This window comes from Gymnodraco acuticeps, unplaced genomic scaffold, assembly GCF_902827175.1.
Source record: "Gymnodraco acuticeps unplaced genomic scaffold, fGymAcu1.1, whole genome shotgun sequence".
Classification (NCBI taxonomy): domain Eukaryota; kingdom Metazoa; phylum Chordata; class Actinopteri; order Perciformes; family Bathydraconidae; genus Gymnodraco; species Gymnodraco acuticeps.
This window is the reverse complement of record NW_022990484.1, coordinates 536159-680337: the sequence shown is the minus strand read 5'-3', so window position 1 is coordinate 680337 and position 144179 is coordinate 536159. Positions and strand designations below refer to the sequence as shown.

The 144179-nt window shown below is 41.2% G+C and overlaps 5 protein-coding genes across 10 annotated transcripts; all 5 read right to left on the bottom strand.

Annotated features, from left to right (window-relative positions):
- Nucleotides 1-25628: 25628 nt before the first annotated feature.
- On the bottom strand, nt 25629-70709 carry LOC117552759 (protein Dok-7-like). The gene is given in 14 exon segments (XM_034226372.1): nt 25629-26820; nt 32883-33056; nt 37184-37253; nt 49127-49200; nt 50820-50868; nt 56671-56937; nt 56939-57100; nt 57102-57445; nt 57801-57899; nt 61673-61792; nt 66325-66525; nt 68819-69049; nt 70336-70381; nt 70477-70709. Coding segments are annotated over 14 exon segments (2028 nt in total). The 5' UTR covers nt 70531-70709; the 3' UTR covers nt 25629-26683.
- LOC117552760 lies at nt 38317-41974 on the bottom strand. Its single transcript, XM_034226373.1, has 6 exons — nt 41740-41974; nt 41205-41372; nt 40959-41094; nt 40327-40460; nt 38559-38751; nt 38317-38453 (listed from the first exon to the last, which is right to left on the bottom strand). Exons 1-6 carry the CDS (start codon nt 41914-41916, stop codon nt 38347-38349), a joined length of 915 nt encoding a protein of 304 aa, XP_034082264.1. The 5' UTR covers nt 41917-41974; the 3' UTR covers nt 38317-38346.
- A 2158-nt stretch (nt 70710-72867) lies between the features above and the next one.
- Nucleotides 72868-86711, bottom strand: LOC117552732 (hepatocyte growth factor activator). Of its 2 annotated transcripts, XM_034226326.1 has the most exons (15): nt 86407-86711; nt 86259-86322; nt 85819-85912; nt 82794-82867; nt 82563-82706; nt 81028-81159; nt 79541-79651; nt 79054-79228; nt 78309-78406; nt 77159-77200; nt 76440-76686; nt 75496-75635; nt 75099-75239; nt 74162-74304; nt 72868-73177 (listed from the first exon to the last, which is right to left on the bottom strand). In XM_034226326.1, exons 1-15 carry the CDS (start codon nt 86476-86478, stop codon nt 73004-73006), a joined length of 1851 nt encoding a protein of 616 aa, XP_034082217.1. In that variant the 5' UTR covers nt 86479-86711; the 3' UTR covers nt 72868-73003. The 2 variants fall into 2 exon arrangements, with proteins under 2 accessions (XP_034082217.1, XP_034082218.1); XM_034226327.1 differs by lacking the exon at nt 77159-77200.
- A 1465-nt stretch (nt 86712-88176) lies between these two features.
- Nucleotides 88177-135359, bottom strand: rgs12a (regulator of G protein signaling 12a). 5 transcript variants are annotated; one of them, XM_034226262.1, is made up of 18 exons: nt 134657-134860; nt 131785-133649; nt 129402-129494; nt 112034-112055; nt 109317-109486; nt 108322-108414; nt 107664-107807; nt 105608-105790; nt 105353-105497; nt 102414-102511; nt 99578-99763; nt 99226-99299; nt 98509-98635; nt 97978-98074; nt 97325-97386; nt 96771-96882; nt 96036-96566; nt 88177-89613 (listed from the first exon to the last, which is right to left on the bottom strand). In XM_034226262.1, the coding sequence occupies exons 2-18, from the start codon at nt 133573-133575 to the stop codon at nt 89327-89329; spliced, it is 4215 nt and encodes a 1404-aa protein (XP_034082153.1). In that variant the 5' UTR covers nt 133576-133649; nt 134657-134860; the 3' UTR covers nt 88177-89326. The 5 variants fall into 5 exon arrangements, with proteins under 5 accessions (XP_034082153.1, XP_034082157.1, XP_034082156.1 ...); XM_034226263.1 differs by lacking the exon at nt 134657-134860 and adding an exon at nt 135222-135359 and having other exon boundaries at nt 89327-89613; XM_034226264.1 differs by having other exon boundaries at nt 89327-89613; nt 97325-97383.
- Nucleotides 135360-136547: 1188 nt separating this feature from the next.
- Nucleotides 136548-141239, bottom strand: msantd1 (Myb/SANT-like DNA-binding domain containing 1). Its single transcript, XM_034226345.1, is given in 4 exon segments — nt 136548-137461; nt 140312-140605; nt 140689-140855; nt 140857-141239. Coding segments are annotated over 4 exon segments (801 nt in total). The 5' UTR covers nt 140944-141239; the 3' UTR covers nt 136548-137208.
- Between the last annotated feature and the right edge of the window lie 2940 nt (nt 141240-144179).

The window sequence follows — 144179 nt, the reverse complement described above, 5'->3', positions numbered from 1 at the left end:
ACACATCATTGATTTCTGTTGTTAGTTTTTCTTCTTCGTGTTGTTCATACCATTTGACAGTAAATAGATTTTCATGCTGCCACTAATGATTTGTGGTTCACTACAACATCATAAAATCCTTGCAAAGAATCTTGAATTCTTGTATTAACCATGTGCTTAAAAAATCTGTGTTTGTGGGCATACTCCATGTAAGACATACTGCAGTGTTTACAAATAATAATATTAAATTAAAGTGGACCTATCATGCTATATTGGAAACATATAGTGTAGGGACATACCTATACAAAACATGTCTGTGAAGTTTTTTGCTTAAAATACCAAACAGTTCACCCATTGCAGCCATCCCTCATACTGCTCATACCCTTCTTTTGCAGCCCTGTTAGAGAAACGCGGATTTTGGGTCCTTAGCTTGAAAAAAAAAGAGGAGGCGGAGCTAATGCCTGATCAGAATTCTACCGGAGATAAAGTTAAATTCTGCTGTGATAAAACGCCATCCTGTTCTAAACCACATCAAAGATTATTTCTGAAACAGTATGGAGCTCAAATGCTTTTTCTCTTGCAGGTTTATCACAAGGTGAGTTCCTTTTTTTATTTCCTGCTTTTTAAAAACACATGGTACATAGTACAGGTTAGCTCTGAGTGTTAGCGAGGCTTGCTAATGTAAACAAAGACGAGATTACGTCGAAAACACGTTGTTGTTTCTGATAGCAACTTTCTGTGGGTCCGCTGCCAATTTCACGTCAGATCGGCAGCAAATCTGTATCCGCTCGTTGTACACCTGTTTTTAAAAGATTTGGGTACGGAGGAAAAGAGAGAGGGTTTTCTTTTCTGACGCTGCGTGAGTTCCCCGACGCACCGGGGACACATATTCATGTAAGACATCACAAAGTGCATTTTGCATGATAGGTCCCCTTTTAAGTATGTCATTTAACCATCATGACAAGTGTCAAGTGATGAGGGAGGAACAGATACATATTTGACGGTGACATTGTGCCTCAGTTAATATTCATGTAAACTCTTAAATTAGTTTTCTTAGAGAATAATTAAGTCTGTGTTTTTTTTTACTTTGGTTAATTTGTTTACACAAACGTTTAATCAGGTCCTGGACATGCAAATTGAATACTCGCCTCATTATGTGTGTGCTTTGTGATGATAAATCCCCACCTTGTTTAGAGACCTGGATGTAAATGAAATGTCAATAGCGTTGTTGTTTGGATGCATATTACCCACAGCTGTTTATGCTCTCCATTTCCTCCCATTGTGTTTGAAATAGATTAGTTCAAGCTGGTTTAGCTTTGATACATTTGTTAGTTTTTTATTTCTGCTTTCTGTGGTTATTCAAGAGATTAAACTGGCCTTGATTATCTCTGTATTATGCATGCCTTTCTAATTCAATCAAAGAGATTTAAATTGTTCTTTTGGTACGAGTGTGCGTCATGGTGTATGAGTAACACAGTATCAGCGCTTCAGGGACCCTTTGGGCTGCAGTGTTCCTTCCTCTGTCTTCTCCAATAATTTGCTCCATATTACATCCAAATTAGAAACAACACCGACTCCTCGCTGACCTTCAGATCGTGATATTCTTTTTCATAATTTCCCTTTTTAAAGCAAGTATCTTCTCTGCTCAAGTGTCCTTGAGCGAGACCCTGCTGCAGAGGGAGTCGTGCTTAGAGGGTTTAAAAAAGAAAAAAGAAAGATGAATACAATTTTACAATTCCCTATTTCATAATTGTATATGAAGCATTGTTTTACCTTTATTAACTGTCTGATATTATATACATGCACAGAAGCATGTCAAAGTAGCTAAGGAAAGGAGTATTGGCTTTCATATCTACATTTTAAAATGTTCTTAGAAATAAGACTTCATGAATAATTGATTAGGCACAGATTATCATAATTTTTTTATCTTAGAAGGACACTTATGCTGCTTTGCTCTCATAATCTTGTGAAATCTTCATGTCACTCATCTAGGCTTCACCATGGGAGCAGAGCAGATGATAAAAAGTGCCCTTTAAAAGCCACTAAGAATGACAACGTGGATTCACTTTGGCATACAAAATCTCTGCCAAAGAATAAAATACTGACGGTCCTATACTTTTGTCACTGAGAAAGTTTAACTTTTTCTTTAATGATTGTAGCTTTTTTTGTAGTTAGCGCCTAGTTTTAAGACATTAAAGAGGTCATATTATGCTTTTGGGCAGATTCCCTTTACTGTAGTGTGTGATATAGGTTTTCATTCATGTAAATGCTCTGCAAAGGCTAAAATCTCCGAGCATAGTAATACCTCTTAAAACTACTTTTTGTAACCTTCCTGTAGGCATATGTATTTGTGGTTGTTCAAGAATATTAGATTCTAAGTCATCATGGGCCTTTCACTGTTAACTTGAACTGGACAAGCAGAGTTTAACATCACCCACAGCTTCAGCATCAGATTGTTCATTATTGAACTCCCTCGGGCATGAAATAGGATCTAAAATGGGCTCATATAATCATCCTCCGATTATCTAGAAGTGAAGCAATGCAGAAAGATGGGATGGAGATGGTGACAGTACATATCAGCGTGTGGTCATATGGCTTTCACGTGCCTCATTGAATACCATCAGTGACCAGAAGTCTCGGCTTTTTGTGTAATTTAGCAGCAAGAAAACTGTGCAACAAAATCACCAGTTGATATATAAATGGTTGTTTTGTTTTACCAACAGAGGAGGTAGATTAATATCACTCTTGTTCTTGTCAGGGAATAATTGTCCATACATGTTTACCTTTTGCCCTCTGACACAGATGCTCCAACCTTGAGTAGCCGTTATCTCCCTTAAGGAGGGGCTGCCTTAGCAAGTTGTTGTTGTTACCAGTTTATAACTCTCGGTCAGAGATAGTCATTGTTTTGGGACACCTGGAACACATCCTTTCATAAGCGACTACAAATGTGATTCAGTGTCCTCAGTTGTTTAGTCTAACTAATGAAGAATGTTGATTACCCTTAGCGAAACTAGTTAAAATCAATCAACCAAAGCCTGCTCAAATGTGATTGGTCAAAAATGTTGTTACTACAACCGGACACAGGCTGCTTCGGATACCAAAATCTTGTCCCATTGCCTGCAAATTCTACATTCATAAAAACGGATATCTCCTGGCGAAGTGACGCAAGGCAGGTCAGGCCAGTAAAGGTGATGGGATTCATAACAACGTTCGCTTACATGTGAAGCAGCAGTAACCCAAAGGGACCGAGGTTAGCGAAAGGTCAGTGAGTGTGGGCAAACTTTAACAGCTTTAGTGTTGGATTCAGATGTTGTTGCTATTCAGTGCATGTTGGTTTGTCTCGTTGAACAATGCCCACAGAGTAAAGGCAACAGAGTGGCAGCGGTTATTCATCTGTTGCTGAAGAACTTCCCAGTAGATCTGGCATCTGTCTACCCGCAATCAAACATTGTTTAATTGACAACGTTCAAGACAAGACTGTGGCACTGCAGATTTAATGTGAAGAAGAAGACAAGCTGTCCCTCAGCATCACAGCAGATAACGGAGCAGATTAATATTAATGCACTCGTCGGTGTTAATGGGCTGACTGTGCTGGCTTTAAATACTGCCACACACTTCAGAGGATGAGTTTTGTCAGCTGTTTTAAAGTCGCTCTGTGTCGGCAGAAACTGACTTCGGCGATTTCAGAAAGATAGTTAATGACTTCCAGGTTCATGGTAGTTTTTCATGTCTCATAAAAGAGAAGATTGTCTTGGATAAATGCAGTGTTGCATTGCATCAACTTCCAACTACTCTACTTACAAAAAACATTGTATTTCATGTCCATAAAATACATTTCTTCTTAGAAAATACATTGGGATCTGAATCATTTTAGCCAAACAACTTGAAAGAAATCCCAATTATTGAAATGTTACTCACAATAGACACAACCCAGCTTGAATACAAACACTGGAAATAAGAAGGTCTTTAAAGCTTGGGTCGTTCAACCAATGTACACCAAATGTATTTCTGAAAATAGCGAAAATACTTCTATGAATTCAACGTAATATTAGCAAATATAACGTTTGTTGTTTTAATTACACAGGAATCTTGTGCAATCACGTGAGCCAGCCAACATGCTAAAAATGACGTCCATTACGGCAAACTAGTTAGCTTCAACAACATATGCATCATAAATAGATATGTTTAAACATAGCACTTGTGGTCGCCCTTCACACTATTGTAGGCCTAGTTAAATATACATTCAATTTAGCTATATGCAGTGGGTGTGCCTGCTCCATCTTTCAGCTAAGAGGTCCTGAAAAACGTCAAAGACCTCCATCAAAAGTACTTGCACTCTAACTCTTCTTCAAAAGCCTTGAGTAACTCATTGTAGGGTAAGCGTTACATTTTCCTGAGAAGAAACAAGAAGATGTCCATAGAATAATTGAAGTTTTTCAGCGTTGTACCCCGATGTTATTCCTTCACGCGCAGGAACAGAGCAAACAAAGGCTGACTGCTTTCTAACTGTACTGCATCAGTTCATTGAGCTGTGAGTGGCTCAGAAATGCCACATCAGTGAATCATCTGAGCGTCTGTGCAAATAAAGTCTGACAATGCGTGAAAATGAAATAATGAATCACTGCTATCCCTCTGATGTCTCCACAACGTTCCCTGTTCACTCGCACTAAGCCGCTTGCTTGAACCTCTTCAGCGAGCAGGAGAAAGCGCATGTGAGGGCGGACGTGTTCCCCATTGCCATTCCTGAAAGGCGTCAGAGTCGCTCCACAAATTGAATTCCACTTGCAACAATAGCTCATGCTGATAACAATAAAACACTCAGGAGGTGGGGGGGTTAATAGATCTTTGTCTTAGTTGCCTGGCGCTGGTTCCTTCGCAGCAGCCACGAGTTGAATTACAGTTTAATTGCTGTTGCGTCACTGAATATTTAACGGTGCATATTGGGTTTAAATGTGTTTAATTGATTTCAGGAAACAAATAAATGTAGGGTTAGTGCTGTAATGAAAAATACAAATACAATGTATTCTTAGTCACACGAACAACAAAGGACGAGAACAATCAGCACATTCTGATTCACATCCTGTCGGATTAAAGCAAATGGGTTTTAAATGAGGAGATGCAGAGCTTTATCATGTCTAAGTATTCTTTGTCCTATTTTCTGTCAGTATTTATTAAGTAAAAACAATTAGCGGCACTTAAGTACTTATTAGTTACTATTCTAAAAAGGTCTTGATGGTTTTATTGTGTCTTCCAACCCCTATAGAATAGGTAGGAAACACTATAGGAGCCAACTAGGCTAGGGTTAAGGGTTTCAGAAGAAAATCCATCTTGAATACCCATCCCACTGTTTCAAAGGAAAGTAGCTAGCAGCACTAGCTCCAAAATGTGATCATCTCACAATGTTGCTTGGGGCCCCAAGTTGGCCAGGGACGGCCCTGTGTGTTCATGTCCAGTGAACATAGAGTTAAATGTCATGCATGTGAACATCATGCCCTTAAGCCTGCACTGTACTATTGCTTATTTAAAAAAACAAAGTACTTCTAAGGGCAATGATCTGCTTAACATTTTACAGTTTTTTCGAAAGCAGCATTTGCATCCAGTGCCAACTCAATTATGTACCCTGAATTTAGGATATAAATACTAATAAAAAGTAAAAAAAAATGTTTTTAATGGATATTAAGGGTTTCACAGTTACATGTGAGAAATGGCTCATTTATTTTCTAACTCAATCTTGTGGTGAACACTCCTTCATAATAAATGTATTCCACATGCCCCAGGCCTGATAGGAGACACACTCAGTTGATTATAAGCTGATTAGGCCTGTTATGAATCATAGGGCACATTGTGCACAGAACCATTCTCTCTCTTAATTAAAACCAAACGCCTCAGTGATGAGCCCGAAAAGTTTCATGATTTAAAAACTCACTTTGCATTATTTTCTGTTCCACGCAACATTTCGGAAACCGTGTTTGTTTGCTTCGCTCAAAGGCCACTGCAATTTTGTTTTGAAGCCCCTTTTCATGTGGGCAGAATTGGCATGAATTCTCAATGCGTGCCCTTTGTGAGACCACCAAGATGCTTTAGAGCCTTAGAGCATCTTCTAGGCAACCCTAAGGGCAGAGTCCTTAATTGAAAGAGACAAGGAGAACAAGGGATATGTAGGGAAGGCCTGAGAGGTTAGAGTACTTCCTCTCCTTAAACAAATGAAGTGCCCGATAAATGTCAAGCCATGGAAGGCCAGGCTCTGAATGGAGATCGCTCTTGACTCCTTGAAATGTCAGCTAATATTCCTGCAAAGTAAATTCCAAGTTACTACTGTACATAACTTCCGGCAAAGTGTTTCAAAATCTGGATCTTTCCCTAAAAACACAACTCCTCTTAAGCACTCTTATAACAGAAGGGTAGTTGACCTAGGGTCTTTTTAAAGAGCTTCCGAACCAAGGTTTGTGTTTTTGTCATATTGTAGTAATTTGATCGATTTTCTACCTCCTACGTGTTGCTTCTATATCTTGACACTGGCTGCCAGAACTACCTCTTATAGGTCCCAACGTCCAAAATCATCCAACAAATACTTATACTAGAAACAAACCGAACCTTTGTTCAATTTGATTCTGACCAAGACTACCTCCTTTCATTGGATCAAGAAAACAAACGTTCAGATACTCGCTAATTTGGTTCCAAGATGTGGGAAGGTTAGGCTGTGATTACAAACCAGCATGAAAATAAAACAAGTCAATAATTTACCAACACGTCTCGCATCAACACTTTGAGCTGTTTCTGCTCATGTGAAGAAGATAAACGAGTTCCCTAGTGCGTTTCAAATTTGAGGCTGAAAACTGTCGTACTTTGAAGTTGTAATCGTTGTGGTTGATCAGGCAACGCACGTGAGCACTGAGGGTGAAGGCATTCTAATGGGGGGGTTGTGTGTGTGTAAGTGTGTGACAAATGTTTATTCACCAGTTAATATATACATTTAAATTATTACAGCCCATCATTTTCTGTGAATGCCTTGGGCTTGTCAGGCAGTCAGGATCTGAGGCTGGATTGAATTTAATAAAATTCATAAGGATTATAACTTTAACAAATAGAGACAGTGGTTTATTGTATAAAGGTAACTGATATTTTGGATACTTGGCCTGAAACAAGCAAGAAGGATGGTTGCATTTCTTGAAATAGGAGTTACCTGCTCATATAAGTTATTGTGATAGTTCTTGGGGGGAAAAAAAAGTCTGGAATTTGATCCTGCAATTTATTTTACACAAAGACAAATCCAACAAAAACAACCAGCCCTCCTCTATCAACCTCAGTAATCCTCCCAATACCTCAAACTATGTTTCAGCCTCTGAGAGCTATAGATTTAGGTTCATGTGCTTTTTCCATTCTGGTACAAACAACAGATAAGTGCTTATCCATGTCTGAGCAAAGCCTGAGGATCAACAGTCAAACACTTTTGTTGCTCTCTTGCTGCCCTTTTGTGGCTTTGGATGGGATGCATTCTAAAGATCAAAAACATCAGAGGTTTTTTGAGGATGTGCTTCTATATTTCCAACATATTTCTCTTCTTCTATAAGCTATACTATTGCTATAAACCTAACAAAACTGCAAGCTTGGAGTTAGAACAAGTAAAACATTGTGTAGTGTGTCTTTTTTTTAACCCATTCATTATTTTAATCCCAATGACTATTTCCTCTTGATCTCAAAAATTGTCCAAACTACCAGAAAGCCATCAAATAACAAATTCTTCCTGGTTTCTGACAATTCTGCAATCGGACAACTAACACGCTTACATGTAGGCATCAATAATCCCAGAGCATTACCAAACTCTTCAAAGCCAAAGCATAGTTGGTATTTTTCCTGATGTTCCCGTCCTTCTGCTTTTATGTTTTGCCTCGAGGACTCTTGAGAGATGGCTTGGGTTAAAAGAGGGTCTAAGGTCAGTCTTTGAAGAGTTGCTGCATCTGTGCCTGTCTCCCTCACACCCCTCCAAGCTGCCACGCTGACCTCCAAGGCTCCCTGTGCCATGTCACGATTATCCCTGCCTCATTTATAATCTACACACCTGGGAATCTGCAAGCACTGAAGAACCAATCATGCCTTCACAGCGTGAATTCAATCATTGTATCCATATAATTAGTGTCTGGTGTCTTTACCTGCTTCCAAATGTTGAAAACAAGTTGTTTTTTCATTATGGTCCTTCGCCATACGAGATTAAGATTGATAGTTTGAATATTTGTTGGTACTCTTTTGTCATATGGATTGTTTTTGAGGCCACTACCAAACAACTCGTACTCTGTTGTTTATGTATGATGGTACATAAGAGTGAGTTAATGGTGTAGTATATTACATGATTAATTCAATTTTATGTTCTGATGACCTGTTGAAATTGACAGATCTTGAATGGTTTGCGAGGTGACTTCATATCGTAGGCATACACTCATTTAATGTTGTTTTCAAAATGTGTTGACATTATGTTGATGCTGGGTAAAACGTATAGAGGAGATAGATAGATGGAGAAAAAGGATGCCGTCTTGATGCCAACCTTAATTCCCCTGAAGATCAGATGTTGTAACTTGTGATTACGGCTCATTGATGAGACTTTCTGATGTTCTCTGCATTGTAAATCTGCTGCCTCTCATTCAGTTAGACTGAATAAGTGGGCTTGAGTTGTGGCTCAAAAGACTGCAATGAGTAGGAAATAACTATGAAATAATCGGTGTTTTTCTGAACTGGAAGAGCAGAGTTCAGATAATGTTACCTGCAAGTGCAGAAAACTTTATTCTTGAGAAGGTATTAAATGATAACAAGTTTGAGAGTGTATTGCTCAAAGATATAGAGAACATTGACTCGAAGCACCTATTCTGCTCACAATGAAATAAAGCCTCAGGAGTTTAAAAAAACAACCTTAAATCAGTGAATTGCATTTTATTTTTTTATCTGGCAGCAAGTAAAAAATCTTATTTCTTTTTTTGGCAGTACTTTAGTTGCTTTTGGTTTAAAAGCAATATATCAGTATGCACTCTTGAACAGAACCCTGCTTTCAATAGGTATTGAGGTAAAACAAATATTGAATAAGGTGGCAAAAAGTGTACAATTTCAAACAAATGTATTCAAAGACTTTGGTCTTGTTACGAAATAATTTAGATCACCAATACATACGAGCCCTGATCTCAACATGTTGCTACCCTGTTGCAAGTGGCTCCTGGTGCTGTTGAATATCTCAGTATTACGATTACTGAGAGGCCGGTGCAATCCCTCGCAGAGTACAGAAGTACATTCTGCTCTCCTGATGGCTTCCTGGTCCAGAGTGGGGACAGCCGTATCGATTCTGTCCCATTGTTAATCCATTATCAGGCCTCCAGGAAGCCTGTGGTTATCTGATTTCCCTTCCTATAAGCAGGTCGCAAAACAGCCACAAAACTTTGCAATTATAATAAGATGGTTCCTCAATCAGTGTTTTCCCAGTAGTTTTACCTCATGATACTCCCACAGCAATATAATCAACGCGTTCCGCCATAAATACATTTATACACACATAGGAGAGCGGGTGTTGTTGAACACAAAGCAGAGCGGTGAGTACTCGTGTTGTCCTGAAGCCGGCTGTCTTAATAACACTAAGTCTAGTAATTGCTTTATAATGACACTGCCTTCTCTTTGTATTTCTTTGACGAGGCACTTTTCACATATAGCTCGGGGTATTTCCCTGGAGAGTGTATCCAAACCAAGAAATCAAAGTGACCGAGCCTTCATGAATGGAGATTCTGTTCTTCTTAGAAAGCACTATATACTTCATAAAGAAAATATTCAGTTAAATTCAGTTTAAGGATAAGTTCAAGATTTTGGGGAAATTGGCTCATTGGCTTTATTTCAAAGAGGATTTTTTTTCTCTGCTTAGTTACAGATAGAACACAAATCTTTGTCACAAACGTGGTATTAGTCGTATACGTTTTTGGCGAAAATTGTGGCAACTTGTATCAAGCAACCATTGTGTTTAAGGTTGCATTTTTGAAATTGGTTTAGCCTCATATTTTGCTCGTAAGGTTCTCCAAATTGAATCAGAATCGGTTTTATTACCGAGTAGGGTTACACATACGAAAGACACAGAAAGAAGAAATATCACCATTCTGATACTGATATTTGACACTTCAAAATTACATGGTAACGTAATTATTTTTGTTACACTTTCAGAGTAATACACTTTGTTAATGATGAACTATAACAAGTTGGAATAAAGACAATATTGTGTCCATAGGCTATAACAGTTTTATTTCTCTCATGGATCACCAGCTCTGTGAGTCTGCAGTGAAATCTAGTCAATGTGGAATATTGTTTCTTTTTCTTTTACACCATGTCAAAATGCCTACTGTATGTCAACACCTATTACTTTTATTATCACACCATGTCTATATCCCTTTGTAAAAGCCTGCATCTAAATATATTGGTTCCATTTCTTCATGAGCGTGCCTTGCAAACTGTTGCAGATGCCATCTCGCTGCGTAGGTCCATCGTTCAAAATCTGTTTGTTGAGGTGGCATGCTGTGATTACTCCCACTCATCCTCGCTCGTGTGAAGTGAAAGGAGAAGAGATGGGAGATTTAAGTCTTTAAAACATTGCAGTTCAAACCAATTGACATTTGAATGAAAGCAGCACTGAGCTCCTGGTAGTCTTAAAACAATAGAAACATAATTGTGCTACAGTAATGATGGGTTTACAGTACTGTCAGTTCTTACTCTTTCTTTGTGTACTGTATGTTAACCGGTACTTTATTCCGTTTTTCAGGTTAAAGTCAATTTAGTTTGTATTTATTTTTAGCTCACAGCTTCAAAAGGAACCAGTTATTCTATTCCATTAACGTGTCCATTATAAGCAGCTCTGATAGGTAGTGACGCACTTTCTAAAAGCATCCCTGTTTGAATGAATTACAGAAATAGGTCCTTCACTGAAGCGATAGCCAGACTGACAAAGAGGCTTGAAGTTGAGTTCTCAAGAATTACTGCTATTTCTAATACTGCATGAACACCGTTGTAAAAAAGTATTGGTGAAGAAAAAGCCATTCATCTCTGAAGTGCGATACGTAATTATATACTGTTCAATGTCGCTCTGAGAGAGAACAACTCGAGGCCTGCAGGGTGCGTTCACACGCTCCTGGGATGGTTTAACTACCCTCGTTGGGAATTAATGCAATTTTTGTGCTTTCATGAGCGTTGAGTCTTAATGTGGAAACATGGACACTCCAAAGATTATGCGTTGTGTTTTATGCTCAGAGCAACTCACAACACATTTATAGCTGTTTTGCAGTTGCTTTCCGAGTTAAGGGTTTTTTCACATGAAACAGGAACTCATATTTCCATATATATTAAATGTAAATATCTTGGTTGGACATGAGCAACGTTATTCATGTTTACGTTACTCGCCAGTATTCATTCAACGTAACATTTTAGAGTCATTGCATTTGTAAACTGAGTCAATTTAGTTTAAACTTGCAATATGTCAAATATTTAAGGTATACACAGTAAGAAGCAGTGATCCCTGTGTGATTGATAGGCGTTAGCCAGTTAGCATTTGTTAGCAGTACTGTAATTTATAATTGATTTATTGCTAGATATATTCTTATCCGGGGAATAACTAGCTTAGCTTAGCATTACGATGCACAGAAAGCAGCTGACCTCACCCTTTTAAAAGTTGAAAAATCCACCTAACAACCTTTTACTTACGAAACTTTCTTAATACAGCGTTGTGTCATGTTTGTATAATTTTACCTTTGTCAACTGCCAGTCTACGGATTCTCTACATTTTTAGGCTTTATGCTAAGCTAAGCTAACCATCTTGTGGCCGTACGTAGCTATTTACCATACCATATTTATCATGCAGACATGAGAGTGGTATATCTTTCTCAACTAACTTGTGTCAACAAAGAAAAATATGTTTATTTGCCAAAATGTAACACTATTCTTTTAAAGACAGACATGTACATTTGAATGTATGTTTGAAGATTAACCCTAAACATTAAAACAATCATAGTGACAAGTAAATTGTTAGAATAAGTACAGCAATGCACAGGGAAAGATAAAAAAGACACTGTGAATGATCCGTAGTTCACAGGAGAGCAGCTACCACATGAGATGAGTAAACCTGTCTTGCATATTAATCAGACAAAAGTGCAAACACACTGAAGCGTTCCAACCGAATTAGTATCCTCGTAATATTGTCAGATTTTAACAGTATAACAAGCAGTGCTTGAATTGGAATGAAAAAGGTGCCAGTACTCTAAAATCAGCAACTTTTTCAAGTCAATATACAGTCTTATATATACAGCCCACAAACAAGAATTTGGCTACTATAATGCTGGTGGGTTTGTCTCTTTACTACTGTATATTTTAGAAAGGTTCACTGTACTTAACATTTTTTATGATAGGCAGCGGATATGGCTAAAGCTCAGTAAGGTCAATATTAACTGAAAATATAGCAATCAAAGTCTAGATCTTCTGCTGAAGACACATGAAGCAGAGACCTTTCAGGTGAGAGCCCCTCTGGTGGTGTTCAACATTAATGACAAGGAAACAAAGCTCTGGTCAGAAGCATTTTTTATAAAAAGCTTTAACAAAATTAAGTATTTCTGTACATTTTGAATGCAATCTAACTTTCCAACTCAGAAAACGAAAAACGAAAAAGTGCCAAAAGTCTTCTCACATGGCTGAGCTGCTTTGCAATATACTTCACCACTGAAGAATACAAATATGTATAAAGTAAACTATGATGCAATCTAACTTTCCAACTCAGAAAAATGATAAAGAGCATGAACAACATGTAAAAACAAATGCAAAATTTGCACAATCTAAAATGAGAAACTGTAACTGCAAGTAACAAAGTCTGAGCCATGGTAAAGAGTTACATTGAACACCAAGCTGATCAGATAACTCCCTGGTTGGTCTGAAGTCCTTCTATCTCCAGGATCTGTACAAATCGGCACATTATGCCAAAAGTCTTCTCACTGGGTGAGCTGCTTTGCAATATACTTCACATTGTTAGAAAAGGCTCCAGAAGGCCTTGGGGACATCAGTATCAGGGGCTGGAGCTGGACAGGCTCTTTCATCAGCACTTCTCCTTCCCTTTGCCAGCCAGGACCTCACATACTGTTCCGGATTGAACTGTCCTAGTGATGGTCCATTACATTTAATGAAAACCAGGCTGGACAGTCGGCTGACAGAGAGAGCATTCCTTTTTGCAGTAAGGATATCGTTCATGCAGCTGAATGCCCGCTCACACTCACTAGTGGAGACAGCGATGGTTCGGACTGCTTTCAGTAGAGGCTCCATGGCAGCAGGTGTACGGGATGCCCTGGTTTCCTTGTATTCGCGAAAGCCCTGAACAGTCTCTCTTCTGTCCACTTTCAGCACTTCGCACAAACGTAGCACCTCTATGTCCCCATACTGTACGTCTAACTCCTCTTCAGGCCAACTTCCAGGATGGATAACTTTCATGTCCTGGATTAGCTGATTGTCCCGGGCCTCCCGGCCATGTAATGGGATTTATCTTGTGCTGACATGAGAGGAGGTTGTGGAAGTCATTCTGTGTCTCAGATTCTCTACCATACTGCGGAAAAACTGACCTGCATGAATCTGTACAAGCCTGCCATTCTCACGCAGGGCAACACCCTTGAAGGACTTCTCAGCTAGAGCTGTATGAACTGTAGTCATGTGTGGGCCAGGCATGGTGACCATGGATTCAAAAACTCGTATTTCTCGAGTTAAGAGCCTATCTGCTGTAGGCAGTGTCATCTCTCTTTTTTGGAGTTGCCGAGAGAGGTCGCTGAGCTCTGTGAGCGCATCGTACATCAGTCCCAGATTGCTGACAAACGTTGCAGATGTGAGCACATCATCCAGGCCCTTGTACTTTGCTCTGTCTCTGGAATCCCTGCTCGTGTCGTTTGCAGCATTTGTGAAGTGATCATGAAGCACTCGGTAGTTTTCCCAGACTGCTCTGACGCTCCTTTCACTTGAAGCTACCCAGCGGATGGACAAAACACGCCCTATCACCAGGAGACGCTGTCCGACTGCTTGCGCACACTGCGCTAACTGCCTCTGATTTTTGGGGGAGGCATGGAACAAGGAATAGAGTTTGTCAAAAAAGATCTGGAAATGATTGAGCCCTGAGACCTCCTTGACCACATCCCCAACTGCCAGCTCTAGACGATGCCACACAAACAGGCTTGGGAATTTACTACACAACTGGGTAGCAATGCCTGTTCTCTTCCCTAGCATGACTGAAGCCCCATCACATGCAAAAGAAACGAAACACTGACCTAAAAAGTCCTCGTTAAAATCTCTTCCAAGACACTCCATTAACGCCTTTGTGATGTCATCAGCCGTTGTTCCATCCAACTCGATCAGCTCCCAAAAAAACGTTTCGGGCTCAGCATCAGCTAATGCTGAGCGTAGACACACAACAAGCACCGTTTTACCACTAATAGTGGTAGATTCATCGACCAAAACACAGAGTTTTCTTTGGTTTTCTGTAATGTCTTTTGCCATTTTTTTCTTCAGCTCATGAGCTATGTGGTCGATGATTTCGCCACAGGTTTTATTGGAGTGCAAAACCCTGCCCACGTTCAGCCCATTCAGTTTCTGTACATTCAAATCAATTGGCATGTCTGTGAATGGCCGGCTATCTTTGCCAATTTTATATGCCGTTCGAAAAACTCTGATAGTGGTGTCTAATTCAGATTTATGCATAGACTGCACTTGATGTTGAATAGTTTCACGTGAAGCAGATGTAAGGATGTCAGCAGCTTTTACATGGGCTTGTGATTCTTTATGTTCTTTGATTTTTTTTCTCAGGCTAGCTTGTTGTTTGCCCTTGTCAACACCGAAATGAGACACTGCACACTCACCCCATTCAGTTGACAGTTTCAGTCCTTGTCCAGTGTGTATTCCCAAAGATTTGACATCTCTGCATATCCGACATCCTAGCTTCTTATCTTTAAGAAGGAGCCATGCATTGGTCTTGCAAAAATATTGCACCTGGTCCGTTGTCCAGCAGTCAGGTGCATCGCTTTGCCCGGTGTTGGTGGTGGCAGTTGCGCCAGCAGCAGCTAACGTTAGAGGCTCTGGAGGAGGCGGCGGAGCTAGTGCTAATGCTAATGCACTAGAACTTGGAGCAGGAGGATCAACCAAAGAAAGCTCCCCATCAGACACAATTTCCAACACAGGCACAGCATTCTCTGTATTTGAAGTTTCTTCCGGCGACAACCGCTGTCTTTTTGCACTTTTATTAATCCACGCTAACATTTTAGAAATGCTAATTTGTGACGTGACTTGCTTTCCTTCTCTCGGGGGCGTGCCTGCTCTGTTCTATCACTCTACATAGCCACCCACTGGGGGGGAGTTGCACTGCATAAACACAACACACGTGCATCTAGGTATGTAAATTGTAAAGCATTAAAACATGGTTTTACTAACAGTTTTCAGTATGTTGTTACTTCGGCATTATTATTATTATTATTTTGAAACGTGTATTACTATTAAATCACGGTCAAATAGGTTAATTTTGACATAGTCGTTTCCACCACAGTATTTACATGGAGAAGATAAGCCCCGCCCCCTCTCCAGCACGTTATGTTTGAATGACAGGAGTAAACAGCTGACAGCCGCTGTGAAACTCCAGCGGTTAGAGCGATGAGAATGTCCGTTCGGCACCTCATGACGCATCTACTGAGTACCGGGCGGCTGTATATATATATATATGGATGTATAATAAGAACGGCGGGAGAGTGTTGAGTACTGGCACGGTGCATGAGTACCGGAGTACCGCCAGCATGCCGGTACTGAGCAAGAAGTGCCGGTACTCCATGGGTCAGAACCAGAAGTGCCGGTACTGCGTACCGGTGAGTACCGGCCCAATTCCAGCACTGATAACAAGCCAATGACAGAGTATTCAGAGATAATCACAGTTGCTGAGAAATGGTTATCTTTTTCACAACTCACACCTCTGAAACCTTGTGACTCATCTCCAAAATGTCAAGTCTGTGTGTGTGTGTGAAGAGTGTTTCAATGAATTCTGCTTTGAGTAGCTAATCCAAGGCCATGTTGTCTGCTCTGCACAGATGTGCCAGGATCCACTTGCAATGAAGTGAAGGCAACAGAGAAAGAAGTGCCTGACAAAGATATCAGCTTTTCTCCAATTTGTAACCCAATAAAACTCTTACTTTATTTGGGCATTAATGAAATAACTATATTTGACACCTGATATCAAGTAATAATCAGCTGTCCCACAGCAGAACAGGATGAATATAATACCAAAACTATGTAGACATCCTTAAATTAAAGCAGACAAAAACTCCACTGGACTGACAGATAAAAGTGTGTTTTCCTGTGCTGGTCACATACTGTGAGTGTGTGTCAGATTTAATGTAATTCAGACCTCAGACCTCTGCCTGGCCCTGCGTGTTGATGCAGTTTCACACCCTGTCTGACCTCAGCACATTTATATATGATGACACAGACTGGACTTCCTCATTTCAGGTTGTCAGGGTCTTGCTTCAGGGGGTACTAAGTGCTACATGCCCCACTTTGTAGCATAAATATGTGCATTACCTCGTGTTCGGATCGCCATGTGTCACTCATTTGGAATTATATAATATATTTAACGTGCTATTTTTTGTGTCGAAGTTGAGCAGAAAAGTACATATTGTTTCAATTTGTTTTAGTATAATGTTTATTTGTTCTTGCAGTTTAAGAAATGATTTGGTTACAGGCCAATAGGGCCACAAAGGCCTTCTCTGCTGGCCTAAACACTATCAAAATCACTGACTAAACTTAATATACTTTTTTTTATAACATGTATTTCATTTTTTTTCAATAGTCTATTCTCTGCATTTCATAGCTTTTCTCTGTGTTGCACTTGGTTGGGCTTTGTCTAGTAATGTTTGTTTGTTTGAGCTTTTATCCAATCATTTAAATCAGAATGTCTTGTTTTGGTGATTTTTTACCAGATTCTTCCATTCCAAGTTATTATCTTTTAAGCAATAACTTAATACTCTCTTACTTAAAGGTGGGGTAGGTAATTTTGGAGAAACCAGCTCGAGTGCGCTAGAATTTGAAAATACACAACCGGAAAAAATCTGCCACTTCCTTACAGAGCCCCTCCTCCAACACACACGAACGCACACATGACCAATGAGGGCACAAGATAAGTTTGTGCACAGATGGAAGGCTGACAGGCAGGTAGGCCATCCAGTTATGAGGGGTAGGGGTAGGGTTAGGGTTAGGGTAATGTTGTGAATCGAGTGGCCCATGGTGGTGGTGGGGTTATGGTATGGGCAGGCGTATGTTATGGACGACGAACACAGGCCATTCGATTCACAACATTACCCATTATCTCGGCAAAGGAGAAGTGCTCACAATCACAGATTTTTTCAGATTTGTGAACAATATTTGAGAGAAATGGTTATTTTGTGTATATAGAAAATGTTTTAGATCTTTGAGTTCATCTCATGAAAAATGGGAGCAAAAACAAAAGTGTTGCGTTTATATTTTGTTCAGTGTACATCCAAATCTGACTTTTCACAAATTCAGATCTCTCTTCAATCGGAATTTAATATCTTACAGGACTGGCTATCACACAATAAACTACTGCTCAACAAAACAAAATCTTATACCATGGTCTTTGGTACCAGGCAGAAGCTCAAATCTAAACCTAATGTAGTAATAAAATGTAAGGATGGCACTTCTCTGCATAAAGTTGATAGCTTTAAATATCTTGGTGTATGGCTAGACTCTGAACTTTCATTTAAACTACATATAAAGCATGTAATACAAAAAGTCAATTACGGAATCGGTATCTTACACCGCTCTCGCAATTGTTTTACGCTCAGTGTCCGAAAAAGAATTGCTTCTCAACTTATTCTTCCGATTATGGACTATTGTGATGTTGTCTACCAAAATGCACATAAATCAGATCTTGCTCCACTCAACATAGCCTACAATACACTATGCAGATTTGTTCTTGGTTGTCCTTTTCGTACACATCACTACACAATGTATAACCAACTTAAATGGCCTTCATTAAATATAAGAAGACACATGCATTGGCTTCAGCTGATATTTAAATGCATTTATCTTAACTATCCCCCTTATTTAAAGCAGTATTTTGTACCCTACTCGCCAAATCATCAAGTTAGACATTCTGTCCAGATTTATTTCTCTGTCCCCTCTGCAAAAAAAATCGATTGGCAGAAGAGCGTTCATTTTCAAAGCCCCAACTGACTGGAATACTTTACCTGCTGCTATTAGATCTCTTGCATCATTGGGTATATTTAAACATGCATTGTTATCTCACTTTCAACTGGTCTGCACTTGTTATTGATTAAACTGATTTGCTCGACTGTCTCTCAAATTGTAATGATTGTATGTATTACTTGAATTTTAATTAAAGGCCCTGTCACACTGTCCCGAAATTGACACCCGATGGACACACGAATATGGAATTGTGAATTTCGCACGATGATGGCCCCGAACCACACACGAAGGCAACATTTACATTACATTTAAGACATACAACTGCAATGAAAGTACCAAAAACAATTATGTTACAGTACTATGATACTGTACTGATATCTTCAGACTTTGTTCTTTACTTTATCCGTCGTTATATGTAGAAAATATTACGTTTTCTCCGTAATGTTGTTTCCATAACAACAACAACTTCCTGTCAACTCTCCTTCAAAATAATATATTATATCCTTTTTAGTTTCACAGAACACAAATTGGGTTATTTACATAATATATTTACATGATTTTGTTGTGCAATAAAACAACCCGATGGACACACGATAAAGGAAATGTTCAAATTCGGCTGTGATCGTAGCAACATCGGGCCATTCGTGAGGGCATCTTAAGCCATCGTATGACCGCCGGTGGAGTTTCTCAGGCTCCGGCAGCAACTTTGTGAGCGGTGGCAAAATCTTTGGCATGCCAAAAAATTGCCGAAGGACCTTGCGAAGGTTCATTTTCGTGTTGAATTTGTGTGTCAATTGTGCCCTTCGTAAGGCCATCGTGAGGGCATCTTGTTATCATCGGTGCCATCGGGCATTCACCCCGATCAGAGTGAGGGTGAATGCACCGATGATAACACGAAGATGACACGATTTGACAAGATGTCCTCACGAGTGCCTTACGAAGTTGCCGCTCACTAAGTTGCTGCCGGAGCCTGAGAAACTCCACCGGCGGTCATACGATGGCTTAGATGCCCTCACGAATGGCCCGATGTTGCTACGATCACAGCCGAATTTGAACATTTCCTTTATCGTGTGTCCATCGGGTGTCAATTTCGGGACAGTGTGACAGGGCCTTTACAGACTGTACGTGGTTTGTCTTGTGTGTCATGTTTTGCTTTTTGTCTTTTTGTTTATGTATGTCTGTAAATTGTTGCTATTGTCGGGACCCCCTTGAAAACGAGATGGTGCATCTCAAGGGGTTTATCCCAATACATAAAATGTCTATATATATATTCATTGCTATCGGGATGTTAAGAGCATTCCATGGAATATAACAACAAGTGTATCTCGAGCCGGTTTCTCAAACTTACCTACCTCACCTTTAATACTCTTCTCATCTTACACTTAGCACATTTCAACAAGTTGACATGCATTTCTCCGCATAAAATGAATGTCTAATTTAATGTGGGGAAACTACTGAAATAAACAATATGTCCAATCAACACATACTGTGAAGCAAAGCTTAAAAACAACAGCAGGATGTCACTCAAACCCACCGTCACTTTTCTGATTTGTCACCAGGCTCCAACTCAAATCCCTTTTCCGAAAGTCATAACTTATTCTCCTAAAATCAGCGAGTCATTTTAAGGATAATTTGTGTCGTGCTGTGTTGAGTCACGCTGCATCACACAGCGCCCACTGTGATAACTGTTGTGCATTTTGAAGCAATTCTTCTTCTTCTGTCCCCCTGCCAACACAGAGCATGTGATGAAGACCAAAACAGGGTGAGGGTCAAATGGGGTCAAGTGGGACATGGTAACGGTAAAGAATAGAGAGGTAAAGCTAGTACGATCATCATGTTTAGCAATCAGCGCCCCCTTCCCTCTAAACAAAGGACAAATCAATAGATGCTACAGACAAACTAAAGCGTACGTGCCGAGTAATGATGTCACTAATTGGATTATTGTTGTTGAACTCTCTCTCAGCCACTTCACACTTTCTATTGTTTCCCTCCTCAGGAGATGAGCATCCAATTATCAAGCTGAGGTGTTTGGCTGGACACTCATTGTTGAAAACAAAGCACATTTGGTGCATTACATAACTCACACCAAACATTTCTTATAATTCTTGCTGCAGTATGACGAATTTAAATAAAGCTCAAATATGTCACTTGCTTGAGCTCAATTAATATTTGACTCTCTGATCATCCGTCCTAAAGCTATGAGTGCATGACTACAGATTAGTGGTGCAGTCTGCAGCAGATTAACACATGACGGAGAATGAGAGGGTGAATTTGTTCTGTGATCACATCCAATGACCTTTATGTTGTCCAGTCAAAGTGCTCCACCAACTGAAAGACTAGGACAACCCTTTGAGATGCACTGTCTGTCTGTGAACTTGTTAGGCCCAAAATGAAATACAGAGTTGAATCCCAGAACGAGATGTTTGTTAGAGGGTCTTGATACATTTGTAATCAGTGAATGTAAGTTAAATGCCTGTGTCCTTGTTCGAAATATTTGTCCTTGTTGATGTTGCAAATGGAGCTGCATTGATCCGAGAAAAATGTCCGCCCTGAGCTGAAAAAGTACTAGTGTATTGTGTAATTTTATCAGAGTATCGTGGTATCGTAGTATCAGAATATCGTAGTGTCAGACTATCGTAGTATCAGAATATCGTGGTATCATAGTGTCAGATTACCGTAGTATCAGAGTATCATGGTATCATAGTGTCAGATTATCGTAGTATCAGAGTATCGTGGTATCGTAGCATCAGAATATCGTAGTGTCAGACTATCGTAGTATCAGAGTATCGTGGTATCGTAGCATCAGAATATCAGAGTATCGTGGTATCGTAATATCATTCCATAGTTTTTTCAGAGTATGCTAGTATCATAGTATCAGAATATCGTAATAAAGTAGTACCTATTATAGTAGTATTAAAGTATAGTAAAGGCTTCTAGGACTAATACACAACATTTAGCTCCCAGAAAGTCTTCACAAATATTGTTACTGTTTCCTTTTCCACTTTGTTACAAAGTGTTAATCATTTCTGGGTCTATGGAGACAAGTTTGTGGTCTTTAGCTTTCATAGAATCTGAAATGAACTTAACCTTTATCGAGATTTTCAGACACACTCATGATGTTGATCCAATTAGTGAGAAAAAGAGAGAAACATGTTTGCGAAGGCATCTCTGAACATTCAGCGAGAGAAAAACACTCATCAGGGTGTCAATGAACATATTGAGAGAGCTAATGTAGCGTTGCTGATGTATGGTGTGTGTGTGTGTGTGTGTGTGTGTGTGTGTGTTTCCAGTCTCCGACATATTAAGCATCGTGCAGAGACAATGATTGTGTGTTAGTATCCTCAGTCGTCCTTAAACCAAAGACTATAATGTAATTGGCAGATTGGAACAAACTATTATCAGCATATTAGCACGCTTGTGAGTGAAAGGACAACAAAAATAAAGAAGTCATCAAGCGGTGGAACAGCTGCAGCCCAATAAAAGCTGTATGTGGAGAAAAAACAACACGATTAGAGCCTCTCCTCTTGACTGCAGGAGGCTCTCTGCGCTTTAGTGTGAGACATTAGGGTCGTAATTGAGTTGCGGCGGACAAGGCCAACGACCAGAGCAGAAAGGTCAGCGGCTCGAGATTATTGGGTTGCCGTTTGGAAATGCTACTAAACCCTGCAGGCTTTGATCATTTGCAACAAATCTCTTCCGACAGATAAAGCGATCAGATGCTATTTGTGGAAGCATAACATTTACTTAGAAGCCGTGAGGTTGTAGGTTCAGCATCAGTGCGCCGGATACACATCGTGAAGCCAGACTCAACACTTGTGACGTCACGTACTGACCCAGTCTCCTTCGATGTAAAGATTAATAACAGTAACACACACAGTCTTAACATTTATTATATTAATGTACCTTCTTTAGGCGACCAAATACCCTACAATAACTAACTCTGCCAGAGATCACCTGCAAAACATTTTTGCCGTGATCTAATTTACGGCCGTGCACTACAAAGAACGAGGATTGATTTTTGAACATGAGCAACAGAACAGCATGAATAACAATATCATGCTGTGCAGACAACAAGGACAATTAGCAGATTGATATTCAGCGGGAAAATGAATTGCTTCTTTGATTAAATGTTGGAGGAATTCAATTAACCTCCTCGGGCAAAACAGACATGAGGCAGAGGGGGGGGGGGTTGTCAGGCAACAGCTGTTGTTGTTATTTACATGTCACAATCGATATTCCCTTCAATTTACTTCAAGTCGTTTGACAATGTTTCTTTTGTGTGACACCCTGCATGTTGCATTTGGATCATTTCATGTTTTTAAATCAAATAATAGGAAACCAGTATGGTTAGTGGGATATTTAAAAAGCAGTCAGTCGAAGCTGCCACTTGAGTAGCGACTGTAGATAAAAGCCACATTCAAATAAATGAATGAAACAGCCAAGTCATTAGGTCTGCTTCATGATATTATTCATCAAAAATCTCATTGTTATCTGATCGTTAAACATTGACTTTCTTGCAGTTTTGTTTAAAGTAAATGTCTCACCTTTAGTGTCACTATTATAGTTAATTAAATGAGTTGTTTATGCTTTTATTTTGAAGGCAGCTTTGGGCACTGGGTGATTAGGTAGTAATTGGAAACAGGTGGAGGTGGGATTGGCGCACCAGAAATGATATTTGTTTTTCTTAGTAAGGAGGGCCTCAGGACAAGAGAACAGGTAGAGGATGTTTATCATTGTACTTTACTATTTGTAATAAACTGCACAAAACAATATTCTTGCCACGGAAAATGGGTTATAACCTGCATAAGATTCAAGATCTGGTGCCACAGAGTCAGTTTGATTTTAGTTTTTGCCGCTATATCCATTGGGTAAACAATGTATAAAAGCGTTCAACCTTTCAATATCGTCACAATATCGATGTTGATCAAGTATTTGGTTAAAAAGTATCGCCATATTTGCTAAATTCCTTATAGCCCATGCCCTAGTTTAAGAGGTGGGTGTTGCTGATGTATACAGTTCAGAGTGGACAGTATAGCATGAGGCATTGTGGGTACAGTTCCATAAAGCTGACTAATGTACGGCTCTCTGCACTGAGCTGCAGTTTGGTCTGAACACACAGTGAAGCTTATCAGCGCCTCTCTGATTGGTTTGGAAGTTCTGAGAGTTACTTTGGATTCAGTTTTTCCTTTAAAAACAGAAAATCATCTGCTCACATGACCTAAAGAAATCCTGTTCTCTCTGCTGCGGTTTGAGCAGATTGTTATTGTGTCTGTAGACTCAAATAATGACCCCCCTCCTCATCCTGTAAAGACTCCATTTTGCCGTAATGACGTGAAATAAGAGACGGGGGTTACTGCAGGAGGGGAGTAAATTGTGAAATGATGGTCAATGGAGAGCTGAGGCTGAACAAACAATAATGTATTTAATGTTCCAGGAGAATTATGAATGCACTCTGTGGCAGGAGTTGGCTGTCTGGCTTTAAAGTGCTGTTGCTGAAAATAATCCTTTCTCCTGCTTCCTGCATAATTTATTAAATGTAGACTTCATTTCTTCTGACTCTATGAAAAGGATCGAAAGGCGGAGGGCGGGAAACGACCTTGAATTAATTATTTAACGGCTCGCGTTGCTTGAATTTGTTTTCTGACAAGTAAGTCAAAGATTGACAAAGCAAATCAGACAGTTTGATTTGCAAGCAGCCATTACTTATTCAAGAGGGGTAATTTTTCTAAGGGGAAAAGTACATTTCAGATATTTGAACAAATGCCGAGTGCAGAACGGAATGACCCGGCACGGATCCTTACTCTGTGACACAATACACATGAATCTGAATACAGAGGCTTTTTACAGTTGTATAAGGACAGTCAGACGTGTTTATATGCTACTAAGCTTAGATTGTAGCAAGTTTTTTAGGGGCAAAAGGCTGCTCTCAAGTTAGTAATAATGATGATTTCGATTTTTATAGCGCCTTTCAAGAACCCGAAGGACGCTTTACAATGGGAGATAGAATAAGTAGGGACAATAAGGCTTGTCAGATTGAGTTTAAAGTCAAGTTTTTTGAAGACAAATTGGTGATAATGTCCCAAAATTGATAAAATTCGACCTTATGTCAAGCTCATGTCAAACATACGTTTTGAATATTGTCAAATCAAGTCTCTTAAGTCTTATTCGGTGCCATTTGTAGCGTCCACATTACGATTTCACAAGAAATGCTTCTCTATAGACATCTACTGAGAAAAGTATTTCTGCGTGTATAGATAAAAAACTCATATAAATATATCATTAGTTTTGCGTTGGCATTCCCTGGATGTTCAGAAAGATGCCTGTGCTGCAGCTTAATGGACTTTAACGCCCTCTCGTTGCTCTGCCATCTTGTTCTGTTTCTAAGGCGTCCCAGCTTGCTGCGTTCAGCAAACAGGTTGCTCCTCATCCAAATAAAAAATGAATAATCACCAGCCTGGTTGTGGGGGCATGCTCCATGATAGCTACATTTTAGACTCTAAACTAAAGCATGTTTAGCATTTTACATCTCGAGTCAGTCAAGACTAATCCAAGCAAGACATGCAGGTCATGTAAAAAAGGCAAGCTTTAGGACTTGTCACATGTATTTGTAAAATGAATGCGCCTTTTTATCCTGGGTTTGAGTCTACAGTTGATAAAAACACAGGTCCTGATCTAGGCCTGTGGTACATTCACTGTCGGTCGGCACAGTGGGAGATATTGGTCCTCCTACAAGAACTAAACTGCATCACAATCAGGGTCTGCACTTACACACAAGCTGTCTGTGGATCTGCATAGTTCAATTAAATACTGCCAACAGTTCGTCGATGGCATTAACATAATTTATTTGTATCAATATTTGACCAAAGACACGGCCAATTACGCTTCACTCCTCTGCTGTCTGCGGTTAAGGAATAGGCCTACATAAGTTTCCTGGACACGCTCCACTGACCTGTCTTCGGTTCCAGGTCAGAGGAGTGGAGGTCCGAGTGTGAGGGACTGTGAGACGACGAGTCAACGCGCATCATGTCTCTGAGAGCTGGCAGACGACACATCATGAGTGAGACAATTAGTATGAATAGGTCCTGTGAGGGGGCTTTTCATTTGGACCCTTTACAGCCTGATCTGAAACACACTGTGAAAGTAATGTGCTGTGTTTCTCTTCCAGAGCTATAAGATGGGGCTTCTGGATCCTTCCTGCAGACACAGAGTCTCCACTGGCCTGCATGGTCCTGATCCACTGTCCATACAGAGACGTATACTGTACGTTATTATTATTTTTTTATTATACTAAATAATACATCTATTTCTAATAGAAATGTGAAATGAATGCATAGATTACAGTGACCGGTATAATAGCTGTGGTGCTGTGGAGGTGAATGAAAAAGCTTCATCGTGTGGAATGAAAAGACACACACCAGTTTATAGGCTGCCTTTTATCATATTGTTTCCAACTGTACATGGGGGGGAAAACTGAATGCTCACATCAAAGCAGTTTGATATAAATAATATACAAGAAAAATAGTATTCTAAGAAAGATATAGCACCTCAAGAGGAAGGCACTGTCCTTGAACTCTTTTCTGTACATTATGTCTTTACATGTATATCTTATGACAATCCACATCACCAAAATAGAAAGATGTATTTACAGATATCAAAACAGCGTGTCATCAGAGAAGACTAACATAAATCTACAAAACACTTTCTATATAGCTTTTTTTTCTTTCAGCAAAATGCCTATGTGCACACACAAAAGTAGGAATAATAATAATATGATGTAAAACCACATAAGTGAGTAAAAAAAAGTTATTTCAAAATACATCAAATGAGTTATAACTTTGACAGATAATGGCAGTGAGAGACAGAATGTGTTCTGGGATGCATCTGTAGTAAAGGGATTCCACCGGCCTCTCGTTTCCAGAGTAAGTCCTACTCCATATGAAGTGTGAAGCACGGAGAAACCGCAGCATTGAGATTCTGTTCTTATGATAAAAACACTAATCGGTTGTTTGCACCCAGGCAGCAGTAAAAAGTCACCGTGCACAATGTGTTATGCAGATGCACGAATATGTGATCTGGGTTAACTTACACCACCCTGCCGCCTTCTAACAAATGCAGACAAAACCAGCGTGTTATTAGGGATGTCCTGAGTGCGCTAGGAATTATGGGGGCTGGTGACTCAGCTTATAAGGCACATCTCCCCCCCCGAGGCTCCGGGAGCATCATAATGCCGTCCAATGAGATGCTGAGGCCACAAAGAGGACATATTGAAAAGTTGCTCCTTGTGTTGTGACGGCTGATTGTAGGGAAATGGACCGTGTACATTATGTGAGGAGTGGATGAAACACAGAGTACATTTCCACAGTAAACCTCTGAGGATCTCGGCTGCACACAGAGATTCTTCCTGCAGTCTTTACAGTGTGATGTGGGATGCTGGTCTCCTGCTGGGACCCTCAGCTGAGTGATGGAGACCTCAGTGAGGGGTCCCCTTCCTCCGGAGCTCCAGAGTGAGCAGACCCTCCTCCCGGCCCAGAGCGTGCTGCACCCCCACCCTGTGAGCCGTCTCTGTGGCCGTGATGTCGATCTGAGCGTACTTGCTGGAGCTCTTTCCTTTCAACACACAACACAGAGATTCTTTTGACTTCAAGTGAGAGACAGGAAGTGTAACATTTAAATGTTCAGCACTGAGGACATTCAACACTTTGCCTTTTGACTTGCTACAAGGCAAGACAGTACTTTTCAGCACACGGCAACCCAAAGTGCTTTACAAAATAAAATAAGACATTTATGAATAAATACAGTGGAAGCACATTATAAAAAGGCATTTCAAAAGCAAAGATAATAAAATAAACACAACTGGTATAAAATACATGGATAAAAGCCATACTGCAGTTTGAATATGAACAACTCATCCAAATGCAGCGTCAAAAAGATACGTTTTTAATCTGGATTTCAAAGTATTAACAGTTGCAGCGGACCTGCAGGATTCAGGGAGTTTGTTCCAGATGGTCGGGGCATACAAACTAAACGCTGCTTCTCCTTGTTTAGTTCTGACTCTTGTAGCAGAGAGCAGACCCGTCCCAGAAGACCTGAGACTCCTGGATGGTTCATACTTTTGCAGGAGATCGTCAATATCATTTGGTCCTAAACCATTCAGTGCTTTATAAACCAGCAGCAGTATTTTGAAATCTATTCTTTGACACACAGGAAGCCAGTGTAAAGACTTCAGAACAGGAGTGATGTGATCCACTTTCTTAGTGTTAGTGAGGACTCGAGCAGCAGCGTTCTGAATTAGCTGCAGCTTCCTAATAGATTTTTTAGTGAGACCTGTGAAGACACCATTACAGTAGTCGAGTCTACTGAAGATAAAAGCATGGACAAGTTTTTCCAAATCCTACTGTGACATTAGTCTAAAACAGGGGTGGGGAACCTTTTTCCTCTCAAGGGCCATTTCAATTTTTACAATATCCTCAGAGGGCCGTACAAATTATTGACCTCTGCTTAAAAAAAACTAAAATCACAGTCCATTCATTTCATTCTGTGCAAAGAAAAAGCAACCTCTTAATCCAGATATCTCACCATGACTCGCGTATGCATGCACGTGCACGGTGTGGCATGACCACCCAAACAGAAAGATATGGACACAAGATGTGTGCAAATGTATTTAGTTTCCTATCCATGTGAACATGATTTAAGTGGGGGGGGGGGGAACTAACCTCCTCTAGGGGGGTCCGGGGGGCATGCTCCCCCAGGAAGATTTTTTTTTAAATGTTGAAGTTAAAAGCATCAATCTGGTGCACTTTGAGAGCAACATGAAGAGATCTATGGAAACATCTCTCAACACCCAGATGAAACAGACCTGTAAGCAGATTAATTTTTCTTTATGGATATTTTACAAATCACTCCCCTTTCAAACTGTATTCTTGTTTATTAATAACAACTTTTTTTTACTGTCATATAGTATTTACCAGTTTACTTTATTCTCTTATTTTTCTATAACTATAATGATCATATAAAGATGTGCCTTTACCTCACTGGTTGTAGAAAAAGCTTCTTATATTCGTTAGCATAGCTAGCTAACCAGATGCTAATAACAACAAAGTTATTGACTGTATGATCTGTATGACAGATGAACAGATCGCCACTGGGCTTTCAACTAAAGACACAGCCACGCAGAAACTGCGTCATGTGTACGGCTCCTTATCGGTACTGCAATATCTGAAGTGGCGTTCTGGTGCTCTCCGTCAGAACTGCACCCCTGTCAATCGAGACATAATCGTGATGACACGTTAGGCTCGTGTTGTGTTCAAGGACCCTGACCGTGGCCAGGAAAAACAGGCACTCGCTTGTTTAATTTTTTTGCGGTCTAGATTTCTTACATTTTTTTCTTTTTTGCGTGTGTTTATAAATTACCTCGAGGGCCGTACCAAATTGTCTCGCGGGCCGTATACGGCCCGGAGGCCGGAGGTTCCCCACCCCTGGTCTAAAAGATATGTTCTTCAGGGCCCAGGCTATCAAAACTTTTAATCTCAATCAGGTCCGATCAGATTTTGAAATCCCATTTTTTGTGATCCAGGATCAGACAAGTTGGCCACATTTTGTCCCTGTAGTTCAAAGCAGTTCAGGATAGGATCACCCTGCTGATCCAGATTACGATTTTTCAAGATGACTAGATCCTGAATATCAGTGCTTTAATCCTACCGATCTCCATCTAGTGGACATGAAAAATAATACAAGGAAGACAAGAGACCACATTGCAGAGACATCTATTGTCTGCAATTACTTTTGAAAGGTGATGACAGATGGTGGACAGTTTTTTTGTTGAAGATATTTTTTCTTTAATCTAAATTACATTTGTGATTGAAAATCTTTGTTGTGATACTTTTATGAGCATAAACATTTATGTCATCAACATTTGGTTCAAAACAAAATTGGCCAACACAAACGTGAGCAAAAAATGAAGAATGATTTGCCATGAAGGCTAAAAATTGTGTATTATTTCAGTTAAACTTTGCCATCTTATTTATATTGAAACATATTTTTAAATAAATGGTACAGTACATTTTGCTCTGGTAATCCACTGGAAATCCACCCCTCTGGTGGGATCAGGATAATCCAGTTTTTTGGGATCAAACTGATCCCAATCCTGTGTTGTCGGTTTGAACTACCCATTTTGAAGATTTGATCCAGATTAAAGCTTGGATTGGATTTCCTGATCTGATCGGATATCAAAGTGATCCTAATCCTGTTTTTTGGTTTTGAACTCCCCAAAATCCAAATCTGATCTGATCAGATAGGGATTAAAAGTTTTGAACTCCTGGGCCCTGGTGATAGTATGCAGACTTAATAACTGTTTTAATGTGACTGTTGAAATTCAGGTCTGAGTCCATCACTACACCCACTGTAGATTTCTGGCTTTATTCGTTGTTTTCAAGTGTGCCGAGTCCGACTGAAGCTCTGCGATGACTTTTAATCGTTCCTCCTTTGCTCCAAAAACAATAATCTCAGTTTGTTCAATTGGAGAAAGTTCCTACTTCCTGCACAACAAAGCGAGCTGGAATAATGATAGTGGATTGACACAGAATTAGCATTTTAGTCGGAGCTTTTCATTTGGACCCTTTACAGCCTGATCTGTGAAAATAATGTCCTCTGTGTTTCTCTTCCAAAGCGTTCTCTGCCAAGCTAGGGCTCCAAGATCCTTTGGACGATTCAACAGACAAACATTTACGTTTTCTCTGCCCTGTGACTCTGCAGTCAGACTCACATACTGTGAGAGGATCTGGCTCATCATGGTGGAGCAACATGAGGAAACTACAATTATATCTAAACCTCTCCACCAGCGCCACTCTAAGCCTAACGGCCCGTCTACACTACAGGCGTCGAAAAAGCTTGAAGCTGGGCGTGTCTGAAGCTTGGCGATTTTTTGCGAGCAACGCGACCAACAACCAATCACATGAATCTCCCGCCCCCGACATACAAAGCAATAGCAATGTTAAAACGAAGTAAACTGGATATAAAATCCCCAAACAGGCGAAAACCTACCAGTTTCACCCACTGTCTCTGCCACCTCCCTCCATGCCTCGCTCCTCCGGTTTGTATCCCGGTAGATGAACAGAGACTGATCATACAGCACCGGGTGATTCACTACCGCTATAATGAATTTTCCCTCCATTTTTTTGAATATGAGGAAATGACCTGCGTAGTCTCTCCCAGCATACACGCGGTTTGATTGGCTAGCACTTGTACTGGCAGATTTGCATAAACGGGATTTCATTGGCTGACGCCAGCTTCGAGCAAGCATCGAGCCTCAAAAGTTGAACATTGTTCAACTTTTGACGCCGATAGACGCTCGCGATGCTTGCAACGCCTTGCCATGCTCCCCACAATGCAGTTCGGCGAAGTTTGAAAATATCCTACGTCACCCCATTCAAATGAATGGGCGAAGCGTTGAAAGCATTTTTTGACGCCTGTAGTGTAGACGGGCCGTAACAGAGTTGTGTTTGATTCCACAGGTGATCCATGTCCAGAATCCAACAAAGGGACCAGGAAAAGTCAGCGGGGTGAAGCTCGTCATGATGTCAGTGCTAAGGTGAAGGGACTCAGTCTAATATGGCCACTAAGGGGTATGAAACTTCATTAATTAAAAGGAACAACAAAGAGTTAAATATGAAAGCCTTTAAACACATTTTACGATTCTTTTTTCTTACCCAAAGAGGAATGAATGCATTTAAAGAGACATACATACTGAATGATCTTTAAATTGTTAATTTAGTTTTGGGAAATACTCTAAGAGCTCAATGTGAAATTGAGTCCAATCATGTTACAAATGAAGCTACAGCTATATAAAGTATGCTAAGCTTATCACAAAGACAGGACACAGCTACATGTATCACTCACTAAATGTGACCCGTTTGTTTAATAAGTAATACAATCTAAATGTACACATTTAGGCAACTTTTCTGTTATTTTGGAACTTAGAAAATGAGCCCGTCTCTCAGAGATGAAAGTGGCTGTAGCTTCAGATTTAGCATACAGAAACAAGTGATATCTTTGCATGCAATCCTCATGTAAGGAAACAGATAAGAATATTGCCATCATTTTTATTGACAATATTGTTGATAATCAATAACTCGTTTCTTCCAGTAGTTCTATATTTGGGTAAATGGGTTTTACCTTCCTACAAGTAAATGCTTGCTGTATTTCTAAATCTTCAATAACAATAAACAGAATATATTTTGGTTTTGGACAGTTGTTCGAGCAAAAAGAGGCTTTTGAAATCTTTACCTCGTACTCTTGGAATGAAAATCTGTGTTACTATTTACTGACATTCTTTAGCTAAAAAATAAATCATTAGTCAGTGCAATCGTAACCCTCACCATTTAAAAAGGATAAAGCACATTCTTGTGAGGTGAGAGAAAAATAAATCCAATTCCGAGAACTGATGACAGATAGAACAAATGTTCAGAGAGACGTGTTTTACAGTCTCATAAAGTGGAGGAAATCAAAACCAGCTCCTAACAACGCATTCATATTCCCTGGAGGAGGGTCCCATTCGAGCTGTGATCTGAATGCCCTGTGACCCCCCCCCCCGTGATATATTAATGTGGCCGCATGCTGGGATATAAACTATACTGCCGACATCAGACATTAACTCCTCTCAGAGCTCCTTGTCCTTCTGAGGCAGCGACCTGTATGTCAATTAGCGCTCTGCGGCGTCTCCATGGCGAGGACTCAGCTGTCTTTCAGCTCCACTCCTTTAACGCTGAACGAGTGAAATGGAATTACCCAACAATCGTGTTATCTCGAGCGACTTTCTGACATGGATAGCGTCGCAGATCAGGAACATGAGACGGACGGAGACAGGGGCCACGGCTGGGGCCCCTTTACTTTAGTTTGAATCGACTCAGGATGTGGACTTTCTTCAAGTTCAAACCTTTGCATTCAAAGGTCTTCCTGCATCTAATCCATTTAAGGTTCTCATTAAATATTCTCATGAATCTTTTACGATGTTCTAATGGCAATCTGGATTTGCATTAACAGGCCTTCATGATTTCATAGTTTATGATGATTGACATTTACAGCGTGTCCATCGGCTCTGCTGTTTTACAGTGCAGTGTAGCAGGATTTAATAAACGTGTCTTATAGAAGGAGTATAAGCTAAGTAAAGTATGGAAGAGCTATCAGTTAAAAGAAGATAGATATGCATATAACAGAAATGCAACATCTTTGAAATTACTGAAAAACTACAACTACCCTAAGGGGAGGAAATACTGCTGCCTACAATTCCCAAATGTTTTTGTGCTGAAACAATACTTAGTATCTTACTTTGAGAAATCCTAACATGTCCGATTAGTCGGATTTGAAGGTTGTTCCAACACAAGCAGACCTAAATAAGTAATAGTGTGACAAAAACAATAGATATTTGTTTTAGGAATCTGACCAGACATTCTTTGCTTTGATTACTTTACTTACTGTGCTGGAAACATATTTAGTTTGGTGCAAAAAGTAGACCTTTCTGAGATCTACTTGAGTTTCAGTATTGAATATTTGAAGTGAAATGTGTATCTGAAGCTTCTCGTTGATTTTCTCCACAGGAGGACTTTGCCCTGCTGACTGTTGATCACATCTGGATAAGGTAGGATCATTATTACTCTACAGAGAAGTGTCCTTACTGTGAGGGGGGTGGTGTGCGACGGTCCCTCGGGTGCCCGGCTCGAGCAGCTCCAGCTCCATGTAGTTGAGCTGCTTCTTGGATGTAGGACTAACAGGAATATTCACATATGTCACACCTTCACTGCGAGGCCTTTCAGGAAGCGCCGCCTCGGCGGGGAACACTAACACGGCACCTGGGGAAGTGAGAGTAACACCGTTTTAATCAAGATCAGGACATGTTTCTGCCTATTCTAACATTTGGTCCTTTCCGAGAGGTGTGAACAGTAGTGCTGTAGCGACGCGTCGACTTCAAAATATCGTCGACGACATATTTCCGCGTCGACGCGTCGCCACCATAGACTGTATATATGGTCGCCACACACACGTGGGTCACCCAAAGCAACAAGCAGTTCGCAATCGCACTTCTAACACAATGGAGACTGAAACGGCTACCACCTCCTCCTCACAGGATTGCGCACGAAGCCCTCAAACGAAAACATCTCGCCCTAGGTCTTCAAAAGCATGGGAATATTTTAAAGTTAGTCCAAAACGCAAAGATATTTATATATTTATATCTCACTGAGACTGCAGCTGGACCGGAAGCAGCAGCTAGCTGTGGTGGCAACCATTAGCAGCTAGCATTTGCTCTCCGATTTTTACATTAAAATGGAATTATGGATTATAAATTCAATAATTTTTTTATACATGGACGTTAAAAACCTATGGATTAACCGATTCAGCCGCGTTTTTTCTCATTTTAATGCCATTGAACACGTATTTTGATCAGATTGACAGCTACGGCGGTGAGACGATCTCCCTAGAAGCTCTGTGAAGGTACGTGTTGTGATGACTGTATTTGCTTCCCCTGTCGCGAGTCCGGATCACTCAGTGATGATACTATGTACCTACATAATCTGTGGAGTCTCAGCTTTAATCGGATATCTTGTATGTGCAGCTACGATAAGTAATAAGGGTACTTTTATCTTGAGTTCTGTGCCAATGTCCGTTAGCATTTTTCGCTCAGGGGTCATTTAGATAGCATTTTAGTTTGCTTCTTATGAGACTTGTGTTTTGTTTTGGTAAACATGGTTTGTATCGTCAGTTAGCTGAGATTATTTCCGTTAATCTGGTATAACACATTAATAGGTTCTTAAATATTAAGATCCCCTGAGACACAGTATCGTGAAACATTTTTTTTTTACATTACGTTTTTTATGAATTGAACAATAGAAAAATAATCGTTCGATTAGTCGACTAATCGATCAAATAATCGCCCGATTAATCGTTTTCAAAATAATCGTTTCCCCCCAGCACTAGTGAACAGTTATTTATACAAAACCCCAGAGGACCAGAACCAACTAGATTTGTGAATAGTATACCGTATCTCCATGCCAAATAACTTCATTTTCATCCCGAATAAGCCTTTAATACACATAAAAGAGGCATTCAGGTGCATCGGGATGACTTTATCTTTATTAAAATGAACAGTTATTTCGCCGCATATTACATGTGGATTGGTTTCCATTTTATTCAGCTTGTTCATTGTAATAAAAACTGTCCCTCTGCTACAGAACTCCACCAGGATTACCTTGACAATACATCCTCGGATAGATTTGTCTTTTCATGGGATTTTATGTCAGAAAGATAGCACCAATCCGACATTTATTTGAAAGGTTTTTTTTGTAATTATGACCTCAATTAAAAGATAACGGTGGAGAAAAGGAGAGCTGGTATTATTTTAACACTTTGTCTGTTCTCCATCAGAAGCTAGAAGATGTCTCCCCCTCAGGTGAGTAACTCTTGAGGCAGTCCTTATCAAAGCCTGCTGTTAATTAAAGTCATTCAGACAGATATCTGCACTGAAGTCTCTATATTACAGCAGCAGATCTGGGATCAGCAGCTCCACTGGCACACTGTGTATTCCTCTGGATTGCCTTCTCCCCCCAGAGGCTCATTTTACATGATCTGAGGCCCCAGGGTTAGATGATGGGATGCATTATGGACATTTTGTGTTATGAGGCAGTTAAACCCAAAGTTATTGCCCTTATAATTCCACCCTCAGCTCCATATTTAATTCCTTGCAAATGTAATGTTTTTGTGTTGGCAAATCAGATTTCTAAGTAAAACCCAACACAGCAGAAGCAGTTTGGGGATTAAACTGAAATAATTTCATATTCTAATTTCTTAAAATGTATAAACACCAACAGAATATTTTTGAAGAAAAAATGATTGAAAAATGTCTTTGAAGGAAAATAAATGTTGCCTCAAACAATTTAACTGAACGCTCTGGTCTGTGTGTTGGACAGGAAGAACTAGAGTGTCCTTCAGTGCTCTTGAAAGGTAAGATTTACTAAACCTAGAAGCCACCAAGGACAAAAGAGAAGAGTGAAATCTGTTTTGCTCAAGGTATTTCTAAGAACCGCATTGAAATATGTGCATATATTTCAACCTGCAGGGCGCATTGGCCAACTCTGCCCGTGTCATCAATGCCAGCAAAGCGTTAAAAAAATGGTTTTTAGTGAATTTGCATAATCTGAATATTGCGTTCTCTCCAAAGAATAGAAAGTAATGAAAGAAAGAAATACTGAAATGTATCCAAATAGATTTGAGTGAAGTGACTTGAAAATAGAAGTGAAGGGGGGGGGGGGGGGACCGGTTTAAGCTGGTTTGCACAAACTGTCAAAATGACAATAATTAACCAGTAAAAGTGCCACAAGAACAACCTGAACAGACGTCTCAGAATTCAAACAAACTGTTGATATAGCGTCATCAATCATTGCTGCTATCTGCCATCTTTCATAAAAGTGTTACCAAACTTCTCTGACATCAACAGTGACTCATTTCAGTTGCCATGGAGCTGACCTCCTTACATAACCTGAACTTGGTTTCCTCCTGCACATCCCCGTCCATTACCTGCTCGCTGAGGTGTGTGTGTGTGTGTGTGTGTGTGTGTGTGTACATACATGGTGACAGCAGCTGGGACTCCTCGGCAGGTGTGCATTAGACTGAGGGCATGTTGCAGGCTGAGGGATGCCTAAGTGGCCGAGCGTCCCCTAACAGCGGTCCTCTCCTGACACAATGGGGTCTTACATAACTCCAGTGGAAGGCTTACATAAAATGCAGATTGATTAATAAGTGTTCCAGCTGCATTGAGCCCTCCACTACACAATGACCTGAGGCTTTTATTCTGAATTATATTAATGTCAACACAAATGACTGAAGTGACTAACACCGCTGCTACATTCTGTCCCTGCAGATACTCTCTCTACTACATCAGAAGGATCCGTCCCCTGACCCAGAAGGCAACACAGGCCCTGGTCCAGGCTCTTATCATCTCACGCCGTGACTACTGCAGCCGACTGGTCTTCAACCTCCCTGAGTTCTCCCACACTAACTGGTACTGGCCTCCCGCGCTGTCAGTGGCTCAGGCCCTTCCTACATTCAGGACATGGTTAACCGTACACTCCAGCACTTCGCTCTGCATCGGCCAATCGGCTTGCTACTCCTTCACTGTAAGCGGGGCCCAGGTACCCCTCAACAAAAACTCAAACCTCTATTCCTAAGAGCAATATGAATGATTTGTAATCTACTAAAAGAAGCATTTGATGTTTTTGTAAATGCATTTCTTGGTTGTTGCTGATGAATCACAACTTTGACCCTGATCTGTTGGCTCCAGACATTATGCAGCACTGTATGCTATGTTCTCTATGAAGACTGTAGGAGCCACATGTGAAATATTTTCTGTGTTTGTTACGGTACATGTTTTTGAGTCACTATAGGTGGTGGGCGTGTCATTGGATTTGTGTGGTTATATCCGGTTGCTTTTACCTGCGCACTTTGTGATAGATGGAGGGGGAGTGATCTGGAGAAGGACAGTTGTTGTTGACCGCACGCATCAAATAATATATGGATATGGGCTATTGAATGTTTGCTTTGGAAATAAAAGGTCAAACGCATACTGGTGGAAAGAGTGAGTTTTTGTGCGTCGTCCACAATGTTTTTCTCTTGTTTAGTCCCTCGCGGCACTTTGTTTGGAATATTACTGCTGCAATAAAGACAGCTTCCTGTCAGTGTCACAGTCCATTAACCTGAATAAAGTCAAGTAGACATTATGCGTATTGTGACAATAAGTGTTCCTGTTTGTGTGCCATTTCAGACACTTAATGCTTCATTTGATTTGATTTATTCATAATGCACCTGACACCAACAGGTTTGCTGACTCAGGAGCATGACTCATACATCTATTGGCTTTATAGAAGTGGCTCCTGGTTACTGTAAGAGGCCGGGGTAATGCACAGCTGAAAACTGACAATGGTCTCACCTTCAGTCTCCTGCAGCAGCCTCTGCTGACTGTAGCTGCCCATCAGCTCGTACTTGCTTTTCTCTTCTGCCTGCAAGACACAGAGCACTGTTGATCAGAATATGCACAATGTGTCATATGTATACAGAGGAAGGGTACACATTAGGAGTATTAATATACAGACGCAGAAATTCACTGAGAGCTCCGGGCTACGGTACGTCTAACACTGTCCGCAACGGCTCATCAGCATGGATGGATAACCAAGCAACCTCTGTGAGAACAGCTATTATGGGATGACCGCCCAGGTAAAAAAATAGTATGCTTAAATTATACTTTTAGAAGAATGTACTAAGTACACTTTTAGATAAATGTGCTATTTTGGTCACATTCAAGTATACTAAAGTGTACTCAAGTAGTACTGGAGTACTACTTAATCATTAGTTGAGTATACTTGAAGTGTAAATAGTGTGCTAAATTGGCACAACTTTTTGTAAACTTTAAGTGTACTAAAGTACACCAGTTAAAATCATGATGTATGTGCATTCGAAACACACTTTAAGCACAATTGTATTATATCACCAGTGTGTTGGAAATATACTTAAAAGGGCATTCAGCTCAATTCATAGTAATTCATAAGTGTGTTTTCAACATACTATTATCATACTTATTCAAGCACACATGTTATATTTCCAATTAACTTCAAATGCACTTTCTGACTGTATTTAATACTTTTAAATTGTGCTATTATGTTAATAAAAATGTATTTATAGTAAGGTTCTATCACAATTTAAGCACCATAAATCCATGTATTTTAAGTATAATGTTATTATACTATATGTAGAAGTGTATGGTATCACTGCTTATACTACAGAATAGAAGTGTATTTTACAATAATGTTACCACTGCAAGTACTGGGTTATGTGTTACAGAAGCATACTTACAATACATCACTATTATACTTCATACACTTTAAGCTACTTCCGGATACCACTTAAGTACACACCAAGTGTGCTATTCTGTTTCATGAGAAATTGCACTTCAATTATGAGAAAAACATAATTTTAATGACATAAAAACAACAACAAACCAAAAAACGTGTTTATACTAAATTGAACAATTAACAAAACATGATGGCTAAACTGACTAACTAACTTGCAAAGTCTATATAAACTAAATGGTGACCATCAGTGAGGAGTAACGTTGCTTGTATATCTCTCGTTGTTGCATTTCCTCCGCAGCAGGGCCCGGATCGCACTCACCTCGGTGCCCGGAATTTTCTCTCTCACGGTGTCTTACAAAACAGGAAGGAAGCATGGGATTTAATACTTGATAACATAGACAATATATTAGATTGAAATCCATTCATAATGATAACATTAATACAGAATATCTGTACCTATAATGGCATTGACTTTCTCCGGGTCAAGGGTCTCTGCGGTTTTCCCCTTCCCAGTAAGGGTAGACTTCGCCAGGGTCTCTTTCCCAAAGATTAGCGTTGCTAGTTCCTGGGCAAAGAGAGACATCCTTCTGTTGCCTAATCTGTGGAAGAGGCGTGTGGAGACCTGGACGGAGGAGTTGCCTAGGAACATCCGTAAAAACAAAGAGGTGGATTAAAACAAGATCAATTACAAATATTGTACCTGTACCATCAAATGAACTTGAATGCTTTGCTATATTTTAAACATACTGGAGATATAATATAATAGTCATGCAAGTGTATTTCTAATGGCAACAAAACATATTTGTAATGGTAAATGGACTGTACTTGTAGAGCGCTTTATCTGGTCAGCAGACTACTCAAAGCGCTTTTACACCATATATCACATTCACACTAGGGCTGTCAAGTTAAAAAAAATGTATCGCCACTAATTATTTTAACGCGATTAACGCATGTGTATTTTTTTTCCTCGGCCGCCCCGTAGTTTCAGAGCACATCGAGTTTAAAATACCATCTACCAGCTGATGCTGACAGCCCCGCTCCTGCCGCCCGCTTGCAGCAGACCACACTTCCACGCTCACCGGCAGGCACCGACCATAGACTGTATATATAAAGGCACCGACTGGCCATCTGGAGGACCGGGAGGGTGTGTGTATGTGTGGCCCGAGCGAGCGAGAGAGAGACCTTACGTGCATTGTTGTTGTTAGCATCTGGTGCTAGCTAGCTGCGCTAACGGATATGGAGCTGTTTAAATGAAAACAGAGGAGCAACATTTCGCCACAACTGCGCCGAGCACTTGACTTTATGCAGGAAGCCAGACAGTGGGACATTGTACGAGAAGTCAGCACACTCAGCACGGATAGTGCGCAACATGATTGCAGCGTCCAGGCAGCTCCCGTTCGAGCATATGCCTTGAGTTGCACATAGCTCCAACGATCCATCACACACACACACACACACACACACACACACACACACACACACACACACACACACACACACACACACACACACACACACACACACACACACACACACACACACACACACACACACACACACACACACACACACACACACACACACACACACACACACACACACACACACCATTTGTATTGTATTATTGTATGAGAGAGGTTCAGAGGTTGTTGTGTTTAATATTCATGAGAATATTTGTCATTGTTCAAATGATAATGAACATTAGCATAAAGCATATTTGTCCACTCATATGTTGATAAGAGTATTAAAAACTTGAAAAATATTCCTAAGGTACATTTAGAACAGATAAAAAATTTGCGATTAATTTGCGATTAATCGCGATTAAATATTTGAATCGACTGACAGCCCTAATTCACACACATTCATACACTGATGGCGGAAGATAAACCATCAGTGGTAACACATTCACTCACATCCACACACCAATGCACAGCATTCTGAGCAATTTGGGGTTAGATGTCTTGCTCAGGGACACAACAGCGCATGGCTGCCGGTGGCGATCGAACCACCGACCTTCCGATTGGTAGCTGACCTGCTCTACTACAGCCTTCCCCCGTAATCAAGTCAAGGTGTACTCAAACAGTACTCGAGTACACTTCTGTATATTATGTGGGGCAGCTCTCGTCTTGGCTTCAAGGGTGTGAAAATACAATTCCATTGATCCGCAGTGATTAATTTTGTATAGAACAATAGCAATAGAGTATCATTACTATGTAGGTCATACCAAGTCATTACTGCCAGTATTGCGGCCAGTTTGCTGGGAGTCACCGTGGCCACTACTGGAACAAGATCCTGATGAGGACGACCCTGAAATGTTGTCCAGTGCTGTCTTCATGGTAGCCACCAATCTTGGCATCTCTAAAAAGTGGGTATAAAAAAGTATCCAGGTGTAAATAACAAATTCAGACATAAAATAGTGTCAACCGCAAAATACTAAATACTATGATTGACCATGGTGCATTCCAACAGTCCTGATTTTCTGAAATTACGCTCTTTCTTTTGCATTTGTTTACTGTTGTATAAATGCAATAGATAGTTTATTTTCAAATTTGTAACATGTGGGAAGTCGGGTCGGGTCTCAAAATAAATGTGGGAATTCATGAATTTTACTTCACATTCAAATTATTGCAGGTGGAGCTTTAATCGGATATATTGTATGTGCAGTTTCGATAAGTAATAAGGGTATCTTTATTTTGAATTCTGTGCTAAAGTGCGTTAGCATATCAAATATTAGTCTCCTTGATTACGGTACTAATAATCGGTATCGGCCTTGAAATAGCCATATCGGTCGATCCCTAATTCAGGTGGCTGCAGAGCTAACCCAGGCATCACTAGTATGCACATGCACCAACCCACCTTTCAGTGCCTCCAACGTTTCCAGATCCAATTCCACCCAGACCTTCTGTGGTTGCTGCTGGCACGCTGGCTCCTTCTGTGGAAGGATGCAAGTGTCTTCCTCCTCCTCACTGGTCACAAAATAACATTTGCGAATCTAAAATGAGAAAAAGAATTTTAGTGCAAATTTCACACCACAAACTGTAAAACTTATATGGGAAACACTGCACATCAATTTGAAAAAAACAGTTAAATATTTAGACCTACAAATGGTTGCTTTTTGATCGGCTCAAACAGGTCAATCGAGGTGACATCAGAATCTGAAGAGTGTTGAGGTGATTCAGATGTCACCTCTTCTGAGGGCTTGGAGGTTCTCTCAGCCTGTAGGGATCTCTTGAGCTGTTCGCCCATGGCAGTTACCATCTGTGAACCAGACTGACAACATACATCATGTTTGAGTGTGCCTTGGAAAATTACCACCCAAACACCAGGCTTAACGCTTGTAACTTAAAACAACATTTCACCCACATTACATTTCCTCATATTAAGACTACACTTTTCCATTAATCCACAGACGTTGCATGTATTTAAAAAGAGCATTTGGTAATTGTAGGATGAAAATGTAGTGGCCTCAAAATACAAAAAAACATGCGTTATAACAAAAAGCTATAGCTGTCAATATCATTCAAGGTGAAACGGAAAATTATTTGTCCGTGAATATTAAAACAATAAACAAAATCAGTCAATGTCATTCCATTCAATCACAAACTATCAATCATCAAAACACACCAATCAAACTTACTGCCTTTCCTTGGTTTGTTTTTTGTACAGCCTCCTTCACATTTTTGACTATACATGTCTTTCTTCTGCTGCCTCTTTTCTGGGACTCGGCTACCGAAAATATGTCCTCCCCTTGGATGTAAGCATCCCGCTTTTGAACCACTTCTTGGTAGACTTCTGTGAACAAGATCCAGTTCATTCTGACATTACAAAATGTAAGCACTTTTTCGTGCACTATTGTTCACACTGATACACATACCATATACAGGGTAAAATGTAAATTATAGTACCCATCCAAAAAACAACCATTATTTAAATGTACCCTGTATCAAGATTGATGCAAAACAAGTTCAATTTGACCTTTTTAGAGAGGTTTAGAAGGAAAAAAAAACCACTTCTGGGGTCATTTGGGTGGATTTGACCTATCTCTGTCCCCCCTTGTTCGATTTTGATGATTGACATCTCTTTTTAACCTTTAGAGCCAATAGAATCGAGGGGACGTTCCTAAAATCCATCTAAACATGACCCATTGGTGAATGAGTGCTGCACCCCTGAACCGGAAGCTGCGATACGCTCTGGCTGCTATCATTAGCAGCTAATATGAAATATCCGGTTTTTACATAAAAATAGAATGAAGTATTATCAGTAATACTTTCTAAGTAACACCGACACATAGGACTAACCTTCAGCCGCGTTTTTATCGTTTTATAATAATAAAATAATAAGTAATAAGGCTATTTTTTACGGTGAGTTCTGGGCTAAGTTTGTTAGCATTTTTTCGCTCAGGGCTAATTTAGATGCTTCTTGTGAGACTTGTGCTTTGATTCGGAAAAAATGGTTCATATCTTCAGTTAGCTGAGTTTATAACCGTTAACTGAGTATGACACATTAATAGGTTTTTAAATATTAAGAAGCCTTGAGAGTGAAAAAACACCGCGCAGGACCCAGATTATGGTTACCCCCGCGTTATTAGCTTCAGTGCAAGGTGAGCACATTCAGTGCCTGCAGGAGCTCACAAGTCCTTATTTACATATGTGAAAATAACAATTAAGATATTATCTAAGAGATAAATATCCCACACCCCTAATTTGAACATATGTTAACGTTATAATTTACCAGCACCTTATACACATTTTTACTGAATAGAGCTTCATAATTGGACTCAAGCTAACGTTAGCTAGCAAGCTAGTTAGCTAGACAATAAAGCAACTCTTTCTACTAGCATTAAGTTATCAGTTAAATTTCTAGAGAGACTATAGCCAAAGTTAGCTAACGTTATAAGGATTTTTTCAGAATCATTTAATTTGTATTTTGAACTTACCTCCTACGAACAGCAATTTGGCTGCAACTGGCTTCGACCCCTTTTGTGGTCGATGTTTGGCAGGCCAAATCACCTCTATCCAGTCGAGGTCGAGGTCTTCCATGCAGGTAACTGTAACTTTTGCAGCCCTGTTTACATCCTTTATGATAGATGTATGTTCTACTCTAACCGACCCGTCTGGGAAATAGAACAGTCCAAATGTTGGTAGGTCCAGCAGAGACATGTTGAATTGTTGTAGACTGGCTGCTCAATTTCTAACAATAACCGTCCGTCCACCGATGCACACTTGGCTCCACCACAGTTGGCGCGCAAACTGCTACATTGTGATTGGGCGTCGTGAGTGACCTGCATCACGTGATGCAGGTCCAGTATTATTCGGTTTCAGCCGTTACTTTATAGCCCTTGGTCTGGTTTAACGCTAGCTAGTTGTTGGAGCTAATGACTAACAATGATATATTTTAAATAAACTCATGGCATCACCTGGGCAGATGGTTGCACTTCAAAGGTGCATGCCCTAATATGTAGTTCAGATTCTGTTGCCCGGCCACTTATCCGAAATACGAAGCAGTTTAATGGAATTTATGGTTGTGACTTCTGTTATCAAAGAGGTGGGGGTCCTTATCCATATGTTAGTCCTGAGCCCGGTCTTCGTACTGAAGCTGAGCATTTTGACAATGCCATGAACGCAACACCTCAGCAGCCTGTCATGGGAGTGAAAGGCCCAAGTCAACTAATGAAATTGGACAAATTTCAAATGGTCCAAGGCTTTGTTCCTGAATACCAGCACAGTGTATGTCTCGGGGTTACTAGACAGCTGGCTACTCTGTGGCTGGATTCCACAAACCATCAAAATGGGTGTTACATAGGCACCAAAACTGAGCTGATCGACAAGGAACGTATGGCAATCTTGCCACCGACCGAGATCACAAGAGTACCACGATCTATCAAAGAACGGACGTTTTGGAAGGCGTCTGAGTGGAGGTCGTTTCTTTTGTTCTATGCTTTGCCTGTTTTGAATGGGATCCTGCCCAAAAAATACTGGAACCACCTTTTCCTTTTGGTTTTTGCCATGTATCATCTCCTGCAAGAAAGGATCAGAGAGGGCGACGTGGCAATAGCTGAACAGGCATTGAAAACATTGGTCAGACAATTTGAGGGGTTATATGCAGGGGTGCACATAACTTTTTTGCCCTGGTTCTCAAAGGAGCACCTGGAGATGTTGCTTGGTGCTCATCCTTAAAATGAAATAAACCGTAACTTTTGAGGGGGTCTTGACTTTATTTGCAAGACACACGCGCTGAACACACATGCAGAGGTGAACACAGAACACACATGCAGAGGTGAACACAAGACAACATTAGCACGACCAGTAATCCTACAAGCTGTCATCACTACCCTCCTGACTGTTCTCCTCACTGTCTTCCTCTCTGTCAGACATGGTAGCTGATGATGTAGGCCTACTACTTTCTCTCTGGTTGAGTCTGTGATTAGCTGCTTGCATCCACAAGTCAACAGATGGGTTTGGGTCGAAAGTCTCTGTTGTCATCTTAGACAAGTGGATGTAATCAAATAAGTATGTGAACATAACCAATAACCTACCATAGCCAATAACAAATTAATATAACTTATTTTATTTTTGTTGTTCATATCTTATTTTACCTTAACATTTATTTATTTATGCTTTTTTTTTTATCTTTCCAGTTTTAAAGGATATTTTTGGTTTACTGTCCTATAGTATACATTGGAATGATTTCAAACCTGTTCATCCCAATAATTATAAAGGAGTGCCTTGTAAATGTGTTTACATAAATTGTGATCAAAACGTTTGAGACCCACTGAGATAACTTAGACTAAAGTGAACTATCTAAACACTCAAGAGTCCTTTACCTCACTGAGCTGTAGTATCAGCCTCTCAGTCTGACTGGAGAGGACTCTCCCTCCACATCATTGTAGAAACATCTTCTTCTTATATCCGTTAGAGCAGCTAGCACCAGATTCTAATAACAACAGCGCCGATACCGGTGCACCCTCCCTCGCTCCCTCGCATTTTGGCTGTGAGCTGCGGGCGCCAGATAAGCCAACATCCCCCATTTTCATCACTTACAGCGCCCATCGTACAGGGCAAATGAAACGTGTAACCGGGGTGAAAAGGGTGTTACATTTACTTAATTATGAATGTTGTTATATCAAGGCCGACAATTAGGATGAGCCCCAACGGTCAAAAATGTTTTTTTCCCTCCCAGAGCTGCCAGCGCAGCGCCTCCACAGATCTGGCGCCCTAGGCGAACATCTATAACGCCAGGGCTACGGGCCGGCCCTGAGTTCATATGCAACTCGCAAATATCTTTCTCTCTCTCCTCTCTCCTCTCTCCTCTTTTCTCTAGTTTCTCTCCTCTTCTCTCTTTTCTCTTCTCCCTTCTCTCTCTCCCTCTCTCCTCTCTCTCTCTCTCTCTCAATGTTGGTACGCAAATGCGCCTTTTTTCAAATGACCCGGTGCTCTTTTTTTGGCGGAGGTGCGCATGCGCACCAGTTATGTGCAGCCCTGGTTATATGGCACAGATAATGTCTCATTTAATGTGCATCTAATGATGCACATCTCAATAGCCGCTTTCACACCGCAGGACTTGCCGTACTTTAGTGCCGGCACTAAAGTACCACGGCACTGAATCCGCCAGGGGGCTAGTGCCAATCGCATTCGAACCGCAGTACTTTCCCTGAGGCAAGATTACGCTGACGTCACTTCGTCTTCTTCTTCTCTGGGTTTACTGGCAGGCCGCAAAACCACTTCACGGCGAGTACAAAAAAAAACGAGAGAAGAAGAACTACACGGGGGAGGGGGTATAAAGCCCACCCGCTGTATGAGGCGTTTGTTTACTTTCTGACCTCAGACATGATGGAGTTCATAAGGGTAATAAGGGTAATTTCCAAATAAAATACCCCATTATAACAATGGACTTTATCTTTATGTATTTATTATATATTACCCCCTCAGGCTGATTTTGGAAAAGGACATTAACCCTTGTTTGGTGTTTTTCCCTTATTTATCTAAAACAAATGACATGATAAATTACTTGTGTTTATGTGTCTAAGACTTGTGTTTCTGCCCCTGCCATTGCTGCACAAGGTTGCAACATTGTAGATAAATTCAACCACCGACACCTGTCTGCTCTCACATTCTTCTATTCTGCAAATTTGGGGGTGGGACACAATAAATAAAGCTTCACCAGTTTGTTTGTTTTATTGCACAGTCAAGACATAACAATAACGGCATCACGCTGTTCCAGGTGTGTCGTATGCATGTAAATTGAAGTTAAATAAAAGTGTGAAATGTAAAATAAAGTGTAAGTAGTTTCAAAACAATGTAACAGTGGCAATATATATAGCAGCAGACACACCTTAGTGCAAGTTAGGTGTCAGTATTAAAAAACAGTGGCAATATATATATATATATATATATAAATAATAACAATAGAAAATCGTTACCACTCTTATTATTGTGGTCTTTAATTTTTTTATAGTCCTGCCTGAGTTTCTTTATTTTTACCCAGCATCCGTGTGCACTGTGCGCGATTCCCAGCTCAAGTAGCTTTTGCGAACATCGCTCAAAACATTTGGAGTTGGGAACTGCTTTCTGTAGAAGCTGCTGCATCCCATCCTCAGAGTAAATTGCCAGAAGCGCCGACACTTCCTCATCATTCCACCGCTCAGGTGTTGTAGTACGTGTGGTCATAACTGCTTTAAAGTACAAAAAAACTACTCGCTCAGGTGTGGATGTGGTTTTGTAGGGGGGAAAAAAATGGCTGCCTAACAAAAAAAAATCAGAGTCTAACGGGGCGTGGTTTGCAATTCGCCCAGCCAATAGAAATAGAATAGAAATTGGCACTCTTTTATCACCAGGTTCGTACCACCTCTCTAGCAGGGACTGAAAATGGCCAAAAGAGTTCCCGGCACTGAGTAGTCCCGGCGGTGTGAACGCAACATTATTGGTACTAACGGAACTAAAGAACCAAAGTACCAGAGAAAGTCCTGCGGTGTGAATGCGGCTTATGAGTGTGAGGAACTGGGGACCTTTGTGGGCCACATCCACATTTCCCTTCGAATCATTTAATAGTTGAAATATTTCAATGGAACAACTCATGTCCCTGTACAGATAATGAGAATGTTCCTTAGGGGGAGGAGTCTCACAAAGAAAGGAGCCACAATAATGCAAAATGCTGATGAGAATATTAAAGATCTTTTCTCTGAACTGCAGGGCAGCAAATGTTCAACTGACAAATCAGTTCAAATCAGTGCCCATGTCAGAGTTTTTGGTAAGTCAGTACAGACAGATCTTTCTGTGTTACACATGCTTGCAATAGAGGAACTACTAGGTGTCAGAGTGAGACAAGCTTCCTACTACTACCGTTTCATTGTGAATGGAATACTGTATCACTCTGACACAAACAGCCGCCTTCAGAAAAGAAAGAACTCTGTTGTAGAGCTGCAGAATGGGACGCTTATCAGAATTCTGAGCTTGGTAGTTTCTGGTACAATACACTGTGTTTTGGTCAAGGAGTTTCTGAAGTCTGGAAGGAAGCTGTGCAGAGACACAACACTTCATATTGCATCAAGCTTCATGTATGAAGTGTCTGAGTGCAACAATGTGTATGCCATACATCCAGACTCATTGACATGCAAATGTGTCATGATTAAGTCGAGGGAGAAGATATATGTTATCCCTCTACCAAACAACGTTGAACGAGACTGATTTGACTGGACATCAAGGAAGCCTCAAGAACTGATTCAGACTATAGGCTTGATGTAATTCACCGGATAACAAATGAGATTAAATAATGAGCCTATAATGGGAAAATAAGTGTACTAATTTCCAATTCTGTGCACAATGAATTCTGTCATTTTGATGTTCTACTTACTAGTATTTTGTAATGTACGAATCCCTAGATTGACTTGTTAAGTACACACAAAAACACACATTTATAAGAGTACTTAAATACATTTCTAATGAAGTGTATTTAAGTACTTGTTATTAAAGCATGCTAATAGGGTATTACAAAATAGTAAAAAAATAATTGTACTTTCGATAAGTATACTTAATGACTACTATAAGTATTTGCGATGTAGTACGTATAGCGAAAGTGTACTTACTTGCAATTCACAATACACTTAGTTTCAAGTACACTTTTAATAAGCACACTGAAATACCACTTTAAGTATTTCAGAAATAGTATATTTATATTTAGTACACTAAAATTGAACTAAATTACATCTATTTTGAATTATACTTTTTAAAAGTACATTTTAAACATACTTTCAATTAAGCACAAAAAGTAGAAGTATACTTGTATACACTTTTGTATACTTACATTATATTTCTAATACACTAAAGTATACTATTTTTTTACCTGGGCGTTGGTGGTGGAGTGCAGCCACATTGCTTTCGGTCTCATTGAGGCCCACTGTGCACAGAAAGAGTGACTCCTTTAGGGGGAAAGGGGTCCACTGATACGACTGTAGTTCATATTTATAAAGAAGGACAGCTGATGGCCAATATATTATTGTTTTCACATCTGATCAAATGAAAATGTATGTACCACTGCTGTTGTCTGCATTGTCTCTGTTCACACTTATTTGACATTGAATCGTTTTAGCGAACTAAAGAGCATTAATCAGCAGATTTGCCTTGTTTCTAAGAGACACAACCAAAATGTTGTAAATGTACATAAATAAAACAATTAATCAACAATGTTAGCATTGGTGCTTTACCTGGTTTTGAGTCAGTAAATGCTCAAACTAAAACTATGCCGATTCGTCAATGAATCTGGCTACGACAACAGTTTACGCTTGAGGTCATATGATCCAAAAGTGTATCTATTGCTGCTTGACTTTTCTTCCTTGTGCCTAACACTAAATAAGTACAGAGCTTACAAAATGTTCAATTACAGATATAACTCTAGCCTTTTCTAAAACAAGAGTTAATCGCATCATATCAGACACTTCCCAACACGTTTGGCTGAACCCACAGAGAGACAGTGGAAGTGTGTGAGTGGTCGATAGTGTAAAGCGGATTAGAGAGTTTTGATTGGCCTACCTCAGCGTTCCTCTCCATGATCTCATAAGCAGGATCAGCTCTGCGTCGCTCCTCTTTGCTATTAAGCCTTTTGTCTGGTGGGAGAGAAAAACAGTGTGTTTTAAATATAAGCCTTTCAACTACTTGTGCCAATGCCAGGAAATAAATTAATCCCACATTGTACTTTCCTAAACCATCTTGTGAATCAAGTCAGAGAAAGTGCTTTCTGGGTACACATTTGTCCAAACTAATCAAACAAAAGCTCATCTCACAATAAAACAACTATTACACATGGGGAGAAAGAATCCCTTCCGAAGCAAACAGTGTAGTGCCATTACTTGTCCTAGAAACATGTTAAACAAAAATCTAATTTACCCATACTAAGTGTTTTCTTTGCATATTTTTGACATACTATACTACGACTTTTTTTCAATATACTATGACATAATTTTGAATATTCACGACGTACTATCCAATGCCGCTTTTTGCACATTTTCGACACACTAAACCATGCTATTTGTGCATAATTTCAACATTCTATATTATGCAGTTTTTCGCAGAATTCGGACATTCTTTACTGTGTCGTTTTACATATTTTAATATACTACACTGTCAGTTTCTTTTCAGACCAACTTGGCAGCTTGTGATTAGGTTAACTTTAACACACGTTTTAAAGCTTTCATAAGAGAGCCTATACTGCATACTTCACAACCCTCAAGAGCTCAGTTGGACAAGCAACACAACAAAAGGAATCATCAGAGTGAAGAGAGAAAACAAGCAGTTCATTCAACAAAGCAAGCCAGGCGGAAAAAAAATTGAGAACAAAAAGTAGGAAACAAAGAGATCCACTTCAAAAGGGCTGAAGAGGAAAAGGACACCGAAGAAATCGTAGAGGCTTTGTTGTGAGTTGAAGAGGAAACTGAAGAAGAGGAGACTGGAGTAGAGGACACTGAAGAAGAGGCCTCTTACCTTCACTGGCCACTGTGGGAACATTTATCTCTTCGTGCTGACCCTGGATCTGTGATCTCTCGCTGGGAGTCTGATGGAGCGCTTCCTCATCAGCAGCTGCTTCCTGCTCTTGGCTTTTCTTCAGGCCAGTTGGAAAGGTTTGGGAGGTTAAAGTGTTCCTGTTGCGGAACATTTCAGAAGGTGCGACCCGTGGAGGGGGGTGGCAGTGGTCCGCTCGACACTTTAAACAGTTCTCATAGATGGCATGTCTCTTGCCTGGCTGTGGATCAGTCGGGACACAGGGGCTATTTGGTGCAGATTTGAGCTCATTTCCAAATCTAGGGCTCATTGACTCATAGAGGTTCAGGCTGTTAGTCTTGGCCTCCGGAGAGCCCAACAGCTCAGCAAGCAGACTGGCTAGTTTCTCTCTTCCCTTCCTTGGCAGCAGTGAATCCTCACTCGTCCTCACTGCTGGCGTCTCTGAGCGGGGGAAGCTTCCAGGGCCAGGAGAGGCACACCGTTTCTCCAGACTTCTCCTCGCTGCATTAGCGCATGGACTGCATGGTGATTTGTTAGCACTTTGATCTGCTGGGTTGAAAATATGATGTTCTGGAGGCAATACACCCTCAATACAATTTGATTTCTGCTCAAAATCAAATTAGGGAGCTGATGATGAATGTTATTATCAAACATGCATCAACTCTGTTCATGCAGGCAAGGATCAATGCATGCTGTGTGTATGGAATATTTGACTGATTTCACGCACCTGGTATGGCAGGCGCTGCTGAACCGCTAACTGGGATGTACGGCGTTCCCTGTGAGGAAAAACAGAGAATTACAGAAATGAGATTCTTAATGCAAACTGTGTTGATTAGATGAATAATGAAGTATCCTCTTCTCGGCAAAGCCTGCATACATTGGTGTTTAGACGTGGGGCCTTTTGAAGGAAACGGCTGTAAATGATCTCCATTGTATTCAACTGGCATCAATCCCATAAGAAAAGAGAAAAACCAACAGAGCGTCGATCCATCTCTCAGCGCTTTCAAAGACTCTCTGACAATCGGTTTGGTCCAAGTGAAGATATTCATTTGGAAAAATGGTTCATAAATACCAACTTTTCATATAAAAAAAGGCAAAATATGTTTCCTTTAACAGCTGGGCATGGTGTTGTTAAGCACACTTGGGAGTACTTTCAGCTGTAACATGTAGTACTAGAGCAGGGGTCTCCAACCTTTTTTAGGATGAGAGCTACTTTCAAAAAATAAAACAAGTCGTGAGCTACTTTTACTTATTAAATATTTAGCACATTTTTATATTATTATCTGCTTACCTTTAACCTTTGTGTGCTCTTTGGGTCTGTGGGACCCGTTTGCAGTGTTTACTAAAAGAAAATGTATGCAATTTTAACCTGCTTGATTTGGGGGTGGACCTCACATCCTCTGGGGGGGTCCGGGGGCATGCACTTTACATGTTAAAGTGAAATGCATCAATCTGGTGCACTTTGAGCACAACATGAATGTATGGATACAGCTCTCAACACTCAGATGAAAGGGAGAGGTATACTTTTCAATAATCCAAACATCTTTAGAATATGATCACAACCAACAACAAATCATTTAAACTTGTTTATTCTTATCTTATGTTACCTAGTTAGCATTCTATCTTTTCATTTATGCATATTTGACTAATCACTCCCCTTTTAAACAGTTTTTTTTCTCTTTTTTTTACTGTCCTATAGTACACATTGGAATGATTTCTTACTTTATTTTTTACAACTAGGCTATTTTAAATAGATAAAGGTGTGCTCTCTCGCTCTCTCTCTCTCTCTCTCTCTCTCTGAGGCTGTGCTCCTCCGTGGCGATGACGGCTTGGGTTAACAAATAATAATAAACATATTTGTAAAGTGGGGGGGACATGTCCAATAAATAAATATATATGCAAGTTGCAACACAGACAACACAGAGTAAAACTCTGCCCCTCATGTGTTGTGCTGGCATGACTAGGCTGTGTTCAATGGGGCTGATGTGTTGTAGATTCTGCCAGAAGGAAAATCACGGTCACACTCCTTATGAAGTGTGCCTTATGAAGGTGCCGCTCCACATTGCTTTTCTTCCCGACTGCAACGCTGGTCCCGCAAATCAAGCAAGAACTTGACAACACAGTACAGAAGACAATTCAGGTTGCATAACATTTTGGATTAATTCAATCCCATCCCTCTATCCTACACCCACCCCCCCACTTCACAAGATCTGGCAACATGAAACGTGTCATGATACAGGGGTTACAATGTATTATATTGTTAGATTAATAGGCAATATATATATGTAGATATGTTTTCTTTTGAACTGGTCCTGTGAGCCCATTAACACTACAGGGCGGACTGTGTGATGAATGCCTCCCACACTGCTGCTGTCTGATGAATTCATGTTTCGTTCATTACACTGAAGACTGGCTGGAGGGAAACAAAGGAAACGGGACATTTTGTTCAGGTCCTGCACTGCCAGCAGGGGGGGCTATATGTTTGGAGTATTCTAAACTCACAGCTGATATGGAAACACAGGACAAAGAAGTATTGATAAGGATTTCCAAAGAAAGTATAGTTTAATATCGGCCTCAAAACTCATGCAATACGGTTTAATAATATGCGTCAGGTTTCTACTGAATTACATCGATTACACTACACCGAAGAATATAAAACTGGTGTTTATGATGTAAGACTATTCATCACAAACATAAAAAAACAAGGTAAAGTTGAAACAATAAGTAAATTATTGTAATAGTGATTGTCAGAAAATTAGTCGTTAACCATTTTTATAGCAGATCTTATGTTTTTTTTACCTCTGGGTTCAGCAATGGAAATGTGAATATTTGCCTATATTCTTAGACATTTATTTATCTAGATATATTTGGGTTTTGAATTGTTGGCATCTCAAAACAAAATATTTCAATATGTGAACTTGGAATTACAAAATATTTATGGGCATTTGTAAATCATTTCTGTCATTTTATGGACCAAACGATTCAGCACAAAATCCCCATAATGAAAATGATTATTAGTCCCTGCCCTCAAACAAATATGAATGAAGGAGACATCTCCAGAACACCATGACCTACCTTGGAGACAACCGAACCTCATGGTTAATATGGAGATGTTTTATGAGGCCACTCCACCCAGCCATATCAATACTCATATTGCCCGAGGCACGGGCCGAGGAGGTGGAGTTGCAGCAATCTTTGACTCAAGTTTACTTATCAATACTAAACCAAAATTAAATTATACCTCCTTTGAAAGTCTCGTTTTTAGTCTTACGCATCCGACCTGGAAAACTTTGCAGCCAATCTTATTTGTTACAGTGCACCAGGTCCTTATTCAGAATTCTTATCAGAATTCTCTGAGTTTTTATCAACTTTGGTTCTTAAAACAGATAAAGTAATTATCGTAGGTGACTTTAATATTCATGTTGACGATGATAAAAATAGCCTTACTGTTGCATTTAACTCTATATTAGATTATGTTGGTTTCTGTCAAGAGTGTAAATAAACCAACCCACTGCTATAATCACTCTCTCGACCTTATTAGTCGAATCGCATAATCCTGCTTTATCCGACCATTTCTTAGTAACTTTTGAAGTACTGTTTCTAGACTACAAAGCATTAGTGAAAAGCTCCTGCAGAAGAAACCTATCTGTTAGTGCTATAGCCACATTTAAGGAAGAGATTCCACCAATACTTAACTCGATAGCATGTCTGCATGTAAGGGAGGAAACTTATACAAAATGTACACCACCCCAAATTGATCATGTTGTTGATAGTGCTACAGATGCGCTGCGAATAAAATTAGACTTTGTTGCTCCTTTGAAAAAGAAGAAAATAAAACAACATAGATTAGCTCCATGGCATAATGCCGAAACCCGCAAAATAAAGCAAAAGTCGAGACAACTTGAAAGGATATGGCGTTCCACTAAACTTGAAGAATCTCGTTTAATTTGGCATATTACTCTCAATGAATAAGAAAGCACTGCGTAAAGCGAGAGCAGCCTACTACTCTTCATTAATAGATGAGAATAAGAATAATGCAAGATTTCTTTTCAGCACTGTAGCCAGGCTGACAGAGAGCCACAGCTCGATTGAGCCTTCTATTCCCATAGCACTCAGTAGTAATGATTTTATGAGCTTTTTTAACGATAAAATTGTTACTCTTAGAAACAAAATTAATGACCTCTTGCCTTTGACCAGTATAGTGTTATCAACAGCTCCCGGAAACGTAAGTTCTAATATTACACTAGATAGTAAACTAGAATGCTTTTCAGCCATAAACCTTGAACAATTAAATTCAATGATTCTCTCTTCTAAACCATCAACGTGTATCTTAGACCCGATTTCCATTTCTTACCTTAAAGAACTCATTATACCCTACTGTCCTACTAGGGTATTGCGTTCCAAGAATGCAGGGTTGTTCCTAGAGTCTCTAAAACAGTGGTTCTCAACTGGTCAGGCCTCGGGACCCACTTTTTACTTGGTCAATACATCGCGACCCAACATTTTGAAGCACTCAAATCTATTCAACAAAAAATCGTGCTGTAATATATACGCTTTTCAGCAAACAATATTAATAAAAGTGAAGTACAGTGCATATATCCCTTATATCCCTTAACAGAACTAAAGTATGCTTTTAAAAGGTTTAATGAGATGATGGAATCAAAGCTGAACTATATAAAAAGGCACGCATGCTGAAAACCCAACCCCAGCAGGGGGTCTGGGGGGATTCTCCCCCAGGAGATTTTTAGAAATAGTAACATAAACTACGCATTCTGGTACACTCTGAGAAGAAAATAAATAAATCTATTACTACCCGACATATTAATAATATTTTATGCCATTGTTTGTTTTCACTTTGTTCTGACATCTTTCTGCGAGAAGAGTAAAGAGGAGATAGTCTGTGTGACTTACTTTAAATTGTGGGTTAGGGTAGATAGCCCCCATTGTTCTGTGACCTGTCAATCATCAGACGTACCCATGGATGTATAAAGAAGAATTCTACCGCAAAGTTATTCTCCGTGGGGACTTCCGGCAACAATCTTGATTCTGATTGGCCAGAAGACTCGAAAAACCATCAGCAAAGATATTTTATTGGGAAGATGATCACTACGTGACAGAAGTTTTCAACACCGTTTATGGTCTCCGGTACTTCCAGTCCAACGCCGACTGCATGCACAGCATTAGAAAATCGGGCCTTCAAAAGACAAGTTTGACTTTTTCCCAAAACAAAAAAATTCAAAATCTTTTTTTTTTTCAACTTTTTTTTCTTCACTCACACATCTGCGACCCACTCGAAACGGATCCGTGACCCACATTTGGATCGCGACCCACCAGTTGAGAACCACTGCTCTAAAAGTACAATGGGAGCCAGAGACTTTTCTTATCAAGCTCCACATTTGTGGAATTAGCTTCCAGTTTGTGTTCGGGCGGCAGACACCCTATCCGTTTTTAAGAGTGCGCTTAAGACCTTCCTTTTTGATAAAGCTTATAGTTAGGGCTGATTAGATTCAGCCCCTAGTTTTGCTGATATAGGCTTAGTTTATCGGGGGACATCTTACTTCTTCCTTCTCTCTGTCTATACCTGTGTACTCTCATGTTCCGATTAACCCAGCTTCCCCAAATGTCCTTCTTTTTGGTGTCTATATACGCCGGGATCCGGAGTCATGGATGATCCTGCGGTCCTGTGTCCTGGATCGCGAGCCCTGGATCTTGAGTCGTGGCTGGATGGATATCCTCGTGGATTCATCTTCCTATTATACACACATGCATTTCCAAACATTTGGACTACCTATGTTGCAAATGTATTATCTTTTCAATTTACACACGGCATCTATTGCACGTCTGTCCGTCCTGGGAGAGGGATCCCTCCTCTGTTGCTCTCCCTGAGGTTTCTCCTATTTTTCCCTTTAAACTGTGGGTTTTCTGTGGAAGTCTTTCCTTGTACGATGTGAGGGTCTAAGGACAGAGGGTGTCGCATTGTCATACTGATATTCTGTACAAACTGTGAAGTCCACTGAGACAAATGTAACATTTGTGATATTGGGCTATATAAATAAACATTGATTCATTGATTGATGTTTTACCTTAAAGCCTATTTATCGTTGGTATAAAAGCCCTACATACATTTGGACGACATTCTTTTTGGAGATAACACAAACCTTTTGCCTAACAGTTTTGAATCAAGAAATAAAATGGATGTAGAGGAAGTGAATAACGGCACTCACAAAGTCTTAATCAGCTTGATACAGTGACAGGGTCAAACTAAATTAGCTGCTGAAACGCTCACTTGTTAAACAGACGGACCATGGGACTGCATGTTGTTTTGACACCGAACGCAAAGGTCATATTGACAGCGGGCGATGGAACAGATGATACAGGGAGGAGAGCGCCTGCTCACACAAGCTGCTGTACAACAGGAGTTATACAGCAGAGTGTGCTCAGGAGAACATTTGAATCCTGTGGCTTTCTTTAAAAAAGGTACGTTTTGAGGCAAACAGACTGATGACGAGAATATAAGTTTACTTATATCTGAGCTGGCAGAAGAACGACATAAACAACATAAATATATTTCTGCTTACCTTAAATCCACCACAAACGGAGCAGATGGTCACAATGGTTTTGGGGACCGATGTGTCACTAGAGGGCGTCACCTTGGTTTTCTTGCTCTCCTCTGAGGGGCCGTCTAGTTGTACATTTGTTGACTGTGTGTCAGTGTTTTCTGAGTGACCCTCGGGGGTCTTGGCGCTGCTTTGATCCCCCTGTGCTGAGTCTGTTGTTGGGCCTGGCGAGGCAGTAGCGTCCTTAATTAGCATGGAGGGTTCATTGTCTCTGGCCGTGGCCCCCCCCACCCCCCTCCTGTAGCACACTCCTGGGGCTGTCGTACAGATACCTCAGTGATGAAGGTGTTCGGTATTCATGTGCAGGTGCAGCGGAGCAAGTACAGGGGCTCAGGTCTTGAGCCAAGTGGGGGGGCAGGCTGAACACAGAGCCGAAGTCCTCCCCGGGGGGGGAGGTCCAGGCTGCCTGTGTAGGAGGAGAAGCTCCCCGAGTAGGAGGAGTGGCTGCCGGTGGCGATGCCGCTGTCAGAGGAGCTCTGACGGCCGATCTCCTGGAGCGGCCGGGGGGTCTTGGGGGCGGGCCGGGTCACCCCCCCCTGGGTGACGGAGAGCTTCTCCATGCTCTGTAACGCCAGTTTAGCTCCAACATGGCCGACGCTTTCAGATGGGTTGGAGGACGGCTCAGTCCAAATGGCCATCCGGCTGCTCATGCTGCTCTCTGATTGGCTGGTGTCTGAAGCGTCCGAGGAGCCGGACATGCTGCGGTCGTCCCCCCCGGCAGACGCACAGTACGACACTGTCAAGACACACAACATTAACGACACTTTGATGAATGTATTCAACAGCTGTAACAAAACAACTTTTTATAATCAATTAAGCATAGATAAAGCATCACAATATCATTTATCTTGTCACTTGTATCCATAACATAACATGAATAATACATCACATGTAAGAGAACTGACGATTCTGCTAACTTAATTGAAATGTTAAGTGCAGCAGCATTATGTTTTGGTGTGGAACAGAGATCACTGCAGTGAAAGAATGATTATGTCGTGCTTTGGGATGGTTATTACATGTCGGGATATATATTCAGAGCAGAGTACTTTTAGCTTCAGCTCCAACTTTTAAACCACAGTAACATGCTGTACCTGTGCTGCTCCGGTGAGAGAGCATGCTCAGTCGTTTCTCCAGCTCCTGGGCGTCATGGTTCAACTTCTCCTCCGAATTCGTCTGACTGCCACTGGGGTCTGTATGGAGAACATCAACGAGTAAGTCACAAAGGCTTAATTTATATATATATATATATATATAGAAATCTACAGACTTAAAACAGCAGACCTTAAATTAGCGCAGTCAAAGTAAATAAGTGACGACACGGTAAGATTAGCATGTCTTGCTACTGTCACTGAGAAGTGGGATCAAAAGAGACGCAGCTGAGGACTCTGAGGCACAGCTGTGGAAACACATCCAACAACAACAACAACAAGGGACACTTTGAACCACAAGGGTCTCACTCACAATATAGTTGAATAATATGTGAGCAACAAGATGTTAGTGAAAAGACTAACTTACAAGCACTTTGCCAGGAGTGTTGTGTACTATGATTTGGCCTATGAGTATAACAGGGACGTAAAGAGGGTCACACAGGGGACAGTATTTATGCAACATACAGGGTTATTTTTAGCGCTGCCACGTGGCTGTGTCGGTACGCGCTCTGCTGCTCGTGCTGTTCGTGCTGTTCAAGGATCTCATGTACCCGCCACCGCCAAGGTCAACTTTAAAACTGGATCGATACTTTCCCTCGACCCCGCAGCAGTGACGTGGTAATGACACCGAATTCCTTCATGTGGAGGATTGATTTACAGCACACAACACTGTTCTCAAATAAAAAAACAGACTGGGGAAAAACGTTATATTAGTTTAGTAAGCCTTGCCACTTGTGGCCCTCGTCTCATTAAGTTGCATGTTTTTTAAATCCTGTCTTTATCTTGAAGACAAGCAGCTGTTTGTGATACTAGTGTTAATACCATTTACAGTATGTGCTGATTTTAATTTTCTTCAATTCAAATAGTTAATAAAGCTTCATGTGTTCAGGAAATGTACTTGTCCCGAGGAACACTATCTACAGTGTAGTTTAGAGGATCATATTAAATGTTTTACTATTATACTTGTAAATTCTAGCGAGAGCGTTTTGATTAAATAAATTGTTTCTCATTATAACTTGATTTTTTAATCATATTTTAATTTCATTAGGATAAAAATGTATCTTGGTGCTTTCAAAGGCTCGGTGTGGCATGTAAATCAAATAGTACAAAATGTGCCAGAAGAATTATAATCATTTCACACTGGTTGTCATGGCTGCAACCAAAAGGTATTGTTCTGCCTCTGCTGGCACTCAAAAGCTGTGAAAAATGAAATCAAAGTTTCCCACAGCATCTCCACTTACTGCTGCTGTTTACCAGCTGAGTGAGAGTCATCAGTCTCATATGACACCCTCACGCCTTTTAAGAAGGTTTCCCTGTGCAACCAACAGCCTCCCAGCATGACCAAAGAACAGCCAGAGATCAGAGGACTGGGGTAATATCTGTTTGACTGACAGGTGTCCCGGCCTATCACACAATGAATTTCTCGGGCTTACTTATCCTGGCTAAGCTCCTTTAGACTAACGCCTCCTCCCCTCTGACCAAAATAGGATTGTTTTGGCTGCTGCAAACAACACTCCTTCCTACATGTATGTCACGTCTGCGGTTATGAGATAAGGAGGAAATACACCGACACTAAAACAACTATAATAGGAGGATAGAATTGTAATCACCAATCATGAAATAGTTTATAAAATACTAGTTTGAAAGGAACAGTTTGACATTTTGGGAAATACGACTCATCTGACGTTAAATATGAAGCTATAGCCATCAGTTGGTTAGCTTAGCCTAGTATTAAGATTGGAAGCAAATGGAACTTAGCTACATACATAAAATGAACTTGGTTGAAAGAAATCCTAGTTATATACATTCTCCTCTTTATATTGAAGCAGCCATTTTAATGTGTATTCCCTATGGCTTGATTACTTGTTAAGTAATGAGAGGCAAAGAGAGGTGGATACAGTACAGCATGAAGGGTGACACACATCAAGGCAATTCATGAGAACAGAGGCGGAGAAATGTAGTCAGGAACAGAGACACAGACTACTAGGTGAGAAAGTGAGAGACACAAGAGTGGTGGGGGGCTGAGTACGATATGAAGGGGGGGGGGGCAGCAGTGGAATCCTGGGGATGAGGTTACATACATGCTCGGAGTGATTAGGAGTCTTTGGCTGCTCTGCTGGTGTGAAGCAAGTCTTTGACCTCTCGCCTCGACATCCTCCCTGCTATTTATTCTACTACGCAGCACAATAATAGGAGTATGAGCTCCACCTGTGATTGGGCGGCGAGATGTGTGAAAACCAGAATATCCACGAGGCCCCGCGGCTGCGTGCCAAGCTCTCTGTTGAGTGGCACTCTGGGAGAGATTACTTTCTTTTTTTTGTGTTGAAAATCAAAGTGTTAAAGTGGACAGCAGGAGAGCAGAACATGTCTCACAGCTTTAGTAATATTAGACCTGGCATCCAAGCTGGTAAAATTACGAAAAATAAAAGCATGTAAATGGTCAATAGAGACATTTGAAAATAATATCAAACCAATGTTTAGAAGAAGACAGGAAAACTCTCCATAGAGTCGAGGATTTTAAAGTCGAGTGATAATTCTCTCTGTTGATTCGTCACTACTTTTGTTCTTTTCCCATCTTAAGCCCCATTATTAATAGCACTTCAAAGTTGAGGAGGAACATAGGCTCTATTATTCTTCATTATCAGTGTGTTGTTATAATTTGACTAATAGGTGGATTAACTCCGAAAATTGTGAATAACGCTAAACACAATTTCCCTGAGACTACACTGATGTTTTTCCAAATATTAGCTTTTCCTGCTCAACAACCCAAACCCCACGTTCAATCCCGTAACACAAAGAGAAGCAGCCAATCTTCAGTATTGTGAATCTGGAGCCAGGTGAAGGCTGCAATCTGTACACAATCGATTATCCTATTAGGGATTCATTTTCTTTCAGCCCTGGCATTATGTTACAAAATCACAGAGGAACTGCAGTGAAGAAGACAACTTTTAGAAAGTAAACTAGTCTCTCCGTCGGGTTTTCCCAATGGGTGGCAGGAGAATAGCGGAGGACGAGCCTCAGCTGAAGCTCATTATAAAAACAAACTTCACTGTTGCACAGAAAGTTTAGAAATATTCCATTCTATTATCTTTGCAAAACCTTTTCAAGTATTACCAAATGGAGATCATGATGTCCACACATTGAGTCATTGTCTATCATTTAAGGAGTGTGCCTGGCACCTTGACAAATTGTAATCTTGCCAGACAACCCTGCTGTAATACGAGGTTAAAAAAAACATAATGGCAATTTGGAACGCAGTCCACCCCCAGCACTATACCCTCCACTATACATAGACTACAATTCAATTTGCTACCTTAACCACAGTTAGTACAGTAGTCCTCTCTCACTGGTGTATAAGGTGACCCTAAGCTCTATATGCACCCCGGTACACTTAAGTCAGGGGTTAGGATGTTTGACTACAGTTATAAATTGCTGCTTAGGGTAACCCAATTACATAAAAAGCAGCTGTCAGTCATCATTTGGTGACTTCAAAGCACAGCGGAGGAATCGTCTGACTCATTCTGCCAAAAAGGGTTGGATTCTAGGAAGGCAGCAGTCGTAGCTCTGACAGTTCCTGGAGGCCCCGGGGGGGAGCCGCGCACACTTCGATTCAGTTGAAATGGCAAGTGTTGACTTAAGTGTTTGCTCATATTCCTTGGCAACAGCGAGGCTATCCATTAACTGAATAAGCCTCACATGAAGACCCACCTTCTCTTTAAATAATAGCACTTCAACTTAACGTTCCCCGTCTCTATAGATCTCTGACACCCTGTTGTTTCTCATGTCCTCTCCAGTGAAACAGCTCCGGTACTGACCTGGCAGGACGGGCCGCAGTCCAAACGGGCCCCTGGTGGGGGAGATGCCTCTGACGATGCAGTCGAATAGAAAGCTGATCTGCTCGCTCTCAGCAGACGAGAGCAGAAACACACCGGCCCCTGTAGAGAGCACACTTTATTAGTGTCACGATAGATTTGCAGCAACAGATATACTGTAATTAGCACAATTGTACTATTTGGTTAAAGGCCAAAGAGTCATGAGGGAAGTCTTAAAACAGGTGGTCTAGGGGTAGAGCAATGTGAGAATTTGGTTAGGGATATTGCCAAATATCTGGAACATGCTCCCAGAAACCTGCAGGTCCGCTGAAACTCTTAATACTTTTAAATCCAGGCTGAAGACTTTTCTTAGTGCCGCTGCTTGTAATTGAGCTATTCACATCTTACACTGCACTGTAACTTTTATTCATGTACCTGTGTTATTCATGTCTTATTATCTTTGCTTTTTAATGTTTCTAATGTGTTTTATGCCCTTAATGTCTTTCATTTTTATGAAGCACTTTGAATTGCCTTGTGTTGAAAAGTGCTATATAAATAAACTTGCCTTACAAGAGGCAATAAATAAGAAATATATCACAAGAAATATGTATCATTTGAAATCCTTGAACTGTAGCGCCAATATTATTGATGTACCTGCCACTATGACTATTATTATATGACTATTATTCACATCATCCTTTACTGGGTGGTTCTATATCTGACGTCTACCTCTTGTCCCCTGAAGTCATTAGGAATAATCAACAATGCTGATCCATTAAATAAACACTTCAGTCCGGAGCAACCGATCGACTGACGTCCCTCAAGCCATGCTGCTTTCAAAGCTTTCTATGAAAAATGATTAAATATAAAATATTTGCCGGTTCGTTTTCTGTCGAATAGATTAAATTGTGTTATTGTTCTGTTTGGGCGAATACTCAAATGATCTATTCAAAGTACCTTTCTTGGAGAAATAAAAGCGTGTTTTTTCTACAAAATCTGAAGAGGCCATTTGGGGGTTTCTAAACACTAAAACAAGGTTATATAATCAAAGGATAAGTAAGCAGATCTGGCCAAGCATTCGTTACTTAATAATGTTTTAATACCTGTTTGTATTGAGGTTTGATACTCAGCACTTATATTCATTTGTCTTTCATGTCAATGTAGAATGTCATCAAAGGGGAATAAGAATGCAAAGGTTAAGAGGTCACGCTCTACAGAGGTCACCTGACGCCCTGTGACAATACAACTGGCTTCCCATTACGAGGTGTCACCATTAAAGAGTCGCTGTGTCGCCCTGTTCTTGGGACCACCCATGTGAAAGCTGGCGTCAATCACATTCCCATCCCACCCCTCAGTCAGCAGGGCCAGAGGTCAGCAGTAAAATCCGCACAAATGTCTTCACCTGTCCAAATTGAAGATGTATTGCCTGCTGAGGTGGATGATATGGATCTAATTAAGATGAAGTGATGCATTACATTTGATACTGTCGTCCCTCTGTGAGAGACTTCTGCGGTTAGACCATGGGTTATTTTCCTTATGAGGATTAACGTCTCATGTCATGCGTTTGCTAGCAGGTGACTGAACATCAGGTGCACGGCCAAAAGCTACCAAAGAGAACTCAAAGCAAAACAAAGGACAGGTGGCAGCAGGGCTCATGTAGTTACCAGTTTAACAGTGATTCTGAGTAGAAACAATAACCACTCACACAGACCCCTCAGGTGATAAAACACAGCATCATAACAAAGTGACGGAGGTTGTTAAATGTGTTTGGGAGTGGGAAATGTAAACTAGCTAAGAGTCTTCATAAGAGCAAAGGCTGGTCTTTCCATTTTCACAGCAGCAAACGCATCCATGCACACAATTTCAATCAGGCTGCAATCATATTCATTTCAACCACTTTTTTCTTTTGTTACAAAGGAATAAATTAAGTCAAATTAAAACAGAAATAAGCAGAAAAAAACACTCATTTCCATTTCAGAAAATCTTTTAATTTCAAAAGCTGGAGCCAGATTTTAAGTAATTTATTATTCTATTTTCTTCGCCTTTTCCTGTCATTGATGTTTGATTCGACTGCTGTAATGATGCAATTTCCCAACATCTTTTAAATGTATAAATCCATTTGAATGTCCGACTTGTGGCGGATTCATTTTCCGTCTATCATTCTCCATCCGATTCATTATTTTAGTCATTATATCAAGAGCGTAAATCCAGCCCACTTTGGCTACTTGCATTTACTACTAAAAAAAACAGAATCATTTAAGAGTTAACTCTAGCAGGACATGGACCAAAGGTCAGACAAATGAAGCTACAACCAAAGCGACATGTCCAACCCCCTTACACAACTCCTCCTTCTGCGGCGGATAAACTGTGCCGAGAGATTACATGTCACAGGAATGCGCGCCCTTCAACACTCCAACATCTTCACGCACACACTCACACACACTTGCCTCTGTTGTTGCTCTTTTTCTGTGCATACGTTGTTTGTGATGTCTGACTGTGTTCATATTATCCAAGATCCTCTGCTGGAGATTCAATGGAGCTGAATAAATCATATTTGGCATACTGGAGTGTCATGTTTCCAGCAGGGTCATGGTGTGTCCGTAACACTCTGATGTCTCTGTGCCCCCCACCCCCTCACGTCAGCCCCTCCAGGTGTTGACATGCACCCGTCTCTGCTTTAATGGTTTCACGTCTGTTACAAGATGTAAACTATGTTCTACCCGATCACAGGGGCACGCGGACAGAGCTGTTATAACTGAGGGGTAACTTCTGTTTCTCAAAAACAACTCCTCTGACATGAGGCATGATGTTGCATTGTGGGCACAGCAGGGGGGAATCTCACAGACTGAATCATTTCCTCCAGTCATGAAGCAGCTGTTTTACTAATGCAACATGCAATGAGTCAGAGAGGACAACATTAATGAGGACAAGTGAAAAATGTCTTAGTGCCACTCGCGTCTTCTGGCTGCCATTACTCATATTGGTGAATGTAATAACCGATAGCCCATATTTCACATTATATCCATATGTAATAGCTAAACATCTCACTTTGACACCATGAATGAATCTGCTGCTACAGGCTCTCCACACGTGTTTTAAACAGGGCTTTGGGCCCATTCAGTCACATGAGCATGGCTGAAATCGTTGGACAATAAGGACTGGATCAATTGGTGTTGGATGAGTTAGAGGAGAGGCCAGTCAACTTCTTCCACAGAAAACTGCAAGTTGGAAGCAACCGTTGTTTTAAAGTGATTCCCTACCAGGGTGATTCTACTGTGGCTACAAGAGAGTGGAGCATCAAATCCATTGTTGTTTTTTAGCAGGAAAATACAGAAATAGTATTAAAAATGTGAGACTTTGAAGTATATTTAATGTCACAATAACTAACAACAACCAGCTATTAGAGAAGGACTAGCCTTGGTTTCCCATTAGTCAGGTGTCATATTTTAACACTGTGTGCTGGGATTAAGATTGCAGAAAAGAAATAAGTAGTGAGTAAACAAATGAGTTAAAATGGATAACTTTAGGTGATGGATAAATGGCTGAAATCTGTAGCTCCAAGTGGAGGTAGAATAATGCCAACCAAGCATAAAAAATGAAATCAACATTTCCAGGATCATTATGACATGTATGGGCTCTGATTAACAGCCACCGACCCACCAGGGGTACATGCCCCATCTCACAAGGCAGGGTAACAAGTAATTGTACGCTCTACCATTCTGATATCTCCTAATTGGAACAAAGTGACTCCATAAAAAGCAGCTCCAGATAACTGGCTGTACAGCGTGTATTTATCTGAGTCTTCCACAATGTGATGGTACCGGTAAGAAGCCTCTCTATCAGCGACACTGCTGGATAAACGCTACAAATGAATCATCGTGAATCACAGACAGTTATTATTTGGTCGGTTGGAGAAAGACATAAGAAAAGCACAGCGCAGATTCACATTTGTTCAGCTATTAGCCTCTAATGATGCAACCCGATGTTTCCAGCAGACATTGTTGTCATGGCATGGTGAAGATGTTGATGTTCCAATATGATTCAACAGTTTGTGCTTTTATATCTCTTATTTTAAAGCAGCATTAGCTAAATGAACTTATCAGTGTGACTACATTTTGATTGCACAATGTAATGGCTGTAATAACAGCATCAGCTGAAAGTGGTTCCCCATTGGGAACTTTCTGCCAAGAAAATAAACCCTCCATTAACAGCACAATGGAAGTGCGTCAACCATTGGGCAAGCAAACCAGAAGGAGAATAGCGGTTTTGTTTTCCCGACTGACCAAAAAAATCTGCATTATTAGAATCCTGACAAGATTCATATTTGCATTATCTTGTGAGATAGCCAGGAAGGGAATGCTAGGTGGGGGAAAGTTGGTAAATTGTCTATTGTGTTGTTTTTTTAATCTTACATGTTCTAAACACTTGTATTTTAGGTGTTGAATGTGCAATGCTCAGTCAACTTTCACAGTTCTTATAATTCCTTTAGTTCCATCTCATGCTTCCCAAACAAAAGTGTGCTGTTACAGCCAAATAACCAATGATCCTGATGTATTGAAGAACCATCTGCCAAACACAGAATCCCAGTTAATGACCGAAAACTAAACACATCCAAATGTAGCATGAGAGCAACAACATAAAGGCTATAGACTTACAGTAACCACATCTTGTCCCTCCCTCGAACACAAATCCGTTGGGTACGGGTCCATATCTGCGCAGGTCTGGGAGGTTCCAGTGTCCGATGATAGCAGGCGGGACGTCCCGGGCTAAAGCCAGCAGGTTGTTGCACAGATGAAGAGTCGCAGGCCCACTCTCCAGCTTGGTCCCCGGTAAGACTCCAACACTGAATCTGTGAACTAAGCAAACAGAGAAATGGTTAAATCATGAAGAAAGGCAAACAGCTTCAATGCAAGACTTAGAACTTCGAGCATTATCTAACAATTGTCACACTGTTATGTACAGGTGATTGAACTGCCCCATAATAACCTGGTCAAATAAGACATTGACACACTGAAATTAGAAGGTGCTGTTAGGCAGATATCGTAAACCTTTAATGAAAATAAATAACAGTATCCCCTGTTCAGGTGTTACATTTGGAAAACGTGCAGTTAACTCAATATTGAAAGTCTACGGGATTGACCTTTTGAGACAAATGAGTAATTTGCGATATTATATAAGTGCATTTGAATTAGATGTTTCCCTGATAATACTATATTGTAAAGAGAACAAATGCATGTTGAAGCCGTCGGGAAGAAGGCTGGTTACGTCATCTGTTAGCAGCCTAATCAGAGGTACTATTGACTTGCATTATGGTGTGTTTATGTGTGCCTAACAAACTGCCTGGACTTCTGTCAGAATCCATTGACATGCAGGGGAACAGAGTCCAGGCAGAAATTAGCCGCAATTAGTCTTCACATGGGACAGATACACAGTGTCCTTAAAAATGATTATTTCAGCACGGTTTTGATTTCATTCCTCAATTAAAAGCAGAAACAGCTGCACACACAGGGAGTGAGATCAGCGAGCTAACTGTGAACACAGCAGGCTCAGATCTAAAGCCCAATGCAATCAATCACAGCTTCACAAACATCTGTGTCATGTTGCTTCTAAGAAACAAATGAGGTTGTCAATAGAAACAAGTGCATTTGTGTTTCTGCCTGTGAGTTTGTGAAACTTTATTTAACTCATGTGTGGGGTTTCCCAATGGCTCTTAAGACATTAACTGCGCTAAGCTAACTCCGCAGGTGAGGCAGATAGAGGCGATGATGAGGAAATGTTGACAGGATGCGTCATGTCATTACTCAGGTTAAGGAAGATTAATATGTTGTCCCAAAGAACAACAAAAGCTGTGCCCAACAGTGGCCCTCAGCCCACAGTCTGGCAGGTGACATTTCCAATAGCTGGACACACCTTCGTCAACACACACTATAATCTAGCTTTCTCAAAACACACACACACAGGAGCATCCATACAGGCAAGCAAACACATATATTTACCAATGGGAAGGAACAACTGCTATGCAATTTGTCTCTAGCACCATGTCCTCTACCCCACAGGCAGGTCCCGTAACACTGTCATTAGTGACTGCTTTAACATTCAGCTGGAGTCCGGCCACCAGCTCGACAGTCCAATGCTATATTTAGCACCTATTAGTTTATCTTTTATATAACTTGCATACAATGGATCCATAGAGCATGGATATATTAATTCAATTCAGGTGTGATCATTTCTAAAACCTTGTAATAAACCTTTAAAACGTTTTTTTACTGACTATTCCCCGGGTGTGATTTACTAAAAGATCATTAGCCCTTTCATGAAGCAAATGACTTAGTTTAGGGTTAGACAAAGTGAACATAGCAGAAGTGTATGACAGGGTGACAATAGCTGTTCTCGGGGATGGTTTGTCACTTTTTAAGTGTACTGAATCAGTAATATAAATGTTGTTTGATGGAACAATCATATAGGACCAGAAATGTGTTAAAAGGGTTCAACAGCAATTGAAAAGACATTCATACAGCGACAGAAACGTCACAAATAAACTGGCTTGCCCAGTCAAAAGACGCACAAACATCAACTTATTAGAATAATATATAGAAATCTGTACAAAGTAGTTCCTTTCTTCAATGAATCATCAGTCAAAATAACTGCAGCTTTCCTATAACGGTGCTTCAAAGCTCTCCACCCGTTTCCTGCCTTTGTTTCACTTGCTGCAAGGTATTCGGTGGTTCACCTGTAAGGCTTCATAAACCAGGCCCCTGGATACATTCATAAACTGCTGACCCATCTGTTTCCTTAGGCAGAACTCTAGGGTCAAGACTTTACTGAATGTGTCCAAATACACAATTAAATCGTACTGCTGTTGAGGGCAGTTTGTTTGTTCCTCTTATGTTCTTGCTTTTGTTGACTTGTGAACACTAACTGTGAAAAGGTGCACATTTGTACAGGTTTGACCAATTGCAGGGCGCTTAAGGTTAGGGTCCTTTGACTGCAGTGAATTCTAAAGTCTGAAACCTGTCAGCATGATGGATGAATTAATCCACTTGTTGAGATCCGCTTTTATTATAGTATAGAGATTCATCTTGAATTGTTTTGAGCACCGGAAATGAAACACTAAGCGAACAAAGCTGTAGCACGGCTGTATATCCTCACCTTCTCCGAGGCTGTATCGTAGGCGGGCGTCCCACGCCTGCAGGGCCTCTTTGCTGTCGAAGCCCAGAAGAGCAGTCTGGTTGAGGCAGAGGATGGTGAGAGTGAACGCCACTCCTTCAAACCACTGTCCCGTTTCCACTCCGCAGATCTCCTCCAAGGTGACACTGGCCCTCTCCTTGTTGCCCTGAGCTTTGTCAGATTTGTCTTTAAAAACCAGCAGCACTAGGCAGTCTGGAATCAGAAAGTACGTACATGACAACGTCACATTTTTTGCATTATTTTAGAAGCAGCAGATCCCTGAAAACAACTGGAAACTGTTTAAATACATGAAATTCCATCGACAAATAACAAAGTATTCTGACACACAGTAGCTGTTCTGTAGTCTTTTGGCACCTTCAGATAATCAGTGTCAACTGACAAAACAACAAGTGTGTGTGCATCTCACTACACACACACACTTAACCCACATAACTGAGGCATGAGCGCAGACAGCTGTGATAACACTGACATCCAAGATCTGAAGAGGAGCAGCGCTCTCCTCAGTATAACCTGTGGAGCACGCTAAGCACCAGATATCTAAAAGAAACCTTTCTGTGTAATGCAATACAGACACTTTAATACTGGGAATCAGAGTTCTTAAAAACATTAAAAGATGTAAGGTAGGTTTCGACAACCTTGAACTCAACTTCATGTAAGCTGAAGCCTCTTCAGTAAATGTGACCAGATAACACAAATTCACTGAGAGAACCTTCATGGTGCATCTAAAAATGCAGAAGGGCTCGCTCTTTTATAATTAAATTAGCAGATGGGCTCAAAGGGTCAAAAATACTTTGAGCTTGTGGAATCATGTTTAGAAATATTTTGAAAACTGTTTGTATATCAGTTTTAACCTGCACAATCTTTGTAAGAGAAATGTTACTGCGTGGAAAGAAATCTGACAACTATTTGTGCACAATTAAAATCAAGGTGACACACACAGCAGGAAACTGTGAAACAACTGAACACACTTGAATGCACATTTAAAAATGACATGGATACATTTTAACCCTTTTAACAACCAATTCAGTGCTAGAAAGTGTACTTCCTAAAAATTAACTTCTATTTTGAAACTGTACTTGGCAAGAACGTTTTTCCTCTCAGAGACTTGGTGCAACATTTTGATGCTAATACAAGTACTTTTACTTGAGTAACATTTTGAATGCAGGAATTTGACTTGAAACAGAGTATTCCTACACTCTGGTACTTCTACTTAAGTGCAAGACCTGAGCACTTTTTCAACCTCTGTCTTTATTTCCGAAGTTATTACTCGTTTGAGCCCTATTTGTGCCCACATAGTTCCGAATGAACGAACACAAACACGGCATCGTCATGACTGGAAAACACACCTGATATGTTCAACCTGCTAACGAGCTAGCTTCGTCTACTGGCATAGCTAACATGTGCAAAAACTGCGTCAAAGCTTTACGAATATGTTTTCATTTCGTTAAGAAAGAAGTGTAAACAAGAAGCTGTTATACCTGCTACAGGCGACGGCTTGCGAAGAACGACCCACCTAGTTTTCCACTGTGAAAGAAAGCAGAAAGTACACACAAACTTGTTTAAGCACAGATGAAAGTACTTCTGCCATATCCGTCAGCAAATTTAGTCACGCTAAACACCTTTTTTCCATCTCTGAGTCTGGCATATCCCTCCACGACAACAGAATCCGTCATCTTCAGTCATGGTTCCTGACAGCTGCACAGTCGCTGACTGAATGAGGGGTCACTTTCAAAATAGCTGCTCTCTCCCTGCTGGAGGGGCACACACTCCCCCCAGCAGAGGCACATGGAAAAAGGCACGACCACTATCCAGTGTTGTGTGTAACGCGTTACAAAAGTAACGGCGTTACAGTAATGTTACTTTTTGCTGTAACGAAGTAATGTAACGCATTTCTAATGAAATGTGGGTAATATACTACCCGTTACAATTCTCAGTAACGCAGTTACAACACATTTAACCCGAAATTAAATGGTGTTTTGATTTTTAAGAATGTACCAACATCGCGAGACATTCCGACACCAGAGAAAAATGGTGCGGGTAGATTAGTAAACCTGGTGTTCATCAGCCTGTCATGTGTTCATTTCCCCATAATGACCGCCTCGCTGCACATTATCCCGTTTATTAGTTTACACGGCCATACTAAACAAACTGAAGTTACCTACTGTACTCCAGTTTCTATGAGTATTGGCGTAGCCCTCTAAAGCTAGTTTCCACCGGGTCCGTCTGCGCCGCGGCAGTCGACGGCCCGTCCACACAGCGGCGTGCGTTGAAGCTTCCAACGCTTCTGCCCATTCACTTTGAATGGGGTGACGTCACTTTTAGCCGAACTGCATTTTGGGAAGCGACGTGGAGCGTTGCTGGCGTTGCTGGCTTCAAAAGTTGAGCAATGTTCAACTTTTGACGCCTCGACGAAGGCGTCAGCCAATGAAATCCCGTTTATGCAAATCTGCCAGTACAAGCGCTAGCCAATCAAACCGCGTGTATGCTGGGAGAGACTACGCAAGTCATTTCCTCATATTCCAAAAAATGGAGGGAAAATCCATTATAGCGGTAGTGAATCACCCGGTGCTGTATGATCAGTCTCTGTTCATCTACCGGGATACATACCGGAGGAGCGAGGCATGGAGGGAGGTGGCAGAGACAGTGGGTGAAACTGGTAGGTTGTCGCCTGTTTGGAGATTTTATATCCAGTTTACTTCGTTTTAACATTGCTATTGCTTTGGATCGGGGGCGGGAGATTCATGTGATTGGTTGTTGGTCGCGTTGCAAGCAAAAAATCCCCAAGCTTCAGATACGCCCACCTCCAAGCGTCAACGCACGCTGCTGTGTGGACGCTACGGCTCAGACGCGTCCCAGAAGCGGCTCGGCGCAGCGCTTCTCTAGAATCCTATTTTTGCCGCGGCGCAGCCGTAACATAAGGTCGGGCAGGCAGCCCCATAGACATATACAGCTTGTAAATGACCTTTAATATGTTTAATCTTTTGTAGAGGTGGTTATATTTGTGTGCCGATGTTTTCCTGTGGTAAAGTTTTAGTTTTGTACTTTTATTTTGATAGTTATAAGATCCGGACTTTTATTTTGAAGGGACTTTTGCCGGAAGTGAATAGAGAACGGAGGAGTGTACACACGTGTAATGACGGATGAATGACGGAGAAATTAACATCAAATAATTAGTTACGTTGGGTTTTTAGCACCTGGCTGATAGGGGCACAAGCTCTTACGTTGGTACGTTGACACGTAATGTATACATTCAAGGGTGTACAATAAAAGGATACCATCAGTTCGAGAGTATGACCTGCTGGGGACGCTACAGTAAGAGCTTTACCTCATCATTCCCACCACGCTCATGACCAAGGATGACTGCGGAGGGACTTGATGTGATGGTCTAAGGTTGTGACACCCACTCACGAAATGGCATCAGACAACTCATCTTTAGACGATAGGGACAAGGACCAGACAATGGATGCTTATAAGGACACGTCGAAAATGCTCCTGGAAATCGAAGATATTGAAAGTGGTCCTTCAACTGTGTAATTGTACAATAGCTACATTCAAAATGAAAAGACCCAACACAATTATTCATGGGACAAATTCCTGGTGAAAATAGAAATGTGCTGCCAAAATAATTGATATCCTTAAATTAAAGTTAAACAAATCTATGTATTTCATTTGAAATAGTTAAAATTCAGATTATTTTTTGTTTACATTATATACATTGAAGTCTCACTTTAAGTAAAAGCACTAAAATAACTAAATAAATGTGAGTTTAACTTCAGCTATGAGTATGCAATATTAGAATGATCTTATATGACCATATATAAAATATGTTTGCATTGTTGTACTAACTATACAATCAAAGGATAACACGGTTCTATCATTCTGTGCAATATGGTTAAAAGGCATAAATAAGCTTCTTAATTCACATTAAATTGAGATTTTCTTTATGAAAATACATACAAATATAACTCGTGTATTAGGCTCAACAACATTCAAAGCTTTTTCAAGTCATAAAAGGTTTATTCAGTCACAAAGTGTTTCACAGTTAAAAAAGATAATCTATAAACTTCCACAAGCATTATAAATATAAAACAATAAAATAAAGTACAAAATATTATATATTAAAGCTATTATCCAGGTAACATCAATTCACAAAGCCTTGGGTTTGCGTGTGATCACTGAATTGATCCAATCGATATAGTTCGTCACTTTAGTGTAAACACCGGGTTTTTCGGAGCGGCCGCAGCCCTCTCCCCAGCTGGTGATGCCATACAGGAAGCTGACATCATGGTGCGCACAGGCCAGAGGGCCCCCCGAGTCGCCCTAGGGAAACACATAAGTGGATAGTCTTCACACACAATATAAACAGACATGCTAGATGAAAGCGGAGTCGCACAAACAGCTGAGTCACCCACTTGAAACCTAATATATTACTAAAATTGCACTCTACCCACAAGCTAAACAGATAAGCATGACATTTCATTTAAGAGGGAAGAGCGGATGATGGAGTAGGATGTCTTTGGCTGCAGACGTTTCTGCAGTTTTTAAACCCTCTAACTTCCTCCTGTCACTTCACTCAGGGGAATCCCTGCTGCCATCTTAAGTGCTGTTCCATTACTCTGAAACCTTGAGTCAACGTTCTTACATAGACCCTTTCAAAAAGTGAGGGAGGTCTACAGTGTAGACCAAAGTCCACACAGCTGTAGACTCTACAGCTATGTGGACTTTAGGAGTTGTATTTGCGCAGAACATTTTAGAGTCGGAAAAAAGAGCTGGTTGCGATTGTTATATTATTATACCTTGCCTTGTTTTCTTTCTAAGACATTTAGCAGCAGAATATTTTTTTTTTACAAATAGTATAAATGAATACATATTTACAGCTGCCAGATGTAGCTTACATAGCTAGCAAAACTGTCAGTTTGCCAACATATAACCGAAATTCGAAATACACGAAATATAGTCGAAATTCAAGATTAAAAGAGATAATGGTGGACACACTTGGCCCAAGCTTCCAGGAAGTCAGCTGGATGTTGAAGCATCTTTTGTTGTTAAAATCATCATCGAGAAATCAGGCCATGTTGGCTTTATGCGGCACTGAGCGACTTTAATAGGAATAAAGGGGGCCCCACATCAAGCGCCCCATGCAGTTCCCTTAAAACAACCATGGCTTGACCTGAAACCTAACTGAAAAACAACACAATCAAATACTCAAATTATAAACATGCAAAAATGTTGAAGTACATAAGCTACCATGCTTTTCGCAGCCTGGGATATAACAATCCCTGTCTGTTTCAAATGTTTACATACCTGGCAGGCGTCCGCACAGCCGTTCAGCCCCGCACAAATCATGTCAGCAGTGACATGGTTGCCATAAACATTTGGCTTCCTACAAGCGTCATGAGGAATCAGTCTCACTCCAACCTCCTGCAGACTAGAGTAACCCTCTGCCTCTGTCAAAAGAAATAACCCCAACACGTTACATTACAAGGAAGTGAATGGAAGTCCCCCATGAAACCAGGAAGGTACTTGGATTCTTCAATTAGTTTCAATGACATGTTCTATTGAAGGCCCATCACCAACACAGGTGTTTCCACATATGTTTCCTAATGAGACCTATTGATTGACATCTTTACTCTCCTGTCAGGGTTTACAGGGCGGAACAATTTAACCTGTCATCATCAGTGTTATGAGTAGGTAATAAAGTATTATGACAAAACATTTCTAGGAAAGCACCACCGGATTTCAACTTGACTGAAGGTTAGGCTTCTTCATAGTAATAAAAGGGGGTGTGCAGGGGCAAAACTAAATGAATACTTCAAACGTACCACACTAAATGATATCTAAGATGACCTCTTCCAGGTTGCTAAAACCCCAAAGATTACAGGAAAATAACATAAACTAACTTAATGGAAGCTTCAGTCTAAAAGGCATTTCTTATCTCTATAATTTTACTGGTACAAACCAAACCCATTTACTACATTATTTGTTTGTTAAACTAACATTTCCTGAGTTCTTTGGAAGAACTTGAAGCACAAAGCACTGAGTTTTGAACACATACTGTATATTGACAAAACAGTAAAAAGACAAAACAACATTTCCACTGCTTTGACAGTTTAATGTTTCATAAGGAAATAATGTATTGCCGTTCAATATCCACCCAAATAAAGTGTCTGTTCCAGTGTATCTCTGTACTGTAGGTGTAATCGTGATGAAACAGCTCGTCCATGATCTCCCAATCACTCACTCTCACTCATGTGTCCCCAGCCGCTGATGGTACAGCAGGAGTGATCAGGGAACGCCATGCTTTTGTCCGGGAGACAGATGGGTCTGATGAACGGAGTTTTCCTCACGCACCGCCCGTCCTGCTTCGCCAGCTTAATCAGAACTGCAAAACAATAAACGCAACGTTATGAAACCGGTGACAAAAAGCGTAGTTAAACGATGACACAAGTGTTGACCAATGAAAACGTTAGTGTGTGTGTTCATGGGGGGAGCACAGGGAAACAGCTGCTCAGTGACACACAGCTGTGCACGCAAACTGAGGTCTTAAGTGAGTTTGTGTGTTTCTGAATGGGGACAGGAGGTATTTACTTGAGTCACTGGTGTGTGTGTTTCTGTGTGTGTGTCCGTTCAGTGCTTACCAATGTCATATAGTGTTGGATTAAACACTGAGAACTGTTTTGGAAAGATGTACTCCTGCACTCCGAACGTCCTGGTGTTTGGACCCGTGACGTTGAACCTCTGCTGGCCGAGCACCACCCTCAGCTGAGACTTCAGGGGGCTAAAGGAAGACACATTATTATCAGTAGATGGTAATGCCAAGTATTTACTCATAATGTCCATCTGTTACCAGACATTTCAGTCCAGAAGCCTCAACAACTACCGGGTAAAATTACTCCGATTAACTTTGATGCCCAGAGGATGAGCTACAACCTTTATTTTGGCACCACCGTTAAACTAAAATGTTACGTTTACACAGGATATTTTAAAATGTAATGGATGTAATCGATTTCCATTATATTTATCCAGTACCTCGAAGCATCCATACGTCCTAGCTTTCCCTGAGGACAATATTAACACTTCTCGACCCAAGACTCTAATAATAGCTAATCTCCAATATGGTGTTCATGAATTAGTTTGTTCTGCGGGGTATTAGGAACATTGTGGACTCTTGTTCTGCTTCGTTTAGCAGAAAGCAGATATCATGTGCCGTATCCTTATAGTAAACTGCTAAACACTCCAATATCCATTCAGTGATGTCCAACTCGATGATGTAATGCGTTAGCCAAAGATCTTTGAACTTGAACAATGACACCAGATGCCTGTTTGCTGACATCAAGAGAGTAATGTATGCTCATGCATGTAAACAGCATCTGTGCGCGAGCCGTTTTTAGGTTTTCCTCGAACTGGACGTCTAAATATAGCGCCTTCGTAAAGCTGTGATGATGAGGAGTCAAAGCCTTTGAATCACGGGCCTTCTGAGTTGCGACCTCTGCGACGGATAGTATATTGCGCAAATATAAGTACAAAGTACATAAGTACAAAAATGTGCAACCATTACAGCTGGAATGCGTCCATGACATACTTGCGGAAGAAGCAGTGAGCGGCAGAGACGATCCAGCAGGAGGAGACCAGAGTGCCGGCGCAGAAGTCTGACTCTCCGATGTAAATGGCTGCCATCCAGGGGTGAGTCCCTGGCAGCGCTGAGTTCCCGCCCATTATCCGGCCCCTGGCTATCGATAACCTCTTCTCGTGCCTTTTCCCACACACATGCTTTTTGCCGGGATTGGAAGGCTTCGGGACATTAAATGGGATAATCCTTCGTGAAAAGGCTACATGAGGAAACAAGTAGAAGTGCATAATTATTTCAGATTCAATGGCATAATTGAACTATAAACTACATTTTGTAGAACTAAAACTAGGGCTGCACAACTAATCGAAATTGTGTAGAAATATATATATAAATCGCAATACTGACTAGTGCAATGTCCAGATTGCAGTAAGCCCAATATTTGATAAGGACAAATATGACAAAATATAGAGTAAAATATTGCTATCGCAGACTAAATTTAAAATCAAAGAATCCCAACATGACCTTTTAATATTTGTTTCAATGAAAATGTGAATAATGTTTCAAAAATGATCATTCCCTCTTATACTGCATACTGATTACAATTTAATTCCAATAAAACAAAAAGCAATTACTTATTTTGATTTTAATTGTGCAGCCCTAACTACACCAACCTACACGACTACATATTCATCTAAAAGCTAGAGTATGATGCTAACACACTTCCTAAATACCTCTTCTGAATATTTGCTTGTGTGTCACAGGCTGATTCTCCCCTGTAAGAAAGCAAAAAAGGCTGTTCTATAGGAAAATAATGATATATCAGAAGAACAACCCCATGCTAGAAACCATGTGTTTAGGGGAGCGCAGCAGATGGGAAAAGCTTGTGGATTCTGTGCATACCCCTGGCATCGGGACGCACGGCTGACGGTGCCAAATCCCACTCACCACATAAACATGGAGCTGCACCTGACATGACATGTTGATTCAGAGTGAGTCATGCCTAAGCCCCCTTATCTCATCCAGCCCACGTTGTAAAAAAGCGCCCTGCCAAAAGCAGTCAACTCTGCTGTATTCAACTTTTTCGGAGCAGCGTGACTCAACGGAGATTCGCTGTGTTCCCCACGCTCTCTGTTATGATCCCAAACAACTTCTAATTAAAAGTAGGGATGCCAGCGATTATTCGATTTTTCGAATATTCGTTACAGTCTCCATAATCGAAAATTATTCTTAAAATTCGATTTTATTTATATATTTTTTTATTATTATTTATGTTTTTCTTTTTTTTCATGGCTTAGCGGGGCGGCGAATAATCGATTAATATTCGCCAGGGCTGTCCGATTTTCGAATTTCATCATGGTCAGTTTCTGGCATCCCTAATTAAAAGCGGAGGCCTTGAATGAGCAGTTGATCTGTTTTGATTGACTGTGTTTCATAATCAAAGCAAATAGATTAACCATTGTCAATGATGGCCTTCCTGAAAAGCTGCTCCTAATATTTTCATACTTTCTAATGATGAGTTCAACCTTCACAGAGGACAGCTTAATGAATCCTTTTATAAGTTACATACATTTACGTAAACAAGACCAATAATAACCAAGCTTGATAATAAATGGAAAGCGGATAGTTCCAGAATGTATCCGCAGTGATAAAAGCACAATAAAGCTGAGGAAGCTAACATTATTACTCCTAAAACCCATGGACGAGCTTCAAAGTATCTCAAAACACTTGTAGTGATAACACCAACTACATGACAAACTAAATACAGATGCTAATATGTTCTTCAACCCTCTATGATTTCCAATGAGGCCTGAGAAAATGTCCCAAAAACACATGGTCCCACTGCTTACAAAACTAGACGATCAAACTTCTCCGTTTACTCACACACAGACATCACACAGGCGGGGACGTCACAGTACTCCCAGGAGATGGCGCCGTTATCTAGCGTGTAGCACCACGGCATCTTGTCTTTATCTGGGTTTCTGAACACACGGGAACACAGCGGACAGAGTGTGTGTAGGTGTGCCACCTTTGATTATAACACTGCAGATTACTCACATAAACTTAACGGCACCATCTCTTAAATTACGAGCGGAGAATTATTTCAATTTTGTTGCTCTCACATTTGAATAATTAGGAATAATGTCTCACTGAGCTGTTATATAGGACTTGAATCAGAAAGGCAAATAGTCACTCAGTCGAAACGTGTGTGTTTGTGACCAAATCCCAATAACTACTTGTAACTTAATGTTTGGGACTTTTTAGGTCACATACTAATTGCTGTGGGCATGCTTGGTTGTCATAGCAACAAAACTGACTGAGAAAAGCAAGGAGGGCAAATGTGGAGGAGATATTCTTTTTAAATTGTATACAGGCGTGATTCACCATGTGCTTGTTTAACGCTCGCGGTGGTTTCAGGTCTGCTGGTTGCCTCTGAGGACTGAGCAACAGGTGTTAGCATGTGAACTCCACAGATAAGCTCAGAATAAAGTTAGAGAAAGTCTAATTTATTGGAAGAATATGTGGAAATCTAGCCAAATAAGTCAGCTTGTACACATTCAAATCTTGGAATAACTAGCTTTCATTTGTCATGTTGCTACTAGAATTAGCAGGATGTCTCCACACACACCTGCAGTAGGCATGATTCCCGAGGCCTTTGCGGGGCGAGTCGTCCACCGTGCCCACGTGCAGCTCATCGTACAGCAGGTCTGAGTTCCAGGCCATACAGCGGGCGCCGGACACCGTCGTGTCCACCACCCCTCTGTAACCTGTGCCCCTGCCGGTGTAGCACTCTGACTCCGGCTCTGCACACACGGGCAGAAAAACGCAAGACAAATATGTGTCAATTATGTCTTGATTTCCCAATGAAGTGTGTCAGCAACATGAATACAGTTAGACAATGACAGGTTACTTTCTTTCACTCTCAAATTAGTCAGAACACGTCTAAAAACAAAAACTCAGGTTCAGCAGCTCGCTCTTGTTTCCACCTGCCACCATTAATCAAACCATTATCACATACACATGAGTGGACATGAATGCACTGTATGAACATGAACACATGACAGATACACTTAGAGAGAATTACTTCCTGCTACTACAGGTCTGCTTTCACTCACCGACGCTGCAGTGGGGACCGCCGTAGCCCCACCTGCAGTTACACACCTCCTTTCGGGTGGCTGTGATCCGTCGGCACGTCCCGTCGTTCTGACAAGGGTTTGAACGGCACACTGAACACACAAAGGCAAAACAGGGCACATCATCTTCAGAGTTCATACTGTTTATTTCCACAAAATGTCTGTCTGTACTATGCGTGTTCAACACATCTGCGATAAGTGATTGTTTGGTCCATTTAGGGATGTGGAAACAAGCCATTAGCAAAACACTGACATATCATATATGGCGTTTGTTGACAGGCAGCTTGTTTACACATTCAGCAGATGCAAAGCCACATCATCAATCATTTAACAATGGGCTTTTGGGCACCTCATCAAAGCTCAATATGTCCTCTCTTTTAGCTCCTATTTTGGTCCCTACCACGCTCTTATATAAACGTTTTTAGCCGTAACAAGCAGCTGTTTGTTTTTATACAACAAAGTGTTAATAAATGACACTATTTACAGAGCAACAAACACCAGATACACAAAGTTAGCAACCAGCTGGTCAACATAGCAGAGCATTTAGTGGCTAAAGGGACAAGAGATATTTCCCTTAATAGTTGGTCTGCTTGTTGTGTAAATATGAAAATGTTTTCTAAAATGAGCTCCATGCAGCTTTGAAAGGTGACAATACTCTATGTTAATGTGATATCTTCAGCAAGCTGTGCTGGTCTTAAGAGACAAGAAAGTAATTGAATGCCGCTTAAATTAAATAAATGAACCTCGTGACGCAACATCTGTATATCTCTGCGCTGTTTAAGGAGTTTCATTTGTTACCTTCAGAAAAGTTTCCAGTGAGCCAAAAGATAACTCAAAATAAACCTAAGTGCAATTACATTCCAAAGCTGAATCTAAGGTCATGCAGGTGCATTCAGTTTAAAGGAGATTTTTTTTTCCCAATGTAAGATAAGCCCCTACCGTCACGACAAAAAGCGGTTTCGGCTCACGGAGCATGAAACCGACTCCCTCTTTTATGCCGGGGAATCTGATTAATGCTCAAGAACATCCTCCCCATAGAGATGAAAGTACCTCATGGACCCGTGGGGTGTGTCCTAAAACACCATTCCTGAGTCACAGTGAGTCATATAATCTGTCTTTTCTTCCACGGCAAAGTTAGGCTTGTAACTATGGAGCCGTGATCAAAGAGAGAAAGCCTGTGAAAGGCTGGGAGGAGACCTGACACTTGTATCTTTTGAGGTTTGATAAGTAAGAAAAAGCTTGTGAAATCTTTCCTTAGAGTGCACTATTCTCCATTTGTAGTTAGTTAATGCCCTGTGTCTCCTGCAAATGTGGCTTATTCTTCTTCATGCAAGGCAAAGAAGGTTCACCTAACTGACAGTTTGTGGAAGTGCATAGTGTTTAGGTTACGGTAAATACATCCTCATATTGGGTTTCACTCATCGTCTCAACAAAAGCACAGGATTGAAGCAGCTGAAAACACGTCTTACTTGTGTAGCGGACTCTTTCACACTGGATTTCCCCCGCCACACATGTGCACTGTTCCACATTACGGAGGTGAATTCGTCCCCAAGTGTCTCCGGTGTCATAATAGTGCAGGTGTACCATTTCATAGCACTTCTCTGTGGACGCATGAAAGGCAATAGGTTGAAATGTGAGAGGAGATTGGAGAGCTCAATGGAGCGCGCAGAGCAACGTTTCATGGCTGAGCTGAGCAAGATGCATTCAAATGAGAAACATTGGTGCGTCTTTTTAGTGTTTATGTTTGATTGAGAGCCATTCAAAGGACTTTGAATGAGTGATTTGCAAAATGACTCATAACAGACCTGTGTGAAGTTAAAGGGGAAACTTCTTTAACAGAGATAAGAGAGGGAAGAAGTAAAGCTTATTCTAGGTCTTTGAAAGAAGAGCTTGACAAACAAGATTTTAAATGAAAAGAAGAAATCATTTTAATATGACTTCCTTATCTTGCAAATCATGTGACATAAAACGTTTTTTAAAAGCCATTGAAAGGATTTTTTTATATTGTTTTGACACTTTCCCACTAACAATTCCCAAAGCTTTTCCCACAGGGAACATATATTGCATTTTTCCAATGTGCGTTATTGAACTGAATTCAACCTACATAACTTAATTTACTGATGAATACCATCAAGCTCTTGGAAAAAGCCAGTACCGTGAAGAATTCATTTTGGGGCTCATTTTTCATCATAACTAGGAATAAAGTTATCGGATTGAAATCATAACCCTCTGCATATGTTTCCTATAAACATAATGAGACAAGTTGCAGAGTTTGTACATTTGAAAGTTATCAAAGAACCTTTATTTTCTTTTGCGGCAGTAAGTATGTAATGGCGCATTTCCACTGCAGCGGGTAGCCCCGTTTAAGCGTCCTTAATCGTCCTCAAGCGGCCAGGCCAGTTTTTGGTGGCCTTTCCATATAGCGTAGCACCGGCTAGCGGGTACTTTTCCCCTCTTTTTCCGGCCCCATAAAATCGTGGTTCTATCAAGCCAGGGCCAGGGCTGAACTAGTGACGTCAACACTCTCGACTGCTGATTGGTCAGAGAAAATCGTCACAAGATCGCGCGCGAGATCATCCCTAGCGGCGCATATATATCTAGAAGCAAGCTTGCAGCATTTTTATACACAGCATTTTTTGACGTTCCTACTTCTCATTGGGGATGATAAAATCCAGCGGGAGCTCGACGGGAGCCCCGCCTACACTGCGTTGCTACCCCAGGTCCTAAACTGTAATGGAAATGCGCCACGGCCTCGGACGGCCAGCGAGGCAGCCCGAGGCCTGAGCGAGGACGCTTAAACGAGGCTACCCCGCTGCAGTGGAAATGTGCCATAAGCTTCCTGATTTGCAAAATGATAAGAAAACACTGAATGAAGGCACAATTAAAAAGGGATGGCCATGAGAGTCTGATATGTTGTGTTAAGATTGAATGGAGGATATATATAACAAAACAGTGGAAGTATACATGTCATTCATAAAGAATAACTATCTCAGAGTGTACATACTGTGCTCACAGTGTGTGCCAGTGAAGCTCTCCGGACAGGAGCACTCAGCAGACGTAGTGTGTGGGATCCGTGTGCAGACCCCTCCATTCTGACAGAGGGTCACCTGACATGGATCTGTGATTCTGCGCGACGTGTGGATAGAAACTGAAACACATCAACATGGACGGACAGTTAGAGGATAGCCATGACAGTATTATGATTGATTAACTGCACTGTGTTTAGTACACTTACCATTTGGAATAATTTTCTGTGGCCCACAGAAACCGTACTGCAGGTCCCGATCGAAATTATGAGTGAGGGAGCACCTGCAACAGAGGAGGAATATAATAGAGTCTCCAGCATGTCACCGAGATTAAAAAAGGAGACATTTGCATCGAGATTAGGGTTTGGCAATATACTAATGTTACCGTGAAAGATTCATCAACTGTCTGAGATTGTTAGATGATGTTCCAGTGTGTCTCAGCCTTTGACAACTCAGTATGCGTGAGCCGCCCACTGAGAAAAATGTCATGTATTTTACGTCATGTGATCGGCTCTCACGATCGGCATTTTTGGAGAGCACAGATCGATCGGCAGAGAGTGAGTATCGGCCGATGTCGATCGGTGGCCGATCTATCGGAGCATCCCTCGAGTAAATCATGCAGAATGTTGCACTGATCTATCGACAAAACATCAGTAGGCAACATGTTGATATTCAAACCACATGAGAGATAGAGCGCCCACAAGGTAGAGATGCTCGCAGTATCTTTAATATTAAGTACAGTATTCTAAAAGGTAAAGGTAGCTGTATAGCAGGTTGAACACACTTTATAAATATTAATAAAATAAAAAGATTACTTAAGAGGCTGTTTCATAAGTTTGTAAGATTCAGTTTGTGCTTATTGCAAGATCAGTGCAACAAAGCGCTTAACAATTTCCGATCAGTTCAATTTTTTTTTTTATATATATATATATATATATAACCACAAAAGCAGTATCCATAACAAAAACAAAATACATCAGTTACTGCAATCTGTTAACAATTGTTCAATCATAACCGCCCAGAATTTCGCAATTGGTGCAACCCTAATATATATTCTTTCTTTATAGCCATTTTTGGGCCAATTCATGATATTGCTTTATAGATTGAAAACTCATTTTGACAGATTAATATTGCTTTTTTTAAGAGAAATTCATGGAAAGGGAATGCCTTAACAGCTATAGGATTGGTTGACATGCAATTTGATAGAGACATTAACCCTCCTTCAAGATGAATTCTTACTGAGCGTCCAATACTTTTTTTTTTATAATAAATTGTGCAAAACTAAGGACACTCCCATTATCCTCAAATGCACTTTATGTTTAGTGCTAGTTAGAAAGCTGGTGAATATGCTTAACATTACCTAAACATAAGCACATTTTTTAAATGAGTATGTTAGCTTGCTGATATTAGCATTTAGCTCTGGTTCTGCCTCAAAAAGTTGACGCTTAGTCGTGTTATAAGACTTTGGCAGTCGAATAGAGACACAACTACCTGCTTATTGTATCCATTAACAGTTTCACAATAAGCATTAACTGATTTTATGACATAAAACCACTTATATCATGAGAGTGTTTTATTCACCCTTAAACGACGTCTTACAAGCTACAAATACTAACAAGCCGCACTAACAATTTCTCTGTAACTGAAATGCGGTACTTTTGAATACTTTGGGGGAACGACTCGGGGCGGAAAATCTCAACATGAAAAATGTTGAGATTTTTTTTCTCAATTCCTGCATTCTAGTGAATTTTCATAGTAACACTGCACTTCAGACAACCTACAACTGGTGATGGTGTCTAGGTCTTTAAGTGTTAAACAGCTGAGAGCAGTCACTGCTGTTTTTTGTGGTCTTCTTTCACACACACATCTTACCAAGTGTGTATGAACATCCTCACAAACCAACAAAGAACATGATCTATATCAAATTTAAGACAGAAAACTCCACACTGGTATCTGATCGTCAATCACCGGATAACTTTATTTTAACTATATACAAACTGGTGAATGAAATGAGCAACAAACTTAATGGTTGCACAGACTGTTTGAGCAGTGGATCTGTCGCGGCTTGTCAAAAAAAGTATAATGGCTCCCCCCAAAGTATAATTTATGGGTGGCTCCCCCCAAAGTATAATTTATGTTTTTTAAAGTTTTTTTTACTCACTGAGCACTCATTGCCACCAATGCAAATGAGTGCTCACTGAGTAAAAAAAAACAAAAAACACACAAATTATACTTTGGGGGGAGCCATTATACTTTGGGGGCCCCCCAAAGTATTAACATGCTGTGGGAATCACTGCACTTTGATTCTGTGAGAAAAAGAAAACCTCACTAAACCACAACCGACTGACACTCTCTTACTCTGTAAATCATCCACTTCTTTAACCAAAGCAACATCGGCATACTCCTGGACCGCTCGGTGAATCTGCAGTACATAATGACAAACCTCTCCTGGCGCTGAGCTCATGAACGCATCGCAAAAACATGCAGGGTCACATTGCAGTAGGTGGACCGGGATGTTGGGCCATATATAATTGCATTCATGTTGCTCCAACTTGCTGGCACCCACCCTTCTTGTCTCAATTCCAAAGAATGAAGACTGGAAAAGCCCGTCAGCAAGTTTTCCAAAATAGAAAAATCTAATAAAAAGGAAGATTTTGTTGCTAAGACACAATCTAAAGCAATAAAAATGTGGTTTAACTGTGACAGCTGTTTATTCACCCGAAGGATGAGAATGTATAAACTACAGCCACAGCAACAATTTACAGAGGATTTCTTTAATAAGTATAATACAACTATTATAATATTCCTGACAGGGCACACACATCATTAGAGGGCCCACCAGCAATGAGCAATTAATTAAAGCAAATTAGCTCATTAAAAAATGGCATTATGACAGTAAATCCCCCATTACTGTGACTGTAATTGGCAGCCACTACACACCCCAATTACACACTGCACTAGTGTCATCAGGAAATCACTGCAATTACATGATGGAAAATACCAGTGTTTTTGTTCATTTCAATGTCATGCCAACTTGAGGACAAGTCATACAAACACCTAACACGTAACACCTGCGGTCGGCGTTAGGGTGACGTATACAAGGCGTGTGAGTCTGCACAAAACCAAAATGTGACGAGGCAGCACTTCTACCTGTCACGTGTGGTCTAATGCAAGTGTGTGGTAAGTTGTTACCATTACACACAGGTGGTTGATTGTGAAAAAATAGAAACTCACCAGGGTTTTGAGGACCGGATGGTGAGGCAGTGGTGATGAATTCTTCCCCCCTGACGAAATGGGAATTTACATTCTTTGTTGTCTGTTGTTAGAACTGGCAACAGAGAAAGAAAACACAGCTTGTTAGTGATTTTCAGAGAACACAAACGAGTGAAATCAGAAAATGGCTGAAAAAAATGCAATTCCCCCTGCGCCTCAAACACAAAGACTCCTTTGACTTTGAATAGCTCTGATCAGAGAACAGTAAATCCATCTCCCTAGATACCTAAATATGCAGGTAACAGACCTATACAAGCACTAACTCCCAAGGGATTACAGTTAAAGTTGCACCCACAACTTTCTCTGTAAGCTAAAAATATATGACATATTCACTGCCAGTTAAATGTGCACCATCCCTCTTTTCTCATCTAAATCAAACCCAGGACTTAGGTAAACCCTACCTTTCCGGATCCCGCTGTATGGCACATGTGAGATCATGGATTCATACCCAGCAGACAGTATGCGCTGAAATAAGTGAAAATAAGTTATTGCAATTAACTTTTCACGCAAAATTGATTAAAACAAGTAAGTAGGGTGGTTAAAACTTACCCCCCTTGTACTGAAAACACAAGGTAGAAAAAGTAATACAAAGTATGCCATCATGAAAGTGTGTTGGTCCATCCGGAGAAGCTTGTTTCCAGAAGTCCGAGGAGGTTCTGTGAGCCTGTCACGTTATATCTGTCAGTTTCCAAGTGATCAGCCTGCGTTTTGTCATAGGAGACGTGGGAAACCCTGCAAGTATTATCCTGTCCCTCACACTTTCAAGCTGTATTGAGTAAACCCGTTGCGTCATTGGGCTCGGCTATCTCCGAGGCATCCTATATCCCGGCTGGTGTTCCCTCTGCACCTCTCTGCAGACGCCCACGGTTTATCGTTGTTAGTTATCCATGGAGAGAGGACAGACCAAAACTTTCCAGAGGCTCAGGCGGGGGGACTATCTGCTGCAAACTCCCAACTTTTCCGACTCCGGCACCGTGTTAAAGTAACGCGTTACTGCAGTGTCACTTAACTGTATGCCTCATATGATACTAAATGTGTGTCGACTGTGGTGTCTGGATTTTGTAAACTTGTTTAGTTAATAAAGACTGCATAATATAATAGTAACTTTTGACATGTCTTTGTAAATGTATCACCAGCAGCAAATTGCAGGTTAACTAAGCTAATGGGGTTAATGCATGTTGAGCTATAGTTTAGTATATTAGGCTAACTCTACTGTTAAGTAACGTGATGTAGCCTCAGTAATATAATTAAACCAATTGACATACAGTATTATAACAACCCCTTTTTAAATGAACACTTACAGGAGAAACCACGACTAAGTTCAATTTTAATTCTGACATCAAACTCATTAGTTAGCTCGTGTTTTTAGCCCAGTTAACTTTAGCTAACGCGTGTCCCAAACAGAAATGCTAACCTTACGGGTCCCACATAATATATTCTAAACGAATTAAAGTAAATGGGTTGAACAAAGTTTGACTTGGAAGTTCAAGGCTGTTGTGATAATTTAATAATTAATTGCAGAGGAAATTAAGTCAAGTGCCATGAGTCATGCCGATGTTTAAGCATGCTTAGAAGTTAGCTTAAATAACGCTAAGCTAAAGAGGAAAACTAGCAGTTGGTGTGCTAACAAACAGTGCTGTTTAACTGCCGATAGCCCGATACCTACTTGTCACAGTATGTTACCCTGGAGAAAGTAGTGCTAGCTGATGTCACAACAAAAGATAGTTCTTAGGAATGGTTTTGGAAGTCCTGAAACTGGTTATAGGGCTCTTCTTTTATTCCCATCATAGATTCATAGATAGTACAAAAGGACTGCTTTGGGAGATGGTAAAAGAGCACAATGTGGAAGCAGTCTAGGCATAAAAACATTCACAGATGGGCCATTGGGTTATATCTTGTTTTTAAAATCAGATAAGTCAAATGTAAGGTGAATCAAGGATAAGGCAGAAAGTACAGTTCTCATCTAGAACTCAATAATGGCAGGCCCTTTGAAATAGGACAAGTATGAAAGTGAAGAGCCCAACCAATCTTGTGTTGTCAGCATTCCAGCAGTGGCATGCTGTGTCAAGACAAACTACCCATTCCCGTAATCTAACCTCTAATTTTCCCCAGCTGTAATGATCTCCTTCCAGATGCTGAGCTAAAAATACAAAGAGGAGGTTGGACAATTGAACAGCACCTTGCATTGGTAAAAAAAAAAAAAAAAAATCCCAGGTGGAGGTAAAATTGTTCAACTAAGACATCTCCAACGTTAATTATTTACAAGTCCCACTAATTTAGCAAACACATGAAGCTGGCCAAATATGACGAGAAGAAGAATTCAGGGCAGAGATTGTTTTATGTAAGACTTGGGGTAATAAAGTACAACAGAGGAGTATTTCAACTATTTGTTCACAAGGGTGTCTACGGAGTTATTACAGGATGTTAAAGGATTCCCTTACTGACATAAAACAATGAATTAATCCTATAAATTATGCACTTACAAACGAAAAGAGAACTTTTGATTCGAATTACAGCAAACAAAGCTTTTTAATCATTCAACATGTGGACAACCTCACACAACCACAGAAGCAGGAAGTACAGGCAACAAAGGTACCATCATGTATTATCTGTAAAACATAAGAAGAAAATATATACAAAAAAACTTAAATATGCAAGAAAAATTGTGATTTACCTCCCTTTTAATCCTATAACAAAGTACGATCTAGCATATGATGCCAGAACATTTGGTACCACTTTCTAATAGGGTAACAGTCGTTTGACAAAAATGTTTTAGCCCAAGGTGCTCTTACTAGATGAGTATTTTTTATCTTTCCACTATATCTCACAGCCTTCCTCAGCAGAAGAAAAACTAGTACATTGACATTAGGTCAAGATTTTTTGTTCAAACTTTAAGTTGCAATTAATAGCTTAATTAATGGTATTATTTTACATTTTGGTTATGCTTTTGAGTTCATTCAATACATTATTTCAGAGCTTTTCATCTACATCTCACAATTTTCCTAACCTGCGAGTGTCTTTAAATGTAATTGATGGCATAATCAATTATTAATCTCTTCTCTTGTATATGTTGTTCCCACAAGGTATTTTAATTTAGCTGTTCAATTCATACTGATAGCTTATAAGAGAGTTACATTTATAATAAACCCAATAATGACAACTTTCAATCCTAAATGCCTATTAGAAACTGGTACCATTAAGTTAATTTCAGGCTTCTTCCATTGTTGTCCTTAGTCTAACATGGCTCACAATAGAACGATTTTGAACTTCATTATTAAACTAAAGCATAACAAAAACATATCACTGCCTAAAAATTACAACCAGTACTAAAAATCGACAAGAATACGCCAGAATTCGTAACAAATATACAATATCTATCACCATAATATTGACTTTTTTTTGGAGTGTACATGCAGCCCATTGTTTGACAGTGCCTTAGGCTTAAAAAGTGCAGCAGTGGGGTTTCCCTTTAGACGATTGTGGCCTTGTAAAGGTCTGTCTGGCAGTCCTGGCCCTCTGGTGGGTTCCGGCCACTCTGGGGTATCTGGGTGCTCCTCAGCTTGCTCTGGCACTGCCGCAGCTCAGCCACGTAGCCCTGGAAGCTCAGGCTGAGCTCAGACTCCTCTCCCTGGGATGTTTCCAGTGTCCCCTCCTCCAGATGGACCTCCTCCACATCCATCACCTCCGGAGCCGTCTGTGCAGCGTCGGCTCTGTCGGTGGCTGATTTGGTGTCAGAGCTTGGTTTTGTGTTTCCCTCTGTGCATGGGAGAAAGGAAAGACAGATTGAAGATAAGTTGATGCTTTATGGGCAGCCAATGTCTATTTGAATATTTCATTTGAAAATGTGCAAAGACAAAAACACAAGGGGAATTCATAGATGTGGCCACTTGGATTACATAGGTCACATAGATTACAGTTACTCAATTAAACATCAAGAAGACACGACAAACATTGTTTCTTTAATTCTTTTGTGTTCTGATCAATCCAAGCTCAATATTCACTCTCCACTACAAGTTTCTTTTAAAGTCTGATTGTTATCGTGCTTGGCTCATAGCCCACATATCTTTTTTATTAAAACAGCTGCAAGCTCCAGTTTATAGGAGCAGATGTTTTAAGGTTTAAAAACCAAAACAATGAGCTAAAAAATTGCTAAAACTCTAAATAAAGAACAGAGCTTGGCTACAGATGTGGAAGATTATTTTCAGTGTTTCACTTCTTATAAACTTGATTCATTTTTTGTAACTTAATATTGATCACTGCACCTATTTGTGGTTAAAAGCATATTTAAAAGAATATATCCCATCTCTTTGCGACTTTGACTCATTTGGACCATGTCTTCCAATTAGACTGCATCATGACCAGATGCGTAATATGAGTGTTTTCCATTTCAGCGGCTCTAAGAAACGTGTCATCCATTGCGTGGCTGCCCATGCATTGTAGCTCAAATGAACACTTTAGTTGAATATGTTTGAGTAATGTGACAGTTGCATAATCTGGACAGCTGATGTCAAGACAATCTGGATGACATAAATGTCTTGGCTCAAACTTGCTGAACTCACTTGCCAACCATGGGGGATAACTGAATGGATATTATTAAATATTATTAAATGGACTTGGATGAGTTGTCCCATGTTGTATATTACAACTTCACAATTTGGGCTTCATTTCAAACAAGCTGTATTCATCAAAGGCTTTTACTGTTTAATAACCAAAGTTAAAAGCACATTTTAAGAGGGTGATGGGCAAAAAAGAATCGGCCTCTTCTCATGAAAGTGTACTCATGGGGCTAAAACCCCAATGTTTCCAGGATGTTGGTATTACAGTCACTGATAAACTCCCCACTTCTCATGTGAACCCTATGGCCCCACAGACTCTAAACACAGAGGCCCGAGTGACTCAAACACAGCACTTCAACACATAGACGCTCCCAACTCCACCGACTGTGATTCACTGCTGTTCGGCGCAGATGTAAACACAGCCTGTGAGCTCCAACAGCTGATCTTACACAGACCCTCAGCAGAACCACTGCGGCACAACAGAATCCACCAAGGTGAACACGAAACAGCTTCAATAGCTGTTCAACGACTGCCAACAGGTTCTCTGATGCCCCGGCCACACGAGGACGAAAACGGCTAAACGCATAGGATTAACGCAAACGCAATCGCAAAAAAGCTTCCGTCCACACGCAATAGTCATCCGGATAGTGTCTGTCCACACGAGACAGCTCCGTTTAGCTCCAACCGCTGGAGAAGCTGCAGTACATATGCAGGAGCCTGTACGTGGCGCTGTAACTTCCTCCACAAAAGCAGCGAAGAAGCATGGTTGTCATGGTTGCCCTTCTGTTTATTCTCCGCGGTGGGGGCCGAGGGAACCGGGCAGAGTTTTTCGCCAGTCAACGTGTATTAAAGTTTAAATCTTCCGACAAAATTATAAAAGTGCCGGTCAAAGGTCTTCTTTGTTATTTATTGAGCTTTAAAACAAATGAATAACGACTATATATAGCCTAATATAATAATAAAATACACGGAGCCTCTCTTTTTCCTCCCTCTCTTTGGACAGCGCCAGTGTCTGTTTCATGCAGCAGCTGATCCAGTAATGAGTGACCCCGGCCGACAGTAAAAATAAACATATTTATAACTAGTTTAGGTAGTTTGAGAGGTGTCTCCGTCCTGTCAGATTATACTTCACTCGCGTTTAGGTCCATATCGAGAGAAAGATACATAATCTGAATTCAGTGTGCAGTTTACTTTGACGCGGGGGTGAGCAGCAGAGGTGGGGAGAGGCGGGGCTATTGCCTCATCATTATCAGAAAATGATCGTATAGGGCGTACACACGGAGCCGTTGGACCCCCCAGAGCGTTGCGTGTGCCGTTCTATCCACCTTGGGACCCGTTATCGTTTCCGCAGTCGTTTAGTGCCGTATTCGGTCGTCCTCGTGTGGCCGAACGGTCTATATGACACTAAACAGCAAACGACCGTTTTCGTCCTCGTGTGGCCGGGGCATAACACTAGTGCTGAAAAAAAAGAAAGAACTTGCAACTTATTGCAACACATATTGCAACACACAGGATGTGATGCATTGATGCTGTCGTGCAGAGCTGCTAGGTGACATATTATGATTAATTGGTGTACATTTGAAATTGAATGCAACAGTGATTATTTTTATAATTAATTGGCTGCAAATAATTTTGTAGATACATTGATTGTTTGATCTATACAATTTCAAATGCAATTGAAATTGCCTCCAATGTAATGTATTTACGTGTCATGATTTGTCAGTCCAACACCCAGAATTCTTAATGTGTTATTACTATTATTATTATTATTATTATGTATAGAGAAGCGTAAAACTTCCTTTTTTACTGCCAGTTTTGAACCAAGAACTATTTATACATATTCATTAGTATGTCTTTTGTTGCAGCTCTACTTTTAAAGCCATGAATGTATTCATCCATCCATCCTCTACCCCAGGAAATATATTTTTAAAATCCATTATTTTCGAAAAGTTAATTTACAATTGCAATTTTCCTCTGAAATATTTTATCCTCAGATCTACAAAATCACATTATGCCTCAGGTGCTCATTAATGTTTACATTTTAACACAGGTCACAAGTTAACATGTGTCCTTTTTAAAAAGGGTACAACTGTGATTAAATGTCACAAAATAGTTAAAAATCAATAATATGCGTCTTTGGGACTCATCAAAACTAATCTTCTGTATTGATTAATTTACTAGAAAAACTGATCATATAAATGACAGTATCAGTTCTTGTCACAAGCCAAAAAGGATGTGAACACATGCTTCATACTCACTTTGTACTGTTATGGGTCAGGCAGGGGGGGGTGCAGCCTATCCCAGCATGCATTGTAGCCTATCCCAAAGAAACACCCTGTCACAGGGGACTTCCAAGATGTTGATACTAATAGAAGAAGGTCCTACTGTAAACACTGAGCCACCATGCTACCAAGTCTTGTTCAAAATGTTAAAACCGTATGTATACATTTTAACTAAATAAATATTAAGAACATGTTGAGATAGCTTAATTATGCCTGATGTCTTGCCTTCTCTACAAAAGATCACCTCACAAGATTAAGTGTGTTTCTCCCAGCCATCATTTTTCACCTTTTCCAAGCATGTTTTCGGTGTCCCAGCTTGCAAACGTGCAAACATGATGGCCTTAACAGAGCTGTTTGACACAGCCATGCCTCCTATGGTGAGGTTTGTCCACAGACATGGCAGCAGCCTGGAGCTGAAAAAGAGCCTGGATCGCACTCAGCTACAGAAAGTGCTGCCAAAAATCTGCGCGCAGCCCTCCTCTGATCACCAGATGGATGATAAGGCTGGCCCAGGGTCAGATCTGTCGGCTTTGAGAGCTGACAAGAGGAAGATGTCGTTAAAACTGAGCCACATGGTCCCTCAGGTGTGCTGCAGTCATTACTGAGCCCTTTTTGTAGATAGCCCGGCCTCAGGGTAGATTTACTCCCAGCAGGAATTCTTTCATCTTCCCCACATGAGCCAAACTATTCCTCTGAATTAAAACAGAAAGCATCTAACATTTAAACCCTTCCTCAATTAATCAGTTCTGGCTCAATTCCTACCTTTATTTCTGACTCAAACTCTATGCATTGAGTTCATGCCACTCAGATGGAGTTACACTGTGTGATGTCGCCCCCTAGTGGGCACTCCCCTCATGACTCGCAGTGTGTCAGACAGGGTGAATTGATTACAGCCATCATCAGGAAATTATCCCGGTGACTCCTGCTAAAGGCCTCCAGATACAGACCGCAGGCCTTCTGGTTTCATTCTAACAGACTAATCAGGGGGTAATTTACACCAAATATGCAGAGTAAATGCAACTTACTGTCGAGCCAGAAATATTCTTGGTACTAATATAACTCTGCCTTAGAGCCACCGTTTTAGAAGCTAATTCGTATACTGATTACAGGGTGTTCAGAAGACACATTCTACCCGTAATACAATGATTTCGCTTCTTCAGTGCCCTTTATAAATGCATGAATTACCTTGTGTAGTTTGACCTTTTTGCAGTAGGGTTAGGAAACAATACATTTCTATGACTTGAAAAGTACTTATTTTATCCACATGAGCTCATGTAGACACAGCTGGACTTTATCCTCTTATTTTCTATTGTACTTTATTATTCATGACGTGTTGATCCACCACAGCAGTAATGATTGATTTCCTGGGAACAGCAGAGGGCGCCATTTTAACAGAAACAAATAAACTGACAGTAAAAAAGCATAATTGCTCCTGAACCATTGTTAACTTGACCGCTTCTGACTTATTCAGTGGGTGTTTGTCTCTTAAACACTTTATAAAGCCTGCAGCGAGCGTGACTTGGCACCAGAATAAAGAAGTAACAACTTGATAAAGTGGAGGCGTGTTAACTTTTCCAGCCTCCCCGAGGTGTTAAAAATATGGATATGTTAAAAGTATTTTTCAGCTGCTGGGACAAAGGGTGTAATAGTCTGGGAGACGGATGAAAACCAGCAGTGACAGTTTCTATCTGTAGCTCAGTTAACCTGCAGATAAGGTTACCATGGCGCCCAGTGGTGGGAAGAATCAGGCTGATGCACTTAGCAACGAGAAAAAGAGGGAGCCTGCGGAGGAGCTTCCATCCTTCCTCATCATCTTCTGCATGCATCACCTTGCATTAAAGACTCGCTATTCATGTAAAGAAAGCAAGGTCAGAGTGAGCATGCAGCTTTGATACGGTGCTTTGAAGTGATAAACACCGGCTTTGTTGTCGTCGAGCGTCATTATCCTCTCTTTCACGGGATCACAGAAGGTTCCCTGGAGTTATATTTAACGCCGTGAATCAAAAACATGTCACCTCTAATTGCATATCTGTAAAGAGAAAGCCTTGTATTTCTGAAAACGTCAACAAATCAACCACCACCGTTACAAATCAATTCACCACTTGATTGGTTTACCTTCAATCTCAAAACACATAAGTGTGGGGGGGGGGGCGGGGGACAAAGACACGGAGGGGGGATAGAAAAATGAAATCCATCTGCAGGTGAGCTGTACACTATGAGCCAACACTCGAGCACAACACAACAAAAGCTACACACAGAGCCCGTGAAGCAACAACCCACCAAGCAGTGTTTCACCAACACAGAACACACACAGCGACACCCTGAGACACGCGCACAGAGAAAAGTACACAAAGGAGTGGGAGCTGATGAGAGGAGGAAGCCACAAGAGAAAATGAGAGGAAGCTACAGAGAAGAGGAGGGGGGGGGGGGGCATGCGGAGGCGGGAAAAGGTTGTGGAGGTGGTGGTGAGAGAGAGAAAACTCACAAACGTGTAAAAAGACAGACGAGAGTGATTTCCAATTCTAACATTTATTAGATCTACTCAAATCACAGGTACAGAGATCATTGGCAGTGATTATCTACAACAGGTGTCTAAAGAGGGGACCCGGGGGGAAAGAGTGACAGGCAATCCAACAATGTCACCAGCGCTAAGGAGCACTTGTCCTCTCGGTGAATAATTATGTTCACCGGTTGCTCAAATGGCTACAGCTGGAGACGACACCTTGGTAATGACTCACCAGATTTCCGAGGGTCTGACATTGTTGGATTGCTCTGAAATGAACGTGGTGGGATGGAGAGGAGCACAGCATTTGTTTAGTGATGACTGTTGTAATGCTGTCAAACAGGTTCATGGGTCTACTTGGCTACGATGGTTTCTAATTGTACATGATGAACCCATGATGGCAGGAAACACAGCTGCCAATCTCACGTTCAATGGTCTCCACCACAGCATTTACTGACTGTCAAATATTGATTGGTAATCTGTATGCACTACGCATGTACTATTCATATTCATTATCTCCGCCATCACCATCGTCATGCACCCAAAATAAACTAAATGTATTACTGGAATGAACTGACGCAACAGTTGGAAGTGACTTCCAGGTACTTGTTGAACAAAATATACACATCACTATTTACACACATGCTTGGCTAACTTTATGAAAAACAGTTTTCTTAAAGGAACGGCAAACTGACAATTTGTCATTAAAGTGCATCAGAGTCAGTGTAGAGGGAGTGTTACCGTTAAAGTGGTCGGGTTTGGACCACTGTGGAGAGAACGCACACGCACATACGACACACACGCAAACACACTGGTTGGGTTACACTGTCGAAATACCTGAAGTGGACTCTCCACCTGCGTCTTGAGGCTGGGGGCAGGGCGGTGGGGGGGTGAAGTTGGCTTCTGGCAGGCTGCTGTTGAAGGACGGCATGGGGGACGACAACGAGGGCAGCAGGGTGCTGTTGGGGCTGCTGATGTGGCCCTCCCCCACCAGGGTCAGGTCGCTGTTGGTGTCTTCCTCCACGGTGCGGAGGCTGGGCCGGGTGTCCGAGGGCCGCGGGATGGGGGACAGGTGGGTGCCGAAGGTGGCGTGGCGTGTGGGCGGCATCAGGCACTGCCTCATCGCGGAGTGTCCGTTGGCGCTGGAGCTGAGGGAGGAGTCGAGGCTCTCGGAGCGCAGGCTGGCGCTGAGAGCCACTCTGGAGGAGATGCCGTTCTCCCGGCTCTGTTTCTTGGAGTCTGGAGTGGAGCAGGAGATGGCCGGGGTGAGACGCAGGAAGTCGGGAAGCACCAGGTCGTTTTTGTTCAGGAGGCCGCGCTGGTCGTTGACTCGGGTGCTCTGCGCCCGGCTCAGGAGCTCAAAGAATTCTGCAACAAAACCAAAGAAAATCACTTTAACTCTTCCGAATATGTTCAATCCTGGAAGAAAATATTAGTCAAAGTTGAACATGCAGCATAGCAGCCTCACACCTGACAGAGAAAATAACCCTAGTCCAGAGGCAAAGCAAAAGCTAAGAAATCCACCACAAAAACATCAAAAAGAGAAGAAGAAGAAGGAAGAGAGGGATTTACCTTCAGCTTCATCTATATTAATCTTTTTCTGTTTTCTCTTTTCCCCTGGGAGTGCTGAGTCTGGTCCACTCGCTTTCACAGAAAAGTCCTTTGGTGTTGACCTCTCATCTCCCTGCAGATGCAACAATAACAATGCACTCTGTTAGGGGATGGAGTGGGGGGGAGGAGGGTTTCGTAAGGTGGGGGGGGGGGCAGGCTAAGCACGGGCTGAAGCAGAACGTCCAGGTTTAATGAGCCTTGTCCGTCTGTCGGAGCCTTTTTCTGGCCATGCTAAGATCTATACGGAGTCCTATCTGTCTTCATACGGTGCAATAACTCAAGCATGGAGAATTTGAGCGGGTGAGTCAGCCACGGGCGGTGTAAGGGCGAAGAATACAAACAAATCAGGAAGTACACACCAATGTAAAGCTTGTCGAAAAGTGTAAATGTTAATGCACTGACCCGCTGATTAATGAGGCTTAAAGGAGCAGAAGCAGAGCAGCAGTAGGAAAGGACAAATCACCACATCCCGACATTTGAAGCAACGTGAGAAAAAAGACATTGTGGGTACTCACAGCAGCAGAAAAACTTCTGGATGGAGGGAGGTTCTTTAGGGAGGAAGACTTGGATTTATCTTCTTGAAACAAAGACAGAGAGAATAAAAGACATGTTATACATACAGAAGTTAAAAGTGCCAGATTGTGCTTTTTGGGGTTTCCCTTTTCCTGTAGTGTGTTATATAGGTTTTTGTGCATTTCAATGGTCTGCAAAGGCTAAAATGTGCATTCTTCTACACACCCCCCCCCCCTCCCCCCTGCCTGAAACGCCTCCATTGGACTCCTATGTTTACTTCCGTAACATAGTGACATCACTATGTATCACTCGCGCTGTTATTGGCTAGTGCTCCACCACATTTTAAGTGATAGGAGGGACATCTCTAAGTTGGCCAAACACACTAGAGCTGGCCAGCTAACCAATCAGAGCAGACTGGTTTCAGACAGAGGGGGAAAAGAGGTGCTGTAACACAGGCAGTATGAGACAAATAAAGACCTTTTTGAATATTAAAGCATGTAAACAAGTCGAACAAAGTTAAACTTCTGGTGTCCATCCCAGGAAAGCAACAGTTTGGTACGCGTTCCAGGGTAAAACACATCTTCTCTTTACATTTGAAATAAAAATGAATTCTTATTTTTGGTGATTTGTTTGTATTCTTGTTTGATGGTCTCACCTTTCCCTGCAGCTGGATCAACTCTCTCCAAAACAACTCGCAGGCCATCCAAACTGGATATGGGGGCGCCTAGGTCCAAAGGCTCAGTTTCTCCACTCTGAAAGAAAGTCATATTTGATGGTTAACACCTTATGGCTAAGTATGTCTCAATTTGTTTTGGCTGTAATTGAGTTCACAAGCTAAATGTATAAACCGTATTACAGGCTACTGTATAATAGAGTTATAATGCCTGGAAACCCAAAGGACTAAAATACATCCTCTGGCAGGAGTTGAGGGGAGGACTAAAAAGAGTTGGCATGTTTGAGGAGTGTCGTCATTTGTAATTATAGCCCTGCTGCTCCATCTTCGGAGGTCGGGCTGAGTCACAGCGCTAACCACCGTGTAGAGATGGAAAAGGATGCGGTCGCTTCCTTCCCCTGACCATGATACTCCACCCTGTGGCACCGTCACACACTGCACAAGATGCTGAACACACACACACAGGAGCTTCAAACAAACATGAAGGCATTGTAGCCACCGGGGGCGACTTACTATTTTGGCCACGAGATCGCTGAGGTGGAGGCCATATTTGGCCACCACGGGACGCAGGACCTCAGTGACGGGTTTGGTAGGTTTGGCCTTCAGACCCACGGAGCGGTTAATGGGGACCAGGTCCAATCTAGGAGCACAGAAAGAGCACGGGTAAATGTCAGCGGCGACATTAAAGCACACAGTGAAAAAGTGATATTTATTGGCAAGAAGAGACACCATGGAAATCTGACGCAGCGCCCCAGTTTGAGACCTGGCCGAGGTAAGAGGAAGGCATTTAGAGAAGAATAGAATATCAAGGATCAATAGATCTCTTTTTCCTTTGTACAACGCTCCCTTGTACCCTTCTTTAGACGAAGGTGAAACTAGTAAAATATTAATCCTTTTTTACCTTAAAACCCCTCCAGCTGTTTTCTCATCATTACGATCAATACATATTTAATATAATTCTTTTAAGGGAGGGAAGTAGGCAAGGATTTAATTGCATTTCTAAATGATTAACTTATTATTTGTAAATGTAGTTTTCCGTTGATTATTATTTAAAAAGATTCAGGTTTGTGGTTATACTATTAATAATATTTGCATGCCTGTATTGGTCTTCCTGGATTGGGTATTTCTTGTTTTCTTGTCTTGTTATGTATGCAAAACCAATGTAAACTAACGTGTGAAGAGCTCTTTAAAGGAAATTGACAAATCAAAGGAAATGTTTAAGGAATATACCTAAACAACGTCCGCTTCTCCACTCTTAATTCTCGGGAGCTGAGGGTCATACAGTCTTGGTCCAACACCAAAGGCTGTGAGGAAAAAAGCAACATTAAAAAACACAAGCGACAAACCCAGAGCACTCCATACCGTAAACTCTACACAGTAAATCTGTTTTAGTGTCTCTGTTGGAACTTAATTAGAAAAAGCTTAATTTAACCAATGACTACTCACAAGAAAATACATTGTTTTATTAGCTTGGTTCATCGCAAACAAAGGGTTGACTCAGTGGTTGCATGAGGAGCTTGCCTGAGTGTTCTGATCTATTAGCAGCATGTTTCCAGCATTCATCAGTCAATGATTGTCTTACCTTCTCTCCTCCCACCAGGAAGAGGTCCACAGCAGCGATGTTGACGTTGATGCTCTGACAGAGGTCGTGGAGGACGTCCCTTATGGAGGCCCCGGGCCGGAGACTGATGGGAGAGCAGGAGCCGTCGGGCAGCACCACGCTGCAGTGTTTGGGGGAGCGCTCCCATACTGAGTGGCGATTATCAGCCTAAAGAAGATAGACAAAAGGAGGCTTCATTAAAAGGACTGGAAGTGTTACAAAAGCCGCTTTCACTTTGTACTGTGTACTTTGCCGTACTTAGTTCCCAGCACTGTTTTTTTGTGTTGCCATAAGTTATTCTCTCTCCGTTGGTGCGCGGGGCTAATGCTAATAATGCTAATGCCAGCAAATACAATGGCGGCTTCACAAAACTGTTCAAAGTTTTACCGGGCGTGGTTTGCAATTCGCCCAGCCAATCAGAAATTGGAACTTTTTTCTCCCCAGGAAAGTACCACCTCTCTAGCAGGCACTGATGCCCCTTTCACACCAGCGCTTTTTCAGCTCCGGCTCGGAGCTGGAGCCTGAAAAGCGCCGTTTTTTCCTGTTTACACCGCAGCGGCGCCGGCTCTTAGCTCCGGAATCCGGTTCACTTCCAGCTCCAAAAAAATTGTCGGTCTAGAGCAGGGGTGCCCAACCAGTCGATCGCGAGGAGATTCCCAGTCGATCGCGAGATGTGTCTAAAAATAGAACAACAACATTCTGTTTTATCGTTAATGTCCTGTAACATAATGTTCCTGTGCCAGAATAATGCACTTGAACGCATCAAAGCTTTGTGATTGGCCGGCGTGACCCCATGTGTCGGGGCGTGGCTGGTGGGCAGTGGGCACTATTTCGCTGACGTTGTTGTCCGACCTTAGAGGCTTCTCAATACTCAAATTTCCCCTCCTCAACTCCCCTCCTCGGTTCCCCTCCTCGAGACTTAGACCCGCACACAGGAGATGCGAGCGGAGGACCGAGGAGGGAAACCGAGGAGAGAGGAGGGGAAGCAGCAGACGTTTAAAGAAATGAGAACTCCTCTCCTCTGAGCGGTCATTTTAAAGAGCCGTCCGTTCATTATTACGTGGCAACAGCTGCATCAGCTGTCGAGTGTTTTGTCATAGTGCTGTATCTCTGTTAGATCAGCTGAACATTGTTCCCCCACATATTTACTTTGAATTAATTGAGAGTGAGGTATAATGAGACAATAACAGGCTACAGATGCGGACACACGCACACAAATATATTTATATATACAATTTAAAGTACGAGAGCACTCTCATAATAACGTAACACAATCAGAGACTAGATATATCCCCCCCTCTCTCTCTCTGGTCGCTGAAATGGGGAATTGAAATTACGGGCCAAAAGTTGTATTTACAAGTAGGCCTATTAAAAGTAAGCAGAGGACACCAAACCAACTGAGACCCGTCTGTCCGCCGCATTTACGCACTGTACAACACACACCTACACACTCCTACCACACACACCTACACACTGTACCACACACACCTACAGCTCCTAAAGCAGGGGTAGGCAAGTAAGTTTGGCCGCGGGCCAATTTTTTGCTGAGCCGCAAGATGGCGGGCCAGAACATAATCAAAGCCTAATTCAAGGAATTGATTTTGGTAAGAGGGCGCAGCGCCCCTGTTCCCCGGTTCAGAACAAACTCTATCGCTGATAACCCTCCCCATCAACACTCTGATGCGCAGTCAGATCCGCTGATTGGTTCACTGATGATATAGGCGCCCAATCCAGAGCCTCTGGCTAGACCCGCCCAAAGGGAGGCTCGTCCTCTCTAGCCCCATTTCAGTCCCAAAGCCAGGGCTATTATCTGTATTTTAACAGACTTATCTTTTAAATTGAGGTGTATTTATTGTTCTCTTCAAAGTTTATTTTTCTCTGAAATGTTAGGGAGGATGGTCCTCCCTTTCCTCAATGGACGAGCCTCCACTGAGTAAAGTAGAGTTATTAACTAGGTAGCAGTGTTATTTAACATACTTTTATTCTGATAAGTATTGTCAAGTTCTCTGGGTTTTTGGCATTTATTTGAGTGTTTGCCCACATTTGAGAGGCTTGAGGGACAACTGGAATCCTTTTTCCTTTTCTTTATTTCAACTTTTCAAGGACACATTAGGATTCTTTCAGGTTGAAAACCTTTAAAAAATACCAAAGGACAAAATAAATCAATTACAGCAGTTTTGCTTTGCAATTTCATATATTATAACCTAAATTAATCAGTAACCAAGTATTTTACTCAAACTCAATGTATTTAATAGTTAAATAACTTAAAAGTACTTGAATTGACCTGGTTCCCCCCAACCACACATTTGCCATATGTGACCCGCTCTATCGAAATCAGTCGAAAGTCGCAACGGCTCATTTCAAAATAAACGTGGATTTGCGTAAAAAAATAGTTTTTCGGGGATCGGGTGTTTTGTTTGATTTTAAATAAACAAAGTCTTGGCTTTCAGAATAAGACATTTTTATTTCCAAAATCACACGATAAATACATGTTTGAAGCTTGTAAAGGGAAGATGACAGCTCTCCCTCGCCACTCTGCTCTTCCACAGCGCCGCCCCCCCTCCCTCCGCTGACATTATGAATGTAAGCGGATATGTCGGGACAGAATTTATTTTACCGGACAAATTTGAAACTTACCGGTCATGTTTCAATAATAATAATAACTACCACCAATAACTACCACCCGTTAACTACCACCCGTTAACTATGAGTGGGCTGACAAGTGACAAGTAAAAAACAATTACTGAGGCCTGATATGATAGCTGTACCAGACACTGGGCTCTGTGTTGCCATAGTGATTTGTCCAGAGGAATCTTACCTCGATCTTCCCAGCAGAGCAGGAAGTGGCCATCTCCAGACTGGTACCGGACGACAAGGAGCCCTGGGACTCCCTCCGCCCATTACTGCCCCAGTAGTCTGCACAAGAAAACACAGAGGAGGGTGAACTCATGCAGATAAGAGACTTTAGTCACTACTTTCAGAAAATAAAACGTACAATATTTAACACCATGACAGCTTCAAACTATGGCATGACTTATAACAATGTTTTTAGAGTTATAATCAAAGTTTGACACCACAAAAAAGGTAATCAAAGAAGATATTTGCGTATAAACAGTGTCATTCAATTGAATTGCAGCTATATTTATTGAGAGACGGTACCGGTGTGAACAGTAGGTTCAACATAGACCAAAAAATAATGATTGTAATATATATTCAAAGCAATAAATACACCAGAGTTTGACAAACACTCTGGTGTATTTACACATTACATTACATTACATTGCATTTAGCTGACGCTTTTATCCAAAGCGACTTACAATAAGTACATTCGACCAGGAAGACACAACCTTGAAGAAAACAGAATCATATAAGTACATCAGGTTTCATAGAGCCAAACATTTCAAGTGCTACTCAACTGGCTTTAGGTAAGCCAGTCCTTTATTAGTATAAAAGTGCTTCGTTAATAGTTCTAACGCTCGAAGTGGAGTCGAAAGAGATGAGTTTTCAGTTTGCGCCGGAAGATGTGCAAGCTATCTGCCGTCCTGATGTCAATGGGGAGCTCATTCCACCATCTTGGAGCCAGGACCGCAAACCCACGTGTTTTCGCCGATGGGAACTTGGGTCCCCCTCGCAGCGAGGGCGCAACGAGTCGTTTGGCTGATGCAGAGCGTAGTGCACGCGCTGGGGTATACGGTTTAACCATGTCCTGGATGTAGGAAGGGCCAGATCCATTCGCAGCACGGTAAGCAAGTACCAGTGTCTTGAAGTGGATTCTAGCAGTTACCGGAAGCCAGTGAAGGGAGCGGAGGAGCGGAGTGGTGTGGGAGAATTTAGGAAGGTTGAAGACCAGACGAGCCGCTGCATTCTGGATGAGCTGCAGAGGTCGGATGGCACATGCAGGTAGACCAGCCAGGAGGGAGTTGCAGTAGTCTAGGCGTGAGATGACGAGAGCCTGGACCAGAACCTGAGTCGCTTTCTGAGTCAGCTGGGGACGTATCTTCCTGATGTTGTAAAGCGTGTATCTGCAGCAACGGGTTGTAGCAGCGATGTTTGCAGTGAAGGACAGGTTGTTATCTAGGGTCACACCCAGATTCCTTGCAGTCTGAGTCGGGGAAACAACTGAGGTGCCGATGTTGATTGTTAGGTCAAGAGTGGGACAATCTTTTCCCGGAAGGAAGAGCAGCTCAGTCTTGTCAAGGTTGAGCTTGAGGTGATGAGCAGACATCCACTGAAAGATGTCAGCTAGACAAGCAGAGATGCGTGCAACGACCTGGGTCTCTGAGCGGGGAAAGGACAGAATTAAATTGGGTGTCGTCAGCGTAGCAGTGGTAAGAAAAACCATGCGGGCTAATGACTGATCCGAGCGAGTTTGTGTACAGGGAGAAGAGGAGGGGACCAAGAACAGAGCCCTGAGGGACCCCCGTAGTTAATTGACAAGGGTCGGACTCAGACCCTCTCCAAGTCACCCTGTAGGTACGGTCTTTCAGGTATGAGGTGAGGAGGGAAAGTGCTGAGCCTGAAAATCCAAGTTTTTGGAGAGTACGAAGGAGGATCTGATGGTTCACCGTGTCGAATGCAGCAGACAGGTCCAACAGGATGATGACAGAGGAGAGGGATGCAGTTTTGGCAGTGTGCAGTTCCTCCGTGACAGCAATGAGAGCAGTTTCTGTGGAGTGACCTGCCTTGAAACCAGACTGGTGCGGATCCAGAAGGTTGTTCTGATTGAGATAACAGGAGAGTTGTTTAAAGACAGCGCGTTCAAGTGATTTAGACAGGAACGGGAGGAGAGAGACAGGCCTGTAGTTTATAACATCAGACGGGTTGAGAGTGGGTTTCTTTAGGAGAGGGTTTACTCTTGCCTCCTTGAGACTGTTTGGAAAGTGACCAGAAGTGTTGATGAAATGGGTGAGAAACGGTAGAATATCAGGAGCGATAGTCTGAAGGAGGTTTGAAGGGATAGGGTCCAGAGGACAGGTGGTAGGGCGGGCAGAGGTAATGAGGGTAAGAACCTCACTTGGAGAGAGAGGGGAAAAGGAGGTAAGTGTGTTGGTGGAAGGAGGGTCTGGTGACCCAGCGGTGAGTAAAGGTGAGTCAGAAAAAGAAGAGCGAATATCATCAACCTTTTTTTCAAAGTGGGTAACAAAGTCGCTTGACAGAAGTGAGGAGGGGGGAGGAGCTTTTGGAGGGTCCAAGAGGGTGGAGAAGATGGAAAATAACTTAAGCTTTAAAGAATATTTACAGAAAAATTAGGAATAATTTCTAATGTATTTGACAAAGCTTGTAAATCAAAAAAATAAAAATAAATGGTTTTATCAATTGCAGCCTTTCAAATTAGTAACCTTAAAAAGGCACAATGAGTAGGTTGTTTTAAAAGATGTGCAGATTCTCTCTGTGCCTTACAGCTATAATTTGATATCATAATGATCAAAATCCCCAACAAAGGCTTCCCATCATCATATCAACCTCATTTTGGTATTTCGCCACCTTTAAAACACTGGCCCTTTGTTGATAGCACTCTCTCCGGTGAGTCAAAATGCTGTCAAAAGGTGTTTTTGGGTACATGCGCTGCGTGTGTAATACTTTGATGACTGCGGGGCAGCTGTGTTTCTACATCCCTCCCCCGCATGTAGCTCATGGCAACACCGGAGCTGGCATCAAATTGGTGTGTTTTTCAAGGACACATCAGCTCTTTGGAAGTGTTGCGAAAGCTTGTGGAAAGCTTTTTTTAACCAGTGTTCTTGTTTATCCATTCCATACCCAGGTTTATGTCTGCTATGTCCTTCTTCTTGGGGCCCTTTCCAAAGCTCCTGTTGCGGGACCACGAGAAGAAGCCGCGTTTCTTATCGGCGCTCTCATCCTTGTCTTCGGTGAGTGACCTCCCTGACCTCTGCTTTCTGGCCTCCTATTGGTTGGAGAACGTAAAAGGAAGATGTAACCAGCTGTAAAGGACTGTCAACAAAGCTGTTACTCTATGATCTATTCTAGTGATACAGCTTAAAAAGTCAGTGTTACCTTTTTGGGAGTGGAGAGGGAGGAGCGGTCCGAGCTGGCGCTGTGTTTAGAGGGCGCAGGACTGCAGGGAATCTGGTAAGGGTCCGGCAGAGATCGGCCATCCACCTCGGCACGCATGCACTCTTGGTAAAGGGAGGACTTGAGGAATCGGGAATAACTGTCAAACTTCATCAAATTAAAAATCTGTAGAAGAAAAAGGGTGGTTTTTAAAAACAGTGGTGGAATGAAAGAGGTGAGATACAAACATAAAAGGGTGAGGAAGAGTAAATTAAACAAAAGAGGAGAACTACCGGTGGTAACGTATGGTTACAGCTCATGTTATGACAGGTGTCTCAACACTTTTAAATGCTCATGTCCAGCCTGGAAATATACACATGCATGTCTATGTGTCTGTGTGTACAGTATGCGCTTGCTTCTCTGTGGGCGTATGCCAGTTTGTGTTTATTTCTCTGGTAAAGGCTCCGCGCCCTTTCGTAAACAAACCCAGATGGCCATCGAGAAAAGCCAATATGCTTATGCAGAGTGACTAAAGGCGAGAGGAGAACGGAACCCCCTACTGTCAAGGAAAATGCCCGGATATTCACGGTGATGCTGAGCAAGCAAATCATGAGAATAATAGAAATCAGAAATCAAACAAATATGAAATGCTGAGGGTCAGTTTTTAGGCTTCTATTGAGGTTTTGAATGTCTGCCGTCATATTTTATGATGCCATCATACTAAAGAAATTAATAAATTGTTGTGAAATAACACAAAATCAACCAAAACCTGGGGATTTGGTGTTGTAATTATTTTTTAAAGTTTCTATTGAGGTTATTGAATGTCTGTCTTCATATTAAAGTGCACCTATCAAGCTATTTTTAGGCAATAGCATAGGTCTCAGATATATAAAAAACATGTCTATGAAGTGTTTTCCTCAAAATACCAAACAGATCACCCATTCTAGCCATGCCTCATATCCCTCTATTTCACTTCCTGTTTCAAAAGTGCTGATTTGGGGTATAAAGATTTTTTTTTTTTAAATTGATAAAAAAGAAAAAAGGAGGGGTCTGAGCTCATGCGGGACCCGACAGCTACTGTCTAAACTAAATACTGCGGTGATGAAACGCCATATCATGGATTATCAAGGACTCTTTCTGAAACAGTATGGAGCTCAAAGGCTTTCTCTCTTGCCGGTTATACCACAAGGTGAGTTCCTTTTTATTTCCTGCTTCTTCACACACATGCTCTCCAGTACAGGTTAGCTCTGAGTGTTAGCGATGCTAATGTGAACACCGACCATATTACTTCCAAAACAGTGAGGCATTGTTTCTGATAGCAGCGTTTCTGATAGGGCCGTGGGTGTAAAGCCAGCCTACATTTCCGATATTACGTCATATCGGATGCAAATCTGGATCAGCTCCAGTGTTCCCCCATTTTTAGAGATTTGGGTACGGAGGAAAAGAGAGAGGGTTTTATTTTCTGACGCTGCCGGGGACACATATTTATGTATAAAAGACATAAAAAGTGCATTTTGCATGATAGGTCCCCTTTAAATGAATTCATCACCCTTAAGAAAAGCAGTTATTAACAGTTAACAATTTTTTGACCGCAGTTCTCAGAAAGGCTGAACTGAATATTTTGTTAGAATTAAAAGGTATTGTGAATTTTGGAAATTATTGCATCTATCTTTTTCATTGAATTAGACTGCTAATTGCTGTGGAGTTAATGAAAACGTTTGGATCACACAGGTTGGAATCAATCCTATTTAGCAACTTTACAAATCGTATCATACTGGTATTATGCTTCAATAATAATAGTATAACACTGATAGCATTAGTCTAGCCCTTCTTAATCAGCAACTTGGCTGAAACATTATATACAAACATTATATATTCTGTCATGCAGAACAAAAATGAATGTAGCAGTCTTATTTAGATTTATGACTTTCAACATGTTGAGAGCAGCCTTGATTTAGCTCTTCCCTACCAAAGACATGACGTGATAAAAAACTGCTGAAGCAACATGTTATTTGCAGAGACTAGCTCAATACAACTTCTACTCTCGTTGTGTCTGTACCTGTAGCTGCTGCGTCTTGAACATGTCGGGCCGCGGGGAGGTGAGGACGTCGTCGGCCAGCTGGGCCTGGCTGTCGATGTTGACCGGCATGGTGGCCTTGCTGGACAGGAAGCTGTTGTAGATCTCTCCGGCTCTCTGAGACAGCTGCAGGACAGAGGGCGGACGATGCATTAGAGCCAAGATGTATTTCACATAAAATAATAGCATCATTTCATTAAGGATTGGCCAATTGTTGGAAGGTGGGACTCATAAGGGTCACAAAATAAATGTACAGGGTCGAGAGAGAATGTTTATGTACAGAATTCAAAATGTAAATGCAACCAGGAAGTGGGATTTGTATCTTATGTGGAGAAGCAGGACCGAGTCTAAAAACGTTCTTACAGGGACAATAAAGTATATTGTATTGTATCATATCAAAGACTTCTATTCAAAATGATTTATTATATATATTGGCTTTAGGTATAGATGATAGGTTTACCCCTGTTTAACCTGTTAAAAAAAACTCATTTGATTAAGGAACAACAGTATGATATCTATTCTGTTAGTAGAGGTGATACTCAATTTTGTGTTACGTAGATCTAGGACAAAAAAGATAGGAGTGTTTCCAATCACTCTACATGTCTTAGTCAGTGGGTTTAGCTTCACACTGTAGACTTACCTGCTTTTTATCAGCTGCAGGGACATGACTGAAGTATTCACAGGCCTGCCAGAACAAGATATTCTCCTCACTGAATTCTTTCTTGAGAAATTCCTGTGAAACAGAAGGAGTCTTAATACGATCCCAAACCGGTGATCATGCTTTTTTGTTATGTTCTCTGTGCTGTTGCAGTAGTGAGGGAAACATTTTTTAGGTGAAATGCTGTGAACAAAATTGGTGTAGGCACAGGAGAGTGTGGGTGGATCTGATCAGTGCTGAGGGGGGGTGAGGAGCGCCTCCGGGACGCCAGAACTTAATGCTGAGCCTTCTGAAGGTGTTGTAGGCTAAATTCAATAGGCACATATTTTCTGTGGGAGGTTATATAAATGAAGTGCCCGTAATGAAAAGTTTGGATATAGAGAACTGGTTTGGGACTATTGAAATCTTTGCCTTAGATTTGGTTAAAAAAATAAGTCTCTCAATCTTGTCATAAATGTAAAAAATAACACAATCCAGGCCATAAAGAGGGGGCAAACTCTCAAATACTGACAAAAAAGGTGAAATGTTAAAATGTAAAGACTGCATGTAAACAGTTTAATGTTAAAACGTGGTCTAACTCTAACATGACATAACTGGATAAGAATGCAGGAGTTTTAATGCCATAATGGTCAATGATCAGCTGATAGAAAAGCACAAAGCACACGTATGAAAAAAGTCTGAAACTAAAATAACATTTGTCTTTATTGCTTACACAATTGAGTTTGGTTACTTTTCACTTTCAATTACAAAAAATAAATAACTCAAATAGAGCTCGGCCAAGGCCAATGTCTCATTCAGGTTCTCTGGGAAATTGGTATTACCAATATGCCCGTTTTCAAGTCATTTGCACAACAGGATTGCAATACAAATGCTGTACCTCGCATTGAGATTGCAATAAAAGTAAAACATGAAACTTCATGCCAACAGATATTTTCACAACCCTGAATCCAATCACCTATGAAACGTTCTTATCTTACCGAGAAGTAGCGCACCCCCACTGGGTCCTGGAGGAGGCGTTCGAAGCAGGCGGCCCAGCTGGCCACTCTCTGCTCCGGGACCCCTCGCAGGCTGCCCGCTCCTGGAAGACTGCCATTACTGTTCAGGCTGCTCTGGCTGCAGCATCCCTGCAACTGGACTCCACTGTAGTCTGTGGAGGGGGGGGGGAGCACAGTGTAAAGGTTAGAGGAGATAAAGAGTGATTCAAGCCAAAGGGAAAGTAAGAGAGTTTTTAACCTTCTAAATATCCTGACGATTTTGGCATTGGTGTGTTTTTTGTCCTAAATAATAATGAAATGTTTCTCCCTGTCTTGTATTTCAGATGTTTTTTTTATTATTACTTTATATGTAGTTATATCATGTGTTTCTGGTGCACTATGTCATAATTGTTTTAATGTTTTTTTGTGCCCTTGTTCTTAAAATGCTTCTTAATGTAATCTGTTGAGGAGAACAGAGCTATTGTGAAGACTTGTATAAACATTTTCTAAGAAACCAACAAAGACTTTTGGTATTGGAAAAGGAAAAGACTCTTAACAAAATTAGGCATGTCTGACTTGAACGCACAATAAACAGCAATTTTGTTACAATGGAACATTATTAGAAGTGGGTTAGTTTCACTACAGGCAACTATTATACATACAACTCTTACTAGTCTTTTCAACAAATAGCAGGAAATGAGGAAGACAAATATGTTGTCAGAAATGGGAGGGGACATGTACGTAGTTACAGCAGACAAAATAGCCACAGACAGCTTAATGTTACATGCATTAAAAAGTACTAAGTTATGATATAATAAAAAATATAAAAATGTAATTAAAAAATAAAAGTTACATTATTTTCAAAATACACATCCTGTAACAGTTCTTAGGATTTAGCAGCCAGGTATATATATCCCGTTGAGTTAAGAGGCAAGATCTTTAACAAAAGGATCTAGCCATAATGGGGAGTCAAGAGGTGCCCTACATCTGCGGCAAACACAATTACAATGTGGAAAGGGATGAGACAATACGGTAAATGTCAAGGGTCTTTTACTGTAACCTTTGCTACTCCTCTCACTGGCGAATGTGAACACACTAAGTGAATGTCAAAATATGTTATGTGGGAAGTGGGATCGGATTGCAGTGGAGAAGAAGCAGATGTCACTCAGTTGGTAAAAGAAAGGACAGAGAGGACCGGGAGCGGAATAAAAGACGAAGAAAGAGAGGACACATGGATGATTAAAAGGAAGACAATGAGGGAGAGTGGTGAGGGGCTGCTGGTCATCTAAAGTGGGGGCTTTGACCCCCACAGTACCTGCTATCATGACGGCAGATGGCCACTTTAGGGCTGTGGGCAGGCACAGTAAAAACAAACCACAAAGAGGGTCACAGTGTGATTTCTTACAGATGCTAGCTGTTGTTATTCTACTCAGAGTTAACTGGTTAGCATGGGCAACTGGTGTTAGCACTGTATCTCTGATGTGGAGAACAGAAAGGCTAGTGGGGTCAAATAAGGTCCGGTCGTCATCTTCCTTCCACACAGGATGTAGGATGGGTTTACAACAGTGGTGAAAGAAGTACCAAATAATAATCGAGTAATACCAAAATGTTAATTACTCGATTATAGATAAACTTCCTGCATTTAAAGTCTTATTGTAGTGAAGTACAAAAGTATCATCATTAAAATATACCAAAAGTAAAAGCACGTAATGGCCCATTTTCACTACCATATTAATTAATGGATTATGATTATTGGTGGAGCTACTAATTTTAACTGCTTTGTATACTGCTGCTGAATATCCTAACCTATACAAATAAATATATTTGTAAAAAAGTATTGGAGTAAAAGTTTAGAGTAAAAGAAAAGTGCTTGAGTACAGTACTGTATTGTATTACATTCCACCACTGATTTACAAATAGGTGGTTTCAGTAATTCAGCTTATTAGTAAGGTGGCATCTGTATCAGCTGCACTTAGTCAAATGTAATCATCATCCTATATCTGGTACATATCCATGATTACTTTGCATAATGATTAAACAATGATAAAAATACACAAGCCAGTTCTAATGGCTTAATACTCTTCAGAAATAATGAGTTGACGTGTCATTAAAATTGCACACGCTTTACATAAAGTGTGAGAATCTGAGAGACTGAGGGATTTTCCCATCTCTGCAAGTCCCCATCCTAAAATGTGCTGACAGGCCATTTGTTTGGTCTCGGTTTACTGTATTAGGTCTGAGGCTTTGGCAGCCGTGTTTACCACATTGTGTGCCGCTCAGTTTGCAAACAGCCATCCATCCCCAGTGAAAGGAACGGGCTGCCCTCCTCACCGTGGCCTCGCTCAGTCTGTTAGCAAATGTTATTGAAGACTGCTATGAAAGGGAGGACCAGACATCTAGCTCCGGCGCTAACCCCGAAACACGCTCAGCAAACATCCTTTGTTAATGAGGCATGCTCCCGGCAGTGAGCACATCACCACGTCTTTTTATTAGAACATTTGATTAAGCGACTACAAAGCTGAGGGTAGAAGCAGAAAATAGGGAATAAAAAAGGCTGGACGAAGATCAGAAAGTTCCTACGTGTTGGGATGATTCAGAGCTTGAAATCTTGGTTCTCTTGTGAGTTCATTCTTTACATTTTAAGAGTTTCACTTACATATCTGACATACCTTTTGATTAGCATGATTGTTTAAAAGTAGTAATAAGGGAATTGTACTCACCACCATCTGAGGAAGCAGCAGACTGAAAGAGAACAAAGAGAGACATGAGTGAAAGGCTGCCCTCATGATCTCCCTCGCTGAGACCATAGACTGAAGATAGCAGCGTCTCTGCAGGCATCCCAACAGTCCTTCTGAGGCGTGTGTCTTTGTGGTGTGTGTGTATGTGTGTGGTGTGTGTGTGTGTGTGTGTGTGTGTGTGTGTGTGTGTGTGCTACTCGGAAAGGGTTGTAACGTGGGTCCTTACACAGGCCCAATAATATGTAAGAGGGTGGACCCCAGGGTTCTCTACCACACACAGCTGTTCACACCTCCACACCAGGACCCACCCTTCACTTTATATCACCCCTCACACACACACAGGCCTGAATGTGTGCATTCCTGCTAACTGCAGTCACAAAGGTCAGAGCCCATCAAGGCAGAGCCACTTGAGAGGCCATCAGTGGCTGTAATGCTCCTCTTTTCACTTGCTAATTTAGGCGATGGCTGCGATGTGTCCCTGAAAAGAAGCACAAGCCTCCCCCGTGGACTTGGACATTTCACAGTGGCAGCTTCCCATTATTGGGTGTAATTATAACAAAGGCATGAAGCTGAATAAACCCCCCTCCATGTCAGCGCTTTTGAAGGATCAACAAATATTTACATGGCAATACTTCAATTTGAAACCCATGCCTCAGCAGTGGGCTTCTCGGAAAATGTGTTAGCATCATTTTGGGTAAATGCTAATAAAGAGAGAGTTATAGCCTTGACTGTGGAGACGTTGTCACAAATATTTTTAAATGCAGGGGAGGATATGAGAGGCGCATCTTAGGGTTCGGTCCAAGAACACTTGATAAATCGGTGCGTTGGAGGATTCATCTGAATAGGGGAGACTATTTCCAGAAGAGTGCTTTCTGAAGCTGCCACTTCAAAGTGTGAATATCCAAGGCGGATAATACGTCTAAACAAGGCTCTTATTGCCAGGCTGTGTGAGCAGTAAACACAGTTTGTACTTCAGTGGAATTGCATAATACTGGACTGTAAAGCTGCAAAATCAGAGAACAATGAAACAAAACTTTTGCACCCTGCTGAGCGGGCCTGTCACGATTCATTACGTTAGCAACTTATCGAAACAATTGAACTTACCTCGGGTTGTTTTTACACAATCTTAATACTGTATGTTGTGTTTACATGCTTGATTATTTACATCTGAATATGATCCACCTTTTAGCTTACAACATGGTAGATTGAACAGCAGGGTTTCCCCTACTTTTACAAGATTTGGTAACTGAGTTAAGAGTCCTTTTTATTTTTTGCTTTTGGTTGTGTGGTTTCAATTGGTTTTGTATATTCATTCAGGGTATAAAAACAAACTAATTTTCTAATATGAATGTTTGAAAATATTATTTTATTCAGTTAAAGTGAATTGTCCTTAGAAAGGGTGCACTTGTATTATTTTGCATTAACATTATCATTCTATCAGGGGCAAAACATTTTCTTAAAATGACATTTGTGGCATTTTATTTGTAGGACAATACATTTAATTTTCCTGTCTGATTTAATTCAAAGTATCATTTCCAAATTTGCTGTGAGTTGAATGAATACAGCTTGATCAAACAGCCACAGAATAAGCTCAGACATATTGTGGACCAGCCCATTCTTTATAGTTTTTGTTGATGCCTTCTGAAGCCAGTTAACTTGACCGCGGTCCTGTGCCCTGACGTGACGCTGGGTTCCATTTTGGGAGTGACCACATGTAAAAAGCTCTATCAGACAATGACCACGTAACCACTAATTGTCTGTCGCAGCCTCTTTACAACTAGTCCAACCCCATGTAGTCAACACCCAAAAGCCACCTCTTCAGTGGTGGCTAGCATGTGGACAGTAATCATGGGCGGGTAGGATGAGGACCAACATGAAGCTGAAGCAGAAAGGAAAGAAAAAAGAGAACACCCACTCCATCTGTCTGCTGCTTTTGGTCTAAAAACGGCTAAACCTCAACCCTTAAATATATAGAGGGAGACCGACATCACACAATGTGACGTAGACTTCGGTTTTAAACAAAAGCTCCCAGCTGAAACTTTGGAAATGAAAACTGGTCATTTGAGGAGTCAACTACTTTTCAAACGTCCCAAATGGAGAGATGTTACTTCTGATATAATATAATAGACATCCGCTTCCTGTTAGCAGAAGCTCCTCTTAATCCCAGTTAGGAAACAAGTGGGAGAGTTCCAATAAATCTCAATGAATGCCTTCCTGACACACAGATGACGATACATCTCATGCTGATGTCAGAGGAAATATATGTTGATGACAAATATGTTATAGGTTGCGTAAGCAGACAACAGTATGAAAATGACCGATAGCTAAATACATTGATCAGATTTTGTTGAATTCTATTAGCATTTTTAAAATGGTGTAAACTTCAGACTATTTACATTGTTGAAATTGAGAGTAGTGTAACCGGTTATGTTAATTTGATCACATTTGATAAGCTGGAAATGACATGTTTTGCTTAGAAGTTATTTGAATAATACAATATTAAAGTTGTTCTTGGTCAATATTTACATGAACTGATCAGATAAAATAACATAATAATGACACGTCTCGTTTGTAATAGTTGACCTGGTTGGTTGGTGTGTGTATGATGAGCCAGCAGGGGTTAGACCACACACACCACTCGTTATTACTTCCTTGCCCACAAGTTTCCTACAGTGAAGCTGCAGTGATGACCCAGGCCCACCGTCACCTCTTGTCCACACAACCCCTTCCTCTGTTGACACCTCTTCTGACGATCTGCTCCACCATGGGTGGCTTGGCTGTACTGCAGACCCTCTTTGATCCTTTTCTCTCAAAGCTGAATTGCAAAGATCCCATTTCCCAGCTGGAATCCTTCTGAAAGCTGCCCACGTTGGGTTGTTATCAACCAAATGGACAAAGTCACAGTGAGTACCTTGGCTCCAAACGAGCAGGATTTGGTTCTCGGGTTGGAAAACGCTCTGCTAGCTTTCCTGTGGTACAGCCCCCACGCCGCACAGTCTGGCATCTCGAGACACCACATGCTGAAGGAACGTAGATGATCCCACCAAGACATATTCATGATGATCTGAAGTGAGCCACCGCAAGAAAACAAACTTTCACCGGTGTGAAATCAGTTGAAGGATAAGCCACGTTCATACAAATGTTAATGTCCTCCATTAACATCTCTCACAGACTGTACATCAGAACCTTTAAACCTGATTTCTGTCATCTGTTGGGCTTGTTTAGGCTTGTTGCTTCCATTAAAAACTTTTTTGAGATGAACCCTGTTCACACAACAGTCGGATAATAAGAAACGTAACTTTTGCAGAAGTCAAGGCTGATTCTAGCACCCCGCAAACAAACAACCACGAGTCCCTGCCGCTTCAAACAGCTGTTCAGAGTGGGAGAGAAGACGAGCGACAAAGAGGGAGATTAATGAGAAAAGCGGCTGAGTGAACCAAAGGAGTCTCCCTGCTTAATACAGAGGAGGCACGCTCGGCAAACCACAGTTTACTTACAGTGTTGAAGTTCCAATTCCTCTTGAAGGAAAGTCTCTTTTTGAGACTCATTGTTCCCTAGTCTGCTACACCAGAAGCACACCGACAGATTATGTGTGTGTGAACGCATACCTGAACATTCCCCACCCAAAACTCTGAAAACCATGTCTGAACAAGTCGAAGAGAGGGAGGAGGGAGAGAGAAAGAGGAAGAGATTTGACAAGGTACTAGACAGAAAGAGGAGAAGGAGGGGGCTGAGATGGAGGAAAGAAAGATTTCCTTACGCCGCGGCTGTTACCATGGCAATGTGCCTGACAATACATACAGCCTCTGCCACATTGGCATGAAGGAATCAGATGAATTAATCCCCCCCCCCTCTTTTGATTCCCTTCACAAGACACACACACACTGGCCACGTCAAAACCACACTGGCCTTCCCCCCTTCTTTTGTTTCCAGTTGGGGCACTCTCCCTTTTCTTGAACGAGAGGAGAAATAGCCAGTCTGATCAAATGGAAACCAGATGAATTTTCTTCAATCAAAATAAAAGTTTGGTAGCCCACGACTTGAACTCTGAGTTCCATTATCCGCTGCTACTCACTCCCCCAACTTTATCAAGTCAATTTGTGTTTTTCTGCAAAGCAATTTAGCTCATGTACCGGCAGAAATGATTCTGGCATCAGTGTCCGCTGCCGCGCTGTGCCTCCACATTTCTCGGCAAATCTCTTACAATCAGACTGTTTTTGGACCGACTGTTATTCTTCAAGCATTGGTGGTTCATTCTGAGGTTTCCCCGTGGCACAAGAGCTAGCATTCTTTGGACTTCGTTTTGCCGTAAATAATGGATGCGATGCAGTGTTTATTAACAGTTGGTTTCATGGTACATTTATCCGGTTTAATTGGATTTGCCCATGGTCTATCGCTTTGTAAATTGCGTGTTTATCAGATGTGTATGGGCTGTGTTGATTACTCGAACGGTGCAATGGGCTTGGGCGATTGCGGGTGGTTTTTTGGGGCGAATTAAACCAAAGATTCTGGAGTGGTGAAGCGGGCCCATTGGCAGTTCATGGGGGTGCTGCTTTTGCTGCCATAATGGTCCTTCCCAAATAGGGGTTTAGTATTCTTTTCTTTGCAACAAGCCTTCCAATGATTGCAATTACTGAATTTGTCGTGTGGGGATTTTAACCGTAACTTAAGCTATAACCGACAACTTTTGAACCCCCTCAGGAGGGAATTGTTTCCATTTACGTGAAAGCACTAAATGGAGTGATAGAAAATGACTCCATTAGGTTGTAGCAATATATCTAATACCACTGTATTATATACAAATGCATAAATAACGACACATATATGGAAAGCCTCTCCTCAAACAAAAAATGTTTGAAGATTTAGCCTGTGAGTGTGATTTTAGTTATCATAAAGTAAGAAAATTAAGTAAACAACCTTCGCAAATCTACTGTTAGTCAGTTGTAATTAAGTCAAAGAAGTAGCTGAGCTAAAGACAAACTGAACATGCCCTTAAATTATCCTATAACAACTTAGTCTGATGTATACTGAGAACTAAAGAAAGAGAAAGAAGCTCTGCATGTATACTACTCCAAATTAGGTCTAATGGCGCATTTCCACTACAGCGCGGAGCTCGCTTGAAGCGTGCCGAGCCGTGCGGGGCCCGTTTTTGGTTGCATTTCCACTTAACGTAGTACCGGTTAGCGGGTACTATTTCACAGTTTTCTGGCCCCATAAAATCGAGGTTCTTTCCGGGCCAACAACCAGGCTGAGTATGCTAAACTAGAGAGAGAATCGCTGGCAAGGGGCTACAAACTACAACAAGATGAACATATTTGACCGTGATTTAATTGTAATACACGTTTCAAAATGATTGCCGAAGTAACAACATACTGATTACCGGTTAGTAAAAACCATGAATTAATGCTTTGACAAGTCTGCAGACAGACGGCAGACGAAAAATCTTTTAAAATGCGTGTTGTCTAAATGGAGATCGGCTAAGCTAACGCAGTAGGGCTGAACGATATATCGTGTCATGGCGATAACCGCGATATGCGCATGCGCGATATTCACATTGCAGGGACATGCGATTTTATTAATTATTTTATTAATTGTTTTTAAAATTGTATTTATTTATTTTTAGGACGTGCGATATTGTAGGTAAATTAACTTAAACACGTCATGTTACAATTATTTTTGCTGCTTGCTACAAAAGGAAAACTTGCACGGCTCTCATGTCAGGGGTACTTGAGTGAGTGACATGCAGGCTCTGCATGCACAGCAAACCACCAATCACAATCATTCTTGATCAGATCACAGCAGGCCCCGCCCCGCTAGTTTGCAGACCATCAAAACACCGGTAAAAATGAGCGCGGAACAGGAGGGCAATACCGGCGAGAATGAAGATGTACTTCCAAATCTGGAACTATTTTGGATACAAAAAGGTTCTTCTCTTCTTCACCCCCTTATTTGAGGGTAAGCAACGTGCATTATCATGACATGTTAGATCATGACTTAAGGTATGATGAGTCAACCAGTTAAGATCCAGACGTCCGTGACTAAAATCCTTCATCCGGTTAAATATAGTTAAAAAAAACGCAATATACTGTATATCGCAGGGGGAAAAAATATCGCAATGTCAGTTCTTTTCAATATCGTGCAGCCCTATCACGCAGCATGTGCTCCGACCCTCCACACTCACAACAACGGCCTATACAGACATAAATAAAGCAGCGACTGTATTCGCCATGACACAGACAGTCTGTAGTTTGTACTTGTTTCACTTTTGTCTCGTTTCTGAACAGATATGAGGAGCTGTGAGCTTGAGTGCTAACAGCTAACGGCTGATGTTGTTTTTCTGTGGTTCTCATTGAAGATTACGTCACGGCTCCGCCTACACTGCGTTACTATAGTTACTGCCCCAGCTACTAAACTGTAATGGAAACGCAGCATAAAGTGAGCCAGTCCTAACAAGGCCTAACGAGGCCTAGCCATACCGAGCCAGGCCGTGTAGTGGAAATGCGCCATAATTGTGCTGTTGTAGATCTAGGGTTAGGGTTAGAAATTCAGAAGCTACTCACAGCTGGAAACATGTGAACTGTTTGCAAACAGCGTTGAATCAGCTACAATAACCTTAATAAAGATCACATTGCTGAAGGAACATCTTGTTTTCTCTTTCGAAATTTGAATTGGCAGCAACTCTCCAAAGCAATTGATCTCCATCAGCGCATTGGTGGAGGAATCATTTCCTGTTCGTACAAAATGGTACATTAATTTAAAACACTGTACAATTCAGATAATTGAGTCATGTATACATCACGCTTGAATTGCTGCACAGAAAAGCTCGATGGTATGCTTCATCATGCAGATAAGGTAATCCAGTAAATGAAGCTATTTCTGGTGCAAAGATGAATCATCCATCATTGTGGTCACCAATGACAGGACACAGAATAGACTACTCAAGCCCTTTGACCTCCCTGAGAGTTTACTGCAGCCAGGTGAGCATATTTAAAAAGCACCAAACACAAGCAAAGCAAGTTGGAACTCTTCAAACTAAAAACGCCTCCAGGCTGAAGCTCTTTTCTATTTTTTTCTTCAGTGTTGCTAACTGAAGAGCCTGCTGCCACAAAGTAAATGGGTTTTACGTGAGTCTCCACTTGATTTAATCTATTTGGAAAACTTAGACAGCGACAATGAACAGTTCTTGTCACAAGATATAACTGATTGTATGTCAAGTTCTCCACCAGGCAATCTTCGGCTGAGAGAGGGGGGAAAACCTCGGCCTGATATCTGTGGCAGACGACAAACTATTTCCTGACAATAACATCAAGAAAGAGTTTTGCATTGAGGCGACTTCCTTTTGAGGCAGAAAAAAGCGAGGGTGCGGTGACTGATAAGAGGGAAGAGACATTTATTTCCCAACCAAGCAAGGAGTGTGGGGGAGAGACTTATTTGGGGAATTATGAAACTCCTTTGACAATTTCTAAGTGGAGATGGTGTAGACAGATAGCCATGTTTGAGTTTTCAGCGGTTACGGGAGAATCCAGTGTTTTTAACTGTGGGAAATCTTGTTTGTCACAGCAAATCTAACATCAATCAACATGCTTATTTGATGCTAGGGAGGGCAGGAAACAACATGAACACAATTAGCGTGTCCTTAGATTTCCTATGTGTCCATACATCACAGCTGGGTAAATATTGAATTCCTTCAGGAAACACAACCTATTTTTATAGCATATTTAAAAAAGGCAACTTACTTAATTGAGAACTGTTTTCCGAATTTGTGTCATAAAAGTCTTAGACATGCCAATTCCACTTTATTAATGATTCGATTTAGTTTCACACAATTATTTTATTTTTTATTTTTACCAAAGAAAAACATAACAGTAGAAGGCATGTGATCTGGACATTTGGGGTTTCATTTTCATACAAAGTATAATGGTATTATGGCAAAAATAATTAATATTAATTTGAATAGCTTAAACCAAGTTCAGCTTTAAAAGCGTAATTTAATCAACCAATGCTTTGGCCAAGGGATTTACTGGTTCCAATTTGACCCAAAACTGTATGTTTTTTATTATTTAAAAAACATAACGATACAGATATCTGACACAACTAGCATTTACCACTGACTATTCAACTGTTTATAAGAAAGAGTTGATCATCTTAGTTTAGATTCACATTTGAACCTTTGAAATGTCCCAGATTGAGCAAATCAGATGGAAAGGCGTTGCATATTATTATGCGAACCGATGCCAGCATTTGTGAATAAATCATGTTTGATCTATACACTAAACCAATAAAAGGGGGGGTTTCCATTCCAACAATTAAACTACAATCTTTAAATCACACGGTAAAATGATTCCTCGTGGATAAATGTCTGGTCCTTGACCCTGAAACTGAGCCATGGGAGTCCAGACTTTAGCCGGGGGGTCTTTTAAGTGTCCACTCAGCTAACAAATGGGTGGTTCTCCATGTCTTTAAAGACCTGAGTGATTCGCATGCAAACAGAGGCCACCGGCACAATGTGTTTCATCTCTTAATCCCCTTTATCGGCTGTAATCTACCGCCTGCTCCACAACTCTAACCCGTCAGCCACAGCAGATGGGAACGGCTCCGCTCCAGTCTGGATTAAAGTGGCATTACTATGAATTGTGCAGTGCTACCGGTGTGTGTGTGTGTGTGTGTGTGTGTGTGTGTGTGTGTGTGTGTGTGTGTGTGTGTGTGTGTGTGTGTGTGTGTGTGTCCTCCACTAGTTGCTGATAAAAAGCTGACAGGGAGTGCTAGCATTCCTATGGATGGAGTTGTTTACCTTTTTCCTCTCTGCTGCCCTACTTCTCGCAGGGTCAGGAACGCTGACACTTTAACAAATATCAGAATGAGTCTTTTCCAACATATGACGACAATGTGAATTCTGAACATAACTCCCTTTGTTGTGTCGAAGTAAAAATGCTAGTTTGGAGGAAAAGCTGTAAATAAAATGAGTAACAAACAGAAGATTTATAAGGCTAAACTAAAATAGAATTACTTCAGAGAGGGAAACTTCCAGCGACCACAAACCCTCCCATCTTAATTTATTATCACGGTGAAAGGGCCGCGCTCAGCCTGGAGGGCTTGATGTGGGTAAACCACATAAGATACCACCACACCCTTTTAGCGCTCTCTTTCTTTTCCATAAAAAACACCAGAATGGACTTTCCAACCTGAAACCAGACACTTGTAATTAGCCCAGTGAGTTTTGCATGCAAAACATCTTACAGCTCTGTGTACTGTGTTTTCAAAAGTCTTGGGGCCTGGGTACATTTGCTGTGCGATGATAAGGCCGAGATATGATTGAATTTCTGCCTACAGGAAACTCACAAGGCTTTATGTTGCCAATAACAAGAAACTGGCATAATTGTTTACTTCCTTTGTAAGTCCTACTGACCTTACACCCCCGCTGTTAATCTGTTTGGTCATGCAGGGAACCTGAGATGGTTGAGGGAGACTGGGAAAGAAAAGAAGGCGATTTGAGCTTTTATTCATCCCTCTATGCTCAGGGCTATAGGATGGCATATGTCTCCATGGGTATTTAGCATGGGGACAAATCATAACAATGGCCAAAAATGTGAAAAGTGTAACTTGGGATCTTTCTGATTTACGTATATCTGCAATTATTCTGTTGCCTTTTGCTTAAGTTCTGATTTGCATTTCAAGGCAACCTTTTTATTCAACAGCCTTAAGAAATATCCAGCCGAAGGTCAAAACATGAACAATGTGTAGCATTTTACTCAACCTAAAGAAGTGAGGTCATGCAAAATCCAAGATATGTAAACAGACATATCATATTTCCAGTTGACCAAAGGATGAAGAGGTTATGGAAAAAGTTCACGAGGGAAAGTTTGTGTTTAGACTGCCAAAGGGGTAGAGCGCCAAACCAAATCCTTCACAACATCACAGGGAGAGTAACTTGGCCACCCCAACAATTCATGTTTATGTATTCCACGGTAGACAAGGCTTTGGCCTGGTTCTCTAGTGTCTTGCGCCAACACAAGGTCAGAAAGATACCAACTTCATTCACTTTCCCTGCAGTCCTCTCCAAGACTAGACAAGCCATCTTGCCCAGGACATGAAGCAAACGCGCCCTGGTGTGGTCTAAGTTACACGTGGGAAGTATAATCCTAGACATGTCTTAACTGTTACCAGGGAGGTGATACAAGACTTTGGCACTTCTAAAGCCGTCCCTCGTTGAGTAACCTCCACACCCTTGGCAGTAGACTCCCTTTCAGTGAAGCAGAGACATTTAATAATAGTACGATTGAGGAAGTAAACAGTGTGTGGGGAATGAATCACCTCTAGAAGTTTTGTAGACCTACTTGTTCAGACACTCTTTCCTAAAGTCAATCAACACGGGGATAATGAAAAGCTGTATGGTGAACAAAAAAAAACGTAATAATCCTGAATGTTGATATAGATGATGTCATGGCGTTGGTGTGGCAACAGCCAACTTTAGTGCTGCAGTGCGCCTTCGTCCAGAGATGGCGAGGCAGCGGGTGTTTTCCGTGGTCGCATTTTGGTCAAACAGCAAACTCAGCAACCACAGCCGCATCTGGTCATCCATTTATTGGCATATTCATACTCGGAGCAGCTGGGCAGTTAAATAGCTTCTACTCAAGTTTTGACGTGTTAAAATACAGTTTTTCCATTCGGTGGGTTCGGAGAGACAAGTCTCTGTAATTGCATTAAAACCTCGTGCGGGAAGAAAAAGAAAAAGGAACCGTAGTGAAGACATTTAGAAAATGTCAGGCTGTTTAGTCTTTACATCCTATAATGCTAGCCTGAGGACACGTTTTGTGAGCGCAACTGTCCACCCACACTCCAGCACTGGCCATGTGATGTCAGCCAGATAAAAGCGCGTCGTGTTGTCCTGCCTCTACAGCTAATCCCCAGGAACACAGTATTCCTGCTCACCCGCATAAAAAAAAAGCGGGAAGAATTTATGTAATGAAGTATGGCGTCTAATTTGAGCAGCTATTAGAATATTAATTATAGTGATGATCCGACTGGCAAGCGGATATAGTTTGTTGCTTGGATATGGCTGTTTCTTTACTGTGTGAGCAATATGCAGTAAAAAAAAAAAGGTATTTTTGAGATAAGTGAATAATAGAGCTGGTGAATCAGAGCAGGTACAAGCCTGCACAAAGCCAACAAGGGCAAGGCAAAACCACAGGCAACCATTTCAACTTCAAACTAAACTGCTGCTATTACATGATCATCACGGCAAAGTGCAATGCGGGTGAATGTTCGATGATCATGTCATTTTATCTCTGTTCCCCTCAGGATTTCTCTCAATGCCAAAAGTGATTGCAAAAAGGGTCACTTCTCAGGGCGATCACAACTAAGCACACTTCAATCAAAGGCCCACGAGCGACCCTTGATGTGCAGTTTACAAGAATAATCCTGGGTTGCCTCACAAAACCCTTTTAGTCCAACGTCTAATTTAAAGTCAGCGTGCACCCTGATATAGATGCTGGACCACATTTTGCTGTATAGAGCAGCGCAGTGTATGTCATGCAGCACATGAGAGTTCAGCTGGCACCGGTCAAAACATTCCTCTGACAGACCACACAAGCTAACCACTGTATGCCGCTCAAAGGCTACAACAGGAGCTACAAAGAGCCCAAAGACGGAGTAAGTAACGGTGGCCGGAGGAAGATGAGGATGGCACCGCCAGAACAGGAGAGAAGTGAAGACAGACCAAATAATCTGGGATTTCATCGCAAGACTTACAGAGTTGAGAGTCAAAGTTTGCTCCATGTATGGCGCGTGTGTTTGGCTTGTCCTCAGCGCAGCTCCACACGCCTGCTGTGTGTAAACCAATCCATCCGCTGGAGCTCCGCGGCGCGTGTGTGAGTCGGTGTATGCAGTGTGGAGACAGAGCTCAACGGGGGAGGAGAGAGCGTGCAGGAGAGCCGAATATCCTGACAGCTACTGGGAGTTCAAAAGCTCCCTCTCTCTTCCTCTGCTGCCGGTTCCCCTCTCTCTCTTTCTCCCTCCCTCTCCCTTTGCTGTAAATTCCTCCTCTTTCCCTGTGTCTTCATGGCTTCTCTTGGTTTTGTGCTACGCCCACAAGATAGATCTATCACCCGTAGGCGTGCAAACAAGAGATAATGTCTCCACACCTCAGAGGAGAGGAGAGAGGAAAAGGTGTCCAAATATTTCCAAGCAGGCAACAACCACCATAGTAATACAACAACATTCTTAAAGCAACTTAGATGTTTTCACATGCACAAAACAGCAGCTTGTCGTGTCACCTCTGCAAAAGGTGAACTCTAGACTATCAGGGCGCAAAGCATCTGTTTGTAATTAGTAAGAAATAGGCTCTTAGTGGTGCGGTGGTGCTTGGGGGCATTTGCACGCACCAAAATAAGAAAAGGAGCTACAAAGAAACACATTCTTACACTGTACATGCCCAAACACAAGGGGAATCTGACAGTCAAAACATTATTCATAACATATGCAGGGAAGGCCAATCAGCACCAACTCAGAATTGTACAGCAGTTTCCCTCTCTACTGAACCAGAAAAACTAATGGAAACGCATCAAGAAGCACAAGATTGCATATGCTGTGCCGAATTGGTGCGCGCTCAATGCAAAAGCTACGTGTCTGAGCCTCTGTAATGTGAAGACAAATATCAAGCATTCGCTCATTCCTGCTCCAGCCGCTGTGACGCACACCGCAGACCATGGAAAAAGCAACACGGGCGCACGTGTCCAAATAGTTCTGGGCTCGTCCACAACATGCAGCGAGGCCACATGCGGAGGTTATCCACGAGGGTCTGCCCTGAGCACTGACGGCGAACTCCAAAATATCTTCACAGCGTCCTTGTGAGTCCAGATGCCAGCACTTAATGCCAGCTTATCACGTGCCGTCATGAGAACAGTCCCTCAGACCAGCATTCATACCAATATCTATGTTAGAGTGCCGCAGAAAACCAACAACTTCTACTCTTCCAGTTCGTCATCACTATATGTTGAAGCAAGGAGTTGTTAAACGGCTTAGAGTAGTTCATGCTTGATTGTTCATTATCTCTATTATCTCTGAACTAGAGCACAGCCAGAAGTTCAATATTCGGCTTCTCTTTCCTGCCCGTTGCTGCATAGAAGTTGTTTTAAGAACATCATTGGTGATGCCATTGGATATATTAGTTTGCTGTAGCAGGGGCTTTTAGAAGTGCACCATCAAAGCTCTGAGCCTGAACCCAGGGTGAAGCTCTGCCCTTGAAACAAGAGCCCAAGGGCAAGTGCTAGGTGAGGATCCAATTGCCTTTAACAACCATTAAACATTCCCAATGGTGGTACCAGGATAGCCCCAGTAAAATGCCATAAACAGCACTTTACTCCAATAGATGTAGTCTGAATATATATCAGCTGAGTATAAATCCGAAAGGTGAGTATAAATCCTCTTTTTTATTTCTATCATCAAAATGTAAAGCTAATTTTGATTTATTTTCAATTTAGAAGAGAGATTGTGACACTCCTAATAGTTACATAGTAGGGCTGCACGATATTGAAAAAAACTGACATTGCATTTTTTTGTTCCCCTGCGATATATATTGCGTTTTTTTTAACCTGTTAAGCCCCAAGGTCCCGCGGGTACTTTACTTTTTTTTTCACGACACTGTGTCTCAGGGGATCTTAATATTTAAGAACCTATTCATGTGTTATACCAGATTAACGGAAATAATCTCAGCTAACTGACGATACAAACCATTTTTACCAAAACAAAAACACAAGTCTCATAAGAAGCATCTAAATTACCCTTGAGCGAAAAATGGACTTTGGCACAGAACTCAAGATAAAAGTACCCTTATTACTTATCGTAGCTGCACATACAATATATCCGATTAATAAGGTTCCACAGATTATTTAGGTATATATATCATCACTGAGTGATCCGAACTCGCGACAGGGGTAGCAAACACAGACATCACAACACGTACCTTTACGGAGCTTCTAGGGAGATCGTCTCACCGTAGCTGTCAATCTGATCAAAAGACGTGTTCAATGGCATTCAAACGAGAAAAAACACGGCTGAATCGGTTAATCCATAGGTTTTTAACGTCTCTGTATAAAACAATTATTTCATTTATAATCCATAATTCCATTTTTATGTAAAAATCGCAGAGCAAAAGTTAGCTGCTAATGGTAGCCACCAGAGTGGCTGCTGCTTCCGGTCTTGGCAATGCGGCAGTCTAACACACATATTACCAAATAAGGAGTGAGAGTGACGCGTAGCCAAAACCGGAAGCTGCATACACTCTGGTGACTATCAATAGCAGATAACTTTTGTGCTCCGATTTTTACATAAAAATGGAATTATGGATTATAAACAATTGCTTCAAAGCCACAGATACATTATTAACCTATGGATCAACCGATTTAGCCGCGTTTTTTCTCGTTGTAATGCCATTGAACACGTCTTTTGATTAGATTGACAGCTACGGTGAGATGATCTCCCGTAAAAGCTCCGTAAAGGTACGTGTTGTGATGTCTGTGTTTGCTTCCCCTGTCGCGAGATCGGATCGCTTATATATAATCTGTGGAGTCTCAGCTTTAATCGGATATATTGTATGTGCAGTTTCGATGAGTAATAAGGGTATCTTTATTTTGAATTCTGTGCTAAAGTGCGTTAGCATTTTTAAAAAAAAGAATAAAACCGCACTTCCCTGCGGTGTGAATATCGCGCATATCGCGGTTATCGCCATGACACGGTATATCGTTCAGCCCTATTACATAGTGTCCACGAGAAAGACACATCTTTCTGTCAGTGAAATATCTCCATCGGGACATAGGCTGTAATCCTTTTACAAAACCGCCAACTGAAAGGATCGTTATCAAAACAGTTTGTCATACGCCCTGCGGGGATATTGAACTTCTCTCTTGACTCTTTCAACAGCGGCAGTTGATACGGTTCAAACAAACAGTAGACACCTTTGTTTGCACAGCAGTACATATGTGTAACTGTTTGAACAGAAATGGATCCCTACTAGTGTTTTAAAAATGTGTGTTTACCTTGTACAAGACAATTAAACATTCTTCTGTTTATTTTATAAAATGGGGTTTTGTAACCAAGATAAACTTCCACCAATTAGCAATAACTCCAGCTTGCTCCATGCATATTTACAATGATAAGATTATACAGCTAAATCGTTTAAAAAGCCAGTTCTAACTAGGGCTGCTCGATTATGGCAAAAATCATAATCTCGATTATTTGGGTCAATAATTGATATCACGATTATTAAAAACGATTTACTTTGAAAACATCCCTTTATTGAAAATGTGAAAATGTGAACAGTATGTTTTTAACAGTTAAGTATAATTCCACTGAAAAACCAATAAAAAAGAAAAATCGTTTTATTTCGATTACGTTGTTTTCATAATCGTTGCAAGCCAAAATCGTAATTGCGACTAAAATACGATTAATTGAGCAGCCCTAGTTCTAACAATGTATGCCTAAATTCCTCTCCAGCATCCCAATCCAAGTCCAGCTCAATACAACACTAATGTTCATTAAGTAGACAACATCATTCAACTTTTTATGAAGCATTAATGCCCAAACTAAGCTAACTTCAGGTGTTTAAAGTCAGTCTATTGGCCATTTTTTCGGTAGCCAACATGTCCAAGCATGATAATGTACAGAAATCCTGTTACCCATCATCGCACTTAAAAGGTCAGTGGCTTTTATTTCTCCAATACTGACACTTACAGAAACATGTGAGACCAGCCTGGGGCTGTCATAGCAGCTTCTGTGTCCAGGTATCACAATTAGAGAAGAATAACACAATAGAACAAGTGTGAAGCATCCCACCTTCTGCCCAGCCAATGAGAGTTTGCTCAAAGCAGTTCTTTACGTTTTAAAAGTAAAACCATTTGTGGAAAACAGCTGCATCAGTTGGTAGGGATGATTGTGAAGTGAGGGGTAATTATACTCTCGATAGATGCATATTTGCAAGTGCTGGGAAGACATAACCATAGCAACTAAATATAATGAGACGGAAAAAGATTGTAAAGTGAACTGTGTACATTAAGCGACTTGGAGCACATAAACAAAACAAAACTTGTTTAAGAAGACACGAACAAAGTAGCCCACGCAAGTTTCATAAAATGTCAATGTACAGTCCAGATAAGGGGGAGAATTATTGCGTAAACCCACATTGAAATGAGGCATAACAGTTGTGTTGTGCAGCTGTCACAACCTTTAATAGCCATCTTTATTCCTGCAGCTGAGCATGGGGCAGGCCTGCACACAATCTGGAGCTTTTCAGCAACAGTTCTGTTTAGTGTGTGACCAACCTGAGTACAATGCGTGGTCTGCGGGCGTGTCTGTGACTAATGCGTGGGTATACAAATACAGTACGGTTTGTTTTTGTGTCTGTTTCGGAGCAATTATGAGATGTGGGACCACTGGTGCTTGTGTTTTTTGTGAATCTGAATCAGTGTGCATGAGTAATGCGTGCACGAAGAGACCGCAGAGTTCCGCAGCTTTATTATGAGCACGATATTCAGGCGTGCAGCAGTGCTCATTAGCGAGGCCAAACAAGCAGGACCACGCCTCTGGCCCACACAAAGACCACTTTGTGAGCCCCCCCCCCTCATGCCACAAGTGCAGCAGCAAAACGCAGAGTTCAAGGCAACGGAAATGAAAGGTAAAAAAAAGTTGTGCAGAATGAGAAAAGGGGGAGGGGGGTTATTCAACTGAATGTCCACAGTACTGTAGGAGACAGTAATGTCACATGATGGTTTTCCAATAACTTTTGTTGAAGTGGAAACACACACGTCATCATTATGATATATGACATCATCAGCATTTAGGTTCTGGACAAGTCTAACTTTCCCCACGCACTTCTGTCAACCGATGGGTACTATCTCCTGGGGAAATGAAGGCTCTATTTATGGAAAAAGGGAAGTGCATTAGCTACTGTAGCGACATGACAGGATACACCATGGGATGGTAGAGATGGGTCTACCAATCAAGCTGTTTCTCAAAGGTTACATGGTCATGGCGAGTCACGGAGGAGGAGAGTGAAGGAAGAGGAATCCCAACCATCCCAAAATGAGGAAGATTACCGGGCATTTTCACTGCTTTTTATTCTACCGTCAGCTGTTTGAAAAGATGTTGAGCAAATCCTGTAGGAAGTCTTTTTTTCTTTTGCTTTACTCTTAAATAGAACTGTGTGTGGTTTGGATATGGCTTTGTTTTGAATATGATGTGTCTATTTATATAATGTATGTGTTGCTTTATTGAGCTTGCAGCAGAAAATTGGACAGCAACCCAGTTGTCTGTATTCAAACCTCTAGGGAAACAAATACAATAAAAACATAGTGCTTACCTCGAGGTCATCCAGGGATCTTGCCAGGCTGAGCCGTTTGACAGAGCGGCGTTTAGATGCACGGTTAACACCCATACCCCAAAACCTGGAGACCTATGAGGATAAAGGAGACACAAGTGTAAGACAGAAAGACTAATACACACACCCTCATCCTTTAAATCTTTGTTTTTGTATTTTTAGTTTGGACCCTGTTGATGTCTCAGCCTACAATAATAGGTCCAAATTAGGGAAATTCAATTCAATTTAATAGCATTAAATTATATTTGTATTGCTTATAACTCCTCCATAATGCATCTCGCTAAAGGATAGCAAAAAAGACAACATGGAATAATTTAGAAAATATTGTGCAAAAATAATGTTCTTCACTTCTAAGTGTTAGCATTAGCATTTAGTTACATATCTCAAAAAGTCACATTTTACCTTCAAGACATATTAAGTGTTAACTATGCTTTTATGACTGTAGTCTGGATAATGAAAGATGGTAGTGATGGAAAATGTAACTATAACCAAACATAGACTTTGAAGTTTGTTGGTATTGAAGAACATGGTTTGGAATTCTGCGTTTTTTTCACTAGATTTGACAGATTTCCTCGCTAAACATGTGCATTCATGATAACATCTCTCTCTGACAACATGCAGATTGGTCATATTAAGTTCATCTGAACATATACAACCCTGTTTCAAAAGTACAGAGACACAAGGACTTCTTTGGCAGTCAGACAGTCAGAACAGAACCATGTGTTTCTGCCTTTCACCAGCCTCTGCTATTCCTCTGACTGGAGAGGCCGTGTCTAATGTTTGAAAGGGAGTTTAAGAATTGCAGATAATTACCGCTGCATGACATGGGCTCTACTCTGTAATTTGCCTGGCTTCCTGAGCGAGATTGTCTCCTCTCTGATCTAATGCAGGCTGAGGGGACAGGGATGCAATCTGCTTCTGATTTATAAACACAGCCAAATACTTACTTCAAGGGGAGAAAAAACAACATTAAAAACTGTAAGGGGTATTTAAAACAATTAAGATTTTCAGCTGACCTTGACCCTAACTGCACTGGTTTCACCCTAGCTATATTGATTATTATTGATTAAAATGTTATCAAGATGGCAGTAAGTACAATAATTGGTCAAGTAAAATATAAAAAATATATAAATTAAGTATTTCAGTTTGGAAGTTTCAAACAGCACTCAACAGACTGAATAAGACATCTGTGTCTGATACAGATGGAAAAAAGTATAATTCCCTCAAACACTGAAACTTCAACATCATTCAATATAATCACAATGAAGTAATTGTTTTCCTACAAGATGCAGCCCTATTTGCATACCTGCTAATGAATTACATTCACCCCATTAGCAGAAATAAACACATTGAGAGACGCTGCGTGCATAGCATACTGATCTTGATTTACTGAGGGAGCCACATGTCCAGGTCTACATGGATACACAGGGCCATCTTGTGGGCAGAAACAAAATCCCTCCCTCTGCACACTTCTGACAATGACATCATTGACTCAAAACAGGTGCTTTCTGCGTTCATTTCACACTCGGCACCAATTGACCGTTGAAAAAGTGGGATTGTATTTCGTTTTAGGTGTCACGAGAGCCAGGCGTACGTACACCCCCTCAGTGTCTGGAAACTCAACTCCGTGTGGCCATTTTAATATTTCCTGTGTCGCTGTGTTGAACGTGAATGAAGTACAGAAACAGATGTCCTACAATGGAACTATTTCGTGTCACTGTGTGTCAGGATTTTCCAATAACGCAGAGCAGAGAAATACAGATAGATGCAGTATTATAAGACTCAGTTTTCGAAATTCTAAAGTAATTACTCACAAATCTATTTTGCGGTAAGGACAATTGAGAGGGGTAAACGTTTCCTAATATAATCAAAACATGAGACTACCCATAATATTTTAATTGTTTTAACTGCAGCAAAGATAGCAGAGCATCTACTAATATATGTTTAGGCTGTTTTGGCACCGACCAACCAGATTATGTGAATCAAGTCATTCCTTTTGACCACAATGTTGACACCCTTATGTTTTCCCAAGAGGATTAACAGAACAGTAAGCAGATCAAATGTATTTCTGCGGCGCAAAATCCTGTTCTTGTTAGACTTTCTACTCTTGCCTTTGTTCTGATTAATTCAAATATATTTTTAGGCTTCTCAGAGAAACAAGACCAACAAAAATAACACTGTTTAGTTTAACTAGTTACAACCAGTTGACATTTGCAACCGTTAATAGTTCATTCATATGTTGTTATTTTTAAGGGGCTGAGATCAACTTATTTTGAGCACAGAGATCACTGGCAAACCTGATCAACATTTCTTGTTTCGAAATGTTTGTTTTACAGTAAAATACAAAATAAAAGTTGTTACTCACATTTTTGGTATTATGGTTTTTCTGCTGTTTCTCCCTCTGGTCGAGAAACCTTTTGGTCCATTCCTCTCTGGGAGGGAGCATCATGACCTCTGCTGAGCAGTACCTGTCTGAGGGGATCTGGCTCATGGGGGGGGGCAGGTTATTGGTCCCGGAGCCCAGGCTTACGCTTGAGGACCAGTTGTTGGTCACCTGAGGGTCCGCCTCACTGTGGAGGACTTTGGGCCACTTTGCCTTTGGCCACCACCTTTGGCTTCCTCTGAGCGGGTCTACAAAGGAGTTCGATTTTTTACCCGAAGGCAGAGGAGGTGGTGGGGGCTTGAACTGGAACTCCAGTCTGGGTGGGGGACCCCCATAAAATCTATGAAGAGAATCAGGGCCAGGTAGTGACTCAGAAAGGGAATGTGTGCTGGCACTGTTCTCTGGATTCAGTCTTTTGCCATTCTTGGAGAGATTTATTGGGGTGAGGTCTTCAGCTAGAGGATAATCCCATGGACAGCTGGGGAGGGTGGTCCCAGGGGGGCTTTGGATTGCAGAGGGGAAATCCCTATCCGCTATCTCCTCAGGGGGGGACGCATTTTCAATTCCACTGTCCCCATTGCTACTAGCACTGCCTTCTTTGCCATTACTTCCCTCTTCCTTGGCTTGCTGCTGAGCCTCCACGTCCAGTTTGACTCGAAGCCTCTCCACAGCCTCCCCCAGGTCACTGTACAGGACTGTGACAAAATGGAGAACATCTTGGGGGGTCTGAGGGAATTCCAGGCACCCCAAGGCGTCTGGATCTGGAGTGCAATCGAAGGCAAAGCGTCCAGCAATGCCCGTATGGTCCTCATGGTTCCCCAGCTCTGGGTCGATGAAGAAAACATGGCAGGACGCCCGCAAAGGACCGCCCTCTGGTACACGTCCATTTATTATGTGTGCTGTGGTGACCAGGCAGAAAAAACGTGGGTCTTCAGCACACACAGCCCCTAAAACCAGGTTCTCAGCAGGAAAGGCTGCCAAAACAGCGCCTGCGTCGTCACAAAGTCGAATACAGTCATACATGACTTTCATCATCACCAGAGTGTGGGTGTTCTGCTCTGTTCCCAACAGTCGTATTCGCTCCCGAATGGCTTTCAAACAGTCCTCCTCTGACCCTGTAGTGTTCAAAATAAGCTCTGTGGAGCTCAGATAGCCCACCACCAAGGTCATGTTTAACATACTCCAGTCAGAAATATTTTCTTCCGTGTCTGTAAACACAGAGTCTGTGTCCGCCACTCTGGACATGTCCTCATTTTGCTGCGCAGCTAAAGAGTTCCACTGATGTGACCATTGGGACATATCAGGCTCTGACACCGGCCTCTGTCTGGGGCTGATAGCCTGACATGAGTTGAAGGAGGAGTTGCTTGAATCATATGAGATAGTGCGGAGAACACCTGCCTTTTGGAACATACCATTTTTCTGGGCAATCCCAAATTTTGCGTCATTAAGAATGGGGTTTCCCATCACTCGGCTTGCAACATGCACCACTAACTGCAGGGGTCCTTTGCAGCTGCCAATCAACTGCACCACCGTCTCATGCAAAGCAGTGGACACGTCAGTTCCATTGATGGCCATGATGTGATCCCCCTGTTTGAGTCCCACTAGGTCAGCAGGGCTTCCCTCCAGGATGCCACTTAGCAGACATGGGCTCTGCCCCGTGATAGTAAAGCCATATCCTGCCCGTCCACGTATGAGCTCCACGCCCCTCAGATCCCCGGCTGCATTTAAATCCAGACGCCTCCTCGCGCCCTCGGGCTGTCCCTGTATCCTCATCTTTGCTGTAGGGTGCCCAGCGTGTGGGAACCAAAACACATGCAGGTTGCCAACACTATTGTGTTGTCGTCATCCTACACAGTGGGCAACAAAAGGAAGATACACAATTGAAAAGCTGTTTGTTTCACATACATGGAATTACACAAAAATCTAGAATAGAAGAATTATCGCACAGGATTGCAAAGTAGTTCAGTTTCTTATCGGCTTTCAACAGAGAAACATTGTGATGAAATACAAATGTAAAGCATTATACTAGTGCACCAACACTTATTATTACTTAATCTGCCAAATTCCTGGTCAATTAACTGAGTTTGGTGTTGTCAAAATAGTGAGAACACACATAAAACCAGTTTGCAGATATAATGTCCAAAAGACAAAACAAAGATATTTAGTTTACAGATATTTTACAATAAATAAAGAAGGAAATCGTCACCTTTGATACAACTAGTAAATGTAACCTTTTCTGCTCAAAAATCACCCTAAACAAATATTCAAGAATCAAAATTGTAGAAGATTTATCAAAGAAAGACCTCGTATTTCCACCTTTACATTACATAGTATATTAAGATTATTATGAAGTTATTTTTGCATTATTAATACATCTTGTAATAAGACTATTTGTGAAAAAAACACTTTGCAATACACACACACACACTTTAAAGCCAACATCAAAATGAAGCATGGTGACTTTTTAAACTCTTACTTAAATGAAATAAAAAATCATTATCAATCTTACTTTAGCAATTATATGTCAGAGATAAGACACAGAAAGCTTTTATGTCCCTACACAGCTTGCAGAGGGGCCACCCCCACACCCACTCCCCCAAACAGTGCCAGCTGGCTTCCTACTCACCAGCAACACGAAATGACAACCAGATTTTGGTCAACCACTGTTTTTAAATGTTCCAATACTCAACTCACCACATGAGTTAAACATGTTCAAACACCGGAAACACCTGACGAAGCTTAGTGGCTTCTTGGTTTTTAATAAAGTTTAAAATAGCTAATCTTAAACCAATGTTACGCTAACCCAGAAGCTCGCGCTACAATGAGGCTTTGTACGGACAACTTTTTAAATTACCTTTCTCAGCGGTGAAAAGTTCCAGAAAAACTCCGACGTACTTTCATTCACGCTGCTTAACGTCCAAAAGTTTACATTGTATACATTACACGTCCATTACGTAAACATACAAGGCAATATCTCCCTGCCGTGATTCAATAGTCCATATGGCAACTCGCGAGCGCACCACCAGCCTCCATTCACTCGCGGTGGAGATCACAAACATGATCACAAAGCGTCTTTCATTGTAACCATGACAGCGTAACGTCTCCGCAACATGTGACGCCTCTTTCTAGCCAATCACAATGCACGTCATATTCAATATTCAAACGATTGGAGTGACGCTATTGGCTGATAGTGATGACAGTTGACAGTGTTTATTTTACAAGTAAATCTAATTAAACTCCAATATTATTATTTGTAATAACAAGTGACACTTAACTATAGTTCTACTGGAGTTAAGAACAACTGTAAGCTTTATAATTATACCGAAAACATGTCACGAAGGGGCACGTTACATTGTAAAACGCACACACATGTTCATTCTTGATACGATATTCCTACAAAAATACAAATGAAGTCTTACCCATATGATTTTGCTGTTCACTGCGGCATATCTGAATTAATTTTCCTGTGGGCAGCCCTATCTTTCTTCCACACTGGAGCAGCAGCACTTGAATGCGGTTTCACTGTAAACAATAGGTTACCTCTCTGGTCAAAGGGCTGCAACGGTTTCATACAGTGTCACATGGCTTTACTAGTACACATGTGCAGCAGGCCACAGGTTTGCAAACAAGAGGGCGTGATATAGCACTGTTTAGTACGACGGAGTATTAGGGCCACACTTAGAAAAAACCCCAGATATTTCGAGAATAAAGTCGTAATAATACGAGAATAAAGTCATAGTTACGAGAATAAAGTCGTAATGTTACGAGAATAAAGTCATAATTACGAGAATGTTACAAGAATAAAGTAATAATTACGAGATTAAAGTGGTAGTTTCATAAGTGACTTGAGAAGCGGATTTGGGAGAGATTGTCTCCTTTCTGCAGGAGGAAATGGCTGGTTCTGGCCGACTACATTACATTGCATTTAGCTGACGCTTTTATCCAAAGCGATTTACAGTAAGTGCATTCGACCAAGAAGATACAAACTTGAAGAAAACAGAATCATATAAGTACATCAGGTTTCATAGAGCTACAACATTTCAAGTGCTACTCAACTGGCTTTAGATAAGCCAGTCCTTTATTAGTATATAAGTGCTTTGTTAGCAATTATTTGTTAGTAGCCTAATTCTATCGCTCGAAGTGGAGTCGAAAGAAATGAGTTTCTATGGGCTCAGAACAGTCTCATAATACACTCATGCACACAGAAGGATTCACACTTGTATTTCCGGATCCATACTTGTGTTTTTCAATACACACACAAATGTGTGGCCCTAATACTCCGTCGTAGTTTAGTTACATCTCGAACAAACAGTATTTTATCATCATGAATAATTAGTTGGAGTTAGTGTAGTGTGTGATGGAACTAACTTAATCCCCAATTTCTCCTAATCCTTTTAAAAATAGGCTGAAAGGCAAAGACTTTAACGGTTTGGCTTATCAGGTCATACCTGTGGTGTTTTGTGGATTTTGCATTTCAATCATTATTCTGCAGTAACAAAGAAATGCTATTAACCAAACATATTAAAAAATGTAGCAATCTAGGAAAAAAACATGTTTGAAGGTTTGCATCTATCTCTTCTCCTGAAAGCACAATGCCTCCCACAGCTGATAACCGTGGCTTATTTGTTATATGTTGTTTTCTTAGTCAGCCAATTTAGTTTGCAGGAATAGCACCAATCTCAGTTAGCTCACAGTGACGCACATCTTACATTTATGGATATAAAGAATGAGTCAGTGGACTTTTGTTGTTTGTCAGATTTTTATTTATTGCATCTAAATAAGATTTACCTTGGGAAATGATATTAGTTGAAATGCAGGAAGTATACCTTAACCCATTGTGGTCATTGTCATAAACTCTAGGGTTGCTGTTTGTGTTGCCTTTTGCTGACAGATTCACTTCAAAAACAGCAGAAATCATGCATTGACTTAATAAATGTGGCAAATTGCCCTGTTTTGGCATCAAGCATTCCCAACTTGTAATTATCCTAGCACAGTGAAAAATGAAGTGACAAGATATGTCTGTTTTTGCAACTCTGATGCTCCCACAGTGTTTTTAACACTGTACTTGACAAATTATCAAGACAAAACAATCTGATACAGCTATTCCTAGAATGAAAGATGTTATACAGTCATATGTCTTTATGGTTATTAATATAGCCATCTTCAGGCTCATGACATCCTAAAAAAAAAAATTCAACAGCATACGTCTCCTACTTTGCAGACCTACAGTTTGATGTATGCAACACAATAAACCTATAAAATGTCCATGTCCAACTGAAATCTAAAACAAATATGCTTTATTCTTGCTTTAACAAGGCTATAGGTTAAGTAAGACCATGATCTCTTCCAGACAACCATAACGCTGGCACTTCATGGCTTCACTGAATCTTTGACCCCGGTATGCCCCTATGGTGCTGAAGTGGTGGAAGGCTGGATCATCTTCTCCAGAAGGTTCATCATACGCTCCTGAAGCTGCAAACACTGAACCTGGATGAGGTTCTGTTGGTTCACGGCTCGACGGACCTCACGACACGTCTCCTCTATGGCCCGGCCCGACTTCTTTTGTTGCTGTAGCATGGCCTGCATCACCCGCAATTTCTTTCTCTTCATGGACAGATGCCTGTTGCCGCGTTTTTTCCTGGCTGGAGTAGGGTGAGAGCTGGAGAACACAGAATGGACAGTTAAGAGCAGACAGTGTCTAAGTACTAGAGCTCAATGTTAGTCTTTCTATTTGACCATTTGTTTACCCCAGCAACTCCCTTGTGGAGCCAGAGATCAAAAGTATTTTAGAAGATGATAAATACTAAATAAACTAATTGAACTATTTGATGTAGCCTTTTAAAGCCAGACTGCTAGGTAAACAAGATAAACACACCTAAAGTACATGTTTTATATGTAAAACAAATGTTTTAATTGTTGTCATATAGGCATTTGTATAATTTTAAAGAACAAATTGTAAAGCATTTAAAGCTTTAGCTATAATGCTTAGCACCAAACCAAGCAGTCAACCATAAAGCTTAAGCAGTAGATACAAAAGATTAAGCTAGCTGAAAATTACCAAGTCTAAGTTTGCCTTGGCTAAAGTGACATGTACTTACTTGTTGTCACCTTTCCCATTGTATGTTTATAAATGTAATATCAAAGAAAACAGTGTGTAAAACTTGACCTAACAACAAAATACAGTTAAAGCTAGCTGAACAATGCTAAAGCAAGGCCCAGCCGTTTTCTGAATCAGATTAACTATACTCTTACTAATAAAGTTGTAATTCTACGTAAATAAGGCAGCAGCTAAATTCAGTCATAGCCAAAGAAAAGCTAAAGTCTACTTTAGCAGAGTAAGAGTAGCTGCCATAGGATATAAACACTATAGGAATTCAAGATTTGCTGTGATTAAGCTACCATAAAAATTTAATATTTATGAAGTTGTAAATATTTTTAAGATGCTAGGCTCAGTTGGACATAGGAATCAGCAGTTTTGCAAAGCAATTAGGTTTCCAAAGTCTCATACATATTTTTTGAAGATTTCTGAGGCTTTTAGTCATATATTTTGGCCTTCAAAAAGAGTAGTTGAGATGTCATGGAGATGGTTTGAGCTTTTTTGTTAAAGAATCTCACTTAACAACATTACAAAATGTAGCCCTACGCTGCGATTTTTTCAGCTTAATTCAGACTGAAAAAACTTGGTGGACGGCTCCCTGAACCAATAGGATTCAAAGGGTAGTTTATAGGGATGCTCCGATTGCCAATTTCGGGGCAGATCGCCGATCGCCGGAATCAGTAGGCTTGTTTGAGACAAGCGAGACCTGCGCAGTTGCGATCAACGTCTTGCTAGTGCGTTGCATGATGGTTAGTCATTTTGTCCGACTTGCTCTATAGGCTCGCCTACATGAGACGTTGAAATTTCGCGGGACAAAGACGCCCGCAGCCTTGAGAGCGAGGCGCGGCAAGGCGGCGCAGTTCCTCTCCACGGGCTGTGGAAGCGAAATGCTTGATGGGAAACGACTCGCTGGTATCTCGAGCTGAGCGCTCATTGGTGGTTTTTACCACGTGCTGCTGATGAAACTCTCCAATTGGCTCGGCAAAAGTTCGTTGTTGTTTTGTGTCAGTTTTACGTCGCCACATCCATTCCCATTTTTCATCATTGTTCCACAATGTTTATCATCATGAAATTAATATCTATATATTGTATACTATACCTGCACTGCTTACCGTTTTCATAATTTATATATCTTAGCATATTCATACACACTGTTCATACTGCTCACAGGCTGATATCTAGTGTATTCATACCCCTCACTGTTTATTCATCATTCAATTAATTCTAAATTGTATTCTGTCTATTGTATACATTACTTTTCACTTTACTGCTTGTTGCACCTGGTTAGAACTAGCTAAACTGCATTTCGTTGTCTCAGTAGGCTACCTGTAATCTGTGCAATAACAATAAAGTTGAATCTAATCTTGAGCAGGAACAAATGCATTTACTTAGTACATATCTGACATTAACGATTAAACACATTCTTTATAAATGCAAACCGAGTCAAGCCGACTCCGGAGGTGGCGGTATGCACCTTAAAGTTGTTTGCAATCCGCCAAAAAACCGAGAGAAGAAGACGAAGCCGACTCCGAGCTGTCCGACTTCAGGCAAGCTTTTTGAGACCTCCCACGGCTGCGATCGGCTATTCTCGTCTACTTTCGAGGCGAGCCGCAACGCGTCTCAAACAAGCCTAGTATCGGCCGATACCGATCAAGTGGGCGGGGCCTAAATGGAAGATTTAAACATCACTTTAAATCTTCCATTAAAAGTTATGTTTAAACTCAGTTAATGGGGCTCATTCTCTGGAGCTTCCACAAACAACAATCAACTTAATTATTACATTCAAATGATGTACATTATTCAAGTTTACATTCACTTTGGATAATAACACGGGAGAAATGAGCGGAAGCGCTCTCTTTTCCTCTCTCCCTCTCTCTCTCCCCCCTCTCTCCCTCTCCTGACAGCCTGTCAGTATCTCATGCAGCTCACTGATCTAGTAATGAGTGTCCCGACAGTGAAGTATATATTTATAATAACTAGTTTAGCTTGTTCCAGAGGTAGATAAAATAGCTAGGTGTGTTAGGTCTAACTCTTGTGTGTTTCGCTCCGCTTACCGGTCCGGCGGGCGGAGCTGCAGGATTTCTGCTTCACACACACGTTGCATACCGCTATTTTACTGTCTTTTTCGGAGACCTTAAAATAATGCCAGACCGGTGAAGACATTTTGGCGAGCTTGTTTTGCCGCACACAGAGAAAAGTGTCGTGTATTTTACGTCATGCGATCGGCTCTCGCGATCGGCATGTTTAGAGAGCACCGATCGATCGGTAGAGAGTGAGTATCGGCCGATATCGATCGGTGACCGATCGATCGGAGCATCCCTAGTAGTTTATCAACCTGCCATTAACTTTATCAGTGACACATAGACACACTCCCGCACAACATAGGCCTACGTTTCGACTAGTTCCTGTTACCTGGAGCCTTGTGTGTGCTCACTGTCAGAGCTCAAAGAGTCAAGCTCTTGTTTTATCTCCATCTCATCTGAGGAGCCTGTGTACTCTGGCAGATATCCCATCATTCCCTCCTCTGTCTGGGGCACCAGGATGTCTGTAGATTGGGAGGAAGTGGACGGGCCTGCAGTTGAACCCTGATACTCCAAAGAGATCACACGTCCGTTTTCCAGCGGCTTGGAGAGGATCTTCTCGATGGGCTTATAGTATGGCCAGTCCGGCGTCTCCCCACTTTCATTGGCTACGGTTTTCAGTCTCCTGTTAACAAAGAATAGAGGTTTACAAGTCATGCAACAGCTGGAGTTTGAACTCTAACTTTGAATGAACTTTGGTGCACTTGCCTGTACTGAAATGACATGTTGGTGATTTTCATCTTGATCTCCTCCTTGAAACGTTGCTCTCCGGTCAGCTGGAAAAACCTCTGGGACATCTTCTCGTAAACCTTGGCGTTCCTCTTGCTCATTTTCAGTTCGTTGTGATGTTCCTCCCAGACGTACAGGAGGGCTTTTCATTTCACCGTCGGTCCAGTTCGGGGCCCGTCTGTGTTTCTCACTGTGACCTGCCAATAGGTAGCTGAAACCGTCCTCTGTTGCCATTTTTTAAATGGTTTCTCTGAGCCTGTGCTGGCTGTTTTGCAGAAAGAGGACCTTTAGAGGTTGAATTTGAAAGCCTTTTACTATGCTAAGAGCCGTGTTGAATCTGCAGTGAGGGATTGATACATGCATGCAGGCACACACACGGTCCTGCCTGTGCCCTTCCCCCTAGCCTAGCTGAAAGAGGACTCAAAATGGGGCCTAAGGCGGGAGAGGAATCCTGTTAAAAGCTTTTAGTGGTGTGTGATGTCACCGTGACATCAAGTTGCCAAGGCAACGGCGAGGGAGGCACTTCATTTTCCCTCCCTCTCCTTTAACCACTCCCATCCGCTCTCCTTTTTCCACTCCACTCTGCTCCAGTGGCAGAGAGCACAAAAAGCTTTTAGCTGAAAGGCAGCAGTGTGAGCACATGAGATTGCTGACAGTTTTGAAATATGAGCCTCTGGGGAAGTGAAAAAAAGAGGAGAGCTGAGGGTATGTGTTTCCCTGGCAACAGGGCATTGGATTTGGTATTCAGCCAACACACTGCTCCATTTAAAAGCTTTTAATAATAGACAAGTCATTTGGAGACGGGGAGAGGGAGGATTTGCTTTATCCGGCTTGATGTAGAAGAGAGGAAAAACACTTCCAGTCTGCAGTTCAGACCTAAAAGGCAAACAAAAGCTCTTTCTCTGAAAAACTGGGAAACACTTGAAAATAACAGGGGGGGAGACATGATGGCATGATAGGCACCCCTGCAATGCTGACAATGCTACAATGCTGACTGCTTCGTTATCTGTAATCAGCTTTCTATTCACAGCAATGGCTTGTAGACAATGGACCCCTGCAGGAAGGGTTTCTCTGACCAGGGAGACCCCTCCCCCCTAGATCTCAGCAAGGGACGGATCTCTGTCTCCCCCCCCCCGTCTCAAGCCCCATAATCTACCATATTATGTGCATTTATTTCCTCTTGTCTTTTCCTCCCTTTCTCTACCTCCCTCTTTGTCTCTTACAACAGTATGAATACAAATCACACTGTATTCCATTGGCAATAAAACCTCTCTCACCCTGCAGCATTTTGCCTTTTTCTGTGTCTTATTGTTGCTGCACATAATACGTAAACATGGAAATAAAGGCACTGGTACATTACAACCCCACCCTGGCTTCATCTTTGCCAGTTGCTGTCAGTCCGGCTTAACTCAGTTCTGGCCTGATTAGACCCTTAACCCATCTGCTCCTCACTAACCGGTGGCTGACAGGCGGCCGGTGCATTTTCATACCACAAATTGGCAGCTTTGCCCAATCCATCACATCTGTCACTTAAGACAAACGGTAAGCTCCGCCATTACAGAAATGGAAGGGCAAATGAAAGTTGGTGCAAAATGCTTTTTTTGGTGTGTTTGTTTTTGCATACTTGCCTTCAGTTTGCAGGTAAAAGCCTGTTTCTTTGAGGTATCTGTTCATATTTACTCCTTGACTTTCTGAAGGTAGGATATTATTTTTGTTGCAGCACAGAATTAAGCAAGGCAGGTGTGAAATATGCAGAGACATGTTTTAAAATGTTCTTAGAAAATACATGCAGGGAGTCTTAATTGCCTATTTTTTTAATAAACAGTGACATATACTAACCATTGTCTATTTCAATATCATGACTAAATCCTCTTCCGCGGGTTCATTATAATTGCACTTCATTATCTCCTTGCATTTTGTCATTCATTAGGCTGCAAGTAATCCGGACAACTAATCCAGGAGCCAGACTAATCTACAGATAAACTGGTCATGCACGATCATTTCTTGAAAGCTGAAGTAAATTATTTAAATAATCTTACATTGTAAAAGGTAACTCTACAACAAAACTAACCAGGATCTTTTTTCCATGAGAGATTTCTAGTTTGTCTTGGCCATATCTTTTTAACTGAACATGAAAAAAGCATAAAAAAGCTTCAGATTCCTGCCATGATTAGATAGAATACATTATTTGTTATCGTTTTATAAGTATTTGAATCAGTGGCAACGGATTATCTCAATGATATGCTGCAAGATGCTACATGTATTTAAACATAGTGTATACAATACACACCAGAAAAAACTGGTCTCACATGTGATTTGCATACTGTAACCAGGTTCTGCAGTCATGTATTTAATCTTCAGATGAATATTAGTGAAGAACACAACAGTTATTACCATACAGTAGGTTTTACTAAAGCCTAGTTTCTGTGAAGCTTTCAGACACTCTTTAGGCCTTCATAGAGTTATTAACTTCTTATATTATTTTATTATTATTAAGCCCTGAGCCTGTTTTTCAGGTTTCAGGCTCGAAAATGCCACTAACACAACAAAGACTATATCTTCACTTCTAAAAGGGGTAAATTAATAGTATTTTCTCTCAAAGCAAGGTTACATCTGTGAGTTGGATGTAGAAGTGTCAGAATCAATATAGATATTTTTATTTTAAAGTAAATTCAGATGGAACATGGTAAAAACATGTAAATTCTAATGTCCGCCTAAAAAAAACCATTACTTATAGTGAAAACCACCCTTGAATGATGGGTTAGTAGACTAAAAGCTTTAGGAATCCAACTATAACATATAATAAGTACCCTGTATCAAGATTGATGCAAAACAAGTGGAATTTGACCTTTTTAGAGAGGTTTAGAAAAATAAAGTCCAGGCGGACTCACCTCTGGGTAATTTGGGAACCATCAGTTCCATTTGAACTTTTTCACTGTAAAAATCATTGTATTACTTTGAATTATCACTATAGGTATTCATTCCATCCAAATACAACTGTTGTGAAAAACAAAAAAACAAAAAACATACTCTGTTATCCTCTTAGGCCCCACTGACCCGAAATCGCGTCATTTTCAGGAAACAACGTCTAAGGAACCTTAATATTTAATAAACTATGAATATTTTATATCCATATAACAGGAAAAAACTCATTCAACTGATCTTTTTCATTTATTTCTTTAAAAAAAACACAATGCTAACAGTGAGCCTCTGAATTAGCCCTGAGCGAAAAATGCTAACCTATTACTGCACCAAAAATCACTCATAGCTCCCTTATTACTTATCCTAGCTGTACATCCAACACATTGTTTATGATCGTAAAGACACAGAATCTAACGGTGCCCACCTCAACACTGAAAGATACTTGTGAGGTTATCAACAAAAACGTACATCAAAACCAGTGGCGCTAGGTACTAACATGCGCTAGGCTAACATCGCTTACCTTCCTCTTTGTCTGGTCTAAACTGGTC

Excerpts from the sequence above, each read along its gene's own strand:
- rgs12a (XM_034226263.1), bottom strand. The coding sequence starts at position 133,575 with ATGAGGATACAGGGACAGCCCGAGGGCGCGAGGAGGCGTCTGGATTTA. Across the intron at positions 109,487-112,033 it reads TGCTGCTTCCTCAGATGGTG|ACTACAGTGGAGTCCAGTTG; the intron begins GTGAGTACAATT and ends CCCCCTCCACAG. Across the intron at positions 98,075-98,508 it reads GCGATCTCGTGGCCAAAATA|AGTGGAGAAACTGAGCCTTT; the intron begins GTAAGTCGCCCC and ends ACTTTCTTTCAG.
- LOC117552732 (XM_034226326.1), bottom strand. The coding sequence starts at position 86,478 with ATGGACCAACACACTTTCATGATGGCATACTTTGTATTACTTTTTCTA. Across the intron at positions 79,229-79,540 it reads CGGTCCCCACTGCAGCGTCG|AGCCGGAGTCAGAGTGCTAC; the intron begins GTGAGTGAAAGC and ends CCGTGTGTGCAG. Across the intron at positions 76,687-77,158 it reads CAAGCAAATATTCAGAAGAG|CCTTTTCACGAAGGATTATC; the intron begins GTATTTAGGAAG and ends TTCCTCATGTAG.
- LOC117552760 (XM_034226373.1), bottom strand. The coding sequence starts at position 41,916 with ATGAACTGGATCTTGTTCACAGAAGTCTACCAAGAAGTGGTTCAAAAG. Across the intron at positions 40,461-40,958 it reads AACGTTGGAGGCACTGAAAG|AGATGCCAAGATTGGTGGCT; the intron begins GTGGGTTGGTGC and ends CCCACTTTTTAG. Across the intron at positions 38,752-40,326 it reads ATACTGGCAGTAATGACTTG|ATGTTCCTAGGCAACTCCTC; the intron begins GTATGACCTACA and ends TTGTTTTTACGG.